Source organism: Mytilus trossulus, unplaced genomic scaffold (genome assembly GCF_036588685.1).
Source record: "Mytilus trossulus isolate FHL-02 unplaced genomic scaffold, PNRI_Mtr1.1.1.hap1 h1tg000373l__unscaffolded, whole genome shotgun sequence".
In the NCBI taxonomy this organism is placed as follows: domain Eukaryota; kingdom Metazoa; phylum Mollusca; class Bivalvia; order Mytilida; family Mytilidae; genus Mytilus; species Mytilus trossulus.
This window is the reverse complement of record NW_026963340.1, coordinates 245,755-383,755: the sequence shown is the minus strand read 5'-3', so window position 1 is coordinate 383,755 and position 138,001 is coordinate 245,755. Positions and strand designations below refer to the sequence as shown.

The 138,001-nt window shown below is 32.8% G+C and overlaps 6 protein-coding genes across 8 annotated transcripts; 4 read left to right on the top strand and 2 right to left on the bottom strand.

The window, feature by feature from the left end:
• Window positions 1-3,292: 3,292 nt before the first annotated feature.
• On the bottom strand, window positions 3,293-6,115 carry LOC134701992 (uncharacterized). Its single transcript, XM_063563103.1, has one exon. It carries the CDS (start codon window positions 6,113-6,115, stop codon window positions 3,293-3,295), a length of 2,823 nt encoding a protein of 940 aa, XP_063419173.1.
• Window positions 6,116-7,185: 1,070 nt separating this feature from the next.
• LOC134701902 (E3 ubiquitin-protein ligase RNF185-like) lies at window positions 7,186-15,097 on the top strand. The gene is made up of 5 exons (XM_063563009.1): window positions 7,186-7,503; window positions 8,420-8,551; window positions 8,934-8,991; window positions 10,785-10,902; window positions 13,366-15,097. Exons 1-5 carry the CDS (start codon window positions 7,340-7,342, stop codon window positions 13,461-13,463), a joined length of 570 nt encoding a protein of 189 aa, XP_063419079.1. The 5' UTR covers window positions 7,186-7,339; the 3' UTR covers window positions 13,464-15,097.
• Window positions 15,098-21,939: 6,842 nt separating this feature from the next.
• Window positions 21,940-45,855, bottom strand: LOC134701988 (solute carrier family 15 member 4-like). Of its 3 annotated transcripts, none has more exons than XM_063563099.1 (9): window positions 45,597-45,855; window positions 43,149-43,741; window positions 41,421-41,601; window positions 37,567-37,678; window positions 36,559-36,721; window positions 35,074-35,214; window positions 26,834-27,086; window positions 25,466-25,561; window positions 21,940-24,426 (listed from the first exon to the last, which is right to left on the bottom strand). In XM_063563099.1, exons 2-9 carry the CDS (start codon window positions 43,713-43,715, stop codon window positions 23,996-23,998), a joined length of 1,944 nt encoding a protein of 647 aa, XP_063419169.1. In that variant the 5' UTR covers window positions 43,716-43,741; window positions 45,597-45,855; the 3' UTR covers window positions 21,940-23,995. The 3 variants fall into 3 exon arrangements, with proteins under 3 accessions (XP_063419169.1, XP_063419168.1, XP_063419170.1); XM_063563098.1 differs by lacking the exon at window positions 45,597-45,855 and adding an exon at window positions 45,318-45,581; XM_063563100.1 differs by lacking the exon at window positions 45,597-45,855 and adding an exon at window positions 43,851-43,874.
• Window positions 45,856-45,961: 106 nt separating this feature from the next.
• On the top strand, window positions 45,962-50,283 carry LOC134701941 (uncharacterized). The gene is made up of 2 exons (XM_063563048.1): window positions 45,962-46,011; window positions 48,225-50,283. The coding sequence occupies exon 2, from the start codon at window positions 48,229-48,231 to the stop codon at window positions 49,891-49,893; it is 1,665 nt and encodes a 554-aa protein (XP_063419118.1). The 5' UTR covers window positions 45,962-46,011; window positions 48,225-48,228; the 3' UTR covers window positions 49,894-50,283.
• Window positions 50,284-66,819: 16,536 nt separating this feature from the next.
• Window positions 66,820-106,622, top strand: LOC134701990 (ankyrin-1-like). The gene is made up of 18 exons (XM_063563102.1): window positions 66,820-66,844; window positions 68,477-68,566; window positions 70,919-71,020; window positions 72,576-72,680; window positions 74,185-74,286; window positions 75,148-75,249; window positions 75,895-75,999; window positions 77,765-77,866; window positions 83,026-83,127; window positions 86,999-87,100; window positions 91,256-91,357; window positions 92,243-92,347; window positions 94,369-94,470; window positions 96,118-96,219; window positions 100,488-100,589; window positions 104,792-104,896; window positions 105,546-105,638; window positions 106,602-106,622. Exons 1-18 carry the CDS (start codon window positions 66,821-66,823, stop codon window positions 106,620-106,622), a joined length of 1,668 nt encoding a protein of 555 aa, XP_063419172.1. The 5' UTR covers window position 66,820.
• Window positions 106,623-108,564: 1,942 nt separating this feature from the next.
• Window positions 108,565-127,258, top strand: LOC134701910 (uncharacterized). Its single transcript, XM_063563016.1, has 7 exons — window positions 108,565-109,284; window positions 112,291-112,397; window positions 114,215-115,477; window positions 117,549-117,582; window positions 122,345-122,622; window positions 124,906-124,948; window positions 126,878-127,258. The coding sequence occupies exons 1-7, from the start codon at window positions 108,585-108,587 to the stop codon at window positions 127,159-127,161; spliced, it is 2,709 nt and encodes a 902-aa protein (XP_063419086.1). The 5' UTR covers window positions 108,565-108,584; the 3' UTR covers window positions 127,162-127,258.
• Window positions 127,259-138,001: the final 10,743 nt, after the last annotated feature.

Below are 138,001 nucleotides of genomic sequence, written 5' to 3'. Positions count from 1 at the left end.
CCTAGGTTCGTTCGCACTGAGTTTGTTCGCCCTGATAGTCCGTTCTCCCTGGGTTCGTTCGTCCTATATTCATTTATGATAGGTATATGTTACATCAATGAACGAAATATATATAAATATAATATTAAAATGCTTATACATCTATTAAAACTGAAAGTAAAATACAGAATATTTGCCAAATTTATATTAAGTAATTAAATAAAATTCTGGCTACATTATTACACTTTATTTTATAATTACTTTTAATTACTGTTGATTGACTGTCGTAGCAGCAAGACAACGTCATAATAACTTAGTCTTTAGTTGTTTTACATTTAGGAGATAACTGTATTGTATTTTAAGCTCCGACGGCATCAATTGGGGATTTGATGGTTGCAAATTAAGTTTACTGGCGACGCGTTAGCGGAGACAGTAAACGGGTATTTGCAACCATCAAATCCCAAATTGATGCCGTCGGAGCTTAAAATACAATATTGTTATCTCCATTCTAATGAAACTGACATAAATTGAGAAAACAATGTTAAAACATGTATTTAAAATCTGTTATATGCCGTCTGCGCTTGCGCTTACGTCCCATAGCATCAATTGTCAATTGATGCCATGTAAGAAAGTGACGTTATCCAATCAAAATGAACGTTACAAACGTTGTTGCATTAGAATTAAAACTACAATGTAGTGCTCAATCTCATTAAAATCCGATGTTGAGGGTAGCGTATCAGAACATTGGATTTTAATGAGATTGTGTAGTGCTGAAATTCACAGAAACTTATAACCTAGTAGCAAGCAGCTAGCTTTTGACAAGGTAACATGATACATCGTAAATATTCGGCGAAATTGTAGACTGACTTCAACACTCAACGCAACACTGTCAACACTATAAACTAACCAGATGCTCCGCCGGGCGTAGCTTTATACGACCGCAGAGGTTGAACCCTGAACGGTTGGGGCAAGTATGGACACAACATTCAAGCTGGATTCCACTCTAAATTTGGATTGTGATTAAATAGTTGACACAGCATAGGTTTCTGACACAGAATGAATGTATTCAAATGAACTTAAAATTTTTGTTTTCTCTTAGAGCAATTCACTATGCTGTTGAACATGTTGAATATTAATCCTCTCAAAAAAATGTTTGAAGAAATTTTCTTTTTATTTATGAAATTTCAAATGAGAAAAATTGAACCCAATTTTTTATTCACATCCCCCTTTCCCTTATTCCAAAACTAATTCTATTAAAATACACTGTATTCTAATGGAGTTTGCAACAATTACTACTCATTTAAATACATCATAAAATATTAAGATGTAAAAAAACTGCTTGTTATCACTGAATGGTAAAGATTATTTAAATTTATCAGTTGGTAGTAAAAAGTGAATATACATTGTATATTGTATATAACAAAGATTTAAGTTGATTCTGGACAAAGAAAGATAACTCCAATTAAAAAAATTCTTGCAGATATTTCTTGCTTACTATACTGGACAAAGAAAGATAACTCTTAATTAAAAAAAAATTTGCTATTTCACAATATTGTGAAATTAGATATTTCTTGCCATTGCACAATACTGTGCAATTGAAAAGACTTGCTATTGCACAATACTTAATATAATAATTTTAGATCCTGATTTGGACCAACTTGAAAACTGGGCCCATAATCAAAAATCTAAGTACATGTTTAGATTCAGCATATCAAAGAGGCCCAAGAATTTAATTTTTGTTAAAATCAAACTTAGTTTAATTTTGGACCCTTTGCACTTTAATTTAGACCAATTTTAAAACTGGGCCAAAAATTAAGAATCTACATACACAGTTAGATTTGGCATATCAAAGAACCCCAATTATTCAATTTTTGATGAAATCAAACAATGTTTAATTTTGGACCTCAATTTGGGCCAACTTGAAAACTGGGCCAATAATCAAAAATCTAAGTACAGTTTAAGATTCAGCATATCAAAGAACCCCAAGGTTTCAATTTTTGTTAAAATCAAACTAAGTTTAATTTTGGACCCTTTGGACCTTAATGTAGACCAATTTGAAAACGGGACCAAAAATTAAAAATCTACATACACAGTTAGATTTGGCATATTAAAGAACCCCAATTATTCAATTTTGATGAATTCAAACAAAGTTTAATTTTGGACCCTTTGGGCCCCTTTTTCCTTAACTGTTGGGACCAAAACTCCCAAAATCAATACCAACCTTCCTTTTATAGTCATAAACCTTATGTTTAAATTTCATAGATTTCTATTTACTTATACTAACGCTATGGTGCGAAAACCAAGAAAAATGCTTATTTGGGTCCCTTTTTGGCCCCTAATTCCTAAACTGTTGGGACCGAAACTCCCAAAATCAATACCAACCTTCCTTTTGTGGTCATAAACATTGTGTCAAAATTTCATAGATTTCTATTAACTTAAACTAAAGTTATAGTGCAAAAACCAAGAAAATGCTTATTTGGGCCCTTTTTGGCCCCTAATTCCTAAAATGTTGGGACCAAAACTCCCAAAATCAATACCAGCCTTCCTTTTATGGTCATAAACCTTGTGTTAAAATTTCATAGATTTCTATTCACTTTTACTAAAGTAAGAGTGCGAAAACTAAAAGTATTTGGACGACGACGAACCAGAATCAGGGCTGACGGACCCGTATTCCCTACCACCTATCCCCTAAAGCATATTCTTACCATCCCTTTGTGGAAACTTGTGCCAGTTCTTCTTCTTCTTCTTCCGAATACGGGAGTAGACTCCTAGGTAGGAGTGTAAAACTTCCCAGGACTTGAGTTGTGGTATAATTTCAGAGAAATCCGTATTGGAATGATAAGATCAGGTCGCCTTATTGATATTACAGAGGAAATTGGAAAAGATAACATGTATGGTCGATGAGCAAGGAAGTAAAAAGTTTCATGTCAAAGCAAAACGAAAGTGAAAGTAGATATTTGGGAGTGATTATTCGATGTCCATGATGTCCGTTCTAGGGAATCTCAGTATAAAATTGAAGACAATAAATATTCAACAATACATTCTACTTTTATGTCAATATTTTCAACTTTTCATAACTTACTTTGTGTGTGATTTGTCCGTCTTATAATGACCTTGTTGGTCTTTCACAACCAGACAGAAAACGCTGACAAACCATATCCTTCACAGCGCCATCTATGTTTTCTCAAGGAATAGATCCTGATCCTGATCCTAAGGTCAATAATTGACACTACTGTTCTCTGTGTGCTATCTTCCTCCTCTTATGGTACACCGTTGCTCGAGGTAATATCTCGCGGTACTTTGGTATACTTGTTTAGGCGCAGGATCGGGAATCAGGGATTGCAAGTTCTTGGAATCTCCCTGATTTTGTAATATATTCCCCTACAATTTGCGATGTTGCTTCGTAGGTTTCTCTTTTTGGTGGTGCTAGTATTGACTGTATATTTGTTGGATCGATGTTAAGTAGTTCCATTTGTCTTCGCATGTCCTCTCTTTCTTGTTGGTATCTTGGGCAGTATAGCAGGAAGTGTTCTGATGTTTCTTCTTCTCCGCATTCACAATATGGCGTGAGGGATTGACCGATTTGGTTTCTGTATTTGTTAAGTCTGCTGTAGCCCGTTCTTATTTCTGACAATATTCTTCCTATTTGGTTGTTAGGCTTGTCTAGTTGTGCGTCCTTACCAACGATAGGAATTAGGTTGAAAAGCTGTCTTCCAGTTTCACTAATTGTCCATCTGCTTTGCCATTTGAGTTTTGTAGACATCTTGACTGCACATCTTACATCTGACATGGTTATGACATTATACTGATCATTTAGTGATGAGGCCTCTTTTGCAGCGTCTTTTGCCAACTGGTCCGCTATCTCGTTCCCGGCTATATTAGCATGGCCTGGGATCCAAGATAGGGTTGTTAGTATGCCGTGTCTTAAGAGCGTTCCCATGCATTCTTTGATATCAGTAATTGTGTCGATGTAGTTAGAAGATTTCCAGTTCAGAGTCAAGATGCCTACAGCAGTCTGGCTATCTGACAGTATTTTAAGCTCAGAAAACTGGTCCTTTATAGTTGTTATACAGTGCTCCAGGACCATTAGTATGGCTACTAGTTCAGCAAGAAGTATCGATCCTCTATTAGCTACTGGCCTCTTTAGACTTATGCCTTGGCTATTTCCAGAATATACTACTGCTCCTGCCCCACATGGTCCCGGGTTACCTTGACATGAACCATCAGTGAATGCCACTACTGTTGAGTCTGTGCTGTCTCCTAATAGGTCCTTTACAACCTGTTTACTTTCAACAGTTTGTTCGGCTGTTCTGTTCTTTGAGCTACCTAGGCGACTCCAATAACTTGGTGATCTCCTTAGCATGACATCTACACCAGCTTTGTATGTGAATTCTGGTTCTATAAGTTTGATGTCAACTTTTGTGGCTTTGAACATGTCTATGGATTGGTTTATAGCTTTACCAAATGGAGAGTCCTGTTGTTCATAGGTTGCGTTGTTTGTTAAATACTGTTCTAGTTGTTGTTTAATTGGTTCTGCTATGTTCTTTGATTGTATTTTTGCCAGTTCACGTACTGATATTTCCTCTATTCTGAGGTCTATGGGTTGTATGTTGGCTTCAACTTCCATTGCCTCTCTACCTGATGTTCCTGGTAGTCCTAGGCATATTGACAAGCCTTTTCTTTGTACAGCTTCTAATTTCTTCATATTCTCTGCAGATGTTATTTGCCAGACTGGGCATGCATACTCCATGATAGATCTAACCATGCTGTTGTATATTTGAAGTAGTTTTGATCTTGATATTCCTCCCATGCCCTTAATATCTCTAATTACATATATTGCATTATTTGCCCTCTTCTGCATCAGATTGATGTGGGTGTCAAATTTAAGCTTCTCGTCTAGAGTTACTCCAAGTAGCTTTGGTGTTGGACTATATCTATAGGAGAAGGAGTTGACTTTTAATGTTTTCTGCTCTGCATCTGTGTTGCCTTTTGAGAATAGGCATACTTCACACTTTTCCAGGTTTACATTAATTCTCCATTTTTCTGTCCATTTTAAAATAGTTTTGACATCCTCTGAAGTTCTTTCTTTCATTTCCTTTATGTCTTTCCCCTTATGCCATAAAGTGCCATCATCTGCAAACTTGCAATTTTCTCCTTTTGTGTTATCCATTATATCAGCTATGAATATGTTAAACAAGGTGGGTGAAAGTACTGACCCTTGTGGCAAGCCGATTTTGGTATCAAATTGTTCTCCAAAGAAGTTATTCAGCATACATCTGGCTGTTCGATTTGTGAGAAAGCTGTTTATCCATAACCAGGTCTTTCCCTTTATCCCAAGTTTATGCAGCTTGATCATTAACCCCTCACGCCATATTGAGTCATATGCCTTTTCAAGGTCCACTAGCCATGCAAGAGTTGATTCATCCTCATTGAAACCATCAGCTATTGTTTGGACTAACCGAAGTAGAGCATTGGTGGTTGAGTGATTCTTTCTGAACCCTTCTTGAGTTAAATCAATCAATCTGTGACCCTCAATATATGCCACAATGCGTTCTAGGATGACTCTCTCCATTAGTTTGCATATAATGCAAGTTAGGCTGATTGGTCTGTAAGAAGAGGATGAGTAATAGCTGGTTTTTCCTGGTTTTCTTAGAAATTTTACATCTGCCATTTTCCATTCTGTTGGTAATTCCCCTTTTTGCCATATGATGTTCATCATTGTTACTAAGGCTTCTGTAAATTTGTCACCTGCATGCTTATAGAATTCAGCAAACTGCTGATCTGGTCCTGGGGCAGTCCCCGTGCGAAGGCGGTATATAGCTGCTTCTACCTCGTCTTTGTCTATTTCTCTATCAAAGCCTTCTCTATGTTGATCTGTTTCATTTGCTGCCTGATACATGTTATTTAGTTCTTTGTATTCTTTGTTGATACTATCATAAAATTCTTTATCAAATGACTCATCCTTTAGGTGGCTACCTCCAAAGAAAATTTTTTGTAGAAGTTCAACTTTACTTTTGTTGTCAAATATTGGATCTTTATTTTCAACAATTAATGGGAGTACTGAGTTATCTTCTGTTTTCCTGAATAGAAAAACGTGAAAATGTTGATTTACTGTTTTGTAGGGCAACAATTTCATACGATTAAACCAAATATTAGCTATTGAAGTTTTTTATTGGAAGTTTATATATACTTTTTATTATGTTGCAACTAGATCATTACCGATATCAAGTTAAACAACTTTTAAAAATAAATACAAACTAGCTGTGACTACAAATTTTAGCATATTTGAAACAAAAATACGAAAAATGTGTCGCTACAAATATTAAGCTTATCATAGGATTTTTTTTGTTGTGTATACATATATTACTAATTATATCTCTTATAAAAAAACTTCCATTGATTAAAAAAATAGATCATTCTACTACATGTATATGATATATGGGGACATGTAGTTAAAACCCCCTCCCCCTTTTTGTTCTGGGTTAGTAACCCTCCCTTTTGAAATGGCTGGATCCGAATTATGATGTCTGGCAAGGCTGTCTTAAATTTTTTCTGGGACGAAGGCCTTTTGTACGGTACTCGTCCGTTTCGTTTCCGTTTGGTATCCGTTACGTGTCCGTTAATATAACATAACTGTTGAGACAATGCAATAAACCACACCACACCACACCACACCACAACATACCATAAAACGACATAACATAAAATTACATATAACATGACATAACATTACATAACATAATAACATAACATAACATAACATAACATAACATAACATAACATAACATAACATAACATAACATAACATAACATAACATAACATAACATAACATAACATAACATAACATAACATAACATAATAGTCATACTTATTAAGATAAACACATTAACGTTTTGTTTTCGTAACAGATAGAGGGAATAAGATTTAAGATTTAAAAAAATAAAAAGATAAATTGGTTTTCAGTTTTGTCCGTATTGATTTGGCAACTTCTTCTTGTCTCCGTATGAGCCTCCTTTAAATAGGAGCACCACCATAGTTATGGCGTATAAAGGAGGACATTTGGAGCCTGTATCGGTACAGATTAATATGAGCATTTGCCTACCCAATTCCCCAGCCAGGCCGTGACGGGTCTTATTACCAGAAAGTTAACCTTCCCAAAACATAAATACAATGCAATCAAATACAACATTGAACTGACACTTTACCTTAAAAATCTGTTATACGCATGTGTAATGAAACGTCAACAAAATTGACTTCCTGTGTTCTAGAAACAGAATGTAAACACATTTTCTTCGTTTTAGGTGTTAATACTAGAATTGATATAGTTTTAATGAAATGAAAAGCATTAAGTAAAGTAAAATGAGTTCCACTACACAGACACCAGAAGGAGCGGAAGGTGGGTGTGATGTTCCGCCGAACAAATCTGAGACACCAGAAAACGAAGACTCCACATTTTATGAATGTAACATTTGTCTTGACACTGCCAAAGATGCTGTTGTCAGCATGTGTGGTCATTTGTTTTGGTAAGTATATCATTCCACTGTATATTGTTATTTTAAATAGGCCTAGTGCAAAATAAAAAAAAAGTCAAACATATCTAATGTCACTCGAGAATCGAGATGATAAAATTATATTTGTAATTAATTGGTTATCCAGATCAAGGACTGAATGGGGATATATTAGTCCAAATAATTAGGACGTCTTGAAAGACGTCATTATCATAATTATTCGTAGTAAGGCGTCAGAGAAAAAAATTATAATAGCCTTTCAAGACGTCATAATTATTTGGACTAGGGATATATCAGCTTTCTGATGATTCTTAATGGCAGTCACTCTTGATTTTAAGAAGGCATTCACAGTACCTGTTCATTCATAGTCACTATTTCATAATGTTTAAAACAGCTTCACCATTGGTGATCTTCAATATAAATGAAGCTGTAACTGTATACAGTTGTACATAGTCAGAGATTACTCTGAAGTCCAACGGCTTGTCTGGCAAATCAGCCCTTGGACATCAGAGTAATATTGGACTAAGTTGTACATTGTATATCATCATCAGAAGAAGACATAAGTCATGATATTTATTCATTTTTTCACAGTCAATGATTTTTATTTCTGTACTTTTTAATACTACAACAGTACAACACCTACTTGTTTCATCAAACACTTTTACAAGCGACCATGGTGACTTACCTAGGAGTGTTGGGAGAAGAAGAAACAGACTGACCATATTTATTTCATTTTTTTGGTAAAAATTTGTCTTGCATATGCATGCATGCATTAATATTATATTTTAAATGTTACTGGTACAGTGTCCACAGAAGAAGTCAACTTATTGTCACTCAGATATAAAAAAAAAATAAAAGAATCATGCAGTATTCAATAGCTAGATATGATATAATTCAACCATATCTCTATCTTAAATCAATACATTTTCAGCTGGCCATGTCTACATCAGTGGTTAGAAACAAGACCTAACAGAAAACTGTGTCCAGTTTGTAAAGCTGGAATAGATAAAGATAAAGTAATACCTATTTATGGCAGAGGGTCAACAGATAAAACTGACCCAAGGTAGGTTAAGCAGTGAATTATAGAACATGTAGAATAATCATAATAAAAATTTAATATACCTTGCAAAAAGTCACCTGTAAAATTTTAAAATCAAAGCATGTATTTATGTTGATGATTGTAAATGTGAAGTAATGTTATGTCCAGAATAAAATCCCAACACTAGAACAGTGAACAAAAGATCTGTGTATATATTAGTAAATGTTAGATCATTTCTCCTTAAAATAGTTCAGAAATTATTAAAAATATTGCATCAATTTATCTTCAACAATGTATCTTTAGTTGAATTAAGTATAAATTCTTGTACATTTATCATGTTTATCATGTTTATACAAGTCTGACATAAAGGCTTGTGGATATAATTTTCATGTTTATATTATTGTAGAGAAAAGTTGCCTCCAAGACCCCCAGGTCAAAGAGCAGAACCTGAAAATAATGGAGGGGTGAGTTTAACAAGTTATTCTTTAATTTAACAAGACCATAAATTTTATCGGTACAATTACTGATTTATCATCAGTGTTCCAGCTAGGATTTCAAAAGGGCAGGGTGCCAATTCTAAAAAGGGCATTTAACGCGCGTTATGATACTATGAAAAGGGCATATTTCAATAAAAGATGTTAATCAAATATTGTGTTTATTCGTTGAATCACAGGTTATACAAGAACAACATCATTAGCCCATAGAGACTCTATCTCTTACTTTTAAGGCTGAAAAACTTGTCAAGCAGCTTGTCACACAAGTTTTTTTATCATTGCTTGGCACAGTTGAACTTTATATGCAGTATGTTTTGAAAGGTGACCTGTTTAATACTGTTTCTATGGTCTGCCACATTTTACCAGTTTCACCTTTCTACCACTGCTGTGCTTAATGGCAATACAGCACAAAACAGCTGTGCTCAGTAAATTGCACAACTTTAGGATATATAGCAACAGTGAAAAATTGCATCAAAAATAAAGAATACAGAAAAAGATGACCAAGGCACCTTACCAACACTGCTACTAAGCCCCTCTTTAACTTTTCCCATAACTCAAAATAAATACCTAACCATATATATTCTTAAACAAGAAGTATGTAGACATATTGTAGAATATGTAAATGCTAGGAAAAAAATCAGATTGAGTTATCTTTCTTTATTCGGGTGTGCTCCTTCTTTGGAGGATTATAAACAGCACGTAAATATGATGTAAATATGCAACTTCCGAAGCAAGGTTGTCGGCTCTCCGAACATTCCCGAAGTCCTTGCTTGGAAGTTGGTAAATATGATCACAATATGGCGGCCGTTTTTATTATTTTCGTATCAAAAATGAAGGCAGTCAATGACAAATACGTCTGAATTTTTTGTTTTTTCATGGAAAACAAGTAAAACAATGTTTTCAACGAGTTTATTATGGTTTTCAACTTTCTGTCAATACGTTTCCTCCATGAAACTACGGCAAACATCGCAAATTGTGTCCAAGTTGTTGTACGCACATTTCTTCAAAGATAATTGCTGACTGACCGATTCTATTGAATGAATTAATGTTGATGATCACTAATGACCCATCCGATAAACAGATTACCTATAACAACAGATTATGTCACCAGTTGTAACCGTTGATTTGCTTGGGGTCGTAAAAAAAGTCAAACTTTTCCCCAGGTAAAATTTAGTAATAAGCGTATCATATCAATTATATATACGAACAAATTAATATGCAATCGATCTTCAAAAAAGGCAGGGCGCCCTCTGAAAACGGCCTAGCTGGAACACTGATCATGAGTATTGGAAAATTCATACTTTCTATGGCAAAATGTACAGTCAAATATTAAAAGTGCATTGAACATGTTGAAAGACATTAGATTATGATTACCAATAAGACAATTCTACACCTATTGTTTTAACACATTATTATTCAAACAGAAAGTTTACAAACAATGTGCACACAAGTCATACTAGTAGAGGAAGCTTTAGCAATAGATAATACTGAAATTTAAGAAATTATTTTGTGCATTCATTATTGGGACTTTGAAGCTAAAATGTGATTTTATTTTTTGTGAATTTGAGAAAAATCCGGTTTAATTCATAATTTTTTCTCTCACAAAATTTGAGTTAAAAATTATTGAGATTATAACCCTGTTGCATTTTTCGTAATACATTTGTAATAATAACATTAAAATATATTTGTAATACAAAACATGCAATAATTTCTGAATTTTACAGATAATGAACAAAATAATACATAAAATGATTTTTTTCTAGGCTTTCCCTGGATTTGGATTGGGTGATGGAGGATTCCAGATGTCGTTTGGTATTGGAGCTTTTCCTTTTGGAATATTTGCATCAGCGTTTAATTTTAATGATGGAAGACCTGCTCCAGGTATGTTTGAAACAAATTGATATTTTGTCTCTAGTTACTAACTCATCTTGATAAAAGAGGGACGTTTAAACTAAAATATCCAAAAATAAACTGATAGTATCATGGCTAAAAAAGAAAAACCTCAACAGACAAATAATAGTACACAAAACACAACATAGAAAATATTGACTAAGCTTGCAACACAAACCCCAACAAAAATTGGGAGTCATCTCAGGTGCTCTGGAAGGATAAGCAGATCCTGCTTGATAAATGCCTTGTTTCATGTAAATATTCCAGACCCTATGAGTATTCGGACCGTACACGTACGGTCTAAACTGTATGCATACTTTTTCAAAATACTCATACGGTCGGACCGTATGCGTACCGTCTGACTAATATTCAAAAGTTGGTCAAGTTTATTAGATACAAATGCATATAGCAGATCAACATAAATTATCACTATCACAATTTAAACTATCAAATTAATGTTAAAAAAGTCCAATTGTAATTGAAACAAAAACTTTATTTTTTAACTTTTTTTTAATTCACGCTAATTAAATATGTTAATCTCTTGTATTAAGCATTTCGATCAGTAATACATTAATTGTATTATGAACTAAGATAATGTGGAAGTTCAATTGTTTTAGAATATTTTACAACTTTACCAAAAAATGCAAATGTAAAAGAACATGCATGAACTGCATGCATGAAAATGCTAAAAATATTACGTTACTTGAAATGTGTCACCTTGAGCAGGAGTACCAAAATAGGATTCAGATATACAATTAAACAAATCCATTAGTTCAATTGTTCGTTTGTTCATTTTATCTATCTAATTGTAATAAATTATCAATAACAATTTGTAAAAATTAAAAATAAAGATTGTTTCAATTTAACCCATATGATCAAATAACGTGTATGGTCAGCTCGTACTGGACCGTACGCGTATACTCATACGGTTTGACCGTACCCGTATGGTTGGACTGTATGAGTATACGTATACGGTCCCGAACCGTACACATATGGTCCAAATACTCATATGGTCTGGAACATAAATACTTTACTTTTAAATAATTACATTATTATTAAAACTCATTCAAAAGACTAGTGGCAAAGTAAACCCTTCAAAATATTGACATAGAACTGTAAGATTGAATAGGGCCTTCATACATGTATCTCCAAATCTAAATAATCAATTAACTATAATATATCTCTTCAAGTAGGTATAGGGAGGAGTGTAGTGTTTGTGATCTTACTTATTTTGTCATCCAATTTCATAAGTTTAAGGTCTCAAGACTCAATTTTCAACTGTCAAGTAATACACTTGTGTATTTGTGACTATAAAGTCATATATTGATGCAATATATAAAAATATACCACATAAAATTGAGAAAGGAAATGGTGAATATGTCAAAGCAACAACCACCCAACCATAGAGCAAACAACAGCCGAAGGCAACCAATGGGTCTTCAATGTAGCGAGAATTCCCGCACCCGTAGGTGTCCTTCAGCTGGCCCCTAAAATATGCATAATAGTACAGTGATAATGGACGTCATACTAAACTCCGAATTATACACAAGAAACTAAAATTTAAAATCATACAAGACTAACAAAGGCCAGAGGCTCATGACTTGGGACAGGCGCAAAATTGCGGCGGGGTTAAACATGTTTATGAGATCTCAACCCTCCCCCTATACATCTAGCCAATGTAGAAAAATAAACGCATAACAATGTGTACATTTAAAATTCAATTCAAGAGAAGTCCGATGTCAAAAGATGTAACAAAAGAAAATAAATAAAATGACAATAATACACATGTTTGATCTGACTAAAATGTGAGAATTGATGACATATATCTTAAAGTTCAGAATCTTTGAAAAAATAGTGGATCTAGCTCTCTTCAATTCCAATGCTATACCCTGCAATAATCTATACATACACATTAAAAGTGTGTCACGACCTTTATATAAATCTGGTTGTTGAAATGAATTTGTACTGTTTGTTTAAGTCTTTATTAAAAAAAATACTGGTTTTGCTCTCAAAAAAGGGGAAGTAACTTTTATCAAATTTAATATTTTTCTTCACAGTCTTTATTTAATATTTGGTTGTTAAAGGTTATAACCAGCAAATTTTTGGAATTATTTCATACTGTATATTTTAGGACTTAAAGTTAACAATGTAATTATATGTCAACATTTACTTCACCAGCTCTAAAAGAAGGGACGTAACTTTTATCATGTTTATTTACAGCCTTTACACATATGTACTGTGGATTCATTTAATAATAATGAATCCAGTCATTGACAATATTTAGTTGTTCAAAGGAACAAACAACAAATTATTAGAATTAATCATTACTGTATATGAAAGATTTTAGAAAAGTACACAGTCATAACAGTGTTTTTATATGTGAAAAATTATTTCATTAGGACTAGAAGGGAGATAACTCTTATTCTAATTTAAAATGCTTTCTTTTATTTACAGCCGCACCGGGTTCACCACATCACACAGAGGAACAATTCCTGTCTAAAGTTTTCTTATGGGTGGCCGTGTTGTTTATGTTTTGGCTGCTTATCGCATGATTCTGTTATGAATGGATGATACTAAGATTGAAAGGGCATGTGGTGTGCAGATAGAATGAGTGGACTTGGATGAAAATTAATATATTGATTATATTTAGTTTAGAAATCAAATTATTCTGAAACGCTACATGTATCGAGAATGTTATAAGGAGACTGAATTTGAAAACCAGTCAAGAAAGTAAATTGAAATTGACTTTTGATTTATTTACTTATTTGCAAAACAATGATTTGTATATTTTGATGTATAAATTCATTTTCAAATTGGTTGATTTCTAAAAAATGAACATTCTTTGTTTATCATATATATTTCTATAATTTATTAACAGGGTAATTTAATATGATTATAATTTGTATCAGTATTTGTTCCTACTAATGCAATATCTTGTCAAATATTTGTGATTTTTTTGCCAAAAGAGATATATGATTTGTTACACATGCAATTTGCAAAAATCGCAGTAATAAACCTGATAAATGCACATTATAATTTTTATAATTTCAGATTTACAGTATGCCCTGCAAGTCAAATGATCTGAGCTGAAACCTTATGTTTCTTTAATATTATATTATGTTATGTTATCCCAACAACCTCCCAACAATCTTATTGTTTATTGTGCAATAGAGTGTTATTTATATATTCTAAAGATACAACTTACAAATACTAAGTTTACATGTAGGCACACTACTAAGGTCACCTCCAACCCCAAATACATACCAGATAGTTATTTCTAAAAAAAAATTCATATTATATTAAATTTGCTTCAAATGATTTTTTTATTATGCCTAAAAATTTATAAATATAGCTAGACAATTATGCACACATGAGAGTAAAATTATTTTTGATTGAAAACAGGAAATGAAGTTGTGTGCAACATGTGAAATTGCAAGCACTATTATTACAATGATAAGCGGAAACATCATTTTGACAAAACAATAAGCTGGATCTGGGATCAGAACCCCCCATTGAGACCACCTTATATAAATTGATCTATATTGGTATATCCTAGTCTGAATGCTTTGTGAGCTTGTTTCATTTATAAAGGCATTATCAATGTTTTTTTTTGTTTATGGTTGATAAGTTTTGTTGTTATATTTTTCGTATTAAGAAATGAATGGAAACTTCGATTTATATTTTTTCATCTTAAGACATACTTGATTAGAAACTTTGATTCATTAAAATTAACTGTTGTTTTAGAGGTCAATGGTACAATCATGTGATATATTGTATAGAATTTTATTCCTTGTTATTTGCTAATAAAACAGTATTACTGTAGGTTCATTATTATTCGTTGGATACAATTTTCGTAGATTTTGTTGATACAGGTGAACCACGAAATTAAATGTTCCAGGACTGACAAATTTCCAATAGACTTGTATGCAGACTTTGGCATAACCACAAAATTAAATATCCACAAACATGTAAGTTTCCTTCATCCACCAAAATTGACACCAATGTAATTACTATGAATCTATAGTATGTGTTTGTTATTTATTATTCTCAGATTAAAATGTTGTGTTTGTGTATGGTACTTTAATGAGAGATTGTTGTTGTCTTTATGCAGAGAATAGATATATATGTGTGTGTCTGTGATAGTGTACAAACAGAAATACTAATAAATATATTACAGAGTACACTAGCTTATTCTTTTGTTTATATTTTTTCTCCAGCAGGCAAAATGATTTGAGAGTTTGAAAAATTTAGTGTGATTTGGCATTCAACAAGTTGAACATAGTTTTACCTAAAATATCTGACCCCCTTTATCTGACTTGGATTTTTCCATTGGTGAAAGGATCTCTTTGATAAAAGAGGGACGAAAGATACCAAAGGGACAGTCAAACTCATAAATCTAAAACAAACTGACAAAACCATGGCTAAAAATTAAAAAGACAAACAGGCAAACAATAGTACACATGACACAACATAGAAAACTAAAGAATAAACAACACAAACCCCGCCAAAAACTAGGGGCGATCTCAGGTGATCCGGAAGGGTAAGCAGATCCTGCTCCACATGTGGCACCCGTTGTGTTGCTTATGTGATAAAAAATCTGGTTAAGTATAATTTGACACCACCTTCAGGATCAGGAGTTTTACTCCCAAATTTTACTCTTATAAGAGGGTGGTAAAGGGGAAATGAAAACACCCAAAATAAAAATTGCAAAAAACGTTGCACAGAAAATAAAAATAAGGAAAATGGAGCAGGAGAAAAACAATTGTAAACATCAATGGAATATGTACTAGAAGTTATTACTCAGCCGTTCTTGGAGATCATGCAGTCATGCTTTACTGACATGAAGACCCTGCAGTCAACTCCAATTGTTTGCTAGTTGCCAATTTGTGGAAAAAAATCATAGTAATCTTAATTAATATCATGGGAACACAATCTCGGGACTAACTTTAAATTAAGTCCTGGTTTACTTATTAATCAAAGGTGGGACAAACAAGATAATTTAAGACACACAACACTGAAAATAAATAAAGGAAAACACGAAGCCACACATCGAACTAAACACATAAGTGATATAAAACATTGATAAAATACAAAAAACATGAGAAATAAAAAGGCTGAAAATGTTGCATGAAAATATCCCTTTTTCCATAGAAAAATATTGCAAAAAGATGCTAAGTGTATATCAATGAAAAGGCAACCAAATGCCTTGAAAAAAGTAATACAGTGGTAAACACAAAATATTTTTTAAAGCATTAACATATAAAAGGAGACAAACACTGTCCAGGTTCCTGATTTATTACAAACTGTTGTCAACCTTTAACATAGCCTGAACCACAGGGACACCATTACAAACTGTTGTTAACCTTTAACATAGCCCGAACGACAGGGACAACATTACACACTGCTGTTAACCTTTAACATAGCCTGAACGACAGGGACACCATTACAAACTGTTGTTAACCTTTAACATAGCCTGAACGACAGGAACAACATTACAAACTGCTGTTAACCTTTAACATAGCCTGAACGACAGGGACACCATTACAAACTGTTGTTCACCTTAACCATAGCCTGAACCACAGGGACACCATTACAAACTGTTGTTAACCTTTAACATAGCCTGAACGACAGGGACACCATTACAAACTGTTGTTAACCTTTAACGTAGCCTGAATCACAGGGACAACATTACAAACTGTTGTTAACCTTTAACATAGCCTGAACCACAGGGACAACATTACAAACTGTTGTTAACCTTTAACATAGCCTGCACCACAGGGACAACATTAAAAACTGTTGTTCACCTTTAACATAGCCTGAACAGGGACAACATTACAAACTGTTGTTCACCTTTAACATAGCCTGAACCACAGGGACAACATTACAAACTGTTGTTAACCTTTAACATAGCCTGAACCACAGGGACAACATTACAAACTGCTGTTAACCTTTAACATAGCCTGAACGACAGGGACACCATTACAAACTGTTGTTAACCTTTAACATAGCCTGAACCACAGGGACAACATTACAAACTGTTCACCTTTAACATAGCCTGAACCACAGGGACAACATTACAAACTGTTCACCTTTAACATAGTCTGAACCACAGGGACAACATTACACACTGGTGTTAACCTTTAACATAGTCTGAACCACAGGGACAACATTACAAACTGTTGTTAACCTTTAACTACCTGAACCACAGGGACACCATTACAAACTGTTGTTAACCTTTAACATAGCCCGAACGACAGGGACAACATTACAAACTGCTGTTAACCTTTAACATAGTCTGAACCACAGGGACAACATTACAAACTGTTGTTAACCTTTAACATAGCCTGCACCACAGGGACAACATTAAAAACTGTTGTTCACCTTTAACATAGCCTGAACCACAGGGACAACATTACAAACTGTTGTTAACCTTTAACATAGTCTGAACCACAGGGACAACATTACAAACTGTTGTTAACCTTTAACTACCTGAACCACAGGGACACCATTACAAACTGTTGTTAACCTTTAACATAGCCCGAACGACAGGGACAACATTACAAACTGCTGTTAACCTTTAACATAGTCTGAACCACAGGGACAACATCACAAACTGTTGTTAACCTTTAACATAGTCTGAACCACAGGGACAACATTACAAACTATTGTTAACCTTTAACATAGTCTGAACCACAGGGACAATATTACAAACTGTTTTTAACCTTTAACATAGCCTGAACCACAGGGACAACATTACAAACTGTTGTTAACCTTTAACATAGTCTGAACCACAGGGACAACATTACAAACTATTGTTAACCTTTAACATAGCCTGAACCACAGGGACAACATTACAAACTGTTGTTCACTTTTAACATAGCCTGCACCACAGGGACAATTTTAAAAACTGTTGTTCACCTTTAACAGAGCCTGAACCACAGGGAAAACATTACAAACTGTTGTTCACCTTTAACATAGCCTCAACCACAGGGACAACTTTAAAAACTGTTGTTCACCTTTAACAGAGCCTGAACCACAGGGACAACATTAAACACTGTTGTTCACCTTTAACATAGCCTGAACCACATGAACAACATTAAAAACTGTTGTTAACCTTTAACATAGCCTGAACCACAGGGACAACATTACAAACTGTTGTTGACCTTGAACAAAGTCTGAACCACAGGGACAACATTACAAACTATTGTTCCCCTTGAACATAGCCTGCACCACATGAACAACATTACAAACTGTTGTTTACCTTTAACATAGCCTGAACCACAAGGACAACATTACAAACTGTTGTTAACCTTTAACAAAGCCTGCACCACATGAACAACATTACAAACTGTTGTTTACCTTTAACATAGCCTGAACCACAGGGACAACATAACAAACTATTGTTCCCCTTGAACATAGCCTGCACCACATGAACAACATTACAAACTGTTGTTTACCTTTAACATAGCCTGAACCACAGGGACAACTTTAAAAACTGTTGTTCACATTTAACATAGCCTGAACCACAGGGACAATATTAAAAACTGTTGTTCACCTTAGATATAGCCTGAACCACAGGGACAACATTACAAACTGTTGTTCACCTTTAACATAGCCTGAACCACAGGGACACCATTGCAAACTGTTGTTCACCTTTAACATAGCCTGAACCACAGCGACAACATTACACACTGTTGTTAGCCTTTAACATACCCTGAACCACAGGGACAACATTAAAAACTGTTGTTCACCTTGAACATAGCCTTAACCACAGGAACAACATTATAAACTATTGTTCCCCTTGAACATAGCCTGAACCACAGGGACAACATTAAAAACTGTTGTTCACCTTAGATATAGCCTGAACCACAGGGACAACATTACAAACTGTTGTTCACCTTTAACATAGCCTGAACCACAGGGACACCATTACAAACTGTTGTTCACCTTTAACATAGCCTGAACCACAGCGACAACATTACACACTGTTGTTAGCCTTTAACATACCCTGAACCACAGGGACAACATTAAAAACTGTTGTTCCCCTTGAACATAGCCTAAACCACAGGGACAACATTAAAAACTGTTGTTAACCTTTAACATAGCCTGAACCACAGGGACACCATTACAAACTGTTGTTAACCTTTAACATAGCCTGAACCACAGGGACAACATTACAAACTGTTGTTGACCTTTAACATAGCCTGCACCACAGGGACAACATAACAAACTGTTGTTAACCTTGAACATAACCTGAACCACAGGGACAGCATTACAAACTGCTGTTAACCTTTAACATAGCCTGAACCACAGGGACACCATTACAAACTGTTGTTAACCTTTAACATAGCCTGAACCACAGGGACAGCATTACAAACTGTTGTTAACCTTTAACACAGCCTGAACCACAGGGACAACATAACAAACTGTTGTTAACCTTTAACATAGCCTGAACCACAGGGACAACATTACAAACTATTGTTCACCTTTAACAAAGCCTGAACCACAGGGACAACATTACAAACTATTGTTAACCTTTAACATAGCCTGCACCACAGGGACAACATTACAAACTGTTGTTCATCTTTAACATAGCTTGAACCACAGGGACAACATTACAAACTATTGTTAACCTTTAACATAGCCTGAACCACAGGGACAACTTTAAAAACTGTTGTTCACCTTTAACATAGCCTGAACCACAGGGACAACATTAAAAACTGTTGTTTACCTTGAACATAGCCTGAACAACAGGGACAATATTACAAACTGTTGTTAACCTTTAACATAGCCTGAACCACAGGGACAACTTTAAAAACTGTTGTTCAACTTTAACATAGCCTGAACCACAGGGACAACATTAAAAACTGTTGTTTACCTTGAACATAGCCTTAACCACAGGGACACCATTACAAACTGTTGTTCACCTTGAACATAGCCTGAACCACAGGGACAACATTACAAACTGTTGTTAACCTTTAACATAGCCTGCACCACATGAACAACATTACAAACTGTTGTTAACCTTTAATAAATAAACGGTACCAATTTTCTTGCACCAGATGCGCATTTCGACAATACATGTCTCTTCAGTGATGCTCGTGGCCAAAATATTAAAAACCCAAGGTTAACATAGCCTGAACCACAGGGACAACTTTAAAAACTGTTGTTCACCTTTAACATAGCCTGAACCACAGGGACAACATTAAAAACTGTTGTTTACCTTGAACATAGCCTGAACAACAGGGACAATATTACAAGCTGTTGTTAACCTTTAACATAGCCTGCACCACATGAAAAACATTACAAACTGTTGTTAACCTTTAACATAGCCTGAACCACAGGGACAACTTTAAAAACTGTTGTTCACCTTTAACATAGCCTGAACACAGGGACAACTTTAAAAACTGTTGTTCACCTTTAACATAGCCTGAACCACAGGGACAACATTAAAAACTGTTGTTTACCTTGAACATAGCCTGAACCACATGAACAACATTACAAAATGCTGTTAATCTTTATTATAGTCTGAACCACAGGGACAACTTTAAAAACTGTTGTTTACCTTGAACATAGCCTGAACCACAGGGACAACATTACAAACTGTTGTTTACCTTGAACATAGCCTGAACCACAGGGACAACATTACAAACTGTTGTTTACCTTGAACATAGCCTGAACCACAGGGACAACATTACAAACTGTTGTTTACCTTGAACATAGCCTGAACCACAGGGACAACATTACAAACTGTTGTTCACCTTGAACATAGCCTGCACCACATGAACAACATTACAAAATGCTGTTAACCTTTATTATAGCCTGAACCACTGGGACACCACTACAAACTGCTGTTAACCTTTCTTATAGCCTGAACCACTGGGACACCACTACAAACTGCTGTTAACCTTTATTATAGCCTGAACCACTGGGACAACATTAAAAACTGTTTGTTCACCTGGAACATAGCCTGAACCACAGGGACAACACTACACACCGTTTTTGACTGATCAAACCACAAGAAAAACATTACAAACTGTTGTAAACCTTTAACATAGCCTCAATAAATATAACAAGCTGTTAACCTTTAACAGGTGCTAATTGATATAAATTCAGAAATATGTTACAAAGAAGATGAACTCATGTTTTAAATTTAGGTAGCCTTCAGCAAGTATTGTATAATTTGAACAGATTTTTCAGTTTGTTTATATGTTGTATTGTTACCACTGATCCAGTAAAGCGGATGGTTTAGTTCAAATATCTTTAACCCAAAACATTTTTCTTGTCCCTGTCTATAATGTATAACCCAGTAATTGCCATTGGTTGCTTTCTCTTGTATTTGCTTTTTGTTCATTGTTTTGGTATCAATCAGGACAATGGTTATCTTTTCTGCACTTGTTTTCACAATGTCAGGCTTTTATAGATAACAGTTTTGCATGTTTTGGCGCATTGCTGAAGGCTATGGTGTAGTCAGTTCTGTAAATTCAGAAATTATAATAAGGTATTTAATATTGCAGATAATGGGACTGAGTGATAAGTTCAATAACTGGACATCATTGAGATGGGAGCCATCTCTGTGGACCCCGCTGTGAATAGTGTGGTGAAAGATTTGTATTTTACCATAGGACATGGGGTTGTCAACTGAAGTTTTTAACCTTGACCTTTGACATAGGAAGTTGTACATACATTATGACACATCATCTGGTGTTGGTACATGTCAAGTATAAACTTTAAAATTATAATGGTTCTCAAGATATAGAACAGAGTTGGGACACAAATTGTTACAAAGGGACAGACTGATCACTTATATTACAGCAACCTGCTATTTGTCTGGGCCCTAATAAAAACTTGTACATATCTGGTACATGCATGTACATGTATATGGAGATTTTCCTATAAATCGAATAATGAACCTTACATTTTTTCCTTTCTAATATAAAAATTGCAATAATTTCTGAATTACAGTAATTGTCCTTTGTGTTTTTATGCCAAAGTATCACACTGGCAATATTGATAACTAATTCAAAATAAAATATTTTAAAATTTTATTAGGAAACATTTAGAAGTTTGATTATAACAAAACATTAAGTCTATCACGTTTTAACAATTACAAAAATAATCTTTACAAGATTAACATGGTATAAAACATACAATTATGCAAGAAATGCTCTCCACAGCTCAATATTAGATAGCACCATATCTTAACAATCTTTTAAAGGCCACACCAAATTTTTTTCGAATGCATTCTCCTAGCAAGTCTGATTAAAGCAAGTCTGATTAATGCTCTGTATATTTTTTTATTTTGGTAAAAAAATTAAAAAAAACAATAACTTTCACCTTTTTTTGGGGCAGATATCTATTCTAGGAACAACAATTTTGTTTGGTGTGACCTCACTATAAATGTACAATAACTAAATAGGTGCATACATTTAAAAAAGCAAATGGCAGATTGACAGGAGATATGAGGAAATTATGAATGAAACATCAACCTAACAACAACAATATTCTTAAGAGATTAACATATGAAATTATTCACACCAATTATTATATACTGTGGATTCATTATTATTCGTTGGATACCAATTCTCGTGGATTTCGTGGGTACCAGTGAACCACGAATTCAAATGTTCAACGAAAAACATATTTTCAATAGGCTTTGCATACAGAGACGGACAAAACCACGAAATCAAATGTCCACGAATATGCAGGTTTTCAGCAATCAACGAAAATTGATATCCACGAAAATAAATGAATCCATAGTACATCACGTTGCTTAGATTGATTAATTCATTGTTGGTGTTTAACACCACTTACAGCACTATAAGCTTTTTAATGGTGGCCAGTTTTATTAGTGGAAAAAGGGGGAGTGCATTGTGAGATCCAGCACTCTTCAGAATAAATAATGACAATCTAAGTCAATAAATACATGAGTCAAATGTATCTGCCATGAGTGGGGTTGGAACTCACAATCTCAGTCATGCAGTGTTGATACAGTAGTCATATAGTAGCTGGAAAGCTTGGACCACTAGTCCGCCAGCAATTGTCCAAGTTGTTTTCAATACAGTATTTAGCTGTCTATAGAACACAACATCTGTTCATCCCTCCAAAATCATCATCAATTTTTTATACACAGTAATAATAGAACATTCAGTAAAATAAATTAAATAACACAAATCATGATAGAGTAGATTGTTACCCTCTTATATATGTGTTATTTATACAATATCAATAAGCTCTAAGGAGATTCTACAAAGTTTTATTATAATCCATTCAGTTTTTAGAAGATATGTTGACTATCATGACCATGTAAACAAACTTTGAGATCACTAAAAAAATCCTCTCTTACATGTATTAAAAGAGACAATTGCTAGTGAAATATTTGCATGGGAAAGTATATAAACATAATGTAATACATAAATATATGCTATACTGCTGAAATTATAAAATATATGTCTTTGGAGTCTTACATCTTAGGGCTATTCCAAAATTAAAAGCATGGGTAAAGACAGAAGCTGTTTTAAGTCCTGACCATCCATAAAATAGTTCTAAGGAAAATGCAATCATACTTTTAAATTTAAAAATTTATACAAGTTAATACCATTCCTTCTACATAAATTTTGGAACAACCCTGAAGATGTATGCGGAAAAGAACACAACTTTTACCAACAACTCACATCCTATCATAGGTAGCAGTCTATTTTTTTATGATATTCTCATTCGTTAGTGTGAAACAGCCACCTTAGCAATAGAATACTCACATGTACAGTACCAATGACTAGAGAAAGTATTGTTCATTTAAGAATATATGTAAAATAACTTTAAAATATCAACAATCAGAATACAAGTGACAATGATAATTCTAGAACATTTATTTTTTCTTTACTGTTATCCTGGTAATAGAAAACAAAGGACTGGATATTGGGTACCCATCCATGACAAAAATCAAAACACTTGTACATTATTCTTCTCAAATAGAATGTTTCATTTCATTTCAGAATTTCACTACACAAAAGTAAATTTTATTTCTCTTGCTATGTATTCATCTTTAGATTTTTTTTAAAAATCAATGGAGTATTTGGTCTTTTCATGTGACACTGATGTCTGAACTTGACTGCCTTTGCAAAGAAACAGGTGATTTCAGTCTTTCAGTTACTGATCTTCTCGATATGATCTGTGATTGAGATTTCTGACGAACAACTGCAGAAATTTCATTTTGAATACGGCAAATTTTTACAACAAACAAAAACAGCAGTAGCCCTACTACTTCAATTCCTGCTAGGAAAAAGAAATAATTGTCTAAATGGCATTTGAGTTTAATGTCAAACTTCCCGCCATTTTCTGTACACGGCAGACGACAGTTTATATTTCCACTATCATATGGTCCAAACCAATATCCCTGAAAGATGGCCATAGATGCAAATCCGATGAAGCTTCCAACTCCGGTGAACAAATAAAACAATCCCATAATGATACCTTTAGCAGACTTGGGCGCCATCAGGTAGGCAAATTCTAAAGCTGTAATGACAAAACATTTTGTTTTTTTATTATAATAAGTTATATAAGTAACAATATATCATAGTAATGGCTAAGTTCCGCAATAGCCGTTCTGGGTTTTTTTCCGTTTACGTTCCGAACATTAGAATTTAAAGATTTTCACTTCAGTTATGAGGGTCCTTCATTTCTGTACATGTATTCTTTAATTTCTTTTTTTCAATTATTCAATTATTTTGGCCCATCATTCTCTCGTCTTTCTATTTCAGCACGCCATTATTCTATACTCTTATTGTGAGCCTATTTCTCTCTAAACATAACTATACAAGAGTAACATCTATGACACAAATCAGGCAAAGTTTAACTATCATATGGGTCAAACGTCAGAGTGATAGGACTTTTGCATTTGACTCCCCATACTTATGATGCAACTGCATAACAAGTTTGGTAAGCCTAAGTCTAATGGTAAAAAAGATATGTCACTGTCAGCCATTGATTGGATGAGGCATATTGGTTTATTTGAAAATCTTGTTTTGCTAATCATTTTTGCTATTTAAAGTTTTTATCACTATATCAGAGTTTTCAACATGTTCATGATAATATGAAAAAATGCAAAATATCTTGAAAAATCAGCAATAACTACAACAAGGTGTAGACTGGCAACTGAGATTATCCTGACATGTTTGTAGATTTTGCTATCTCATGTATCTGTTATATTTTTCAAGTTAATTAGCAAAAATGAATAACAAATTGGTAAAATTTGTTGTTTAAGGGTAATAACTCATAAGAATTCGTCTGACGGCTTCGATGATCTATGTTCTTCTTTGAGCAATGTCTCTCACTTTTATCCAGGCAGGGTCTTTTGACACATTTTTTAAGTTAATGGTAGTGGCCATGTTTGGAAAAGTTGATGAACGACAATAGATGATGATGACAGTCGACAGACACCATATATAGTCGACAGACACCATATATAGTTGACAGATAAGTGATAGCTGAAGAAGTGGACATTTCATTTATCATATTCAATACAAATTGATCTGAAAAAAGACTTGTTACTGACCTGCAATTGAGGCAAATACTTCACTGAGTCCAATCAGTGCATACTGTGGTATCTGCCACAAGACTGACATCTCTGCTGCATTATATACAGTACGTCCTACAAGTATATAGGGCATATTTTGACCATTTTATATAGTTAATGCTGCAATAAGCTTGAAATTGATTTTCAAAGGAACATAAACTTAAGTTCTCCTCTATATATAACAAGCAACTTGTGAAATGCATAAGATAGAAATCAACATTATTTAAGTACACATATTCATGAATAGGACTTTGATTATATGAGTTTTGGGACATTAAGTTGAAATTTTTTTATTTTGAAAGGTTCTTATACAAATCTGATTTTCAAACACTTACAGATTTTACATTGAGAAGTTATTAACAGATGTATTGGTATTCCTTTGGCCGACTTCTATCTGATGCAGCTCATGTATTGTCTTCATTTGATTGCAGAAAATTTGTATTTCATTGATATTTTGTTATATGGTTTTGTCGGCAACCCCGCGTCACGCTTAGACCCCAATGAGACCCACTTATAATGAGCTCACAGTATGCCTGCATGTCAACAACAGAAGGTCCAAGGACACAGTTATTTTCCTTTACAAAAAATGTATTCCTTAGTGTGGACAGTGTATGAGTTCCCAATTTTTTTCATAATTTCAGGGGCGGATTCAGCCATTTAAAAAAGGGGGATTCTTACCCAGGACAAAAGGGGGGGTTTCCAACTACATGTCCCCATTCAAATGCATTGATCGTCCAAAAAAGGGATTCCAACCCCCCGAATCCCCCTCTTGGATCTGCGCCTAAATTTTATGAAAAAAAAAGTGATTTAGTCTTGTGAACAAAATTAGTATGTCTGAAGCTGTCAAACTGAATTACAAACCCCCTTAACATGCCATTGTCAATATTTTAAATTAGAACAGGTAGAAGTTTCTATAACTTTGATATTATATTCCTAATAGTAGCACACTTCACTGTAAAAATCTTTTTGAGATAAAGCAGGTAAGACTTTTTTAATTTGAATTTATTGTCTAAAAGAAACTCACTACATAACATGAATGTGTCCATAGTAGATGGATGCCCAATCTGCATTATCATTTTCTATGTTTAGTGGACCGAGAAAATGGGGTAAAAACTCTAATTTGGCATTCAAATTAGAAAGATCATATCATAGGGAACAGGTATACTAAGTTTCAAGTTGATTGGACTTCAACTTCATCAAAAACTACCTCGACCAAAAACTTTAACGTAAAGGGAAATGAACAGACGAACGAACGGACAGACAGACTAACAGACCAGAAAACATTATGCCCATAAATGGGGCATAAAAATGTGTTCTCTGGCCAGAACAATATCAAATATATCTTACCTATTTTCTGTTGAGTTGTATATCTACAGCAAGGGAGACTATCATTTTGATAAACTGACTTCAGACGATAATGTTCAACCACTCCAGCCACACAAACTGCACTGGCAGCAATCATCATCCCGAGACTTACACGTAACACAAATCCCATTGGACGTCCAGCCTTGGCTAGCCGTGGATAAATAAAACGATCAAACACTGGTATGAGAATAATGACAAATATAACGTCAAATATTGATAGCCATGCTGCAACAAGCTGAAATAAACAACAAAAATTATTGTTGACACAGAGAAATGTCTTGTCTGTGTATGAGAATAAAGACAAATATAACGTCAAATATTGATAGCCATGCTACAACTAACTGAAATAAAACAATAAAACAATTGTTGACACAGAGAAATGTCTTGTCTGTGTATGAGAATAAAGACAAATATAATGCATACCTGTCAACCTGTGCTGATGAAAATGCAGGTCATGACCTGCATTGAAGAATCAAATCTCAGGTCATAACACGTACGAACTTTTTCGAGCAGAATTTCAGTATTAATGGTACATTTTCTTATAATGTATATGTCGTGTACAAGTTGCGATTTTGTACAGGTTATAACATGTACAAAAATATTGTACATGTTATAACTTGTATGATGCAAAAATACAAGTTATAACATGTACAAAAGTACCTCATACATGTTATAACCTGTACAAAATGTTGCTTAAAAATGGTTTTAACTTGTACAAAATCGAAAATTAAGGATATGTTTCAATTATCGCAACAGATGATATTGACCTCAATGACATTTTCATAACTCTTTTATTATTCCTTCATGTTAGTGTGTATTGTCCTTTTTTGATACAGTTAATGTCCAGGGGTCGGTATTACAAAGCATTCCTAAGACCTGTCCTAAGATATATATCTTGGGACATGTCATATGATACTCTTATGACTATCTATGGACATATCTTTATTTGATGAATTATAATTGTGAGTGTCCACTTTGAAGGCAATAGTAAAATACTTTCATTCTAGTTGACACCTAAAGACATAAGAGGATATCCAGGATAGATGTTTCTACAAATAAAATTGAGAATTGAAATCGGGTACGTGTCTAACGACAATAATCATTTGTGAATTTAAATGTATATTTTACTTCTTTAAGATTGATTTTAAATTTGTACAAGTTAAAACCATTTTTAAGCAATATTTTGTACAGGTTATAACATGTATGTTGTACTTTTGTACATGTTATAACTTGTATTTTTGCATCATACAAGTTATAACATGTACAATATTTTTGTACATGTTATAACCTGTACAAAATCGCAACTTGTACACGACATATATATCAAAGATACCAACAGAACAATGCATGTAATTGTTCATTTGGTTAAGTCATTTTAAATTCTTTTAATTATTATTTTATTGCACTTTTAAAGATTTTTATATTAATTTGAGTAACACAGTCTTATGTTGTTTGCATTTTGAGATTGTAACAACACTTCGTTTTATTATTGAAATGTAATTTTACTGGTTTGACACTACTGGCTATGTATCTTTTAAATGTTCCATCCCTCAGTCTACAAGGAAATTAGATTATGATAAAATATAGTAATACAGTTAAAGGAAGTATAAATAAAAAATATAATTTTCAACTTTTTAAAAAAAATAGTATAAAGGTATAAAAATAATGATAAGTTATTTTTCAATATGTATTTGAATTTTATATTTTAATTATTAAATCTTTTTCACCCATAAAACGTAAATACAAGGAATAATTTTGAATGGTGACAAATAAGGGGAAGTAAATCTTGGTTGAAATATTTTTGTTAATTAGTGCAATTTATTTACGACCTAAAGCTAAGGTAATTGGTGTTAATTAACAGTGTGTTTGACACCAAAGCTGTCAAGTGAAGACATGCACTTAATGGGTCACTTAATTTGACAGTTTACATTGCTAGATGAACTTTCTGTTCATGGAAGAATTACGAATTTGCCGGTATTTCAATTGAATATTACTTATGAAATCAATCTCAAGGCTAAGAAATACGGGTGAAATCGGGTCATTTTCGGAATTCCCGTGTTATTTCAATGATCCGGCGGGTGATCCGGGTGATCCCTCAGAATTGTGAAAATCTGAGGTCACACCCGCAGAATACGGGTCAGTTGACAGCTATGATAATGTCAAATATTGATAGCCATGCTGCAAAAAGCTGAAATAAAAAATAAAATTACTGTTGACACAGAGAAATGTCTTGCCTGTGTGTAATTTTGATAGTATATTACAAATTTTGGAATCAAAATGGCATTATACTTTGTGTTCTTATGTCATAATACAACCCTTTCCCCAAATGTGACCTATCAAAATAGACTAACTACTGGGTATGTTCTAACATAAGTAACACAATGGGTGCCACATATAAAGCAGTATTTGCATATCCTTCTGTATAACCTGAGATCACTCCTTTGGTGGGGTTCCTGTTGCTCAGTCTAGTTTTCTATCTTGTGTACTATTGTTTGATGTTTGTCTTTTTCATTTTTGCCATGGTGTTGTCATTTATTTTAGACTTATGAGTTTGAATGTTCCTCTGGTATCATTCGTCTCATTTCAACATGTAAACTATACAAAAGTTTAAAAGTCAAGCAAACATGACTGAGAGCACACGGCAAAAACAAACCAATGCTGGAAATGAAATAATCCAATGCTTATAAAACTTAACTGCAAACAAATATAATTGACTAATCAAAAGTATTCCCCTAAACTGACCTGATCACAAACTTTTAGATATTATTGACTTTAAAATATTTACACATGCTAAATAGTTTTAATCAAAGTATAAATTCTCACTATGGTGAAGAAAAAAATTGAAATTCATGCAGGTAATGAAATTCTTCTCCAAATTGCAAAAAAAATAAATTTTCTATCATTTATATTCAACCTTTCTTTTTTCAGGTGCGCAATAAATTTAAATCAATTAGGAGTACTTTTTAAAAGAAACACCAAATTTAAAAGTATCATTTGTATACCTCCAGATATAATACAGGCTGTTAGTTGGTGATGCCTGCTAATCTATGCTGAGAGCTGGTTATACAATGAGCTGATACCTTTGGAGGTTTGCTAGGATATAAAATCAGCTGATACCTTTGGGGGTTTGCTAGGATATAAAATCAGCTGATACCTTTGGGGGTTTGCTAGGATATAAAATGAGCTGATACCTTTGGGGGTTTGCTAGGATATAAAATGAGCTGATACCTTTGGGGGTTTGCTAGGATATAAAATGAGCTGATACCTTTGGAGGTTTGATAGGATATAAAATGAGCTGATACCTTTGGGGGTTTGATAGGATATAAAATGAGCTGATACCTTTGGAGGTTTGATAGGATATAAAATGAGCTGATACCTTTGGAGGTTTGATAGGATATAAAATGAGCTGATACCTTTGGAGGTTTGATAGGATATAAAATGAGCTGATACCTTTGGAGGTTTGATAGGATATAAAATGAGCTGATACCTTTGGAGGTTTGCTAGGATATAAAATGAGCTGATACCTTTGGGGGTTTGCTAGGATATAAAATGAGCTGATACCTTTGGAGGTTTGCTAGGATATAAAATGAGCTGATACCTTTGGGAGTTTGCTAGGATATAAAATGAGCTGATACCTTTGGGGGTTTGCTAGGATATAAAATGAGCTGATACCTTTGGAGGTTTGCTAGGATATAAAATGAGCTGATACCTTTGGGGGTTTGCTAGGATATAAAATGAGCTGATACCTTTGGGGGTTTGCTAGGATATAAAATGAGCTGATACCTTTGGAGGTTTGCTAGGATATAAAGTGAGCTGATACCTTTGGAGGTTTGCTAGGATATAAAATGAGCTGATACCTTTGGAGGTTTTTTAGGATATAAAATGAGCTGATACCTTTGAAAGTTTGTTAGGATATAAAATGAGCTGATACCTTTGGAAGTTTGCTAGGATATAAAATGAGCTGATACCTTTGGGGGTTTGCTAGGATATAAAATGAGCTGATACCTTTGGAGGTTTGCTAGGATATAAAATGAGCTGATACCTTTGGAGGTTTGCTAGGATATAAAATGAGCTGATACCTTTGGAGGTTTGCTAGGATATAAAATGAACTGATACCTTTGGAGGTTTGCTAGGATATAAAATGAGCTGATACCTTTGGAGGTTTGCTAGGATATGAAATGAACTGATACCTTTGGAGGTTTGCTAGGATATAAAATGAGCTGATACCTTTGGAGGTTTGCTAGGATATAAAATGAGCTGATACCTTTGGAGGTTTGCTAGGATATAAAATGAGCTGATACCTTTGGGGGTTTGCTAGGATATAAAATGAACTGATACCTTTGGAGGTTTGCTAGGATATAAAATGAGCTGATACCTTTGGAGGTTTGCTAGGATAAAAAATGAGCTGATACCTTTGGAGGTTTGCTAGGATATAAAATGAGCTGATACCTTTGGGGGTTTGCTAGGATATAAAATGAGATGATACCTTTGGGGGTTTGCTAGGATATAAAATGAAATGATACCTTTGGGGGTTTGCTAGGATATAAAATGAACTGATACCTTTGGAGGTTTGCTAGGATATAAAATGAGATGATACCTTTGGAGGTTTGCTAGGATATAAAATGAGCTGATACCTTTGGGGGTTTGCTAGGATATAAAATGAGATGATACCTTTGGAGGTTTGCTAGGATAAAAAATGAGCTGATACCTTTGGGGGTTTGCTAGGATATAAAATGAACTGATACCTTTGGAGGTTTGCTAGGATATAAAATGAGCTGATACCTTTGGAGGTTTGCTAGGATATAAAATGAGCTGATACCTTTGGGGGTTTGCTAGGATATAAAATGAGATGATACCTTTGGAGGTTTGCTAGGATATAAAGTGAGCTGATACCTTTGGGAGTTTGCTAGGATATAAAATGAGCTGATACCTTTGGAGGTTTGCTAGGATATAAAATGAGCTGATACCTTTTGGGGTTTGCTAGGATATAAAATGAGATGATACCTTTGGGGGTTTGCTAGGATATAAAATGAGCTGATACCTTTGGAGGTTTGCTAGGATAAAAAATGAGCTGATACCTTTGGGGGTTTGCTAGGATATAAAATGAGCTGATACCTTTGGAGGTTTGCTAGGATATAAAATGAGCTGATACCTTTGGAGGTTTGCTAGGATATAAAATGAGCTGATACCTTTGGAGGTTTGCTAGGATATAAAATGAGCTGATACCTTTGGAGGTTTGCTAGGATATAAAATGAGCTGATACCTTTGGAGGTTTGCTAGGATATAAAATGAGCTGATACCTTTGGAGGTTTGCTAGGATATAAAATGAGCTGATACCTTTGGGGGTTTGCTAGGATATAAAATGAGATGATACCTTTGGAGGTTTGCTAAGATATAAAATGAGATGATACCTTTGGAGGTTTGCTAGGATATAAAATGAGATGATACCTTTGGAGGTTTGCTAGGATATAAAGTGAGCTGATACCTTTGGGAGTTTGCTAGGATATAAAATGAGCTGATACCTTTGGGAGTTTGCTAGGATATAAAATGAGCTGATACCTTTGGAGGTTTGCTAGGATATAAAATGAGCTGATACCTTTGGGGGTTTGCTAGGATATAAAATGAACTGATACCTTTGGAGGTTTGCTAGGATATAAAATGAGCTGATACCTTTGGAGGTTTGCTAGGATATAAAATGAGCTGATACCTTTGGAGGTTTGCTAGGATATAAAATGAGCTGATACCTTTGGAGGTTTGCTAGGATATAAAATGAGCTGATACCTTTGGAGGTTTGCTAGGATATAAAATGAGCTGATACCTTTGGGAGTTTGCTAGGATATAAAATGAGCTGATACCTTTGGGGGTTTGCTAGGATATAAAATGAGCTGATACCTTTGGGGGTTTGCTAGGATATAAAATGAGCTGATACCTTTGGAGGTTTGCTAGGATATAAAATGAGCTGATACCTTTGGGGGTTTGCTAGGATATAATATGAGCTGATACCTTTGGAGGTTTGCTAGGATATAAAATGAACTGATACCTTTGGGGGTTTGCTAGGATATAAAATGAGCTGATACCTTTGGAGGTTTGCTGGGATATAAGATGAACTGATACCTTTGGAGGTTTTTTAGGATATAAGATGAGCTGATACCTTTGGGGGTTTGCTAGGATATAAGATGAGCTGATACCTTTGGGGGTTTGCTAGGATATAAAATGAGCTGATACCTTTGGGGGTTTGCTAGGATATAAAATGAGCTGATACCTTTGGAGGTTTGCTAGGATATAAAATGAGCTGATACCTTTGGGGGTTTGCTAGGATATAAAATGAGCTGATACCTTTGGGGGTTTGCTAGGATATAAAATGAGCTGATACCTTTGGAGGTTTGCTAGGATATAAAATGAGCTGATACCTTTGGGGTTTGCTAGGATATAAAATGAGCTGATACCTTTGGAGGTTTGATAGGATATAAAATGAGCTGATACCTTTGGAGGTTTGCTAGGATATAAAATGAGTTGATACCTTTGGAGGTTTGCTAGGATATAAAATGAGCTGATACCTTTGGGGTTTGCTAGGATATGAAATGAGCTGATACCTTTGGGGGTTTGCTAGGATATAAAATGAGCTGATACCTTTGGGGGTTTGCTAGGATATAAAATGAGATGATACCTTTGGGGGTTTGCTAGGATATAAAATGAACTGATACCTTTGGAGGTTTGCTAGGATATAAAATGAGCTGATACCTTTGGAGGTTTGCTAGGATATAAAATGAGCTGATACCTTTGGAGGTTTGCTAGGATATAAAATGAGCTGATACCTTTGGGAGTTTGCTAGGATATAAAATGAGCTGATACCTTTGGAGGTTTGCTAGGATATAAAATGAGCTGATACCTTTGGGAGTTTGCTAGGATATAAAATGAGCTGATACCTTTGGAGGTTTGCTAGGATATAAAATGAGCTGATACCTTTGGGGGTTTGATAGGATATAAAATGAGCTGATACCTTTGGAGGTTTGCTAGGATATAAAATGAGCTGATACCTTTGGGGGTTTGCTAGGATATAAAATGAGCTGATACCTTTGGGGGTTTGCTAGGATATAAAATGAGCTGATACCTTTGGAGGTTTGCTAGGATATAAAATGAACTGATACCTTTGGGGGTTTGCTAGGATATAAGAAGAGCTGATACCTTTGGAGGTTTGCTAGGATATAAGATGAACTGATACCTTTGGAGGTTTGCTAGGATATAAAATGAGCTGATACCTTTGGAGGTTTTTTAGGATATAAAATGAGCTGATACCTTTGAAAGTTTGTTAGGATATAAAATGAGCTGATACCTTTGGAAGTTTGCTAGGATATAAAATGAGCTGATACCTTTGGGGGTTTGCTAGGATATAAAATGAGCTGATACCTTTGGAGGTTTGCTAGGATATAAAATGAGCTGATACCTTTGGGGGTTTGCTAGGATATAAAATGAGCTGATACCTTTGGAGGTTTGCTAGGATATAAAATGAGCTGATACCTTTGGGGGTTTGCTAGGATATAAAATGAGCTGATACCTTTGGGGGTTTGCTAGGATATAAAATGAGCTGATACCTTTGGAGGTTTGCTAGGATATAAAATGAGCTGATACCTTTGGGGTTTGCTAAAATATATAAAATGAGCTGATACCTTTGGAGGTTTGATAGGATATAAAATGAGCTGATACCTTTGGAGGTTTGCTAGGATATAAAATGAGCTGATACCTTTGGGGGTTTGCTAGGATATGAAATGAGCTGATACCTTTGGGGGTTTGCTAGGATATAAAACGAGCTGATACCTTTGGGGGTTTGCTAGGATATAAAATGAGCTGATACCTTTGGAGGTTTGCTAGGATATAAAATGAGCTGATACCTTTGGAGGTTTGCTAGGATATAAAATGAGCTGATACCTTTGGGGGTTTGCTAGGATATAAAATGAGCTGATACCTTTGGAGGTTTGCTAGGATATAAAATGAACTGATACCTTTGGGGGTTTGCTAGGATATAAAATGAGCTGATACCTTTGGAGGTTTGCTAGGATATGAAATGAGCTGATACCTTTGGGGGTTTGCTAGGATATAAAATGAGCTGATACCTTTGGAGGTTTGTTAGGATATAAAATGAACTGATACCTTTGGAGGTTTGCTAGGATATAAAATGAGCTGATACCTTTGGAGGTTTGATAGGATATAAAATGAGCTGATACCTTTGGAGGTTTGCTAGTGATGTGATCTGGGTCATCATTTCCTGTGGAATTCTGGGGGTTACAGTCAACTGTTACATTGGCACTTTCTACTGGTAAGTTCAAATTCATATGAAGTCCTTGTAGCAGGAAAGTTGTCTCCATCTGCAAGGGAGAAAAATAGAATTGAGGTTCTAATTGAATTTTATAAAATTGTAATTGAGGGTCTAAATGTAATTTATTATACCAATATCTGAATTATACAGTCCTTAGTAACAAAGTCAGGTATTACTTAATGTAATGATTAAATCCTTAGACAACCTCGATAAATCAATGCATTCACATCTTTAAAAGTCATTAGTGTTATATTACCATAATTACGGAGAGAAAAAACCCAGAAATATATGATTATCATGTTACCAAAAAAAAAAGGTATCAAGACATTTTAACATTCTCACTACATTGAAGACCCATTGGTGGTCTTTGGCTGTTGTCTGCTCTATGGTCAGGTTGTTGTCGCTTTGACACATTCATCATTTCCTTTCTCAATTTTATTTTAACAGAATATCTTGTAAGTAAATTTTCCAATAACTCTTATTTTGCACCTAATTCTGATGATTTTATTTCATATGTAAATACTTTTGATTATGAAATGTTGTTTGTTTAGCAGGTATATAATTCATTTGGTAATTCAATAGGAGTGCAATGTTTGGTAAAAGTACAATGTTTTATAACAATTTACTATCTGATAGTTTAATCAAATCAAGCTTGTTTAAACAAGATTACAGTTATATCCTGTATGGTCATCAAGTGGATAAGAATAAAATATCTTGCCATGATGTATAATTAATGATCGATTGGTTATGTTAGATACCACTTTCTTCACATTATGCTGTATCATTTGTCTTAAAAAATATTCTGATCCCCACTATAATGAAAAAAATATACTGTTGTCAAGCAGATGACAAAATATCATAAAATATATTTGAATCCAGATTAACCCTACATTGTATATACCTAATAGTGTTATATATTTTGAAACTTGTAAAATTACTTTTTGCAGTATTGATAATTGAAATGTTGGAATTGGCAAATGATTTGGTGTGATACTGTTGTTGCTGAAATAGTATACGTTATGTTTAAGGGCCAGCTGAAGACCACTTCCAGATGCAGGATTTTCACGCTGTGTTGAAGATCTTTTTTATGGCCTCGGGTAGTTTTCTGCCCTTTGGTCTGGTTGTTGTTTCTTTGACACAATCTATGTTTCCATTCTGAATTTTTTTCACTTTGTTTTCATATTTTTCATTTCATGTGCATGAATCATTTGTGTGAAATGTTTTCGGGGTAGGTAGACTTTTGAATACAGTATATATATATAAATACTAGATGTCCTGGGAAAAGTGAAGAATTTCTATATTATCATACACCTGATATTCAACATTGACAAATGCAAGTAGAATTTCCATATGGATTCTAGATAAAATCTTATAAAATGTATGTCACTCCTACCTGAAAGTAAACCATCCAGTATGGAACCATGGTGAGGAACACACATATAATTTTGAGGACCTTTTTAACCTCATTTACAGTTCCCTCCTGAAAGTTTCCTCCATATCGATACATAGCAAAGTCCAAACATGATGAAGGCTGCTCAATGGCATCGTCACCTAAACTGTAAAACAATATTGTTCTCTCTAGAAATATCCATTTTTAAAATGTTGCTATTAACTATAATATACAGTGGCTGATCCAGAATTTTTGCCAATTGGGACAACTGACTCCCTAAGAGGGGGCCCACTCCAGTCAGGCTTCAGTGATTCCCTATATAATCAACCACTTTTTTTCCCAGAATAGAGGGGCCCCCTTCTAAATCTACCTCTGATGTATTTGATGTTCCTAATTAGGACAAAATCACAAATATTCAGGTATGGTTGCTGTATATTTCAATAATGTTTAAAATATTTTAAAAGTTTGACTTAATTCTGCAGTTTTGCAATTATATAAACAATCAATAGTATAATGTTATATAAGGGGTTAATATCTGATAAGTTACTCAAATAAAGTTTGTTTGATAAATGTCTAACCTCTATATATATATATACATAATACAGATATAGAGTATTCAAATGTTTATTACCTGGATAAAATTTCGTCAAACGGAGAAAATAACCTTAATTTAAGAGTTGATTGTTTGTTTGTTTGTTATGACAGGTCATCCACATCAACAAGAGAAAAGAGATATGGGGTGAATGTAGATGAGACATTGATCCTTAAAAGCATTTGTTTCAATTTTTCAAATCACCAAAGAGAGAGGGAAAGGGGGAGGGGTCCAAATTTAAAATGCTATTGAGTTACAGATTTTATTTTAAGAGCTAGTACATTTACTTTAATTACTATCTAACTGTGTTCTTTTTCTTTCATACATGAGAGGTTAAAAGCAACTTCACTAGCACTGTCGTTGTGAAATTTGGGTAATTATTAGCAGAATGTTCAATGTAGAGTAATGGATACACTTACCTTGAGTTAGGTTTCCGTCTCCAGCAACATTTGGTACATGCTTCACATAAGACTGTGAATATATTCTTAAACACACTGCCTGTTCTTGGTCTGTACACATAACTACAGGAACCTATTACAAACATAAAATAAATATGTTTTAAGACACATTGAAGCATCAATCTGAATTTAGTTTCCAAGGTTTGTGTATTTTAACTTTTTGTATATGTCGAAAGTCATTTTTTTTGTATAACATTTACTTTGTTATTTTTTGCAATAATGTTCAAATAGTGTATATGGTGTAGCAGTGTAGAATCCACTGCTATCTTATTTAATCAAGCATGATATACATGTAAAAACGAAATGGAGAGTGAAATGACATCATTTGATTGTAGATCAACATAGGTCTTAAGTAGAGTAGACAGACAGGACAGTCATTAATGACTAAGATCTTCATTTTGTTCATTTTTTATAGCTGTAACAGTTTCAGTTTCTTTCTTTCTTCTTTAATTTTGCCGAATTTGCCAACACATAAAAGAGGTAAAATGTCATTAAAGGACAATAATTCCTGTTAGGAGTCAACTTGACAATTTCAGAAAGTCAACCTTTTTAATATAGATATCGTTTTGCTCCTCCTTTATTCTGTAATGGAAATAACTCATATACAAGATATAAGAGTCAATTGAAAATTTCATCATGCTGATATACAATATATTTGCAGATCTAATTTCTGTAATCGTTTTTTCTGCTTACATGTTTTTTTTTAATTTTTAACATGAATTATTTACATAATTTATGTAATTTTAGCCAAAACTAGATTTCATTGAGATGGGAGCCATCTCTTTGGGCCCCGCTGTCAATAATGTGGGGTAAATAAGTTGTATGGATAATCTGATATGAAGCATTATTTGGAAGTTATTACATAGTCTCACATGTGATTTTAATCTAAGATTTTAAGTTAAAACTGATAAATATTCTCAACTTACTTTCATAGTATAATAGTGATATGACTGCATGATGTGAACTCATTGTTGACTACTCTAAGGTGACTTCTGGATATATGGATTGATGTTTGAACAATGTTTAAAGATGCTGCCCAATTGATATTTGTCACATATTTTTAGAATTATGCCTTCAATATATTATGACCCACCAAGTATAAAGTATGAAATATTAACGGTTCTCGAGAGGTAAAGCGGACACAATTTGTTAAGAACAACGAACGGATGGACAGACCAACGGACTGACCTTTGACCTAGGATGCATACATTATGACACATTTAATATATATGTTAAGTTGAAAATGTTTGTCAGGTATAAAGTATGAAATAATAACAGCTGTCCTCTCAAAATATAGTGTGGATCAAATTTGTTAGCGATGGACAGACCAACAGACAGACAGACCTTTGACCTAGGAAGTGGTACATACATCATGACACACCCTCTGGTGTTGGTTAAAATGGATGTCAAGTATAATATTTGAAATCATAATGGTTCTCAAGATATAGAGCGGACACAATCTTCACAACAGAACACAGGGTTGTCAACTGAAACCAAAGTTTTTTTGACGTTGACCTTTGACCTAGGAAGTTGTACATACATCATGACACGCCCTCTGGTGGTGGTTAAAATGGATGACAAGTATAAACTTTGAAATCATAACGGTTATCTAGATATGGAGCGGACACGATCTTCACCACAGGACACTGGGTTGTCAACTGAAACCAAAGGTTTTGACCTTGACCTTTGACCTAGGAAGTTGTACATACATCATGACACACCCTTGGGTGTTGGTTAATAATCATGTTAAGTATTAAGTATAAAATCATAACGGTTATCTAGATATGGAGCGGACACGATCTTCACCAAAGAACACAGGGTTGTCAACTGAAACCAAAGTTTTTGACCTTGACCTTTGACCTAGGAAGTTGTACATACATCATGACACACCCTCTGGTGGTGGTTAATATACATGTAAAGTATAAAGTATGAAATCATTATGGTTCTCTAGATATGGAGCGGACACGAAAGTGTTACGGACGGACGGACAGACGGACGGACAGACGGACGGACGGACGGACGGACAGACTGATCACTATAGGGCGACCCGCCTTTTCGGCGGGGCCCTAATTACACCAAAAATGTTAAAATCACCAATAAAGGCATTGGTCTGTCTACAACATTATTTATGTATGTGTCTGTCCCAAGTCAGGAGCCTGTAATTCAGTGGTTATTGTTTATTTGTGTGTTACATATTTGTTTTTTTACAAACGAAAGTGAACCAACGCCTGTTGAGTCTGTAGTACGGTGAAGTCCTTAAAGTGGATAACCGAGGGTATGCAGGGTCGTTATGATGAAAAAAAACATAAAATGTAGAGAGTCTTATAAACACAACACTTTAGGGACTGCTGCAGAAATTTATTGATTGACATGTTTCGGTGCCTAGGGCACCGTCATCAGGATAAAAACAATACATAAAATCATGTTGAAGTACAAAATCGGGTTGTTAAAATTTAAAATTTAAAAAGTAGGGCAAACGGACTCTCTGGGCGAACGAACTCAGGGCGAACGTACCCAGGGCGAACATTCCCGATACCGAGATATAACCACTTTTACAGATTATTACTGGCCATTCCCGATAGTTTGATGAACGAACACATAGTTAAAATTCAACATAGACCAGTGATATTTATACCTTGTCCTTTACTCTTGGCGACCGAAACATTTTACAGCATTCCTGACGCGATTGGAAGCAGTACCTCTGGCCAAGGGAAGCCAGTCGAAATGGTACGGGATTGCTGATAATATGTCGTCTATTTTGGGGAAGAAAGTTAACAGAACATTCAGACCACACAACCTATACAGTCTATACACAACCTGACAACTTATTGTATTATTCTTTCCACGATGCAAGAGGACAAACACATGTTGGCAGAATAATTATAACAAACATTTTCACAACAAAAACATTTTATTTTATTTTAATTTCTTTTTATATATAGTTTATTTACATACTAACAATGAACTTTCACTTTCACTTTCAGTACGTTGCTATTAATAACGTTACTTACCATTGTAACATTGTGACGTTTAAATTTTAACAGCCCGATTTTGTACTTCAACATGATTTTATGTATTGTTTTTATCCTGATGATGGTGCCCTAGGCACCGAAACATGTCGATCAATAAATTTCTGCAGCAGTCCCTAAAGTGTTGTTGTTATAAGACTTCTCTACACTTTATATTTGATTTTTGTTCATTTTTTTTATGTAAATAAGTCCGATAGTTTTCTTGTTTGATTTGTTTTACATTGTCTTATCAGGGCCTTTTATAAATGACTATGCGGTATGGGCTTTGCTCATTGTTGAAGACCGTACAGTGATCTATAGTTGCTAATGTCTGTGTCATTTTGGTCTTTTGTGGATAGTTGTCTCATTGGAAATCATACCACATCTTCTTTTTTATATTAACTCCTGTAAGGAGTTTTCTTAAAATGAAGACAAAGTTGACTTATTTGTAGATGCTGATGATGTCAATCAAAATGTCAATAAAATAAACAACAACAAAAACACTTTCATCTGTTTGAAAATTTTCAGCTAATTGAGTTTACAATATGAATATTGTGGTAACATTTTTTACCCCAGCCCTGGCATTTATTTTCATGGAAACCAACAATTTTTATTTTCAAGAATATTCAAGTCTGCATTTAAGCCTATAAAACAATTGTTTATTTTACAATTGACATTTAAATTTGTGGTTTACCTTTACCCACAAAATCTACAAAAATTAGTTTCTGAGGATTCATATTGAATGATTGAATCTACAGCAGGTAAACTTGGATGTATTGAGCTCTAACAGTATGGTGTTATAATTACCACAAAGGAATACAACAGCTGCCACACCCAGACAAATCAATGCTGACAAGTATCCATCATAAAAACTGTCGTGTTGCTGTACGTATGTAATAACTAACAATGCCACTAGTGTTCCAACATTAACACACCAATAATACCAATTGAAAAAGGTCAAATTAGCTTGCTGACTTTCACCTTTAACCTGAAACAATAAAATTATAAAAATAATTATAAAAAAAATATAAAAACCCGCTAAAGTATAACTGTGTAAGGTTAACAGAAAGTTGTTGTCTGTTGAATCTGAAAACGCATCTGTTTACATGGTATAGCTGAGTCATAATGATATAAACCCTGAAATCCAATTGCAGAAATCCTTGTAAATCATGTAAATGCGTTATGTACAAAATGATGTAGTTCATGACAAAGATCATGTGACCAAAAAAAATTAACCATAGAACAGATTGATGGACTAACGGATAAGTTGATGGATGGACAAATAGATGTAAAATAGTATGCCCCACTATTTTTAAGCGAGGGTATAAGCATGATAAGCGTAATAAGAATAGATGACTCATATACACAGAAGTCAAATTTCTGAAATCCTTTAATGTAGTTCCTGAGAAAAGTGTCAGAAACGAAAAATATTTATGGGCTGGAAGGACAGATGGATGGACTGTCATGACTGTAGGACTGACAGATGGATAAATGGACTGACAGAGGATAAACAGTAGAGCCTGATTTTTTTAAACCAGGGGTATAATTGTAATATTGAGTTGAATATTTATCATGTTTATCAGTGGAACCTTTTCAAGCTTTTAGGACTTTACAAAACTGTTCCCATAATTCTACATATACTGACCCAAAAACAACTTTAAAGAATGCTTTTAAAACTTCAAATTACTCAAGAGTTTTCTCTTATTAAACATACATGTATACATGTATAACATGTATGAAATAAGCATGATAAGTGCTAGTTAACTTGTGATTTCCACTTATGTTGTTTCCTTATTCATGTTATTTATTATTATTATACATGTTATATGATGAGAAATTTTTTAGTTTGCCGAGAAGGGTTATAAATTTAAAATGTAATATGACTGTCACAACTTACATGTGTACTATGTTGATCATCCCCCCCCCCAAAAAAAATAAAAAAAATAAACTAAGGCCATTATTGCTAAAATGATAAAAGTTTTGACTTCTTGGAAAGAAAAATATATATAAAAAACAAAAAAAAACAAAAAAAAAGTATATGTGTTTTTGAAATGTAGAGAATCCATTTTCAAATTTATAGGGTTTAAAAGTCTAATTTTATGTCACAATCTGATAAAAACATGTTTTCTACCAGCATGACCAGTATTGTCTGACATGCCTGAGAGGGTGGTAAAGGGTTATTTTCGTGCAACGTGTTTTGTCATTTTTTTTTCATGAGCAGCCATGAAAAAAAGATTCGCTATTCACCCTGTTTTGTTTCAATAAATTTGTAAAAATATCAACATGCAAGAAAATTTTACAAGTTTGTTCAACCAGAAATCGCAATTTTTATTTCACGTTCTTTCATGCTGATAGCACACACCCAACCCCTTTTTACCCTACTCATCTGATATTATACACAAAATACATGTAAACTATAATACTTGAAGTATAAATTTAACTTAACTTTAAAAGTATGACAGGATATAAATTTAATTCAAAAAGATTTTAAAACATTTAGGTAAAAATTTCTTAAATATTATGTAATGCTTATACCTGATCAGCTCCAAAAGGAGCAATATTTGATCTGAAAGGGCCACTTCCAATAGCAATTAGAGTCAATATTCCAAACATCAAGCCAGAACAACTTTCATCAAATGGTGACTTCTGGTGGTTTTGAATGTCCATTAATCCATGTGTTATATTATACATGTTATAATAAGGCTCCGGAGGATTACAAAGTAAATACCGATCTGGTTTAGAAAGTTTCATTTGTGATAACGACAGTAAAAGATAACCAACCACGTACAGGAGCAAGGACAATAGCAGACTTTTGAATCTGCCCAACAGAGTGTCTGCAATTAAACCTCCAAAAAATGACATCAAATACGAGATTCCAAAAAAATATAATAAAGCATACATAGCGTTGTAAGATGTCCAATCATATGGGTTTGTGTTTAAAAACAACACAAGATTTCCTGCTAAGCTATAGAAAGCTATTCTTTCCAATGTTATTGTCAAGAGAACGGCACCCTCGGCTACTTTCACTTTACATCCTGGTCCATTCGCAGATTGACTAGAATCTTTGTTTCTCCCCGATATAAGGCTTGCATTTTCATCCATAGTTGGTGACAGTCTGCTTCAAACACCTAATTCCATAAAAATATTAATAATCAACTGTTTACACTTAAATTGATAAGCAAATATTTGTTTAATACGATAGTTTTTGATAAACATTTGCACAAATTGATAACCAACTTTTGTCCACCATTTTGAACATCTATTAATAGTCATGTGATTTATGTCACGTGCTATTCTTTCTAAATATGGGTGAAAATCCTGACAGGAACAAGAAAAAAGTTCACGCATTTGTGAAAAGTTGTACATTAGTTTACATGTACGCAAAAACTTATATATTATTCCAAATGTAAAACCATCAAGATAACAAATAAAAACATGTTTCCAAGTGTCAAGTTATTATTAAAAGTCATTCAAACAGGGACAATTTATGACGGGGAGGACAGGGGTAAGGGAGACAGGGAGAAAGGGGGTAGGAGAAAGGAGAAAAGGTTGGAGAAACAAATAAAATATGAAAAAAAACAATATTTCTCTTTTTTTCCGGTAAATTAAAAAAAATAAAATAAGGAGAAGAGGGTAGGAGAAAGGAGAAGAGGGGTAGAAGAAAGGAGAAGAGGGTGGGAGAAGGGAGAAGGGTACCCCCTGTCCTCCCCCTCGTTTATAGAAAGTCCCTGTGCCTTTCTATAGTATAGAAAGTATAGATAGTCCCTGTACAATAGTTCTTTATGCATGTTTAATGTCAAACTAATTATAAATAGATATAGGAAGATGTGGTGTGAGTGCCAATGAGACAACTCTCCATCCAAACAACAATTCAAAAATTAAACCATTATAGGTTAAAGTACGGCCTTCATGTTGTTTTTATTTAGAGACACACATATATGCATATGTCTTCGATTTAATATATTATTTTTATATCCTGAAAGTTGTCTTAAGTATCAGAAGAACGAAGATATTTTTTTTCCAATTATGTTAGGCCCCAAAGGGCATATACATTACAACATCAATAATTTTCATAATACAACTTTTTTGGGGCTGATCAATGCATTTGAATGGGGACATTTAGTTGGACCCCCCCCCCCTCTTTTTGTTAAATGGCTGGATCCGCCCTCAGGATCCGCCCCTGAATACAACAAACAATGATGTATATGAAAAATAATTAATGAGAACTATTAAAGTTCTTAAAAGAATATGTTAGATAAAGAATCTATAATATGTGGGGTTTTAATGCATTTTAATGCAAGTGTGGTTGATGTTCGTTGATATAGATAGTTTATAAATAAGATCATTTATATTCGTTGTTTAATATGGTTGGACAAATCATAACATTGAAAAAAAGGTACTTGGGGGCAGGACTATTTTTTTTCTTTTTTTTTATATTTTACTGTAAAACACGAAAAAATCCGGGGGGGGGGGGGGGGGGGAGAGAGAGAGAGAAATCCTGAAAATAAAAAACATTCCCGTAAAAAAAATCGCTATTAGCTGTTAATGGTCAGCCAGAACTCTGTTACAACTGATTTATATAAAATCAGTCGGGTAGATCCTGGACCAATTCAGTATATCTTATTATCTTCCTTGTATAGTATATATCTATAGTTATCTAGAATTAGTTATCTCAATGTATAATAATGATTTTATTATACTTACTTTTTCAGCTTTTATTTTTGCACTTTTAAAGAAACTCACACGTGTTAGTAATTTATAGAATGTGTTTTCTAGAAAAGAATCCCAGAGCTATTCAAGTCTGTGTTCTTTTTAATACAAAAGGTGGTTCACTGAAGCGGTTATACCTGCAGGTTTCCCATGGTTCTAATTTGATTTAATTATTTGAGAATACGACATCTGTTTATAAGTATTCAGATGGTACCAGAGTAGGTATAAAACTAGTTCCTTCCTGAGTCCCTCTATCACAACCTATCTTCTTACCATGAGCCATATGATGGGTGCCAATGTAGGATCAGGATCTACTAGCCCTTCCTGGGAGATCACTTGATATTGCACACAGTTTTTTTGGTGGCCGGATCATGAAGCCCAGTCATAGAGTTTATCAGGAGTTTGCATTTTCGTCGTCTTTCTTTTTCAGGCATGGCCTTGTCTGTTTATCTTCGATTACTGATTTTTTAGTTTCCTCTAGCTAATTTCCATCACTATTTTAGTACCTGTAAATTGAATTTCTTTGTTTTCTCTGTCTCATCTCGGCGGATTGTTTTGTGTAAATAAATAAAGTATTATAAAATCTCAATCTTCATTTGTCATGATTCATGATTTTTTTTATTCATATAATATTTTCAGGTTTTGGAAACTTTGGAAGGTTTTTTACAAGAGTTATAATCTGGGAATGGTAAGTTATAAAAATGACAACCGTAAACAAATTCTGTTTAGTTTTGCGACCAACAATTTACAACATTGCAGCAATGAGCTCATTTGGTTTGCGTTTCATTGCATGCTCCCAGTTTAGTTCAACTTTCTATCCAGAAAGTACAGTGCTTCAAAATGAATTATTAAAGGCAAAAGTGAATTTCGAAATTGAAGTAAACGTTGGAATATATTGTTCCATACACGTGTCTTCACTGGTACATGTAGTAAACATTCACTTCCTAGTTATCTACCTTTAAGTTTATCGTTCGACTTAAATCTGAGCCACCCTGTGGAAGTGATTTAAAGGAAAGGTAAATGATGTATCCATTGATTAATTATTAACTAAATTATTTGTTAGTCTGGTAATCCCTAAGCGTAAACGATAGAACAGTAAGAAACATAAAACAACAATAATAGACTAGAGTCGTAAAAAGAACGAGATAGAAAATCTGGTAAATCCATTAATATTATATACTTCCTTGTACGGAAAACGTAAAATCAAAGTACTGTTGTACTGTTTGCTCAGATGACAAAAGATCTAGATCGGTTGCGTGACGAATAAAGAATTCATTTCGCTGTGAAACTGATATTTAATTTCATACGTTCAATTTCTTTCAATGCATATTTGGTTGATAAAAATTGAACATTTGCTCGATTTGTTATAAAGATCTTTCGTATTGACAGAGCCGACAGAAACCATTGCAAATAAGGACTTCACGAAAAGAGTGAAAAAAATGCACAACCTGTGTATATGAAAGACCACAAGCATTAATCCAATCGGTCTTCATCACGGAATTGTCATTGTGGTACACTCCGGGCATATAGTATGCCCCCTTCTATCGGATGTGACTGTTTTATCAATTTGAAAGCAGTCAGTCAATATATACCATCTCAGTTAAGAATATATGTTTCGTCTAGACTAAATATGTGCAGGTGACCGCGTATTTTATAATCAATTCATCATTTGTCATTGTATACAGTAGTGTAAGTTCTCCGTGCACTCAGAACCAACACATCACATAGTTGTTCTTTCACTTAAAACAATAACGTAGCCTGTCTTTTTCATACTTCCATTTTGTATACTAATATAGACTTGTTAATATATAAGAAGTTGAGATACGAGTGCCAATGAGATCACTCGCCATCCAAGTCACCATTTACATGTAAAAGTAAGCCCTTATAGGTTAAAGTACGACCTTCAACACGAGCTTTGGCTCACAAAAAAAATCAAGCTATAAAGGGCCACCGAGATGACTAGTGACAAACAGGAAAACCAACGGTGTTATCTGTATATAAAAAAAGAGAAATGAGAAACAATTATGCTCCGCTGAACAACAGGTTCATGACTTAGAACAAGTGCAAAGAAATGCAGCGCATTTTTACGTTTTAACAGGCGCCAACCTCCAGCTTACCTGAAATAATAGTGTAACACCACAACATAGAAAGACACACAATATGCTATTAATTTGTAACTTTCTATAAATAAAAAAGAAGATGTGTTAAAATTGCCAATGAGACAACTGTTCACAAAAGCCCGAATGACACAGAAATGAACAACTATAGGTCACCGTACGGCATTCCGTGAATAATGAGCAAAGCCCATACCGCATAGTCAGCTATAAAAGGCCCACACATGACAATTGTAAAACAATTTAAACAAGAAAACTAATTGCCTAATTGATGTACAAAATGAAAAATAACAAATATGTAAAAACGATAACAAATGAATTACAGGCTCATGACTTGGGACAGGCACATACATAAATAATGTGGCAGGGTGACATATGTTAGCGGGATCCCAATCCCCCTTTCCTGCATCAGTGGTGTAACATTACAACATAAGAACGAACTGTAAAAAAAAAAACAGTTGAAAAGGCTTTACTCATCAGATGGATACAAATAGAAATGTTACACAGAGTGGACGTGACCAACAACGAAAAGACACTTAGTACAGATCTGAGAGTACTCGCAGTTACTGACAGCTAGTTCAAACCCACAAACAGCTAAAAAAAAAAAAAAAAAGACATGCACCAAAATCATTCTGAATATTTGTCATCTAACACAAGACCCTATTTACTTTTAAATCGATACATTTCCCGAGAGCCTAAAAATGCTATGTGTCTTAGGTTTTCCACCTGTATCATTGGTGTCTGATATAATTTGGTAATTACTAGCAATTCTTTCTTATATCTTTAGGGAAATGGCGTCAAAATCGTTAGATACGTTTTGTGGAACTTGTGAAAGAAGAAGTAGAAACACAAAAGCAGTAAAGTACTGTACAGATTGTGAGGACGGATTCTGTTCAGAATGCTTAGATTTTCACGAAAACATGAAGGTTGCCACGTCCCATCATATAATAGATATAAAAGTAGTTGACGAAATAACATTCAATATAAGCAAATTCTGCAAAGTTCATTCCGACATGGCTTTAGAATATTTTTGCTCCGATCACGATACACTGTGTTGTCGGTCTTGTATGGCTAGTGATCATCGAGCATGTGACAAGCTACTTCCAATTGAAGTTGCTGCTAAAGGGGTCAAAAGTTCAACAATGTATGAAGAAATTGTCACTGATGTCGGTACGCTAAATGCCGCTATAATAGAGCTTGGGGACAAAAGGGAGAAAAATATATCATCTCTTGATAATAGCAAGGTGACTGTACAACAAGAGGTGCAGTATTTTCAAAAGAGTTTACAGACACGCATTCAAGAAGTTGGAGTGGCTTTAATGAGTGAAATAAACAAAGTTCATACTGACCTCTCAGATAAAGCAAAAGGTGACATGGACAAGATATGTGATCGCAAAAAACATATACAAAATATTTCTGAACAGTTTGAATCTGTGTCAAAACACGGATCTGATAGTCAAATATTCATGTTGATAAATAATATCAAAGAAGAACTGAACTGTCATATCAATGAATTTCAAGAATTTCTGTTGTCCCAGAATGCGGTATCTCTCTTGTATAAGAAGTCTGAGTTGCTGTCCGTGGTGAAATCATTTGGGTCAGTGGAAATTAAAGAGGTTTCCTTTGATATAAAATTCAAACCATTTAAGACGCAACAAGCACAATTACTGAAACAACAGAGAAAGCTTCCAACAAAATTCCAGCAAGATACAAAATTTATGGTGCCTAATTGCCAGATTGTTGGCATAGGTGTGACAAAAGATAATAGATTATTCCTGTGTGATAGATTCGGTTCTAAATTATTTGTTCTTTCAGACAAAGGACATAAATTGGCTGACATTCTAGTGGGTGGACGTCAATGGGATATAACCATGGAAGAAGACAAGAATACTGCATGGGTCACACTGCCTGATACACCGTGCATTCAAGCAGTAGATATTATTAAAATGGAAAAGGGGCGACAAATTAAAGTACCTGGGAAATGTAATGGCATTGCACTCATTGGCGACGACATTGCTGTTGGTGGTAACGGCAAGATATACATTATCAACAAAACTGGTGTGTTGAAGAAGACCATTAAAGTTGAAAGAAGTGATGTACACGCTATATCAGTTGGACAAAATCATCAACTTCACTATGCTCAGGCGGATATAGAAGAATCAAAATTGAAATGCCTTAAGTTAGAGGACGGAACAGTTACATCTATGTCTACTCAATGTACTTATCGCATGGTGGATATCAAGGCAGACATATTAGGAAATGTATATGTCCTAGAAAGGAGCTCAAATTTGAAGCTGTTTTGTATTGAAGATAAAACTCTCAAAACCCTGTTGGGAAAAGAAGATGGGCTGAACAATCCATATAGCTTTGCTTTCAGTACAGATTTGTCCAAGCTTTTCATTTCAAACTATGTTGAAAACAAAAATAGTGAGATATTGGTCTATGATTGTAATTGAAAAATATGCGTGCAATAACTGGACGTTCAAGCTGATATGAAATCATGCTGTTCGCCAGTCTAATATAGAAAATTTGTATACAGCAACTTAAAAAATGGTTCGATCATGTGCAATACTAAGAACAAGCTGTTTAGAAGTTTGATAAAAAAAACCAAGGGAAGCATTAAGTCTTTTTTCAAACAATAACCAAATAACAAAGTTATAATAATATATTTATCAAGTAGTCTGCTACTTGGCTTTTCCTAAAAGCTTCGCCCTATCTCAACAGCAATTGATCAAACAGTTTACCTCACAAGTGATTGACCAACTGTAAAATATTTAACAAATTGCTTCAGTTAAAGGTTGTTCAATGTTGTTAGTGTGTAGTGATTGCAGTGAAATAAAGGTAATACTTACCACTCGTCTTTAGTAAGTTACCAGTAATTTCCATGTCATAAAATTTCAACAAAATGATAGCTTAGTAAAATCTGAGTTACTGGTTTAAAGGTTTAACTTTAATATGAAAACTTCTATCCCAAATTTTATGAATAACTAGTTCAAAACATTTTGATTGTATTTCAATAATTTATGTCTTTGTTTTCTTACATATTAGTGCGTACTTGTATTTTGGATATTTTTTATGTAAAGCAATTACTGTCAAACATCACCTTCCTTCATTTTATAAGTAGTTTGTTAGTAACGTTATTTTCATGAGTATTTTAACTATTATCTTCTGTTTTGAAATGAACAATGAAATTATTTTTAAGATGATTAAGCTTTTAAAAAAAAGCAGTCTGTTAAAAACATGTGATGGGAAACGTAATGGGTATATCAATGCCCATGCTACGTCAATCTTTAAAGACCCAAAGACCCAAAGGTTGCAAAACACTTATCCTACCTCCATGACAAATATGTTGTTGTCCCCGCAGATAAAGCCCTAAACAGTATCGTTTATGTGTGTAAAACTCATTACATTACCTGTTTGATAAACGAATTAGGTATTGACACTTCATTTGGAAACTCAACATATACCCTCACGACAAATACCGACGAGGAAATCCTAAATAATCATAGGTCTGTTCTATGTTCCTTTGGAATTTCAACCAAGGACGAAGAACTGGATCGTCCACCACTGTATTGGATACCTAAACTACATAAGTGTCCTCACAAACAACGGTATATTGACTGGTCTTCAAAGTGCTCCACGAAACCTCTTTCTAAATTATTAACATCTATTTTATCAGCAATCAAAGACGGGTTTCAAAGTTATTGTAAAACTGCCTATTTTAGAGGTGGCGTGAATCAGATGTGGCTTCTTGAAAAATTCCAAAGATCTTTTAGAGTACATACAATATAACCACTTTCATCTTGCAACAGTATTACAACTTTTGACTTTTTTTCACTTTACACAAATATTCCACATTCCGAACTAAAAGACAAATTGAAAGCGTTGTATTTTGCACTGTTTCATAAAAAAAGAATGGCCAACGAAGATACACATATCTTGTCTTAGGGAGAGACTAGTCCATCCTACTTTGTAAAGGATCACTCTGATTCCAACAAACTGACATTATCAAGATGCTTGATTTTTTTTATTGACAACATATTTGTTACGTTCGGAGGAAGTGTTGTTCAACAGACTGTCAGCATTACAAAGTGAACCAATTGTGCCCCTCTTCCTGTCGACTTGTTTCTTTATTATTATAAGGCAGAATTCATACAGAAACTTCTTAGGAAGTAAGATAATAAGTTGACAATATCCTTTAACTCGACTTTCTGCTAAATAGTTGACGTTCTTTCACTAGATAATTCAAAATTTGGTGATTATGTTGAACGCATCTATCCCATTGCACTAGAGATAAAGGATATAACAGATACAGTTAAGTCGGCCTCATATCTTGACTTATATCTAGAAATTGACAATGGGTCCGTTGAAAACAAAACTTTTCGACAAAAGAGATGATTTCAGTTTTCCGATTGTGAACTTCCCATTTCTAAGTAGCAACATTCCAGCATGCACCTACATACGGGGTATATATCTCCCAATTGATACAATATTCCCGTGCTTACATTTCCTATCATGATTTTCTTGAAAGAGTGTTGCTGCTCACAAGGAAGCTATTAAACCAAGAGTTCCAAATGGTGAAGTTGAAATCATCCCTTCGTAAATTTAACGGACGCCATCACGAGTTGGTTGACCGTTATGGTATAACCGTTTCACAAATGATATCGGATATGTTCCTTACGTCGTTACTACAATCCCATTCCCTTTCATGAATGTGACCTACCGAATAAGACTATTAACCGGATTTGTAATCACATAAGCAACACGACAGCTGCCATATGTGAAGCAGGATCTGCTTACCCTTCCGGAGCACCTGAGATCACCCCTAGTTTTTGGTGGGGTTCGTTTTGTTTTTTCTTTGGTTTTCTGTGTTGTGTCGTGTGTGCTATTGTTTTTCTGTTTGTCTTTTTCATTTTTAGCCATGGCGTTGTCAGTTTTTTTTTAGATTTATGAGTTGAAATAGAACAAAAGAATCGAAGCTCTTAGTTGAATTCGGCAAAACGTTTAGGAATTCTGGTCCTCAATGCTCTTCAACTTCGTACTTTATTTGCCTTTTTTTTTATTTTTTTTTAAATTGTTTTGAATTCGAGCGTTACTGATGAGTCTTTTGTAAACGATACGCGCGTCTGGCGTATATACAAAAATTAGTCCTGATATCTATGATGAGTTTATTTGTTCATGTTGTTAGAAAAGGCGATAAATGCTTACTGTTATTTGTTCTATAGTTACAAAAATATTAAAAGTAAAAAAAAAACAACAGTGAAAATAACAAGTTACAGCTCAATAATGAAGTCTTTTATTTAAAAAGCACCACTTGCATAAGCTGTCAATTTATTTATTACATAGTTAAGCAGAAAAATTAGATATCAAGTCGACGACATTGGTATCTATCAAGTTGGATGTAGAAAATGGATAACCTCTGATTTTTTTTTATGAAAAATTACCACGGACGGAGAACATATCAATCTATTAGTTCAGTAATTTTCGAGTTTGTCCTACCATTATGTGACTCAAGAAAAATTTCTAAAAAATATGTAACAATTGTATAGAAAAGAGACATTCGAGTGCACTTATCTATGTTAGGTTTTGTCTTGAAAACGTATGAAGCAAGAGTATTTGAAACATCGTCCCGCTTCAGATTCTTTTTTTTATATCAAGACTACAGGTTGACATTATAACTTAATTTTATAACAGTACTAAAAGATGAAATATATGGGTCAAGTGAAATACCTTTGTAATAAATAACAGATGGAACTTGACGACAGTCTTTTAAGTTGGATGTTGAAAATACATATCTTCGAGAAAAACAAATCATTTTTTGTTTGTGATATTTAGGGTTTATAGTCTTCAACAACTGAAATTGTTTAGTCTGCTCTCCCACGAAATATTTTTAATAAGATTTTTTTTAAATGTTTATGAATTTTCGAAAATTCTACCTGACAACCGATCAGACATTAGTTTTAATTTGACTCAATGCAGACAAGAACATTAACTGATGCTCATTAGATAGTAGATACATTTGTCTTTTAACATACAACTGATATATAAGGATCGTAATGGTGCTATGATAATTGATTTATCGGTTTTCAAGAGCTAAATTGGTAGCGCCTCATTCCTACAATGGCTTAAATTTGTACGATCGTAAAAATGAACTGGTGCAATGGGGAGATAATTTTGACGAAGTAGAATCCTGACTGAGGATATATGGTAAATCTATAAATTCTGCAACCTGCATGATGTCAATGTAAATCAACCAGTGTCAGTCTTGTCCGTTTGTTGATATGGTCTAGAGCTGCTAATAAGAAACACATATTCAACTGAAGATAAGGAAAACTTTTTCTTTTCATATTACCTTTGTTTGAGTTCCTTCGGATATATAAATAGTGAATCAAATTATGATTTATTATTTAAAGCGACCCATATCATTAGGGTAGAATTAAGTGTTCTTTAATCTTCCCAAATTTAATTTAAATAGATGGTTACTCAAATTGACAATAAACTGGGAATCTTAAAAAGAAAAAAAGGGAGGTTCAGTACGATAGCCATGACAAACAAAATATTCAGCAAAGTCGAAATGAAGTTGACTAAACAATTATTAGTCACTGTACGGCTGTCAACAATACGCACAACCCATACTATATGGTCATCTATGAAAGCACGACACAACCAAAGTAATACTGACAATCTGCCAATAAATAAAGGAAACAGTAGTATACCCTGTCATGATTCGGTTGGGAGAAAAACAATCCTGGTTTAAACTAAAACTGAGCATGCTGAGGGAAGCACATCAAATTTAAGAGGAAAACCACGGAGAAAAAAACGCCAACATACATAGTAACGATATAGTGACGAACTTTTTACTTTCTGTAGGTTTATTTACATTCGATATATTTTCTGGTTTCCTGTCTTTCGAGACATGATATACACCTTTCGTTTCAAATTACTTATATCTGGTAACGACATTTTGTGAATTTCCTTTTACATGTACAGTCATATCAGTGATGTTTCAATTAGATTACAATTGACAAATATTCTGGTTTCCTGGTTTCCTGTTTTTCAAGATTTTATGATAAAAACCTCCGTTTTAACCTTGATATACCCAATTCTGGTTATGAAATTTTGCTTGTTTCCTTATACAGTCATGTTTTAACAATAAAATACACATTTAATCAGTTTCTATTGAGTTTTATTAGCAAATGATATTAAAGATCCGAATTTATTAAATTTAATCATTGTTTTCCTGGTAGACTTTTTGTATTATAAATATGATGCGATCCTAAACACAAAACATTAGAGAACGTTTTGTTGTAATTTTAATGGGTTTAAGCATTGTCTACATATATTGATTGACTTTGATAAATACTAAGCTTAAGTTTAAAAAGGATATATTGAATATATATACATAGACTGCTTTTCGAACAAGAAAAAAGCTCAACTATTTCAAACAAAACTGTTTATGTTAATGAGAAAAAAATAAGTTCAAATAGAAAAAAAAACATGACAAAAGGGTGAGGAGGGTAATTGCAATCTCATAAATTTAGTATTTAGAAATATAAGGAAGAGATATTTTTACTTGTTTGCCATTCTGTTAGTTTCTCTTGAACTAGTGAACTGTGAATAGTATACACATTTAATATCTTTCTTTAACTCTTGTTGTTCATTCTTTTAAAAGCATAAACATTTTATGTTTGTTAGAATAGAATAAACAAAATAAAGAGTTTCCTTAAATATAGTTATGTCTGTCATTTCTACATGTTCTAATACTTTGAATAAAGCGTGAAATGTGACAAGCCCGGAAGTCAGCACATCAGTCTGTGCAATCGGAACAACTCGGTCTTTCTGGTTGCACGAAGAAATAACCTCTTATGCATTAGGCGGAGGAATCATTGTCCGGAAAATTTTCCGATTCGATTCAAAATTATATTTTTTCGACTGGACTGGTACATTTTTTTTACCACTACTGATTTAAAAGAGGGACGAAAGATACCAAAGGGACAGTCAAACTCGTAAATCTAAAACAAACTGACAACGCCATTGCTAAAAATGAAATTAACTTGCTCCTGTCCGGAAAATTTTCCGATCCGATTGAATTTTATATTTTTTCGACTGGAATGGTACAATTTTTTTATCATTACTTATTTACTTTGCTCCTTCTTTCGCGCCAAAATATTTGGCAGAGTTAAAGTTCTTGATCACTGTGATATGTAACCAAATTATAGCGCCACCTGGAGGATAGAACTTCTTTGTGTCGCGGATCACTACAATTCCGGCCAACAATTTAAGAAGAATTTCTCCGTAGTGCATACGAGGCTATTGTACTGCGTAGCGAGAATGGCCGAGTAGTTACGATTGCAGTCTGTGGAGACGTAAAAAACGCTTGTCATAGTCGTTTTTAAAAATCACTGTTTATTAGATTTTGGATTATTCAAATACTAAATTTCTTTCTCCTAAACGGAAAAAATATAACCCTAATGGTATTTGGCAAAATGCTTTCCATTTGTGTTATTTTTAAACGCAGCACTGAATTTTGCATTCCACTATTTTAATTCAAATACATCTGACAAACCATTTGGTAATCCTCGGAGAATATAGAACCGGCCGAGTTGCGACGACTGCTGATAAACCGTATATAGACATATCTGACGTACATTATTATAAGTTTTGTGTCATCGAATGTAGCCATTGCTTGTAAATAGTAAAATCACAAAATTACTCCGAGGAAAATTTAAAACGGAAATTCCCTCATCAAAGAGGGACGAAAGATACCAAAGGGACAGTCAAACTCATAAATCTAAAACAAACTGACAACGCCATGGCTAAAAATGAAAAAGACAAACAGAAAAAGAATAGTACACATGACACAACATAGAAAACTAAAGAATAAACAACACGAACCCCACCAAAAACTAGGGGTGATCTCAGGTGCTCCGGAAGGGTAAGCAGATCCTGCTCCACATGCGGCACCCGTCGTGTTGCTTATGTGATTACAAATCCGGTAAATAGTCTAATTCGGTAGGTCAAATTCATGAAAGGGAAGGGGATTTTAGTTACGACGTAAGGAACATATCCGATATCATTTGTGAAATGGTTATCCCATAACGGTCAACCAACTCGTGATGGCGTCCGTAAAATTTACGAAGGGATGATTTCAACTTCACCATTTGGAACTCTTGATTTAATAGCTTCCTTGTGAGCAGCAACCCTCTATCAAGAAAATCATGATAGGAAATGCAAGCACGGGAATATCGTATCAATTGAGAGATATATACCCCGTATGCAGGTGCTGCTGGAATGTTGCTACTTAGAAATGGAAAGTTCACAATTGGAAAGCTGAAATCATCTCTTTTGTCGTAAAGTTTTGTCTTCAACCGACCCTCATTGTCAATTTCTAGATGTAATCAAATGTCACAATTAAATTATAAAACACACCAAACGAATGGACAACAACTGTCATATTCCGGACTAAATACAAACATTTTTTTATGTATCAAATATTTAGATTGAAGCTGGTTTTATAGCGCTAAACCTCTAACTTGTATAAGAATCGAATTAAATTCAATTATATTTACAACGATGCGTGTAAAAGCAGCCTAGTAGTTAACACATCTCTATTTAAAACAATCATTCAATGATTATTCTGCAGGCGTAGATGACATTAGCCGTAACTAGCATACTCATTGATGAGTCGTTTTCTAACAACATGCACGTTTTCCATACCGAATTATAAGCCTCGATTCGTTGATGTGTTATTTTTAATAGTTATTAGAAGACAACAGTAAATTTTAGTATAATTGAAGCAGCACGGATGAGTCTTTTGTAGACGAAATGTGCGTCTGGTGCAAATATAAAATTCAATTCTGGTATCTATGATGAGTTTATTAGTAATTAGGACATTTGGGTTCAAACTTCATTTGGCACAACTTTTTGGTATTTTGGCTCCTCAATGTTCTTCAACTTTGTACTTGTTTGGCTTTAGAACTATTTTGATCTGAGCGTCACTGATGAGTCTTATGGCGTATCATAATCCTGGTACCTTTAATAACTATATTCATAATGTTTGGTAAGTTTTCTAGAAAATGTATGAGGCTATTAATGTTTGAAACGTATTAAGCATTCCTCTTAATCTGGATGAACAAACATGCTTTTTTTTAAGTAATTTCAACCATTAAAGGCAAATTATTTGATTATAGAGTGTGAAGAATTCCAAATGTTCAATTTAAGAATTGAAATTAACATAAAATGAAACAATTATGTCAAAACATCTTAAAACAAACTCTTGGAACGTTCATGAACAGGTACATGTAACAAAACAACCAAATAGAAATGCAATTAGATTTTAGATCTTTCAATATAAAATATGTAATACCCTCAAATTCCTTAACTTACTGGTAAACATAATAATTGCAATACATGTAATGCTTTAGTTTCGTATCATGATTTCCAGGTTTGCTGCTTGAAAGGAAATTATGGAACATTGCTTCCTAAAGGAAAAACTTCATCTTTCACAAAGTTTTAATAACCATTAAAAATTATTTTTTTATTTTGTTTTCACAGAAACATATGTGAAATGCATAATACGGTATATTCTATATAACTGATAAAGCATAAAAATTAGAGAATTGAATTTGATTAATTCTTTATAGAATCCTGAATTATAATATAAAAATCTTAAAGTCATAAGAAACCACAAATTAAAAAAAAATATGCATACGTTTTTTATAACTAAAGGGATAGTTTTCATTATACAACTTATGTACATATACTTTTTTCTGAGGAAAATTCTTTAATTTGTCCACATTTAGAAGAAGTTTACTTATTTTTAATTGCTTGCTTCCAGGAAGCAATTCGCCGACATATTTTCCGTATGTATAGTGACCCGAGCGTAACCCTACTTGTAAAAATCCGGTGACCACAATACGCATGGATTTGTCATTGAAATAAACAAATATCTGATTATACATGTTAAGCACGTGCTCAATACCCATGCTTTTTGTGATTTGTTTACTATAAGGTGACAATCGGTAAAACTCGGCTTTAAAACTCGGCATTTAATGAACAGCCATATTTGTTAAATCATAACTAACAGAGAGAGAAAAAAAATGACGATTCTATGATATATTTGCGAAAATAATGATCAAATCGTGCACAGAGGACTAAGTTTATGATGTATACATGCATTCGTTCAAGAATTGGAGCAGGACAAACATTATTTTTCACCACTCGCTCGTTTCATATGAATTTAACATGACAGAAAACACACAAAGTAATTATAAATCCATACAATGTTTAATTAATCTACGCATTTCATTAAACAGGAATTGATTAAAACGAACCACTTAACTTAATTTTATGAGGGCCTCTACTGGGGTTACAAAAAAAGATAGTAAAACAAAATAGTAAAAATTAGATCAAACAAAAATAATGGGGTTGTTAAAAAAAGCTTTGATAGTAAAAGTAAAAAATAGAAAATAATACTTAAAAATGGTGTTCATCATAAGAAATAGAAAATGAAGACCACTTTCCTGACCCTCCATACGGTTGTTATCAGGAAGTTTTTTCCCAACTTCTGTACATTTATTATACTTATGTTCACAATAATAATGGAATTAAACAACATATACTAGAAAACTACACATCTGCGTTTTCAGGATGGGTTAGAAAAGCATCATTACAAAGTAAGGTTTAGTCTTGTTGATATCATATTATGAATATAGATATTTCGAAGAAAGTTATATCATATTATGAATTCAGATATTTCGAAGAAACTAATATCATTTTATAAATTTCGATATTTCGAAGAAACTGATATCATATTATGAATTCATATATTTCGAACAAACTTATATCATATTATGAATATAGATATTTTGAAAAAAAACTTATATCATATAATGAATTAAGATATTTCGAAGAAACTTATATCATATTATGAATATAGATATATCGAAGAAACTTAAATCATATTATGAATTTCGATATTTTGAAGAAACTTATATCATATAATGAATTCATATATTCATACATATTGTTATTAAAAATGTAATATCAGTGTTTAGTTCAAATATAATCTTAAATCAATCCTTATTCCATCTTATTCATTCTAACGTAACGTCATTTATAATTTTTTGATGATCTGTTTTACAAATTCAAATGTGACGTCATGTTTTGTCAATTTTACAATTTCAAATATGAAGTCACTTGGCGTTGAGGTTTAAACTTTTTCGAATGTTTTGCATTTCGTCAGGTTATGTTATGTATTTCGGTTGTTTCCTGTAATTATTTAATATTTCAGTTTTATCATATATCTTTTGTATAGTCATTTTATAAAATTTACTATTTGCAATAGTATAAATTATTCTAAATAATAGGGATGTTCTGGTACCTAACAGAAAACCCTGGCCGTTTTGAACTTTTGGTCCTCGATGCTGTTCAACTTTGTACTTGTTTCAGGCTTTCAAACTTTTGTATCTTGGCGACGCTAGTAAGTCTTGTGTGTACAATATGTAATTCTATTCTGGCGTATTAAAATCTTAAACTTGTTGCCTTTTGTTAGCCATTGTTCGTGTGTTTCTTTGTCAGTTATGTTCTCCTATTTATTTATATTGTAGTCTTGTAATGGTGTGTTGTCATTTTAATGTTATATTTCACATTGCCAGAAAAGAGGGAGGTTTGGCATGCCACAAAACCAGGTTCAACCCACCATTTTTTCCTTTCAAAATGTCCGGTACCAAGTCAGGAATATGGCCATTGTTATATTATAGTTCGTTTCTTTGTGTGTTACATTTTAACGTTGTGTTTCCGTTGTGTCGTTTGTTTTCTTTTATCTTTGAGTGTGAATTCACATTATTACAAGACGTGTCACGGTCCATATCTATCCCAAATTCATGTATTTGGTTTTGATGTTATATTTGTTATTCTCATAGGATTTTAATGCTTAGTCCGTTTCTATGTGTTTTACATTTAAAGTTATGTCGTTGTACTCCTTTTATATTTTCCCTCAGTTATAGTATGTTACCCCGATTTTGTTTTTTGTCCATGAATTTATAAGTTTTGAACAGCGGTATACTAATGTTGCCTTTATTTATCATATAATGAATTTAGATATTTCGAAGACACTAAGTCCTAATCGAACTGGCAATATTGAGCCTGGCTTATATATCAAGGAAATATCAAATACATTGTAGTTACTGCTATTGCGTGGACGAAATTAAAAAGCGAAACATATATATTCTGTTTCTGACGATGGAATCATAGACGGTGGTGGAAACGATCAGTTAAATTTTTTGATTAGTGCAGTTTAAAGGGACAACTTATGGTTATCCTATGATATATTATTTGCAGTTGTATAATATATACACCAATACCAAATTATTTATTATAGTGACATGTGTTTTATGACAATATTTAAATAAGCAGTTGTAATTACATGTATCAACACCCGGCCCTTTGGACCTATAAGTCACTTTAAACATTTATACATAAAAAATAATAATCATTTAACAGCGGACAAAGTTAGAATTTATGTTTGATTGTTCCTAAACAAAAATTGTTTTCTTTTATTAAATGCATTGTTCAAAAATTTAGCAGTTTTTCTAGGATATTTGCAGATAAGAAGTTTAAATTGTTCATCATTAGAAAGGTTTTCAAAAGAGTGTTCTATATGCAATAAAAGTTGATTTCTTAAATCTCGGTAAAAGACACAGTCCATCAGGAAGTGGCGTTCATTTTCAACATCACGTGAGTCACACATTTTGCAAATGCGATCAGCTTCTGCTTCTCCGACGAACCGTCCGGTTTCGATCCTCAAAGGAAGTATGCCGCATATAAATTGTGCCAGTATAGAACGTTCAGAACGAGAGAGGTTCAGTCCAACATATGTTTCACATTTATATTCTGATTTGAATGTTTTATATGTCCGCAATTTCGGAAAGTTTGTAATAGAGCTTTCCCAATCAGTGGAACACAACATGAAAAGTCTGTCTTTTACAAGAGAAATATCGCAAGTTTGTTTTTGGTGGAAAAAATCTTCCAAGTCAATGTGTGACAAAATAAGTTTAATATCTGATGACCAATTGTTCAAACACCGTTCAAGGTCCCAGTTGAAAACCTGTTTACATACGCGTGAATCGTCTATTCGAATAAGTTTGTTCCATAGTATATTTATATAGTACCAGTGTCTTTCTTTACATGGCAGCCATCCAACATCACCATTTGTAGCAACTTTTGGGGCGAATTTATTAACACCTAAGAAATAACGAATGGCTTTGTTTTGTACCAAGTTAACACAGGCATAGTCTTTAAAACCCCAGACAGATGAGTTATAGTCTAAACTCGGTACGACACATGATGAAAACAGCTTTTCAAATGTCTTTATTCCAAAATTCTTAAGATTATAAATTTTTTAAATAATTCCACCGAGTGCTCGACCTCCAGCTTCCGACAGTCTCTCTGCGTTCACTTCAAAGTCTTTAAATTCATGAAACATAACACCAAGATATTTGTACTTGTCGACAGTCTGTAATGAGTTTCCTCCAATTTTAAACTTGTATGCTGGTCGCTTTATAAGGGATTGGCAGAAATTATCTACTTTCGACTTCTCAGTGTTGATAAGTACTCGCCATCGCTTACACCAGTCATGTACTTTGTTCAACATCGCTTGCATGTCATTTTCATTTGGTGAAACTAACACTATATCGTCAGCATACAACAGTATCGATACATTTGAGTTTCCTATGCTAACACCAAGGTCAAGGTCTTTAACTTCCTGCACTAAATCATTAATGAAAATGGAGAAAAGTGTCGGCGAAAGATTATCGCCTTGTCGAACACCGGCATTACAACTAAACCAATCCGTCAAAGTATCATTCAAACGAATACAAGCAGTAGTATTAACGTATATGCTTTTGATAGAGTTATAAATTTTCCCATCGATTTTATTTAAAAGAAGCTTGTACAGTAGCATATCTCTATCAACAAAGTCAAATGCCTTTTTTAAATCTATAAATGTTGCAAACGTTTTCGGACAGTTCCTCACAATTACATTTAGTGTGAAAATATGGTCTTCACTTGAACGATGCGCACAGAACCCGTTCTGTTCGTCTGCTAACATGTCGTTTGTTTCTAAATAATCAGATAGTCGGCTGTTTATAAACGCACTATATAGTTTTGAGATACAAGAGAGCAAACTTATTCCACGATAGTAAAGCGGACTTCGTTCATCGGATGTTTTATCTTTCAGAATTGGACAAATTATTGCCTGTCGTTAGATTGATGGAATAATATTAGTTGAAACAGAGAATGAAGCACACTTATCACAGATTCATATTTCAAGACTTCATACTGTATACTATCGATTCCACAAGCCTTGCCATTTTTTGCCCCAAGTATTAAACGCCTGATTTTATCGATAGTTAATTTTGTATTCAGTTCCTGGTTTTCATCATATAACGGGTCAACCATACATTCTTCTAAAGAAGACTTTTGTGGTAATACCTGGCTATGAAAATTGTCATTAAACTCCGCCGTACTATTGTGCATGTTTTAAATATTATGATAATCTGTTTTCCATCTGTTAAGCACTGAATCATCATCTGTTAGTATTTCGCCGTTTGGACAGTAAACTTCCATGGGAATGTTTTGTACTTTTCGGGGTCCTAGTTTTTTTATATTGTCCCAGAAATCATTAGGATTCGATGTAACCATATTAGCGATTTCCAAACAAAAAGATTGTCGATAATGACGTTCACATTGTCTTCAATATACCCCCGCTTTAAAAAAGGGGGTATACTGCTTTACCTCTGTTTGTCCGTCCATCAGTCCGTCCGTCAGTCCGTCCATCAGTCCGTCCGTCAGTCAGTCCGTCCCATGAATATTTTTCGTCGCATTTTTCTCAGGAACTACAATACAAGGATTTCTGAAATTTGGTTTCAGGATTTATATAAGTCAGCTTTACCGTGTGATGCGTTTTTCAAATTCATCACTCGACAACTTCCTGTTTACCAAACACTTGCATATTTTTACACTATTTATATTATCCACTTGCGGCGGGGGTATCATCAGTGAGCAGTAGCTCGCAGTTTCACTTGTTTTCAATCAAATGACTTTTGCGCATGTTGAAATTCCTCCCGAAATCTCCTTCTGGTAGATGATCGTCCTTTAAAACTGAAAAACTGTTATTCCTTAAGACGCATTGCGTTCCATAGTTGTCCAAGTTCTTCATTCCAGAAAGGTTTAGAACTTTTATGTCGTTTTCTTGTCTTTCTACTTGTATCGTATATTGGAATTTTGCAGTTCATTTCATCGACTATCAAAGTACAAAGATCCGAATAGATATTATCCACGTGACTTTGAGTCTCCTTTGTGGTCTCAATACGTTGAATTAAAGTTTGAAGAGCTGCTTTCTGTAGATCAGATCCAAAAAAGTCATTAGGAATCGATTTAAACCTGAAGCGTTTGGACTTATCTATTTTCGAACTACTATATTCGGATATGTTAGTTAATGTTTTAAATTCAGCCAATAGAATAGCATGATCTGGGATTTGCTCCTTTCGCCTAAAAATTGGAAAAGATTGTTTTGCTCAATTACTGATCGGGTAGTAATAACTTGGAATGAGGAACACAGTTCGAGAACGTCATGAGGAACACACATATAATCAACCACGGATTTTCCTCTACCTGATATACAAGTGAAGTTGTCTTTATTCGAGTCGTATCTACTGTTTAAAACACACGTTTTTGATTCATTCAAGAACTCTTCAAGAATGATTTCCCATTTTGATTGCTGTTTTGTCGATAGTAGTCCTGCTTCGTATTGAATCAAAATCAGAAAAGTCATTTAGTGTACCAATTTGTGAGTTGAAGTCAACATAGATGACAATAACGTCACTTTCACTCTGATTATAAATATTAAGCAGGAAGTGCGAAACAAAGTTTTGTGAATTTTGGCCTCTCACAGAACCTTCCTTGGCAAATAACACAAAAAGACGGTGAAATTAAAGTCTGTTGATTTGGACGTAAATTTTACACAGAAAAGACCTCCAAAACTGGCATCGACCACTTCAAAATTGTAATCATTCAAAATCCATTGTTTTATAAATAATCCTACGCCACCTGACCCTTTCGGTGCATCACGATGAATATGTTTTCCATTAAAGCCTTTCCATATAAATCCGTTTATGCGCAAATTGTCACCCACAATGACCTAGTTTTATTGCTCCATTGGGCCGGGGTACACACTAACTGTGATTGATCGGGAAATCGGGTTCACTGTCTTCGTTATTTTGAGTTTTTCGCAATATTCTGCCGTTTCCCGTTAATCTAAACTGATTTCCCTGTGGGAGTTCACGAAGTATTGCCCGAGTATTATTCTCTATTAATCTTTCAATTCTTGATTTCGCGCCCTGAATAAAGACTGTTTTGTAGTTTTCAGCGCTTTTTCAGTTTGTGTTTATTGCGCAGAATAAGAATTTTCTGATCCGTGTTCTCAAGAATCATTTTCACTAATCCCGGTTTTCCATGAAATCTTGGGTTAAGACGCGTGACAGCAGCGATTTTAACTTCTTTTGCGACTGATTGTCCAAGTTTGTGAATGATATCATTCATTATCTCATCTAAATTCTCATTTTCGGCGAACTGCAAATTTTTCACTATATCGGTAACCGCATCATTGCTCAGCGGATTGACTTGTGTATTTGAGTTACGGTCATTGATTGTAGGACTAATAATATCGGCTTGGGTATTTAAATTGTTCATGGACTCTTCAATGTCGTTGAAGCGTACATAAAGTGAGTGAACAGAATTTGCCAAATCGTCAATACGTGATGACTCTCCCGCTAAATCTAGGTGAATTTCTGATTTTAAAACCTGCATTATTTGGTCAATTGTAGACAGGACATCATTTCTAAGTTTATCTATCTTTGACTCGAACATTTTTTTTATACTTTCTTGGCCTTGTTTTATCTCATTTACACTAGACACTAAAAGTTTTATTGAGATTGAAATATCGTCTGTATTGGCCATTTTGGATTGTTTACATTCAGGGCGGGGTGTCTCACCTTCTGAAGATCTAGATCGTTTTTGAAATGTTTTAGGAGTATTTGACATTATAAATCTATTCGAAAAGTTGATAGTCAATATCCACAGAAATTGTCAATAGCTCACAATGAATGTTTAATAGGAAATGATCAAACTTTTTTCACCTGATTTCACACCTGTTGACAATTGTCCGCCATCTTTTCTATCATAAGCATCAACGCATTTCATTTCCATTATTTGAAGATTATTTGACCCTGCCCGGGCCCCTATGTCATGATCTACTGACTTTATAAACTTTTCTTTAGTTAACATGTTACAGTTTGTGATATGTTCGTTGTAAGAGAAACCACATATGAGAAGTAAATATTGATTAGTATGCAGTATTACCTGCAATTTGTACATTCCCCGTTTATTTTACTCCCTAATATTTATAACTGTTTTGATACTAGCGTCACTGATGAGACTTATATAAACGAAATGCGCGTCTGACGTGCTAAATCATAATCCAGGTACTTTTGTTAACTTTTCACACCACTGGGTCGATGCCACTGCTGGTGGACGTTTCGTCCCCGAGGGTATCACCGCCCAGTAGTCAGCACTTCGGTGTTGACATGAATATCAATTATGTTGTCATTTTTATAAATTTCCTGTTTACAAAACTTTGAATTTTTCGAAAACTATCCGTAGCCGTATTTGGCACAACTGTTTGGAATTTTGGGTCCTCAATGCTCTTCTCCTTTGTACTTGTTTTGCTTTATAACTATTGACTAAAGAGTCACTGATGAGTCTTATATAGACAAAATGCGCGTCTGGCGTACTAAATCATAATCCTGGTAACTTTTTACACCACTGGGTCGATGCCACTGCTGGTACTTTTGATAACTATTATCAAGAAAAACAACATTAGATTAAATATAAATATTGTATCTTTGGCGAGTTTTTATCAGAACTGGGCCGGTGGGAATTATGTTCGGCAATAGTTCCCGGGTTTATCAGCAGCCCAATAATCAGTTATACTCCTATGCTGACATAAGATATCAGTTAATCATCTTAATCGTCATAAACTGTTTAGTATACATTTGAACTAAAAACCATTCTGTATATTTAAATGCTTCTGTCTAAAGCGCGGAGTTCTAATTTGTCACTACGTGTAATTGTTTCTTTTTGTTTTCAATGCTCTGCATCATTCCTAACTGACTTGACCTTTTTACTGTCGATATTTCAGAGCTACCAATAGTTCTAATGCAGACGAAACAGCGTCGTACGAACTCCACTCTGGTATCTTCGATAACGATTTCTAAAAAAATTTAAAGCTCAAAGTAATTTTGTTTTTTGTTTTACAGATAGAAGATGGACAGACCTAAGCTAAATCAGGTAATTGTTATAACGATGTCTCTCTCTTTCCATAAAAAAAACCATCACAAACTGCATGAATATGGTATTCCGAATTCAGATTTGACGTAACATTGGTTTTATTGCAATATTCCGATGGATATTCCTTTCAATGTATCTATTGATTTATTAGCATGTTAAACACTCGAGCGAAGAAACTATTTGCAAAAGTAAAAGTTTGAAATCGCCAATATCTGTACTCGTCTGTACTGATTTTTATCGGATCAGTCTGAATTGGTCTGAATTTTAATCGTCATTACTCGACTCTAGTCTTAACCATACTCGACTGTACTGATTTGTACTTGACCCTTAACTTTTAAATGAGGTAACAACAGCCAACAAAATCAATGAAATTGTTTAACCTTATATTGAAAATATATCTATTATTATAATTTGGGATATTTTATATTAAATATTTATCAAAACGGGAAACAAAATTAAAGAAATTTATAAAAATTGTTCTTCAGATTAGTAATACCTTCTGTAATAAATTCTAGATAACATTCACTAAAAATTGCAACATCCTGTTTGACTTAAATCGCAAGGCCTTTTGGATTCACCAAATAAGTAAAATACAAGTTTAAGAAAAATAGGGCCTTCGTTTTATACCTGTAAAACACACATGTACTGAGGTTATTTAATCTTATTATAATGCTTCTTGTACGCCATTTCTTTAATTTTGACTAAAACTATTTGAATTTAATTGAAATAAATTCTTACTGTAACTTTGGAACAAATTCCTATTTTAATGGGTTGTGAAGGATTGCTATGGAAGTTCTTTTATTATGATAATATTCAATTCTCGATTGAACAAAACAAAGGTGTCATTTTTCAAATTTATAAAGTTGCTTTATTTACTATTTTATATATGTTTTGATAAAACAAAATGTTCAGTGCATTATTAAGTAAACTCAGCTGATACCATAAATCTATACTAAGCTTAAGTTAATGGTGAAAAAATCAACAAGTATTATTTAAGATACATTAGTTTAAATTCATTATTCCTATTTGAAAATACTGGTTAATGGAATATTGCAAAGAATTCCGCTAAAACCATATGCTAGGGGACGTTACAAACTTGCAGTGAGATGAAAGTTTTCTTTTGCTCATTATAAAAGACCTCCGAGTGATTTTGAGATGCAGAACAGCAATACAAGTGCTATTTTTTACTTTTCTACATTGGCTAGAGGTATAGGAAGAGGGTTGAGATCTCATAAACATGTTTAACCCCGCCGCATTTTTGCGCCTGTCCCAAGTCAGGAGCCTCTAGCTGTTATTAGTCTTGTATTATTTTCAATTTTAGTTTCTTGTGTACAATTTGGAGTTTAGTATGGCGTTCATTATCACTAAACTTGTATATATATTTGTTTAGGGGCAAGCGGAAGGACGCCTCTGTGTGTGGGAATTTCTCGCTGCATTGAAGACTTGTTGGTGACTTTCTGATGTTGTCTGTTCTATGGTCGGGTATTTGTCTATTTGACACTTTCCCCATTTCGATTCTCAATTTTATTGTTTGTCGGGTTTTTTGTTGTTGCTTTAGTTGATATTTTATCATATATGAATACCACACGTCCTTTGTTTTTCTATTATATATGTGTTTTTTTTCTTTTATAGGATCTCTTTCACGCAGCTGAAGCCGGAAATTTAATAAAGGTCAGAAATTGTCTTGCCGAAGGTGCAGATATAAACAGCAGATACGGCTGGGTGAGGATAATTTGCTAGACAGCTTAATAAATGAAATAAATTGTATCCCACGATAATAATATAACATGCAATTGACAGATAACAATGCATTTAAAGAGAATTTCATTTTATTGTTCCCTAACATTCATCTGCAAATATGATTCTTTTACATTTCGTTGTGTATAAGCTATATATTATGGTTATTACTTTCAACAGTGTTTTGCTAATGTAAAAGGTTTATAAATTTTACTAAATGGAGAATAGATTGATATATGTTCTGAATGTTTCTCTACTTTCCATGAATCAATATAGACTTAGTTAATTTTTGACTTAGCAATATTTTACCTCTCAAAAATAGTTTTTAAATGAAGGTGTTGGGTTTTACTGTGTTCTTCTCATTTACCAAAAACAGTTTTTTTTAAATATTGTAGTTAGTTCCATTTTCAAGTACAGCAACTTTTCTGTTGGAGTCTTTGTTAGATATATTGTTAAGTGTGTTAGACTTTTAGTCAGTTGTAAATATCTGTGAAGTATGTCTTACACAGTCTACTGACTCCAAATTATTGTCACGTTAACCTAGTATGTACGTTTGAGTTGCTCACGCAATTTTGTAAATATAATGGCTAACAAGTGTACTATGATAAATATGTTTTGCTAGCCATAAAACTTGAGTAAAAGATGGACGAAAGATACCAGATGAACAGTCAAACTCATAAACCGAAAATAAACTGACATGCATGGATAAAAATGAAAAAGACAACAAGTCAAACAATAGTACACGTGACACAACATAGAAAACTAAAGAATAAGAAACACGAACCCCACCAAAAACTAGTGGTGATCTCATATAACTATCAAACTACCCTTTCGTTAAGAAAATGCCAGTACCAAGTCAGAATAACAACAGCTGTTTGTTCTATTCACTCGTTGTTGGATAAGTTTTAATTTTTATGGACTTTCTCGTTTTTGAACATACCTTTGGACGTATATTTTTCTATACTGCTTTTCTGTACATATTTTGTGTTGGATGAACACATATTTTCTCTAAACGATATTTTAATGTGTATTAATCAGATTTTAAACTATTTGTTGAAATATCCATAAAATATAAAAAAAAAAATGTGCTCCTTTATTCGGTGATATTGAGGTATAAAAATGTTTGTGTTTATTTAATTTTGAATAATTTAATGTAAAATATGTTATTTGAGAGTGATAAGCTAATTTCATATAGCATGTTAAATGGATAGATTTTAGTATGAGTACTTATTTTGAATTGTAACATAACATAATATGATAAAGACTATCAAGAAAAGTTGTTTACAAATCTGATCCTTGTTTTAAATTGTTGTTCTGTTTGACATTTATAAAGGGCGACTTACCATTCATAGCTATTTTGTAATCATTATAGTTTATTGTTTGGAGCATACTAGACTAAGTGATCAGCGATATGAAAAACATTTTCATTTATTTGACAGTTTGATCCCTATAACTCTATGAAAACTAACCCACCATTTCATAATGCATCAACACCAATGTTTAAGAAAAACTAAAAGTAAGAAATGGGAAGTTTACAATTAGAAAGCTAAAATCAACTCTTTTGTCGTAAAGTTTTGTTTTCAACCGACCCTGATTGCCAATTTCTAGATGTAAGTCAAAACTCATCAGTGACGCTCAGAACAAAATAGTTGTAGAGCCAAACAAGTACAAAGTCGAAGAGCATTTACAATCATATACACAATGTATAGCGTAGGAACTGTTGCTAGTAATTTCTGAAATAGGCATACATAATTCAAACTCAATACTAACTACTGAACAATGACAATGAGTTCAAGGAAAGACAAACTATGGTAGACGGACATGCACATTTTAACTCTCATTCGAGGGAACAATTTAAGTGATCCATTGCTTACTGTGAATAAGAAACAGAAAAAAGGTAGTGAGGTCACATATAAATAAATAAATACCTTCAACTCATTTAAATACACCAGTTATAATTGACTTATCAGATTCAGTACAAATCTTTCTTCAAATTGAATAGCATTACGTTAAGTTTTGCAGTCGCCAATACGAATGGTATGTCTTCAATTTCTTATTATTTTAGAACTAAAACTACACTAATAGTCAAATCTACTACACTAATAGTTAATTCTAGTACACTAACAGTTAATTCTACTACTCGAGTTGATTGGTTTTTGTTTCACGTCGCCTCAGTTCAGAAAAAAATATATTTTCAACAAAAATGCGATTGATAAAAACCTTTATGAAATTAATAGACTTCTCAATTTGTTGGCCTTACTTTTTTAAGTACTCTTTTCATTTGTATGGCATTGTTTTTAAACCTCTGTGGGATAATACGAACGTTGATTGTTTTAGTATAATGGTACTCCCTTACACGCAGCTACTAGAGGTGGATTCATCAACATAGTTGAATTGTTATTAGGAAGAGCAGATATAGATCCAAATAAAGAGGATAAGGTATGGGGAAACATTCTTTCAGAATTGTACAACTGTGTTTGATCATCAACCGAAATCAAAGAAGAAATGAACAGGAAATATTTTTATTCAAAATATAGAAATAAAACAAAAATCAAAACAACTAGGGTATGAATAGGATCTTCGATTAGTATAATTGCTAAATCGATTAAAACATCGAAAGAAAAGAAAGAAAAATGATGTTAAACTTACAAATTTCCTAATACATATTAAAAAAGTGAAAGTGATATAATTGCCAATTAGACATCTTTCAACTAGATCGCAAATGACGTAGACCATGTAGATGTTATCAGCTTCTCTGTTTCTGTTCTATAGTGTTGACAGCTTTACCTACATCATATAAGGTTTCAATTGACGTCGATGAGACCACTTCTTTAAAATATGCCTTGGATTGAGAGTTGTCTCATTGACACTCATACCACATCTTTTTAATGAGATTATTTGTTATATTGTCTAATATTAAAACGATATGGGCAAAAATATTTAAATTAACTTTCGCACGCGATATAATCTATTTATGCTGAGACGGTGAAAAACAAACACCAATAACTCAACCAATTAATCACGTCATACCGAGAAATTGTGTGTTTTATTGACCAAGGTTTATTCGAAGGTGGAATGAATGATCGAATTTACCAGTAGGTTTTCGAAATTCTCATTGAAATCAACTGTGCCCTTCTACTTGTGGAACGATGAAAAATTCATCTGCTACTTTTTGAGTAAAATGAGGTCGAAATTTTGTGCATTTGCTAAAAATTCGGATTTGTGGCCGTGTTTTCCCATTCGAAAGATAGACATAACTTTTTTGTTTTAAACGATAAACACAAATTATAAGTATCCTAAAAATTTATTCATGTATTATTCATAAATAACTCATATTTATCATAAATGTAGAAAAAAACAAATGTTTTGCTGTATATTTATCAAATTTAAAGAAAAAATGCACTATTTACGTATTCATGAAAATTTGCGCATATAATCTTCTCGCATAATCAAATCAAATGGCTATTTAAAAAGAGGGGTCCATGAACTCGTTTTCAAGTTATATAAGTTGGAATGATAAAAATCCGTCGAAAACTGAATTTCTTCCCGATAAGTCAAAGTTTGACGTTTCCAAAATAACAATTTACGTTAGCAACTTCATTACCTCCCCTGTAACTGTATCGTATGCCCTCAAGTGATATTGGTTATACCATGGGGTCCTGTTTTTGTTGGTTGAGAATGCTTGAAAAAACAACTGTCCTTCTGGAAAACTGACAATCTTTGTTTCTTTAAATACTCATCATCATGTACATGTTTTTTACATGATTTATATGTACAGATACAATACAAATGCATATATGTACAGACACAATACAACTTCTGCTGTTGTATTTTTTTATTTTGGTCGGGTTGTTGTCTCTTTGACACATTCCCCATTTCCATTCTCAATTTTATATATTATTGAAAAGGTTTTAATACATTTGCTGGTCAATGTTTTTTCACAATGTTTTTAACCTTTGTAGGATAATACGAAGTTGCAATCTTTTTATTTCAGTGTGATGGCGGACCTCCCCTGTTCGCAGCTGCTAGTAGTGGATACATCGGTATAGTTAAATTGTTATTGGCAAGAGCAGATATAGATCCAAATAAGGAAAATAAGGTATGAAATAACGCTCTTTAACAAAATCGTCAATTTTTGTTAAATTTTCAACCAGAAATCAAAAAAAAAAGAGTACTGGAAATTTTATCATAATATAATTTAATTTTGGATGTTACTCGTCTTCTGATTGCATGACGTCTTGTGATCGTGACGTAATCTATGTATTTTCATTATTCATTCCGGTTTAAGAATCAAATTATAAGAAATGACTTTTTCTGCCTATTCGAAATAACATAAGAAATGAGATACACACTTCAAATAACCCGCTACGCGGAATATTCAGTGTGCACCACATTTTGTTATGTTATTTCTTCATAAAAAGAAAAAAATATTAGTCATTCTTTACATACAAATACACAAAACAGAGAATACATGGATTAGTGGGATAGTATCATTGCTTAATCGTGTGAGACATCTAATACAAAAATGATGTTAAATTACACATATCCAGATATAAATGGAGAGGAAAGGAAATGTGGTATGTTTGCCAATAAGACAACTTTCAACTACGTTACAAATGTCGTAGATGTTAAAACAAGTAATCTATTTCTGCTTTATGATTTTGAAAGCTTTAACTACATTTTATTTTGGCTGCACCAACTGAGACCTCTTTTAATTTTAAATCTGTCTGTATTGATACCAAATGTCATAATGGGTGTGTAAAACCGATTACAACTCTAATGTTCGTATATTTGTTTGTTCAGAATAACGCTAATGCTATCACCTATCAGGTGTTTGTGGTGAATGAAGCTGGGGTGAACAAGCAAAATTATCAACCTAAGGCTGGACAACTTGTCAATTTAAAAGAATTTCAAATACACAAAACAATGGAAATGTTTTATATACACAAGTTATTGACTTCATACAGATATGCAGTTGTTGAAAAAAAACAATTCATGAAAACAATTTTAAAATAATAAATCTTTAATTGATGGCCAAGGATATTTGATGTACTCTATCATTGATATGACAATGTTGTTTTTATGATAAAAGCGACAATTTTAGTTTTGAAATTATCAATTTCCCTCACATTAGTAGCATTATACTAACTTCACCTGTATATTGAATAATCATTTCCCAACTTGATATATATTTCCCAACTTATTCGGTAATTACAAGCTTGCAGCTGCTTCTCATACTTTGTAACACGTCATCAGTGTATTAGCAGAAATTGATGAACGAGGGGTATGTCAAGGAATTTTGGAATTTTTACCTATTATGTCTGTTTATTTTGTTCTCAATATTATGTTATTTTACACCACTGTCGAACAGGTGAGAAAATTAGCTAGCTTTAAAACCAAGTTGTATCCACCAATTTTGACATACGAAAAAGTATGTACAAAGTCAGGAATATGACAATTGTTGTCCTTTTGTTTGATTTGTTTGAGGTTTTGATTTGCCATTTGATAAGGGACTTTCCGTTTTGAATTTTCCTCCGAGTTCGGTATTTTACTTTTGTATACCTTCTTATCATATTATATACATTGCAAGCTTTTTGTTTCAGTATAATGCTACTCCCTTACACGCCGCTGTTAAGGGTGGATTCATCAAAATAGTTAAACTATTATTAAAAAGAGCAGATATAGATCCAAATAAACAAAGTAAGGTAAGAAATGACGGGGTGTTTTTTTTTTGCAGAATTGTTCAACTTTGTTAAATCTCCTATAACAATCATATAAAAGGAATACATTATATAACATAGATTGTTTGGATGGTAAGGATACACAAACTTTTTTATAAATGGCAAAATTGCCAATGAGACACCTTTCAACGTTACAAATATCGTAGATGTTAACAGATTGTCTATTTCTGTTATATAATTTTGGCAGCTTTTGACATCATAAATTATTTCGATTGCATTGACTGAAACCTTTTTCTTGAAATCTACCGTAATGATACTAACTGTTAAACTATGACTGTGAAACAACTTAACCATGATATTGTTCGTTTATTTGTTTCTTGGAATATGAAGATTCGTTTGGTGAGAACGATTATATCAGGCCGACCAGTTTGTGTCGATGGAAGAATCTGGAGTTAACAGACAGATTAACCGACCTTCTTGAAAACTGGCAATCTAAATCAATTTAAATGAGATTTGAGTCAAATAAGCATCAACATGAACACATTTTGCGTACGATAAAATATATTTACAGTTTAAAAAAGATGCAATTCACAGAGATTAGTGGCATGTTCAGTGACAATGGTTCTACCATGGGGATATAACACCCGACCTTCTGAAAAACTATTAATATTTGTATTTTTTAAGTAGGATTCTAATACTCATCACAATATAAATAATTTGTTATTAACTAATTCATATGTACAGTTACCACAAAAATGCAATTGACAAATTTGAAATTGTTGATCGATGTTTTTTTTATTGTACCCCTAATATTTGTATGACATATTTCTTTTTATATAACTGTCTATAAAATACGAACATTGCATCCTTTTTTTTTTATTTTAGTATAATGGTACTCCCTTACACGCAGCTGCTAGAGGTGGATTTATCAACATAGTTGAATTGTTATTAGAAAAAGCAGATATAGATCCAAATAAAGAAAAAAAGGTATGAGATGACGTGTTTTACAAGATTGTACAACTTTGTAACATATTCCATCAAAACCATAAACGAATAGAACTGGACATATTTTTTATTGAAATATTATACAAACCCTAAAACAAATATAGAGTATGCATAGTTTGCCCGATAAGTACAATTGTTTAATCGTTTGAGACATCGAATAAAAAGGGGACAAAAATATGTTAAAAAATACAAATATCCTGATACATATTAAAAAAAAAATTTGATATGATAGCAAATGAGACAACTTTTAACTACGCCACACATGACGTAGATGTAAGCAGCTTTTGTTTTCGGCTATATTATGTCGACAACTGTACTTACATCCTATCATATTTCGAATGCCGAAACTGTGACCTCCTTTTTAAAATGATGATCATTTGTTATACCAAATGTGTGTTACCTTGATATTGTTCGTTATTGGTTTGTTGAGTTCGATGCTACATACAGTAATACTGGCTATTACAAGACGACATGGTTTTGTTGGTGGAGGAATTACACACACATAACAACTGAACTTTTAAATAACTGGCACTCCTTGTAAATTTAAACGGGATTCGACTACACATCGCCATGTATAAGTTTTATGTACATGATGTACATACATTATTAATGTAATCTACATTTCAGTATGATGGTGATACTACCCTTCACTTAGCTGTTAAATGTGAAAATCTGAATATGGTGCAACTGTTATTAAAAAAAGAAGATATAGATCCAAATAAAGAAAATCAGGTACGATATGACGTGTTGTTAAATATTTTATCAAAAGTATTGTCAGGATGATAATATTTATTAAATGTATACTCGTTGTCACAAAATACTTTATTCTTCAGAATGAAAAAAACTTGAGGTATTCAAAATATTCAAGACATACTTATACTCACTCAAATCCTTCAGATTTTATAAGAGGCAAACTTGTCCAAGATAAGTAATACATGGAGATTCGTTTTCTTAATTTAAGTTTATTATGTACAGAATTCCTTTTGCACATATAAATTAAAACAAGTATTTATCATTCATGAACGCATGACTATTTTTACTTAGTATAAAAATAAGAATTATTGATGACTGTAGATGCCGTATCACTACAAAACAAGATTTACACAGTTAATTAAATTCAAAAACAATTGACGAAGTGATGCCGATTATAATACATTCCATGATGTATAATGACTTAATCAGTTGAAATCTTTCACGTAAACTAATTGATTCGACTGAAGTAGACACTTAAGTGTTTACAACGCGTCCATAATCTTTTATCAGATGAACTTGAAGTTTGAGACCAAAGAAAAAGTAAAATCACAAAAATACTGAACTCAGAGGAAAATCAATTTGGAAAGTCCATAATCACATGGCAAAATCAAATAACAAAACGCATCAAAAACGAATGGACAAGAACTGTCATATTCCTGACTTGGTACAGGCATTTTCAAATGGTTCTATAGCGCTAACCCTCTCACTTTAATAACAGTCTCATCAAAAGTCCGCTACATTTACATGATGCGTTAAATAATCAGTCACAATTAATAAAATAGTCAAAATATGGGTACATCAGTCATCATCGTATAACAATTTTAAAAGGAACAATTAAACAGGACACAAAAACATCTACGACGTAAATAATATACAAGAATTTAACTATCAACAAAAAAGAAGAGTTCATTCTCACGAAATATTAAAGAACTAAAAAATAGCTATAAATTTTATATGCGTTAGAAAATTAAAATCAGCTATTGATATAAAATATTATGTAATTTGGCGTTGTCGGTTTTTTTTAGATTTATGAGTTTGACTGTCCCTTTGGAATCTTTCGTTCCTCTTTAATGTAAAATGCGAGTAAGTGGCCGTCTCTTGGAAATAGAGAGGGGTAGTTATACAGACATTCAAATAGAAAAAGAATTTGTAAATGTCGTAATATTTATGAGGTTGAAGATGAAACTAATGTTTTCTTTACTGTAATTTACTGTAAAGTTAACAAATCTCTACGGAAACACCTTGAAAATTATATAACAAATATTCATCCAGGATTTATGGAATCATTCAAAATAGATCAATTTGAATTGATTTATAGATTACCAATTTAAGTGCTAGATCCCAGAAAGATACAGTTTCGGATTGTATTAACAAATAAATACGTAACGGTTTCTTATATTTTCCGTCCGATCATGTACATTTTGATAACATAATAATAATGGCAAAATGTAGAAAAAAAACATATAACTGAGATTGTTGAGGTATCAAAAATACACACAACATATAATACTAGTGCAATACTCATTTCAAGATTACTTTTGTATATAATTGGTGGCGAAAACGTTTTGAAACTAAAATTAATTAACTTTTGATGTTAATACATGATAATCAAGAAGAGAGGGATGTATCAGCACCATTAGTAGATGCCGACAAAACAAATTGAGCAATTTCAAACTTAAATTGTAAGACATTTTTATAATTATTATTCTAAAATAACTTTAACATTACAAGATTTCTATTTTAGGATGGGAAAACTCCTTTTGACATAGCTGTAGATAAAGAAAATTTAAAAATAGTCAAATTGTTATTTGAAAGATCAATTATAGATCCAACAAAAGTATATAAGGTATGGAATGTATTATCCGAAAAAAAATTCAACCTTTGCCCGACCGGATCTGTACCATTTTTACACATAGCTTACACATTACAAAAGGACTTGCAGTTACAATCAAAATTGATATAGGCATCCATATTGTGTAATCTCTTAAAACCCAGTTGCTGGTAGACAGATGTGATTTTAACCCAAAATAAAGATTTAATCGAAAGGTTGAAACCATATCTTATACACCTAACTAATAAAATTAGATATGTGTAGGTGTAATAAATCCCTTTTAGTTTAAAAAGTGTTGTCTTGTCCAGTACTACAGACACATGTTCACATAACATTTCAATGCATATAAGACAATAGCCTTCACTGGAAGTTAACCAATCAAATTAACACCTCTTTTTGTCCTGTGTGCAAGTTTTAGAAACCATGAATCATCAAGTTTTCAAAATATTCTAAAGAAACAACAAACAATAATAAATGGTTATTTTAAACACCCATTATATATGTTTATGAACCGGGTTGTTTTCCTTGCAATAAAATGTAGATTTTTTTTCTCTAAAACTGTCAACTTCAAAATTGCATTTCTAATAATAACTCGGAAATGAGCCAATATATGATAGTTATTATTCTATTGAAATGTTAACTTCTGAACATAAATTCCAAAATAACCTTAATAAGAATAAGCATCTGTTATTATGTTCATGTACGTGGATAAGTTTATTAGTAAACTTCGTTCACCTTTGCAAATTACAACTTGATATAGGATGCCGGAAAATCAGTTTGGATGTTTGAAGGGTTAAAGTTGTCTACAACTATAATTATCAATTAGGATAGAACTTTAAAATAAGCATGATCGGATGCATCGACAGAGATAGCTCCTCCTGTTTCAAATCGAATGAATCCGCTACTCTTCTTCTAAACGGAATCGACTGAGTTGTAACGAATGCTTCAATTTCAAGCATCATCTGGCATTCGAATTCGATTTTTTATAAAAATGGCATAAGCTGCAGATCAGACGGCTATATGGTATAAAACTTCTATCGCTAGTAATAGGAAAAACTTAAACCTTGCATTGTTTAACAAAGGCGTAATTGTTAAACATATGCAGTTTCGGTTTTATCGTTTTTCATTTTAGTTGTGGAAGCCGACTACATTTTTATTATTATAAATTGTCCATCTCTGTTAAATCGAAAAAGATAGTGATTTACACTTATGCACACCCTTTTTTTTATTCTCCTAGACGAATGCATTTAAATTTTTATTAGAAAACATTTGTGTTCGTTATAGAGATTCCATATATCGTACAGCTATAGAAATTCCAATGATACTACCTGTACACCAGTTATTGCGGGCCTGTTTCTGTATTGATATCAGTAGCAACAATTCAAAGTTTGACTAAAATCAGCAAAGACTAATCTAAACAACATCTGACACAAAAAAGTAATACCACTTTTACATATCTGAATGATATATTAAATATTATATCAATTATAGCGATTTCAGTATGTACACTTTAGAAATTCATTATGTTGACATTCCTTGGATCTTGATATAAAAAGATTAACGCGATCCTTGTTACCGAAATTTACGATAAAAGAGGCGATATTTTATTTCCTATTTCAATTATCCATTTGAGATATTGACGTTCCCTTGTCACCCTAAAATGATGTTTACCTATCTCACTTTGTTCTATATACTCGTGTATGTTATACATTTTTTTATGTTAACTAAAGAAATATCTGTATTAGTAAACAAATATAACACTAGGGTTATAGATATAACAAACTAGTAAAAACATGAACTTCATTTTATAATAGGTACAACGACAACATTCGTTATTGATTAACTCATAGGATATTAGATTCGGGAATAAACACATTTATTTCAAACCAATTGTTGGCTGGACACGGGATATATTCTTTTCATTAACTTTATGATGATATGATGCATGATTTTCATAACATGAATACATAATCTTTTAAACAGTGTATATCAGGCCGGGAGCTGACATGTCAGTAACCGATAGTAGTACTTTGCTAATTTATTTATCTCTGTTATTTTGACACGGACTAGGAATTTTTCTAAACTGGTTTTGACTGTGTGTACTGCTCTGTGTTTGTTTATTCTACATCGGCTTGGGGTGTTGGGGAGGTTTGTGTTTTCACAAAAAAATGTTAAAGCCACGGCTTTTTGTGCGTCTGTTCAAGGTCAAGAGTCTCTGATTTTTGTTAATCTTGCATTTTTTTTACATTTTAGTACATGTGTATGCTTCAAAGTTTACAATTCAACTGAAATTGTACATTTTTGTTTAGAGATTACTGAATCTTGCCCCCGGGGCAGGGGTATTTTGGAATATTTCCATTGTCTTATGTGCAAAATATAGTATAAACGATCAACCAAACCGTATTGGCGTCCGTATATGTTTTTTAGTTACATTTAAACTTTTTATTTTTAGTTGGGATACATAATCAACACTCACTTGTAACGAGAAAAACCGAAATACGTTAGGATCTTAATGACAGCTTTATAGCTTATCATGTTAATAATAATACATTGAACTACTTGACTGTAAATTAACTATGTGTAAATATCAGTTTAATTGTATTGTAGTTTGTATGTGAACGCCCCAAGGAATATTAGGTTTTTGTAACTTACTGTGTTTACCCTTTTTAAATAAAGAATGTATTATAATAATTAATAGATGCAGACAGAAAAATAATGCATTTTTAAGCTTTGATTGTAAGACATTATCATAATAATATTATTACTATTATCAAATAACTTTAACAATGCAAAATTTCTATTTTAGGATGGGGACACTCCATTTGACTTAGCTGCAGATCAAGAAAATTTCAAAATAGTCAAATTGTTATTTGAAAGATCCATCATAGATCCAACAAGAGTATATAAGGTATGGAATGTATTATTCGAAAAAAATTTCAACCTTTGCCCGACCGGATTAGTACCATTTTTACACATAGACTTCAGAGCTTAGCGAAAAAAGGACTTGCAGTTACAATCAAAATTGATATAGGCATCCATATTGTGTAATCTCTTAAAACCCAATTGCTGGTAGACAGGTGTGATTTTAACCCAAAATAAAGATTTAATCGAAAGGTTGAAACCATATCTTATACACCTAACTAATAAAATTAGATATGTGTAGGTGTAATAAATCCCTTTTAGTTTAAAAAGTGTTGTCTTGTCCAGTACTTCAGACACATGTTCACATAACATTTCAATGCATATAAGACAATAACCTTGACTGGAAGTTAACCAATCAAATTTTCATCTCTTTTTGTCCTGTGTGCAAGTTTTAGAAACCATGGATCATCAAGTTTTCAAAATATTCTAACGAAACAACAAACAATAATAAATGGTTATTTTAAACACCCATTATATATGTTTATGAACCGGGTTGTTTTCCTTGCAATAAAATGTAGATTTTTTTTCTCTAAAACTGTCAACTTCAAAATTGCATTTCTAATAATACCTCGGAAATGAGCCAATATATGATAATTATTATTCTATTGAAATGTTAACTTCTGAACATAAATTCCAAAATAACCTTAATAAGAATAAGCATCTGTTGTTATGTTCATGTACGTGGATACGTTTATTAGTAAACTTTGTTCACCATTTCAAATTACAACTTGATGTAGGATGCCGGAAAATCAGTTTGGATGTTTGAAGGGTTAAAGTTGTCTACAACTATAATTATACATTAGGATAGCTCCTCCTGTTTCAAATCGAATGAATCCTCTACTCTTCTTCTAAACGGAATCGACCGAGTTGTGACGAATGCTTCAATTTCAAGCGTCATCTGGGATTCGAATTCGATTTTTTATAAAAGTGACATAAGCTGTAATATCTAAGATCAGACGGCTATATGGTATAAAACTTCTATCGCTAGTAATATGAAAAACTTAAACCTTACATAGTTTAACAAAGGCGTAATTGTTAAAAACATATGCAGTTTCGGTTTTATCGTTTTTCATTTTAGTTGTGGAAGCCGACTACATTTTTAAAGTACCTATTCATGGAATTACAAACTACTTCAAGTATTTCGCGGTGTATACAGTGGAACGATTTAGTGAACAATCTCTAAAACAGATCGACTGAATTCAATACACATATGGTATCATGTCTAACGTGATTTTAATGTTAATACATAGAGGTTAAAGGTGTAATACCACCATTGACTTTCCCCTATTAGTCTTTGTTAAATTTGCACTTTTCAAAAAATTGCGCAGAATTTTTTTTTTGTTTCAAATAAAGAAATACTTGGCATGAGTAAAGTTTTATCCTGTCCAGTTCTTTAGAACAATTTTCACATAAAATTTCATTGCATATAAGAAAATAACCAGCATTGGAAGTTAACAAATCCAATATCTCCCAATAGTCTATCTGTCCACAAGGTTTAGTCACCATGTAACCTCAAGATTACAAAATTGTCTATAGAAATCACAAATAAAAAATAATGGTGTTTTGAAATACCCAAGACATATGTTTATGACACAGAAATAGTTTTACTGCAATAAAATGTAGGATTAATTACCTACAACGGTCAAATTCAAGGCAATATTTTTTTTTACCTACTTTCGTATCCAACCGGATGTGACATACCATGATTTGGTGGTATTACACCTAAACCGATTAAGCGAAACAAATCAGGGTTACAAATTAAAACCAAGCAGTATTCATTTTCATATCATAACAACTTCCAACCAAAACAAAAAAGAAATGAGTTTGATATTAGTGGGTGTTGGAAACAAGACCCATCGACATATTGATGTCGTTGCCTCCAGTTCTCAAGTTTTTAGAAAAACAAAGTGTCACGTTTAGACAGCTAGCAGCCCTACATATATGCGTTTATATCAAACAAATTATAATAACTCAAATAATTATACTTTAGTTTCTATATTAAGGACTTAATAGTATTCATGTTGCAAAAAGTGTTCGAGACATTTGCACGTTTTACAATGTGTTTTATAACAGCAACTTTGTCCTATTGAAATTTACCTAAAAGCCAAAATAGCAATACCTTTTTTATGAATATTTTTTATTAACGTGAAACTGAAATAATTGTGGTCGATCTTTCAATATTTCTATTTAGCCGTAACTAATACTTGTGTACAATACAATACATTATACATCGTACTACTTTTCCATTTCAGTCAGGTAACACTATCTTACACTATGCTGCTGCAAATGGACTTTCCAGCATAGTTCAACTGTTACTAGAAAACGAGAATACAGATCCGAACAAAGGAAATAAGGTATGGAATGTAGTTCCTGTCAGAATTGTCCATCTCTGTTCAAAAAAAAATTATTCTCCAAGATAAATGCATTTTAATTTTTATTAGAAAACATTTGTGTTCGTTATAGAGATTCCGTATATCGTACAGCTATAGAAATTCCAATGAGACTAACTGTACACCACTTATTGCGGGCCTGTTTCTGTATTGGTATCAGTAGCAATAATTCAAAGTTTGACTAAAATCCACTAAGACTAATCTAAACAACATCTGATACAAAAATGTAATAACACTTTTGCATATCTGAATGATATGCATAGATTATTACATGGCATTTTTCATATCAAACCCTTTATTGGCCCACGGTTGTGATATCAGCCCAAGAGCCGGAGACTCGAGGGCTGATATCATGAACGAGAGCCGATAAAGGGTCTGATATGAAAAATGACATGTAATTATCTTTTTATCATATACTTCAGCAGAAGATATACAGACAAGAAATATTAAAATTTAATTTTTGTTTGTCTTTGCACTTTTAGAAAATATTTACAGACAACCAAAACAAATTCTTTACTTTAATTGTTTTATTGATAACAAACATTTTATTTGTTTTTTCATGTCCTTCGATAATATTGTCACCTCATTTATGTCTTTCAAATCAAGTTTAACTTAATTCATTGCTCCTCAACTATTTTGGGAAAAGTCTTATCACTTGCCGTTTTCCGCGTTCTGTTGTCGTTTTTCAATCAAATTTCCGAAAATGCACGAAGTTGCATGTGATAAACGTCACGAAAATTAACGGAAAGGCATGTGATAACATTCCGGAAGCAGTCAATAAAGGTACCTTTATTAGCCCGCTATGGAAATTCTTAAGAATCTGGTAAATAAACCTAGTAATCCTTTCATAGCCTTTTGATATTTTTAAATGTTATTGAACTGTAAAATTTTAGTAATATTTTATACAAGTATATGATAATATCAGATTATTACTTGGCATTTTTCATATCGCATGTATTATCAGCCCTAGGTTTAATATCAGCCCAAGAGCCGCATGGCTCGAGGGCTGATATTGACCGAGGGCTGATAATACATGCGATATGAAAAATGACATGTTATGATCTTTTTATCATATGCTACAACAGTAAAGAAAAATAACAGATTAATGTATTGATCCTTTTACGTGGTTCCCGAAGTTTAAAGAGTAAAAACGTTCACGGACGTCGGACCCAAAATTTGATACATTCAATATGAAAGTTTTCTATCATATGTCTCAACAGAGAGAGAAAAATAAAAACAGTTTCATATAAACGAATCGACAAAAAAAAAATATTCAACAATATACATAAACTATGAACATTGTTTGGAAAAGTAATTTTTTTTAAAGAAACTTTCTAAATTATTTTTCAGAAACAAATAAAAAATGCATTTATTTTAAAATTATTTGTTTGTTTTTATTATTTTACACGATATACTTTCCATTATAATTGTTTTGTGCACAACTTTGTAATGTTTTTCACTGAAAACGTAGCTTTGAAGTGTATTTTCCGGAATTGACCGAGTATCACCGGAATTGACCGAGTATCACCGGAATGCCATGTGATAACGCTACGGAAAGGCATGTGATAACAATCGAAGCATGTGATAAACTTTTCATATCAGCCCGCTAAGCAACAATTTGAAAAAATATGAAATTTACGTCATTTAATGGTATTATCATACGGTAAAATTTATATGTTATTTAGCCTAAGTATATGATAAATCAATATATTTTATCAATTTTAGCGATTTCAGTATGTACACTTTAGAAATTCATCATGTTGACCTTCCTTGGATCTTGATACAAAAACAAATTAAAGCGAACCTTAGTACCGAGATTTACGATAAAAGAGACGATATTTTATTTCCTATTTCAATTATCCATTTGAGATATTGACGTTCCCTTGTCATTCTATAATGGTGTTTATTTATCTCAACTTGTTCTGTATGCTCGTGTGTGTTATACCATTTTTGATTTTAACTAAAGAAATATCTGTATTAGTAAACAAATATAACACTAGGGTTTTAGATATTACAAACTAGTAAAAACATGAACTTCATTTCATAATAGGTACAACGACAACATTCGTAAATATAAATCAACATGCAGTCATCGTATACTTTCAAGTATTTAACATCCAATCTTTTATGATAATATTCAATACAAAGCACAACTATGTCGTCATTTACCTCAAATGCTAACCAAACCGTCAAACAGACTTGTTAAGAAGGGATATAGTTACGATACTTCTGTAAAGTCATTAAAGATGACATATTTTGGAATTAATATTGATTAACTCATAGGGTTTTAGATTCGGGAATAAACACATTTATTTCAAACAAATTATTGGCATGACACGTGATATATTCTTTTCATTTACTTTATGATGATATGATGCATGATTGTCATAACATGAATACATAATCTTTTAAACAGTGTATATCAGGCCGGGAGCTGACATGTCAGTAACCGATAGTAGTACTTTGTTAATTTATTTATCTCTGTTATTTTAACACGGACTAGGACTTTTTTCTAAACTGAGTTTGACTGTGTGTATTGCTCTGTGTTTGTTTATTCTACATCGGCTAGGGGTATTGGGGAGGTTTGTGTTTGCACAAAAAATGTTAAAGCAACGGCTTTTTGTGCGTCTGTTCAAGGTCAAGAGTCTCTGATTTTTGTTAATCTTGCATTTCTTTTTACATTTTGGTACATGTTTATGCTTCAAAATTTACTCTTTAACTGAAATTGTACATTTTTGTTTAGAGGTTACTGAATCCTGCCCCCGGGGCAGGGATATTTTGGTATATTTCCATTGTATTCTGTGCAAAATATATTCTAAACGATCAACCAAACCGTGATGGCGTTCGTATATGTTATTCAGTTACATTTAAACTTTTTATTTTTAATTGGTATACATAATCAACACTCACTTGTAACGAGAAAAACCGAAATACGTTAGGATCTTAATGACAGCTTTATAGCTTATCATGTTAATAATAATACACTGAAATACTTGACTGTAAATTAACTTTGTGTAAATATCAGTTTAATTGTATTGTAATTTGTATGTAAACGCCTCAAGGAATATTAAGTTTTTTGTAACTTACTGTGTTTACCCTTTTTAAATAAATAGATATAGGAAGATGTGGTGTGAGTGCCAATGAGACAACTCTCCATCCAAATAACAATTTAAAAAGTGAACCATTATAGGTTAAAGTACGGCCTTCAACACGGAGCCTTGGCTCACACCGAACAACAAGCTATAAAGGGCCCCAAAATTACTAATGTAAAACCATTCAAACGGGAAAACCAACGGTCTAATCTATATAAACAAAACGAGAAAAGAGAAACACGTATATATTACATAAACAAACGACAACTACTGTACATCAGATTCCTGACTTAGGACAGGTGCAAACATTTGCAGCGGGATTTAACGTTTTAATGGATCCAAACCTTCTCCCTTTTTCTGAAACAATAGCATAACATCACAACATCAACATAGAAAAACCTACGATAAAATATCAATTGGCAGACTTAACTCAATCAAAAAACGTATGATTACACAATGAACGAATAAATTTGATCTGCGATATCTGAATACAAATGCACAGTTAATTAAATATTAGAGACAAACATTCATGACCAAAAAGCTAACAAACAAATTCAAACACAGGACATCACTGAGAAATATTTAACCAATCAATGTTCACTATAGAAAAACGAATGTATTATTATTATTAATAGATGCAGACAGAAACATAATGCATTTTCAAACTTTGATTGTAAGACATTACTATAATAGTATTATTACTATTATCAAATAATTTTAACACTGCAAAATTTCTATTTTAGGATGGGGACACTCCATTTGACTTAGCTGCAGATCAAGAAAATTTCAAAATAGTCAAATTGTTATTTGAAAGATCCATCATAGATCCAACAAGAGTATATAAGGTATGGAATGTATTAATTGAAGGATTTTCAATCATTGCCAGATCGGATATGTACCAAACCATCACATATAATTCAGAGCATCGTTTATAGAAAGGACGTTGCAGGAAAATTGCAAAGGCATCCAAATTGAGGTATCCCTGTCAACTCAGTTGCTGGTAGACAGTTGTCTTTTTATAAATCCAAAATAAAGATTCAATTTAGATATTGCAAACATATCTTATACACCTCAAATATAACGTAAAACATTTAGAGGTGTAATACCACCATTGATTTCTCAGTTTAGTCTTGTTACATTTGCACTTTTTAAAATATTGTGCATACCTAATTTGTGTTTCAAATAAAGAATTGTTTACCATGAGTAAAATTTAATTCTTTCCAGTACTATAGACAAAATTTCACATGACATTAAATTCCATATGAGAAAATATTCATCGCTGGAAGTTAATTATTCCAAATTTTACTAGTTTGCGCCTGTCCAATGTCATGAGACATTATTATAGTCTTGACATTGTAATGTTGTGTTTCTGTTGTGTCGTTGTTCTCCTCTTATATTTGATGCGTTTCCCTTAGTTTTAGTTTGTAACCCTGATTTGTTTTTTTCTCTATCGATTTATGAGTTCGAACAAAGGTATACTACTGTTGCTTTTATCCATTATAACATTATGGCAACCACACAAAAGTAACCACACAATCTATAAAAAAAATGTGCTTAGGAACACCCGATATATGTTGATGATGTTAAAAAAAAATACGGCGATGAAATATAGGATAAACTGCCTACAGCTGCCAAATTCAAAGGAAAATTATTTTCGACCCTCTTTCCGGATGTGACGTAACATGATTTGGTGGTATTACACCTAAAGAAGACATTTTAAATACTTTTTTAAACTGAATGTGTGTTTCCCCTCTGTAAAACGTTTTTTTGTTCAAGCATTACTGTCAAGTTTTATCATAATCAGTTCAATAGTTTCAGAAAAAAAATCAATTATAGTTTAAGTGACTTTTGTGCGATTACAGCATGATTTCTTCGAAAAAGCCACATCAAGCCGCATCATGGTATAATATTATGAGTAATAGCGTTGACCAACACAAGATCAAATATATAATCTCTCATCTGCCTACACACAGATGAATATGACACACAAAGTATGACTTTAGGGGAATAAATATCCCTAATAGACGTCTTTGTTGTCATTGAAAGGTTTCGTTTTGTCCATTGTTACCTCTTTTTCCCTCAACTTTATAGGCCAATAAGTCATTTATTTGTGTAACTTGAAGTCCTTAGTACGTAACAGTTAAATTTAGGCTGCGTTTCAGAGAGGGACATTAAAAGCCTGTCTTTAAGTGAATAATTTATTTTTACTGCTCCAAAAAAAAAATTCATTTACCTTTCAATAAATGTTTATTCGAGTATTACGTCGGAAGAAGTTTTCTTTTATAGCTGATTATAATAAATAAGGAGAAAAAAGCAGAAAAAAGCATCCCACAATTGGCTTGCTCTCTCTACTAATATTCATGATATAGTCCTATTTCAGGGCAATTGTCTCATAAAACGTGTTTTTGAGACTGAATACTCTCAGAATATTTCATTGTGTGTACCATTTTACTTTAAAAGCATTTCTGTTTTAAATATGAGAGTACTCAAAAGGTTGAAGGTCGTTTAAAACTTCCAATACTAGGTATCATATATTCGTTTTTCTCAACTAGTCTTTTTTTTTTTTAAATTTGCACTTTTCAAAATATTGCGCAGACTTTATCTTTGTTTCAAATAAAGAAATACTTGGCATGAGTAAAGTTTGTTTTGTCCAATACTACAGACTAATAACATTTTATTGCATATAGAAAAAAATCATTAGAAGTACTAGTCAACCAATCATTATAGTAGACACACTAAATTAGAAATTAATAATGGTGCGTTTACTACAAAAGTCTAAAATTCTGAAAAGACCAAATTGAATTTGTATCTGAAATTGCTTGAATTTTTACTCGACATGTTTCTTAACAAAGTCTAAATTTGAAAGACAAGTACTTGATTGTTCTTCACATATGTCTTGACTGTATAAACATTGTCTTAATACTATCTTCATCATATGATCGGTTTCTTGGTTAATCTTGACCCGTTCTCAACTATCTAATATATGTCTTGATAAGTGTTGAAATATTGTTGACATTCATTATGATGTCAAAATATATCTCGACATATTTTTGACAGTCTTAAAGATGTCTAAATATATCTCGACACATTCTTGATTGTCTAAAACATGTCCCGACACTATGTCAACAGTATAAAATTTGCCTGAATTATGTGGTGTAGTGTATTAACACATTCCTGACAGCTTGAACTTCTAATGGTTAACTGCTTATAATGGTTATTTTTATGGGGTTTACTTTTCTATGTTTTTTCTTTTGTACTATTTGTGGCCATTTGGCTGTTGTATGCTGTTTTGTACTCTTTTCTGTTATCTCTAAACTAAACTTAGAAGTATAAGCATACATTAAAAGTTGCTCATAATAAAAAAGCATGATTTTGGTACATATTTACCATGTTGATATTGAACGTTATGCATGAACAATTAAATATGTCTACTGTATAATTTATATATTAAAACCACTCACCAAATATTTAGAAGGTTTTTTAATTTTTTTTTTTTTTTACAAACCAAAATGTACATTTGTTTATATCAACATACTCAAACTAATATTTGCTATTTTTTTCACACTAATATTGTTATTTATATAAATACAGTCAAACCTGCTTAAGAGACAACTTGTATTAAGCAGAAACCTGTATTTTAAGACCATTAATTAGGTCCGTCTGCAGTGCATTTTATTTAGTTTGAACCTGCATTAAATGACCCCCTGCTGTCTTAAGAGACCACGTTTTTGCTCTACCTTAAGTGGTCTCTTACAACAGGTTTCACTGTATATATATTTACTTTTTTTGTTTTTGTTGTACTAAGTGTAATTTGAAATAACAGTTTATTTCATAAAGAGATATAAAGCCACATACATATCATGTATGTATATTGTTCATAATTTTTCAACCTCATAATTATCAAGTTAATTTAAGACACAACTCAAAATGTTCAGAATATGTCAAGCCATACGGAGAAAAAAAATGTCGAGAACCTGTCGGGACACTTGTTAAATGTCGGGAATTCGTGAAGAATTTTAACGATCATATGCTCAGCTCAGTAGTCAGTGCTTCGGTAATGACATGATTTGACAAACTTCACTAAAATTGTCTGTTTAGAAATTTAGAAATTATTATAAAACTAAGGTTTCAACTCCCTCAGGCAAAGTTGACTTTAGATGAATTTGGCTATTTATTTTTTGATATATTTTTTTTACATATAGCTCTTCAACGATTTTCGGTACTAATCCATCTTCAGATTTATAAAGTTTGGCTTTGAGATTTCCTGCTGAAGTTAAATCCAGAAAAGCGCTTCAGATGCAATAAATTATTTAACGTGTTGTTTTCCATTTTTAACATCACCCGAGGGTATCATCAGCTCAGTAGTCAGTGCTCCGATACTGACATGATTTAACAAACTTTACCGAAATTGTCCGTTTATAAATCTTGAAACTATTATAAAACTAAGGTTTCAGTTCCCTCAGGCAAAGTTGAGGATGAATTTTGCTGTTTATTTTTGGTATTTTTGCATTTAGCTCTCCAGCGATTTTCGGAACTTATCCATCTTCGGATTTCTAATGTTTAGCTTTCAGCGTTCCTGATGAAGTTAATCCAGAAAAGCGCTTCGGACGCAATTAATGATTAAACGTGTTGTTTTACATTTTTTTAGAATGTCAATTATATGTCGAGTAAATATTCAGGTCAATAGAAACAAAAATTAGTCATATCCGACCTTTGGCTTTTTGTAGTGCCTGAAACACCCAAGATATATGTTTGTGACCTATATTTCTTTTACTGAAATGAAAAATAGGACAATTTTCCACAACTGTCAAATTGAAAGGAAAATGTGTTCAACCCTATTGTGTATCCATCTGGATGTGAAGTACTACGCCTTGTATAAAGCCAATTTAATTAAATATATATTTAACTATTTGTAGCTACATTTTGACCTTTAACAGAATGTATGCAATCATTATACATTAAAAGTGAGTACATTGAATATTTTATCCTTGGTATTTTAGAATGGTGACACTATTTTACACAAGGCTGTTAGAAGAGGAGTACTCGAAATTGTCGAAATGGTACTTAAAAAATCAAATATAGATCCCAATTCCACGAATCAGGTATGCAGTATTTAGTATTTTCATGGGTTGTGAACCTACACAGTCTTAGTTGGCCCGATTATACACACAAAATCATTTATAAAAATTAAAATCACAAAAACATACTGAACTCTGAGGAAATTCAAGTCCCTAATCAAATGGCAAAATCAAAGACTCAAACAGATCAAACTAATAAATAACAACCGCAATATTCCTGACTTTGTACAGGCATTTTCTAAAGTATACCTGGTTGTATAGCTAGCTGAACCATTCACTTGTTTTCCATTATCTATTGGTGTACCGGTTCTTTATTTAAGTGATTGGACTATCATTTACCTTTAAGAAACCATTATTAAACAGGTACAACTTATAGTACCTGAGAGAAACAAAAATATAGTTTTAAACTGAAAATAATAGTATAAACTTTTGCAAGGAAGGGTCAGATTGACATGTAACCTGACTGTCATATACAACATATAGCGTAGAAACTGTTGTAACAAAAGCAAAGAAAAGTGCAATAAAGATATTATTTTATAAAAAAAAAAGAAAAAAAAAGAAAAGAAACTGTTGCTACTTATTTTAAAAAAAAAATAGGCATAAACAATTAAAGCTCAATATTAATCACTGAACCATGAACATGAGGTGAGTTGAACCATGGTAGACGAACATTAACATTACAGACTTACCTTGAAAACATAATAAAGGATGAATGAACAATGATCATGAGGTCAATTTATTTCTTCCACCAGTAATAATTGACCTATTGCTTTTAGTTAATAGTTTTGACAAAAAAAGCTTGATGTAAAATTTACCCAGTCGCCAATATGAATGATGCTTCTTAAACATGTTAAAAACTTAAGTTATTTCAAACTTCATGATGTCAACAGTGTAACCCTTTTATTTCAGTATGATGATACTCTCTTACACACAGCTGTAACATTTGGACATCTAAAAATAGTTAAACTGTTACTAGAAATAGCAGATGTTATAGATCCAAATAAAGAAAATAAGGTAAAGTATGCCGGTTTTACAAGATTGTTCAATTTTATTCAATCTTCAATCAAATTCAAGACAGGGAGTTCTGGAAATAGTTCCATTGATATTAGAAAATAAAAATCCCCCACCTTAAATAAAAGGATAAATACGAGTATTAAAGCTAAATCGTTTGATACTAAAATAATGTTAAAATACAAAAGTCCTGATATATATGAAAATAGGTTTGACGTGCTATCTTATGTATGACCTTCATTAAGACATCTGTCTTTAAATCTGCACGTTATGATATGAACTGGTATAAAATGTGCGTGAGATAACTTATAATGATACTGTGAGTTGGAGAACAAGGCCAAGTTCAAGGATATATTTGCCTCATAAACTTCAATAAATCTCATATCTAATTAAATGACCATTTAAAAAGACAGAATGCGAATATATACTTGTATATCAAAGGTTGGAGCTGCTATGTCAGTAAATATACTCATCATTAAATGCATGCAGTAGTCGTTTGTTAACTTATGTATCATTGCCATTCGTTTCTACTTTTAACTGTTCTGACATCGGACTCGAATATCTTTTAAACTGAGTTTTACTTCGCGTATTGGTGTATGTATGTTTTTAACATTGACAAGAGGTAAAAGGAAGGGTAGTGATGTCACTTATCATGTTTAGCCTAGCAAAATTGTATTGCATATCTGTAGCTAGGAACCTCTTGTCTTTACTACTCATATTTGATTTTAGATTTTAGTTCATTTATACGACGTCCATTTCAACTGATCTAATACACAATGTTGTATAGGGTCCAACTGAATCCCGCCCAGGTTGCGGAATTATCTTGCTGTGTTGGAAACCAACATCTAGTCTTCTTCTTTTTTCTGGATGGGTTGTTGTCTCGTTGGGACATTCATCTTTTTCATTCTCAATATCATTTTTATAATGGTGATACAATGAACTTTTCAAATATAAAAAATTAGGTGTGATATCATTGCCAATGAGACAACTCACCAGAAGAGACAAAAGAACATATAATATTCCAACGTAAAGCATGTAAGCGGGACTCCAACCCTCCCCTAACTGAGGACAATGGTTTAACAGTACAACATAAGAACTAACTATAAAAATAAGCTGAAAAAGGTTACTTGTATATCCCCCGACATAAGTACAGATTTGGGAGTTCTTGCAGTTACTGACAGTAAGTTCAAAGCCACTAACAATTAATACAAGAATAATGCATCTAACACTAAATTAGCAATCAGTAAACTTCCAAAATCCAATGATATAGTGTGTAGACGCCATAAACAGTCAGCAAAAAACGACCTTGTACAATGCCAAGATATAGGTATGATGTAGATCCATGAATGTGTATAATTTATGTATATAACAATGATATTTAGTTTGCTGATAACAACATCAACATTAATACCAATAAAAACAGTATTCCATGACCTAATTACAGTGTTTAATTTGAAACCTTTTAGAATAACAAATGAATAAGTTTATGTAAAGGATCGATAAGTTTACCAGGATCGTTTCTTAATTTATTGGCACGGTAAACAACATCTCCGTAAAAACTAATGTATGCCATCTCGTTTGAAAAAAGTTTTCTACAACCAAACTTCAAAACCAAATCGTAATAGCTATGGAAGAATTTAGTAAACGAATCCCATCAAAAACTTTGGGTGATTACATGTGCTTCAGAAAGGTAAACTGCTACTGGTCCACATGTGACACCCGTAATAAAATTACTCGCGTCTTACTGAGTTTAGTCATAAACTGTGGTTCATCACAGTGCAAAAACAAGTCTGTTTTAAAAAGGGGGCAATTAGTGCCAATTGGAATATCTACAACCTGTTGATAAACTTTGATGACGAAACGTTAATAATTATTGCCAAGTAGAAAATAAGAATAGGAAAACTTTTGGTTTGATAAGATTGAATGGAAGTGTAGTGTAAAAAGAGTCAAAAAAATAAAAACTGTCAACAGAACTAAAAGGACAATTAAAAGAATGTAATTTGTTTGAAGCTTTTTTGTTTCAGTATTTTGCTACTCCATTACACTTAGCTGCTATCAACGGACACCCCGACATAGTTAGGTTGTTATTAGAAAGAGAAGATATAGATCCAAATATAGAAAATAAGGTAAGTTATGACGTTCTTTACAGGCTTGTCCAACTTTGTTAAATCTTCCATCAAAAGCAAGGAAGAGGAGAACTCAAAATAGTCAAAGTGTTATTATGATTTTCAAATTAACAAAACAGAGTATGAATAGATTAGTCGGATAATATAATTGCTAAATCATTTGAGACACACAGAACAGGAGAGAAATAAAATTTGTGAAATCCAATCATCAAACACTGATCAAATGTAGAAGGTTCATTATGATGTTAAATAGAGGGGCTTAATATAACAATAGGCGGATAGACAAATCAAGTATGACGTAGAGTAGCAATGCAAACATTGATATTGCAAAAGTAAATTAACAAAAATATAGAGTTCTAGGGAAAATACAAAACGGAAAGTCCCTAATCAAAATTCAAAATCAAAACCTCAAATACATCAAACGAATGAATAACAACTGTCATTGTCCTGACCTAGTACAGGCATTTGTTTCATATAGAAAATGGTCGATTAAACCTGGTTTTGTAGTTAGCAAAACCTACCATGACAACCGTCAACTACGTCACAAATGACGAAGATGATAGCAGCTTGTATTATTGTTCTGAATAATTTTGTAGTATAAGCTTCTTCTGCATCTTAATTCATTTCGAATGCCCTCACTGAGACCTTCTTCTTGAAATCTGCCTGTAATGATATCAACTGTTGTACAATGAATGTGTTACTTCTTACCATGATATTGGTTGTGTCTTTGTTTGTTGGAGTTACACCAGTAATATTGGCTAGATCATGTCGACCAGGTTATTTTATTGGCGTGTATGAAGCTTGGGTAAACATGATTTTCTACAAATTGTTTAATATTTCACAGTGGTATCTTACTTTAACTTTGTTTGAACCTGTTTATTTATTTTTGACCTTAATTATTTATCCCTTATAAATTTTATTAACTATGAATTTGCATTCAGGTATCGAAGATCAAATTTATTTGTTCATTGTGTGTAAATTTGCGTTTTTTGATTGAGTTAAGCCTTCCAATTGATATTTTATAGTGTTTGTTTCTTTGTTGTGATGTTATACTATTGTTTCAGAAAAGGGAGAAGGTTTTGTACCATTAAAACGTTTAATCCCGCTGCAAATGTTTGCATCTGTCCTAAGTCAGGAATCTGATGTACAGTAGTTGTCGTTTGTTTATGTAATTCATACGTGTTTCTAGTTTCTCGATTTTATATAAATTAGACCGTTGGTTTTCCCGTTTGAATGGTTTTACATTACTAATTTTTGGGGCTCTTTATATCTTGCTGTTCGGTGTGAGCCACGGCAAAGTGTTGACGGCCGTACCTTGACCTATAATGGTTGACTTTTATAAATTGTCATTTGAATTGAGAGTTGTCTCATTTTCACTCATACCACATCTTCCTATATCTATAATAATCGACCTACGGCTGGCAAACTGCCAGTGTTTTGTCGATTCGAAAACACATTACTATAAGGATATTTAATGTATACCAGTTATTCCCTTAATTCACATGACTGTACAGTTGCATCAAAAAAGCAATCTATAAAAAAGATTTCGAAAACTCATTTTTCTCGAATTATGGGCTGATGTTATGTTTTGTATGTCATTGTTTCTATATCTTCGTATGCTACTATGCAATTTGCAACATTTTTCAGTTTGGTGATACTCCGTTACACGCAGCTGCTAGTGGTGGATTCGTCGATATTGTTAAATTGTTTTTAGAAAGAGAAGATACAAACCCAAATAAAGAAAATAAGGTAAGGTATGATTTACAACACTTAATCAATTGTACCCGATTTGACGGGCATCTTCTAGTATATGTGAAAATAAGAAGAAAAAACTTCATCTTTTCCTATTTCGAATGCCTTCACTCTGAGGTCTCTTTTTTAAATCTTTCCTGATTAAGGTAGTATGGGAGTCTAAAGTAAAAATGATAGAATTTGTTTATACATTGCCAAAACGTAGTATTTATTGATATATTTTCAAACATATAATTAAAATGATAGGTCACCGCGCATTTTCTCAAGCTACAGATTGTGACAAAATGACACATTTTGTATTGATTATGCAGGAAAAAACACCATTTTGTTATTAGAAACTAAACAAAATGATAGATTTGTAAAATTAATTAGGAAAATATAGCTCTCAGACAATGCTTTGTGAATGTTAAAAGAAAAGATACGGTCACCGTACGTTTTTTTCGTCTAAAATATAAAATAGGAAAATTTCATGTAGATTCCTTCAGAAAATGCACTGTTTTAGAGTTACCTCCCCATAAAATGATAATTTAAAAACCTAAAAAAAAATAATCTACACAAAAATATTAATATCTTTAAGTTATATTCTTATAAATTAGTTCTTTTAAATGAAAATTCACATTAAATATCTGCATTTCTGCATCAAATTTTGCTAACTTGATAGAAAATCTGGACCTTAGGTTCTGTGTTTTTAACAATCCAAGACGGCGAAAGACACCCATTCCACCTTAATATCAAATGGTATACTATGAATGTAAGACAACTTACGTATTGTTTGTTTTTTTATGTGTTGAAGTGAAAAACCAGTGATATCCTTTATGATATCAGCTTTACAATTGCGACTAGATTTTGTTGGTGGCAGAATATTGATTGAATAGACCTTTGTGCCTGGATAGCAGGCAATCTTTGACAAAATAAATGTGAGTCAAATACACATCAGCATTAAGATGTTCATATACACAAGTTATTCACTTTAGCTTCACTTTTCCATTTATATGTAGCAACATTCTAGCAGCGCCTGCATACGGAGTATATGTCTCACATTTGATACCTTATTTCAGAGCTTGTATTTCCTTGCCAAAATATTGCTGCTCACAATGAAGCTATTACAATAGTAGTTTCAAGTGGTGAAGTTGAAATCATCCCTTCATCAGTTTAGCGGATGTTTTTGAAAACTATTTTTTTTCGAATTATGGGCTTATTTTATGTTTTGTATGACAGTTTTCTATACCTTCGTATGCTAAAATTGAGAATGGAAATGGGGAATGTGTCAAAGAGACAACAACAAGAACAAATAAAAAAACAACAGCAGAAGGTCACCAACAGGTCTTCAATGTAGCGAGAAATTCCCGCACCCGGAGGCGTCCTTCAGCTGGCCCCTAAACAAATGTATACTAGTTCAGTGATAATGAACGCCATACTAATTTCCAAATTGTACACAAGAAACTAAAATTAAAATAATACAAGACTAACAAAGGCCAGAGGCTCCTGACTTGGGACAGGTGCAAAAATGCGGCGGGGTTAAACATGTTTGTGAGATCTCAACCCTCCCCCTATACCTCTAACCAATGTAGAAAAGTAAACGCATAACAATACGCACATTAAAATTCAGTTCAAGAGAAGTCCGAGTCTGATGTCAGAAGATGTAACCAAAGAAAATAAACAAAATGACAATAATACATAAATAACAACAGACTACTAGCAGTTAACTGACATGCCAGCTCCAGACTTCTGTTAAACTGACTGAAAGATTATGATTTCATCATATGAACTTTCAGGCACAATCCTTCCCGTTAGGGGTTTAGTATCATACCATCATGATATATATGAGACGAACATAACCCGTGTCATGCCAACAACTGTTTTTAGAATAAATGTGTTTAGTTCCGACGCAAATACTTAATCAGTGACTCAATATTAACGCCAAAATATGCAATCTTTAATGACTTGACAACAGTATCGTAATTATATCCCTTCTTAATAAGTCTATTCAAAGGTTTTGTAAGTTTCTGAGGTGAATACTGACACCTTTGTGCTTTATAAAGAATATTTCCATAAAAAATTGGATGTGAAATACCTGAACGTCTAAGAAGTCTGCATGTTGAGCTATATTTACGAATGATGTCTTTATACCGATGATAAAATTTAGTAAATGTTTTGACTAGTTTGTGATATCAAAAACCCTGGTGTAACAATTTTTCAGTAATACATAAATTTCTCTCGTTAAAATCTAAAACATTGTTACATACACGAGCGAATCGTACAAGTTGAGATATATAAACACCGTTAGATGGTGACAAGGGAACGTCACCATCTAAAAACGGATAATTAACGATAGGAAATGAAAAATCATCCCTTTTATCATAAATTTTAGTATTCAGCTTTCCGTTAGTGATATAGATATCAAGATCGAGGAAAGGGCAGTGGTCATTGTTAGGATTAGCTTTATTTAAAGTTAGTTCAGCAGGATAAATTTCATTAATATACATACTGAAGTCGTCATTATTGAGAGCCAAAATATCATCCAAGTATCTAAAAGTATTATTAAATTTGTTTATCAGATGTTGTTTTGATGGGTCTTTGCTTATTTTTGTCATAAATTGTAACTCATAACAATACAAAAAGAGGTCCGCAATAAGTGGTGCACAGTTAGTCCCCATTGGAATTCCGATAATCTGACGATATACGGAATCCCCAAAGCGAACAAAAATGTTATCTAGTAAATATTCAAGGGCATATATAGTATCAAAGCATGTCCAATTAACATAGTTTTTTTTTGATTGCTACTAAAAAATGACCTAAAAGAGTTTGAACATACATATTCACATTCTGATTTTTTGAATGCCCATTTAATTAGGTGTGTGATTTTTTTCTTAATGAGAATGTGAGGCAATGTGGTATACAGGGTAGAAAAATCAAAACTTTGAACAGATTCAAAATCACCAATATAAGCATGCAATTTATCAAGTACTTCCAACGAGTTCTTGACACTCCAAAAGTAATTTATTCCACTATTTTCGAAGGCCTTATTTTAACAATTTATTATAAGTTTTTAATTGTACCAAGTGGTAAGAAGAATAGACAATTTAGTAGTTGAACAATGGCTTGAAGACGAAATAAATCTATATTTGTAAGGGGTTTTGTGTAGCTTCGGAAGCCAATGCATAGTTGGGACTTTCATTGTATTTGGCTCTGCTTGTAAAGCGGTGGCTAAAAGTTTATGTTTGTTACAGATTTCGTTTTCTGAAAATGGAGTCAGTTGGAATGTTGGTGAATTGGTGATTTCCTTTTTCAGAACCTCAATGTAAAATTTACGTCAAACAATAATAATATTATTAGCAGCTTTATCGGCCGGGACAAAAACAAATTCCTTGGCTAGTTCTTTTAGTTTATGTTTGATACGAAAAATAGGTTTATTGTGGTTATTGTTAATAGTAAAATGTTCTTTAAAATGTTGAATACGTATATCAACTATCATCATTACTGAATTAAAAAAAAAGAGTCCAAAGATTTTTTGTCAGCTTTTTCCCGTTTTATCCATTTCATACAGTAAGTATGGAGTGAGTCGTGGATGATATTACGACACTCATTCCAATTAATAATTGACGGGGGACGATATTTAGGTCCTTTACTGAGGAATGATTTTAACTCTCGGTCTTGAACGATGTTAAGATCTCCTGTTATAACATGGGAAATGGGTCCATAAATATATTCGGAATTACTGCAATTACATGAAGTAGGTGTATTTTCACTGATATTAACATCTTTACACAATTGACTATAATTAAAAACAAATTTCCGGGTAGATTTCTTGTAAATATAACAAATAAGAGGTAGCTCAGTATTGTCAAAATATCCAGGAATTCGTTCTTTAACAGAATGGTCGTTAAATATACCGGCAATATTTACAAAATTAAAGCCTTTATTGACATACTTAATTTTAATAAAATGTTTTTTATGATCTCCAGGGCGATCAATTTTGGGAAATAATTTAGAATAACAATATGCCATAATAATTTGAACAATTTCATACTTAGGACTGCTAAATGAAATTGGGTTGCAATCCTCCAAAATTTTATTTAACTTATTAACCGGTAACGAACAGAGTTTTTTTAACAGATAATGTCTGCCGTTGTTTTTTGAAATAGAAATTAGGTCCGAAATATTGGTATGATTGGCCCGAAATTTTCTTTGATTGCGATTTGTTCTACGACCGTGAGAACGGTTTTTTACGACGTACTATGCACATTGAACCATTTTAATTTCAGCTTGGTGATACTCCGTTACACGCAGCTGCTAGTGGTGGATTCGTCGATATTGTTAAATTGTTTTTAGAAAGAGAAGATACAAACCCAAATAAAGAAAACAAGGTAAGGTATTGCGTACTGACCGCGAAATTAAAAAACAATTTTTTTCAACACTTTACCAATTGTACACAATTAAGCGGGCATCTTCTTATATATGTGAAGAAAAAAACTACATCTCAGGAAGCTATTACAATAAGAATTTCAAGTGGTGAAGATGAAATATTCCCTTCATTAGTTTAGTGGATGTTGGTAGGCCGTAATGACATATCCGTTTCACAGATGATAGCGGATTTGTTCAAAATATTGTAAGTACAATTTCCTCCACTTTTTTTTCAAATGTGATCACCCGAATTAAACCTATTACTATTACTTACACGAAGAACATAACGTTTGATACATGTGGAACAGGATCATCTGCGTATCTTTCCAGAACACCTGAGGTTTTGGGTGTGTTCGTTTTGCTTCACCTATAGTTTTATATGTTGTCAGGGTATGTAAAATAGTTTGTCTATTAGTCCATTTGAAAGAAATGTTGTTTGTTTTAAACAAAAAGCGTATGAAATTATAGGAATAATAATTTTGTATGATGGGATATAAACATCATCGTTAAAGTTGATTCGTTCCCCATTTTGTTCAATTTTTGCCGAGATATAACTCTATGCATTACCTGGATAATTCATTGTAATTCACCTTGTTTGCCTTGGTTTTGCGATTCTATTTTGTCACAAAATGTTGAAACAAAAATTGTAGTGTCCTGATATATACGGTGTATTTACCCGTTCAGCTTCCACCAAAATCGATCAACCGACATTATATACACACAGTCAGTCAGTTTACTATTCTCAGATGAACACTTCTCATACTTTTCATTATATAGTAAACTATAACACGAGTTATGTCAATGTTAATGATGTCGTCAAATAGTGATACAAACCATCCTGAATTACTGATATAATCATGTTCAGTGACCTTTCAATATTATGAATATTATATTAAAGAAAAACGATGGCACTGTAAATTGACGCAGAGAGTACTTTGTGGTCATCATGCCAACTGTGTACCAATATTGCTGTCATTTATTTGTACTATAAGCAATCCTGAGTTGAAAAATTTATGATGTATGATGCGGCTAAACAATCTAAATGATCATGAATATTATGGTCATTCATTAAGGAATTCCATGATAATGTCACCTCATACATGTCATACTTGTATCATGTTAATTACAAACATAGTCAGTGTTAGTTGGTGCAGTCAAATAATGTTGTCATACGAGCCAGCCTGAGATATTAAAAGTATTGGGTTTTTGTGACAGGTCAAGATTTTGAATAAAAAGAAGACATTGATGTGGAAAATATTTTATAGTCATTGTAGTCCAGATTCGCTGTCATTTGTATTATGAAATCCATCCTGATTTAGAAAATTAACTATACAGTTTTGCGTAGAAACTTTGACTAACAATTATTTATATATCATGAATGTAATTTTGTTTTACATATATTTGTTTACATAAACTCATCATAAATACCAGGACTAAATTTTGTATATACGCCAGACGCGCGTTTCGTCTACAAAAGACTCATCAGTGACGCTCGAATCCAAAAAAATATATTTAATTGTTGTTATGGTGAGCAGGATTATAACACAAGTTTGACTGCTGTACCCCTATTAAGGACACCTTTACCTTTTATGTCTACTTATTTTGTTTATACATCATTGTCAATACATTGGAATTTTAAGCATTGTTAAATCAGCTATGTGATAACAATCATATCAATATCCACACAATGTTGCTTATACAATTTTTTAACGCCACCTGCACCAAAAACTGAAAGCTTGTCCTATGCGTGTTATCAAAACATTTTCGCAAACTAACTTTTGTTTATAAATAATCCTAATATATTTTTATCAAAAGTGTTCCTTATTTCTTATTATCATTAAAGCTGAAATCATCAGTTGGAGTACAAAAAAAATTGTGTTTGAAATTAAGTATTAGTAACTGTATTCCAATGTTATATATGTTAACGTAAGAACCCTTGATAAGAGAAATAAAATTGATAAGAAACGCATTAAATATAAGAGGAGTACAACGACACAACATTAAAATGTGACACACATTGAAACGTACTAAGCATTTGACAAAATCCTATGAGAATAACAAATATAACATCAAAACCAAATACATGACTTTGGGATAGATAAGTACAGTGACACGTCTTATAGCAATGTGAATTCACACTCAAAAATAAGAGAAAACAAACGACACAATGGAAACACAACGTTAAAATGTAACACATACAGAAACGAACTATCACATAACAATGGCCATATTCCTGACTTGGTACAGGACATTTTTAAAGGAAAAATGGTGGGTTGAACCTTGTTTTGTGGCATACCAAACCGCCCTCTTTTATGACCATGTGAAATATAACATTAAAATGACAACACAACATTACAGGACTACAATATAAATAAATAGAACATAATTGACAAAGAAACACACGAATAAAAGCTAACAAAACTATTAATGCAAAGAGACAGCAAACATCAGAGACATAGGAAAAATAGTAACAATATAAACACCAATACAAAAAAAACTAAATCGCCCATATTGTTTTTTAAGGTTACTCGGACGTTTTGCCCTAATCATACGAAACTAGGGTTTTACCTTGAATTCGTCACACGTTCAGATTTTGATTGAAAATAAATAATCGGCTGATTGCATTGTATAGCTATCGGCAAGAATTCCGTATCCATAAGAGTGTTTACTGTATTGGATAATGAAAATGTCTGGTTGAATGGTGCTACATGACTTTAAGGACTCTTTTATAACTTTGATAAATATTGTGTGAAGTGGGTTTTTCACAATCGTTGTCGCGACGCGCGTGTTTAAATAATCTCATCATGGATACCATATATTTTCCAGACGCCCGTTTCGTCTTCAAAACACTCATCAGTGACGCCCGAATCAAAACATGTTAAAAGGCCGAATTAAGTACGAAGTTGAAAAGCATTGAGAACCAAAATCTCCTAACGGTTTTTACCAATTACAGCTGAGGTAATCTGTTCATGAGGTTGAAAAGAAGTATTTCATATTTCAAAGTTTGTAACCAGTGAATTTATTATTATGAAAATATCAATGCTAAATCAAGTCAACGCAGAAAAGAGTAAATCGCACGGACTTCCTCGGTGTTCAGTTTTTTTGAGATTTTACTTTTTTGTATATTCTTTCAAAACTTTACTTATCATATATGTTATACAGGAATATATAGGACTTTAATGATTAGTAGTTGATTGGTTTTGATCATTTGAAAGTATTGAATTGAAAGTCAAGTAACGAAAAAAACCAAACTCCAAGGAAAATTCCAAACTCTCATTTAACTTTCGCCCCTCTCTCAAGGCGAATGGTAAAATCAAAATCTCAAACATATTAAACGATTTTATAACAATTGTCATATTCCTTACTTAGAACAGGCATTTTCTTATTCAGAAAATGATGGATTTAACCGGTTTTTTTTTTAATAGTTAGCTAAGCTTCTAAATTGTACGACAATCATATAACGAATCCATTATATTGACAACAATTTGCGAACAAAACAAACAGACATTATAGGAAAAAATGTCAAACTAGGGGTACATTCAGTCAAACTTGTGTTATAATCTTTTATAACTATAAAACGAAAACATGTGTTAACAAAGAAAATAAAAAAGCATATACACAAAGAAAAACAAAAAAGCATATAGACAAAGAAAATCAAAAAAAGCATATCGACAAAGAAAAACAAAAAAAGCATATAGACAAAGAAAAACAAAAAAGCATCAAGACAAAGAACATTATAAATAACGTGAGACAGGAATATAAACATATACTATAGCTCAAAAACACAATGATGGCATGCATTCGAAGAGAGCCACGTCAAATGGATATTACCGAAAACAGACTTAACATTAAAAGTAATAATTTACAAAGACAAATAAGATATTACTGTAACACGTTATTAAGATGACAAACAACGTTAGTACCTGGAATACTTTTAGACCATGGTGTGTGAATTAAAATGGAATATTTTCCAACTAAGTCTTTTTTGGGGAATCTGAGACCCTTATTCACTGTGGACGTACTGTTTGTCAATATAATGGACACGTCTTTCGTCAAACATGCAGATGAACCGGCAATGTACCGTTGTTTGAATGAATCTCATCCATTGAGAAAGGCGTTATTGATTTTTTTGGTCTTTAAGAACAAATTATTTTTTTGACTTCAGATCAACGGCGACACTCCATTACACACAGCTGTTAGACATCGAAACCTTAGCATGGTTATATTGTTATTAGAGAGAAGAGATATAGATGCAGATAAAGTAAATAAGGTATATCATTGTTTGTTATATTGACAATAATCAATCCAATGTCGACACACTGATCTAATTAAATGCTTTTCACTTTCCCCTCGTTCCTAATTCTTCAACGAAAATATTGAGCAACAAAGCAGACACTTTTTAATTATGAATTACCCGTACTATCTGCTCATTTACACTAAGACACGAAAGGGTACTTTTATCGAAACGAATTATTGATAAATAGTGGAATGTTCCTTTTTGATCTGATTTGATAGAGTCCATTAGATATTTACAAACACCAAAAATCGGACGAAAGTTTCAGTTTAAATATAAAAAAAAATATATAGCACACCTGTCATGTTTTATGTCGAAATATGTTGGAACTTTCTCGGATAGAAATCGACCGTATCAAATGCACGTGTGCATGAATTTGTACATTACTTTGACTATGAAATTTTTAAATACAAAATAAAATAATGTATTTTCATTCTGTTTTGTGTTGTGGGGTTCTTAAAGCAAATCAATTTTCAAACAGTTAAAGACTTTCTGTAGAAATTTTATCAAACCGTAATAAGTAAACATTTGTTTTGATATTTGACATATGGCTATTTGTTGCATTAGCGTAAAGGTGTAATCAATGAGATATTTTAAAAACTGTAGTGTATTGATTTTAATCCAGGAAAATAAGAAAACATTTGATGTTTTTGAGGCACGGGATTGGAATTTAACAGAAGATAACAAAACTGAAAGAACAATAACAGACTTAATTAAGGTAGAATTGACATATCAATACTATATAAACATAACATGTTATTTTGCTACGCTTTTTAATATGTATTCGTAGACTGCATTATCAATGAGTTATGTGCTAATCTAGAAGTTTTAATAACTACAGAATAAAAAAAATATAGGCACTGTGTTTCATTAATAACGTATGGTTCCAAAGGTTGAAATGGATAACAAGTTGCAGAATATGGAATGCAGAAAGAAAAAACCTTGAAATATTAAATAAATAATTTATTACGACTCATTCAAATTTTCTAACATAATTGCATAAAAATGTATTCAGTGTGTTTTGACGGAACCCATTAGAAATGGGTTTGAAGATGTTTCACTTGTTTTTGTAAATCTTTAAACGGATATCAATTGGCAAATACCTATTGCTTGAAACGACTGCTTATTGACCATCAGTTGTTTAATACAAAACATGTACCATAAGTTATTTGAACTGCTGTGAGTAGCGTTGTATCAATTATACTGATGATTAATGTGAGATAGCTACCCTCACCTAGGGTTTCAAATGTCTGCCTGCGAAAATAAACCTAAATTCCTACGAAAAGGCTGTAAAATTGATAGTGACTGCTTATTGTCAGGTATTCAGTTATGCCTGTTGTAAATGATATTGCATTACTATATGAGCGACAGAAATACATAAAAGTCTTATTCTTCTTTCTTTCAGTGTTATATATTAAGTAAGTATGCTCATTATAGTAATACACAATGCTGCAAAATAAGTGTTTTGCCTCTCTCTCTCTCTCTCTCTCTCTCTCTCTCTCTCTCTCTCTCTCTCTCTCTCTCTCTCTCTCTCTCTCTCTCTCTCTCTCTCTCTCTCTCTCTCAAAAGATGAAAGGTTTGTGGATGTCAAAACAACGAGTATTGACACACTATGATTTACAGAAACATATTTAGCGAGCTTGAGATTGGTTTTCTGTCTTGAGTATGTTTGTTATTCCAGAAAAACATAATGTATCAATGAGTTGTGATTGCCTTAATTCAGCAGTCATTTACAGCGAGTACATTTCGCACGATATTTTGTTACGTTTTGTTACATCTTTTGTAGCTAACTAAGGTAAGTCTCTATCCATCCCTGAACATTGTACAGTTACCTTTACCCACTTCAAGACACGTCATTGAGGCTCTAATGGTTGGCGTCTTATTAGCAATAACATTGCATTCATTCGTTTTAAACAATAGCATATATGCAACTAAAATCAATCAAACAGCTTTAACAATTTTTCTGCTACAAAATCTTAACAAGGACTATCAAATGTCTACCATCTTTAATAATTGTACTGAATAAAGCATCAACAACAGACAGGTACCAGATTTAGAAAAAGCACATACACATGCGATTTAGATTATGACATTCGAAACCATAACAGGGTTTGTAAAAACATGAGCAACATGGCGGATGCCACATGTGGAGTAGGATCTGCTTTTCGTTCTGGAGCACATGAGATCACCTCCAGTTTTGGGTTGGGTTCGTGTTGATTATTCTTTAGTTTTCTATGTTGTGTCATGCGAACTATCATTCGTCTGTTTATCTATTTCATTTTTAGCCATGGCGTTGTCGGTTTGTTTTCGATCTATGAGTTTGACCGCCCCTATGGTATCTTTCGCCCCTCTTTTAAAGAGAAATTCTACTTTGTTTTCAATATATTTTATTTTGTTTCTTCTTCTAATGCTTTCTTGAATTTATAATTAAGCATGCAAAACGGAAATTATGTAAATATTGAATTTTCCAATCCTAGAAGGCGAATTGAGAGTTCTTGGTATGGAAACAGCTGATGATCTCCAGAAGGCCATGGAAGTCGGAAGTGTTAAGTGCTACTGGAACAGGGTATATATTGTTGGACCTTATTTTTCTGGAAAAAGTTGTCTAGCAAAACTTCTAGTTGGGGATGTATTACCTAGTGAACGCGAATCAACGGATGGTATATTGATATATATGGGAAGAGCCGGTATGGATGTAAACGGTGAAGAGTGGATTATTATTCCGAAAGGTGAAATTATAAAGAATAAATTTTAAAAATACACTTTAAAATTGTGTTTAACTCTTATAGGATTTTCATTTGTTGTTTACACAAATGATTTATAGGTATGAAATTGATGAATAATACAATTACAAACAATGGTTGACGCCGAACATTATATGTGTATACCCTTATAATGAAATATCTGTTTTTTTATGTGAACTTGCAAAAAACCATTAGCCAGTAATAATGGAAAGACATTCCAAATAAAGAATAATATTCCTTCATATTAGCAGTGAGTGAAAAGAACTAATATTATATCTAACTATGTTTATTTGGAGCTGAACTAAGTTTTGAAATGATTAAAATTATCAAGGTATAGTCGAATCAATAGTGGAAATTAAAATTATAAAATTAAAACATACGGGATGCGTTCAATGTCGTAGCTGCTACGAAGCGCGTCCTAGATTTGGCTATTGAACGTATTGCTAGCCTAGCTGCTAAGTAGATCTAGATAGCCTAAACATTTCATGATATCTAGGGAATTAAAATGGCGTCTGGGAGGTTATTACTAATGACATCATTTTGATATGCTAGCTACATAGCATATTGTTCAACATAGATATATGATATGACATAGCTACTACGATCTTGGTCTTGAATGTTTTCTCATGTTGTATCCTCAACTGGTTTCTAACAACATATTGTACAATTAAATTTTCTTTCAAGGTAAGGCTGTTGAAGAGATACTGGTTAACATGATGATGATTTTGTCAACAACTGAGTGTATGGACACAGCATACCAAAGAGTAGAAAACTTTGCTCAAAGCGACATGCATACAGAACGCATTTTCACTACCAGGGAAAGCTTTGCTGATAATGAATACACTTTTGCAGCAGCAACAACAACAGCTGAAACAGAAAGCCATGCCTCAGGTTTTTATGTTGCAGAAACCAATACACCAATGTTATTGTCCAAAGAAAACAGAACATCCGATGCAAATGAATTAGAAAACTGTCCGTCTGAAATGCATCCCAAAAAAAGTCGTACGTCACATTTCGTTTCCGATAAATGCATTCCCTCCGAAATTCAACCTAAAGACATCAAATCGTCTGAGTTGATCTCTTTAGAAATGTATTCACCTGTTGTTGATAAAGCAAAGACTATTGCTTCAACTAACACAGCATCAGCAGGTTGCGGAACAGTTGAAACTGTTTTAGAAACTAATAAGTCGAAAGATTGTTATTCAGTTGCAGGAATAAGAATGCGTACTTTTTCATCTTTACAACGAAGATTTAAGACATCACAAACATCGACTAAGTCTGAATCCAGTACTGCCACATCTATACAAAAAGATAAAAGTCAAAGTAATAAATCTGAAAGAGAAAAAGAAAAGTTAATGCAAGAAGTAGCCGATCGATTGTCTCATGGCCAACTTCATGAAATGGTAATCAGCTCTATAAGAGCAGGGAAGTATAAGCAGAATATTATCCCTATTGATATCTGGGATTTTGGAGGGCAGAAAGATTACTACATGACTCATCAACTCTTCATCACGAGCAGAGGAATATTTGTGTTGATGTTTAATGGTAGCCTGAATCTGCATACACATATGTCTGATTTGTCATTTTTACCAGGACATTTCGGCAAACCAACCATCGCAGGTAAGCTTAGCTTGATTAATTTAAAACTTCTGTTAATAAAAATATTCAAAACGGCATATAGATAAACAAGATAGGAATACTGTTATTTTTAAAAAGTGTTAAAACAACACATTAACATCCAATTCCTAAACAACAACGTGACTAACGGAATGTATAACATATGCTAAGGTATCAACGATTTGACTGTCTTTCGTTAAACGAATACCATATTGATGATAAATTGTTTTACTCGCATATCCTTGTGTTACTATTGTTAATTTACAGCTTAGCACCTCGCACTTATAATAGTTATTTTAATTAAAAGTTAAAGGGTTGGGCTCTCGCAAACATGCAGAATGTGCCAGTCCAACGTGTAGATACTGTAATTCAGTGTTTACTGTTCATTGTCTTTAAATCGGCCTTTAGATTGTCAGCGTGTAATGTTGTTTATTTTTCATTTCGAAGACTGTAATGGAGATTTTTTGTAAGGAGCACACTCCTGCTAATGAAGTCTGTATAGTCTGAAAGTAGACGAGCGGTATCGTACGAGGTTTTTTTCCTTTAAGAAATGGGAAGTTCATATTTCGAAAATTGAAATAGTCCAGTTTGTCATTAATGAAAGGTAGTAGTCTTCATTTGAGTCAATATCGAGAAATATGGAAAGAAATTTGTTTGTAAAATTTATCATGTGGCAATGAACAAGAATGAATGAAAGTGCAGAAGTTTGTGTGTACAGTAATTATTACTATAATGTATGAATGATAATGTGGGTAAATCAGATACTCAGATCAGATATATTAGTGTGTAGGTGTGTGTGTGTGTCTTTGTCAATATATAGGTACTTCGACACGTGTACACTAAATATGTGTGTATTGTTTACAAACTTAGACAGGCAAACTAAAGGTCACGACACGATACATATCTAGGTCAAATCAATAACAAATTTAATAAAGATTGAATGTCATCTGTGAAAAATATATTTACACTCCAACTTACCTTTACGCAATAGTATTCCAAGCTTTTAAAACCACGTCGAAATTAATAATCCAAATTCACGAAACACTTCAAAAAATATTGTCCAAACACGAGGATAAGAAAAGTCGTGTGAGGTCACTTGACCGCAATTTATCTTTGATTAAATAATAAAAGAACCTAAAAAGTCATTCCGGATGAACGATCAAATTCCGTAAAACAATTATTGTGTGTAGATATTTTTTATATGAATATATCTGAAGATAATTTAAGTTATGTAAAAAAGACTATTGTAACAAATATAATAATAGTTTAATGTGTGAATTAAAACAATGTAATTTATTAGTTAATTTTACTGAATATTATCCCTGGGTATTCAGTTGTAATCTAACAGGGAAACTTGATGAAATGCTGTACACCAAGTTTAATTGTTAAACAGCAATATGTGCAATAAAGAATCAATTAGAGTGTTAAAAAAAAAAAAAAAAAAAAAAAAAAAAAGAGAAAAAAAATCAACATACAAAGCAGTCTTTCTAGTTTTGGTGGTAATTTTATGTTCATGGGGAGTGGATCTGTTAATCTCGGGTCTAGAATTCAGTGGTTTCACAATTCCTCTACTAACAAAACATGAGGAATAACTATATGGACAAGGAGCATAGGCTAGCTATCAAATTAGTTTTTCCACATAAGAAACTGCCTATACCAAGTCAGTTGTAATTCATTCGTTTGGTGTGTTTGAGTTGTTTATTTTTCCATTTGCTTTGGGATTTTCCATCGAAGTGTGTTTTTATTTGTTGTTTTAATTACAGAATATATGTATCACAAGCTAAGTGACCGAAGATATGTTCCAATAGCAACAATCAGAATCCCGTAATCTTTTTTTTGTATAATACCGGTAGTTGTTGGTTTCCTTTCGGTTTATGAAATTTAATAATTACTTTGGTATATTCCTTTTCATTATGGTTCTGTTAACCAAAATTTTCGCGACTTTCGGGGTTCAAAAATTACGTGGATCTTTCCTAACTTAATTACATAAGTTAAAGAAGAAAATCGTGAACTGAATAGCCGCGTTGTGGTCTTTAAAGGGTGAAATGCGAAATAAAGTATCCGCGAAAATAAATTGATTTACACTATATCCATGTCTGTAGTGACGTGTTGGTAGGCAATTGGTGTATGTTTACTAATATTGGTGTTCTTTTATGTTTTCTACGGATAAATGTAGGCATGGATTACCTAATGGATTTGATTGTTAGTCTACATGAGTCATATACCTTTTCAGGTATTCAGATATTCATACCCCTTGTTTGGTCGAGTTGGTGATTAAGTTGCATCATTGAATAAACAAAAAACACTAAAGACGCAACAGGTTCATGGACATACTAAATTAATCTTTTATTTCTTATTTGAATATTACGAAAACATTCAAAGTCTCATACATTTACAAGTACACATCCGCTTATATAAGGTAGATGTCACTCCGATGAAACTTAAGTGAATTATCAATTTGTTTGCAGGGGGGTCAATGTCGGTGATGTCAGCCTTTTTGTTTTCGATGTTATCATTCCCTCGAAACTCTGTGAAACTGAGACTCGAAATCCCTTTGGAAAAATCAATTAGGTGAATTTATATATTCGTGTAATGTCTCCTGTTTATCAAGTATTCAAGCGTTATTTCGTATTACCACTATTGAATTATTCCAACAATAAAGGTAAGCAGATCCTGCTACAAATTTGTCACTCGTCGTGTTGCTCATGTTGGTATAAAACTAGAAAATTCGGTAGATCACAGTAGTGAAACGGGAACGGTAAGTTAACGGGTGTTAAGACACCAGGAACATTACAAAATCAATGAAAAATGAACAGCTATAATGAATGAATGTTTATTCAATATGTGCAACTGATTTTACAGGAGATCTTCTGATAATGGTTGAATTTATTGAACTCTATTTCCAATGACACGTGTAAGTCGGTTGTATATTGTACCCTGAAGCTAACATTGAGCTATGTGTTATCGTATTTAAATTTATTATGTTTTTGTTGATAATTTTCTTTTCAGTTTACCTTCTGCACTGGGTGAACTCAATCCTGACATATTGCAAGCGCTCAGATGATGGATTTCCAAGAATAGTGTTCGTTGCAACACATAAAGACAAGATCCGTAAGGTACTGTATTTCTTTGAATGTTGAATTTGAACAATAATACAACAATAGCGTAAGTGTCTGCCGTAATATTGAGTGGAAAGAATTAATGACCTTCTGCTTTTTCAGCTTAACGTGTTTCGCGTCCAAATTCAAAATTTAATATTTTAAATGTTTTTGTGGAATTATTACGAATGGTTTGCACTTGATTTTGTCATCTTTGATTGACAAATATAATCTGATTCATTCGTTGTAAATAAAAAAATATATACGACATCTTTACCAGGTTCAATGATACTTTGAGGTATTTCATCATCAAAACAAAGAATTGAACAACTAAATAGTTATTAAAGGTACAGGATTATGATATAATACGTCAGACGCGCATTTCGTCTATATAGGACCCATCTGTTACGCTCAGATCAAAATAGATATAAAGTTAAACAAGTACAAAGTTGAAGAGCATTAAGGACACAAAATTCAAAAAAAAGATGTGCCAAATACAGCTAAGGTAATCTATTCCTGTAATAAGAAAATCCATAGTTTTTCTAAAAAAAACATAGTTTTGTAAACAGGAAATAGAAAAAAAATGACTGTATAATTGAAATTCGTGTCAACACCGAGGTGCTGACTCCTGGACTGGACCAGCAGTGGCTTCGACCCACTGGTGTAAAGCAAAGGTACCAGGATTATGATTTAATACGCCAGGCGGGCGTTTCGTCTTTATAAAACTCATTAGTAACGCACAGATCAAAATAGTTATAAAGTCAAACAAGTACAAAAAAGTAAAATCACAAAAATACGGAACTTAGAGGAAAATCTATTCGAAAAGTCCATAATCACATGGCAATCATATAACAAAACGCATCAAAAACGAATAGAGAAGAACTGTCATATTCCTAACTTGGTACAGGCATTTTCAAATGTAGAAAATGGTGGATTAAACCTGGTTCTATAGCGCTAACCCTCTCACTTTAATGACAGTCTCATCAAATTCCGTTATATTTACATTGATGCGTTAAATAAACAGACACGATAAATAAAATTGTCAAAATATGGGTACATCAGTCATCATCGTATAACAATTTTAAAAGGAACAAGTTAACAGAAAACAAAAACATCTACTATCTACGAACAAATTCATTTATTTGAGTGTCTGAGGTAAGAAAATTTTATTCGTCACATAAATTTGTCGTTCAATGTGCATACAAACAATTTTAAAATTTACATAGGCAATGTTAGCATGCAACAAGTACACACAATGTGAAAGGTCAATATTTTGGAAAACTGTTCACAGTGAAACAACAAACACAACTGATTTTTAATTTGAGTTCATTTATATATTTCGGAGTTTGATATGACGTCCATTATCACTGAACTAGTACACATCTTTGTTTAGGGTCCAGCTAAATTACTCCTCCGGGTTGGTATTTTCTCGCTATATTGAAGACCCATTAATGACCTTCGGAATTTTTCCGCTATATTGAAAACCCATTAATGAACTGCGGACTTTTTCCGCTCTTTGGTCGGGTTGACAGAATCCTCATTTCTGTTCTTTATTTTATATAACATACTTATTACGTGTTCTGGAATAGTTGATCTTTTCTACGGAATTCACGGAACAGTATTAATAAAGAGCAACTATATGAAGCACTAGAGTGTTATTTTTCCTCTTCCAAACTGTTTATGCATTAGAGCTTATCCTTATTCTTTTATTCTACTTGTTTTATATTCAGGTCCCTGTTTACTTGTTGAAAACTGCACACACTTGTGGAAACTTATAAGTTACTATTAGTAAAACAAAGCAACTGTGAAAACTTCAACCATACATTTTTTTCCAGAATGTTGATAAACACAGGCAGAAATTGGAGACAGTCATTCAAACCATATTTGAATCACACGCAGGGATCAAACATCTTGAATTCAAACCATTGATTTTCGTCAATGCTATGAACAAAGCGGACCCAGGGATCCAAGCTTTACGTCAACGTCTGATGGATAGAGCTAAAGAGCATCCTCAATGGGGTAAAGAACTGCCAACAGCATGGGTCCCATTAGAACTATGTCTAGCACAACAAGTAGAAACAGGTGTGAACATATTGACAATGGAACAACTACAGATGTTTAATGCTAAAAATGAGTCAATGGTATTGACAGATAAGCAGTTGCAAGCGTTCCTGAAAGAACAACATTCACTCGGTAAATTGCTCTACTTTGACGTAGCCAATCTTCGACATTTTGTAATCATAACACCAGCATATTTGGTGGAGGTTCTAAGATCAATTGTCACAGAGAAGCAATTTTGGCCAAAAGGGAAACAATTACAAAGTATTTTCCATACCATGGAGAAAACAGGAGCACTCAGTCGCGAAGATATTGATGTCCTTTGGCACCAACAGATGTTTACGCATATTCTGTCAAATAAAGATTTCATAATTGAAGTATTGGTTCATCTTGATGTACTAGTTGCTGAAAGTAGGACATCAAGCGATTTAAGAATTTCACTTGACGAAGTTTCAAAATTTATTGTCCCATCAATGATTACAAGGTCAAACAACACGAATTACATGAGAAACAAATGCAAGACTGAAACTTCAATTTTGCTGTCGTACAAGTTCACAGAAAAAGTTATACCTCCTGCCTTTCCATACAGATTTATTGCTTCTTTTGTAGACACGTGGGGAGTGAAAAATTATAAAAACAAGAAGCGAATGCTTTTCAGCGATTTAGCAGTTGTTGAAGTAGACGACAAGCATGATGTGGCAGTGCAGGTTATAGAAAATAGAGTGGTTGTGTCACTTATCCATGCAGAAATGAAAGAGAATATTGTCCCAACAATTGCAACTTCGGTCCAAGAATGTCTGACTGCAGCTATTCACAGAATTTCAGAGTTTTACTCAACTCTTTCAGCAGACTCAACTACCACAGATAAAAGATCGGAGTTACAAATGGTCATGCCATTTGAGATTGAGTTTGGAGTTCATTGCAAAAAAAGATTATGTTTTTTTCTTCATAACAAAATACCAACATCAGCAAAATGGCAATGTCCAGAACACAAAGTTCATCACGATATCAGCTGTTTAAAACTATGGTTTTCAGAAAAGGTAAAATAACACTTTACATTTTCCCTTTTGGTAATGCTAGTGTATGTGAGATGTTCAATGTATTTCGTAAAAATAACGCTGACTCCATTACAAAGATCTTGTTAACAGCCAATGTCATAATCTTCATATTAACAAATATTTCTTTTATTTTCATGAAGCTTTTCTATTAATATAAACTCTTCATGCACATTTCAAACTGATATTTCCCCGTTCTCGTTGTGTTTCGTACGTCCTGAGTACGTTTCCGTCATGATTCATTCAGCATAATTGTGTTCATAATTCATCGTTCCGTGTGTCATTTACTTTCGTGGTCACTGTTTAGTTTCCGGTTTACTTTCCCATGGTATTTTGACCCCCCTACCATAGTATATTGAACCCCCTGCTATAGATCTAGCTTTTCGAATTCCTTAACATAGTAATCATACTCCAATAAGTAGTTTGTATGTAACAAACTTGTTGGAACAGATATTTTGAAAATTTTACTTTGCCATGGTATTTTGACCCCCATACCATAGTAAATTGAACCCCTTACTCTAGACCTTTAATTTAAAAAATTCTGGCAATTCTAACTCTTTTCTGTAGTTAGGATACACTAACCAAAGGAATATGGCTGTTGTATTCTTATAGTTCGTGTCTATGCATTTTCGTTTGTTTTTGTTGCACTTCGGTGTTCTGTTGTTTCGTTGTTTTCCTCTTATAGTTGATGTGTTTCCCTCAATTTGAGTTTGTAACCTGGATTCGTTTCTTCTCAATCGATTTATGACTTTTGAGCAACGGTAATGTAATGTTGACTTTAATTTCATCGCATTTGACAATCTTTGATTGCAAAGTAATAAATTGTTATTTTTATTGACAATAAACATGATGGTAGGATACTTTTAAAATTCCTGAGACTGTAAGGGGAGGGATAGAGCTTGATTTTCATATGATGAAGACATAATCTTCAATAAATGTTTTAAAGTCTGAAGATGCCAGTAACTACTAGTATTCTTTATGTATTATTGTCATTTTGTTTAGTTTCTTTTGTTGCCTATTCAGACATCTGACTCGGTTTTCTTTGAACTGAATTTTTACTGTGCGTATTGCTGTGGGTTTGTTTTTCTACATTGGCTAGATGAATGGGATGACGGTTGAGAACTCACAAAACAAGTTTAACCCCGCCGCATTTTGCGCTTGTCTAAAGTCAGGAGCCTCTGGCCTTTGTTAGTATTGAAGGATTTTTAATTTTGGTTCATTACGATGTTTTGGAGTTTAAAATGCCCTTCATTATCACTGAACAAGTACACATTTTCATTTAGGGGAAAACTGGAGCATGCCTTTGGGTGTGGGATTTTCTTGCTGTGTTGAATACCCAATGGTGGCCCTCGGTTGTTTTGTTTTGCTATTTGGCCGCGTTGTCATCTCTTTGACACATTCCCCATTTTCATTCTCAATTTTGTGAAAAATTACAGAATAAGAATGAAATATCCGTGATAGCACAGTTAACTTTTTACGATGAAATAATTTTATTTTTGAATAGCCGAATGATAACTTAACATTTCTCTGTCAACGTTTGTTTATTAACGACTCCGCCACGAAATACTAGTTATTATCATTTTGACAAATATTTAATATAATACGCTGATCGTTGATAAACAAAAACAGCGTTAAAGTTTGTCTCTTTAAATCCGCCAACAAAATGTGTACACATGTACAAGTTTAACATTTCAGAATGAATTTTAGGTTGTTTAATTTCATTCTTTTTTAAATTCTAAAGGTAGTGCAGTTACTTGGAATCTGTTAGTCCGTGAAGCAAGTGAAAAGGCTAATTGTACAATATACATTAATGTATTGTTCTAATGTAATATTGCAGCAACAGTGGTTTATCAATGTTTTTATTTCATAAATCGACTAAGATAAGAATGCTTTTTTCGTTGTAACTGCATTTGACGTACCACAAGAAATAATTTGCAACATAACCTTGATTGGCAAAAACTCAGAACTAGCAGTGCAGATCCATTTTTTATCACTCAATTCGAGGTTACATTTATATGTATTAACAACATTGACTGTAAACATGCTTTTCTTGTAGCTGCCTCGTGAAAAATGTGATGCATCTTGCAAGGGTATGTATGTTCTAGAAACCAACTTAAGATACTGCTAAAAGGTCTTTCAACCGAGTCAACTTTCAAAAGCTCACAAGAAGGAAGCTTTTAAAGCAAGAGTTCCAAATGGTGAAGTTGAAATCATCCCTTCGTAAATTTAACGGACGCCATCACGAGTTGGTTGACCGTTATTGAATAATCGTTTCACAAATGATAACGGATATGTTCCTTACGTCGAAACTACAATCCTCTTCCCTTTCATGGATGTGACCTACCAAATTAGACTATTTACTGGATTTATTATCATATAAGCAACACGACGGGTGCCACATGTGGAGCAGGATCTGCTTTCTCTTCCGGAGCACCTGAGATCACCCCTAGTTTTTGGTAGGGTTCGTGTTGTTTATTCTTTACTTATCTATGTTTTGTCATGTGTACTATTGTTTGTCTTTTTCATTCTTAGCCATGGCGTTGTCAGTTTGTTGTAGATTTATGAGTGGGACTGTCCCTTTGGTATATTTCCCCCTCTTTTATGATTGTCAATGAAAGAAATCTCAGGCAGAAACCAAATGACCTAGACATTACAAACCATTGGTCAGCGGACGACCTTCAACAAAACCAAAACTGAATGGCAAGCTATAAAAACACCGAATTGTCAAATTATAATCATTCAAACGATACAAAACATGGCCTGATATTGATATATTCATGTTTTTGTAACTTGTTTAACCTGACCTGTCCATGTATCTGTTAATATAAAATCGTTATGGATGTATTAATATTTAAAAGAGGGGCGAAAGATACCAGAGGAACAATCAAACTCATAGCGAAAATAAACTGACAAAGCCATGACTTAAACATGAAAAGGCAAACACACAAATAATAGTACAAAAGACACACAACATAGAAAACTAAAGACTTATCAACACGAACCCCACCTAAAACTGGGGGAGACTTCAGGTGCTCCGGAAGGATATATATCATATAACATATCCCAATCTGTAAATTATCTATAGATACAAAACATGTCAAAAACTGGCATCAGGCTAATGTTCACCCAAAAGAACAATGTTGTTTCATAATGAAACACACAATAACCATTGACGATGTTCCTGACTTGGCTTGCACAAGGCATGTATCTCTTTCAATCTTTTCTTGCTTTTTCCCATCTCAACAGAGCTGTCATATCATGCGAAATCAAAAGTTTTAAAAAACCTTAATGTTTTTAATTTATTAAACATCAAATAAAGTAGTACAATGTGTAGCATGTATTTGGCCTATTGAGTTGCGAGGTGAAATAAGTGTTTTTGAGATTGTTATATTAATTGGTAGCTTTACAAAAAGTGATAAACAAAACATACAATACACATAGATGCAGACAAACTACTGCGGACAATTTTATTGTAATTTAAACAATATACATTATCATTACAGAGTATGTCAAAGGAACGAAAGCCAGACCAAATTACTTTACCTACTAGAATTTAATTAGACTATACCATACGAAAGTCAGACCAAATTACTTTACCTACTAGAATTTGATTAGACTATGACATACGAATGCCAGTTCATATTACTTTACCTACTAGAATTTGATTAGACTATACCATACGAAAGTCAGACCAAATTACTTTACCTACTAGAATTTGATTAGACTATAACATACGAAAGTCAGACCAAATTACTTTACCTACTAGAATTTGATTAGACTATAACATACGAAAGTCAGACCAAATTACTTTACCTACTAGAGTTTTATTAGACTATACCATACGAAAGTCAGACCAAATTACTTTACCTACTATAATTTGATTAGACTATACCATACGAAAATCAGACCAAATTACTTTACATTTGTACCTACTAGAATTTGATTAGACTATACCATACGAAAGTCAGACCAAATTACTTTACCTACTAGAATTTGATTAGACTATACCATACGAAAGTCAGAACAAATTACTTTACCTACTAGAATTTGATTAGACTATACCATACGAAAGCCAGACCAAATTACTCTACCTACTAGAATTTGATTAGACTATACCATACGAAAGTCAGACCAAATTACTTTACCTACTAGAATTTGATTAGACTATAACATACGAAAGTCAGACCAAATTACTTTACCTACTAGAATTTGATTAGACTATAACATACGAAAGTCAGACCAAATTACTTTACCTACTAGAATTTGATTAGACTATAACATACGAAAGTCAGACCAAATTACTTTACCTACTAGAGTTTTATTAGACTATACCATACGAAAGTCAGACCAAATTACTTTACCTACTATAATTTGATTAGACTATACCATACGAAAATCAGACCAAATTACTTTACATTTGTACCTACTAGAATTTGATTAGACTATACCATACGAAAGTCAGACCAAATTACTTTACCTACTAGAATTTGATTAGACTATACCATACGAAAGTCAGAACAAATTACTTTACCTACTAGAATTTGATTAGACTATACCATACGAAAGCCAGACCAAATTACTCTACCTACTAGAATTTAATTAGACTATACCATACGAATGCCAGCTCAAATTACTTTACCTACTAGAATTTGATTAGACTATAACATACGAAAGTCAGACCAAATTACTTTACCTACTAGAATTTGATTAGATTATAACATACGAAAGTCAGACCAAATAACTTTACCTACTAGAATTTAATTAGACTATACCAAACGAATGCCAGTTCAAATTACTTTACCTACTAGAATTTTATTAGACTATACCGTACGAAAGTCAGATAAAATTACTTTACCTACTAGAATTTGATTAGACTATACCATACGAAAGTCAGACCAAATTACTTTACCTACTAGAATTTGATTAGACTATAACATACGAAAGTCAGACCAAATTACTTTACCTACTAGAATTTGATTAGACTATAACATACGAAAGTCAGACCAAATTACTTTACCTACTAGAGTTTTATTAGACTATACCATACGAAAGTCAGACCAAATTACTTTACCTACTATAATTTGATTAGACTATACCATACGAAAATCAGACCAAATTACTTTACATTTGTACCTACTAGAATTTGATTAGACTATACCATACGAAAGTCAGACCAAATTACTTTACCTACTAGAATTTGATTAGACTATACCATACGAAAGTCAGAACAAATTACTTTACCTACTAGAATTTGATTAGACTATACCATACGAAAGCCAGACCAAATTACTCTACCTACTAGAATTTGATTAGACTATACCATACGAAAGTCAGACCAAATTACTTTACCTACTAGAATTTGATTAGACTATAACATACGAAAGTCAGACCAAATTACTTTACCTACTAGAATTTGATTAGACTATAACATACGAAAGTCAGACCAAATTACTTTACCTACTAGAATTTGATTAGACTATAACATACGAAAGTCAGACCAAATTACTTTACCTACTAGAGTTTTATTAGACTATACCATACGAAAGTCAGACCAAATTACTTTACCTACTATAATTTGATTAGACTATACCATACGAAAATCAGACCAAATTACTTTACATTTGTACCTACTAGAATTTGATTAGACTATACCATACGAAAGTCAGACCAAATTACTTTACCTACTAGAATTTGATTAGACTATACCATACGAAAGTCAGAACAAATTACTTTACCTACTAGAATTTGATTAGACTATACCATACGAAAGCCAGACCAAATTACTCTACCTACTAGAATTTAATTAGACTATACCATACGAATGCCAGCTCAAATTACTTTACCTACTAGAATTTGATTAGACTATAACATACGAAAGTCAGACCAAATTACTTTACCTACTAGAATTTGATTAGATTATAACATACGAAAGTCAGACCAAATAACTTTACCTACTAGAATTTAATTAGACTATACCAAACGAATGCCAGTTCAAATTACTTTACCTACTAGAATTTTATTAGACTATACCGTACGAAAGTCAGATAAAATTACTTTACCTACTAGAATTTAATTAGACTATACCATACGAATGCCAGTTCAAATTACTTTACCTACTAGAATTTGATTAGACTATACCATACGAATGCCAGTTCAAATTACTTTACCTACTAGAATTTAATTAGACTATACCATACGAATGCCAGTTCAAATTACTTTACCTACTAGAATTTATTTAGACTATACAATACGAAAGTCAGATCAAATTACTTTACCTACTAGAATTTTATTGGACTATAACATACGAAAGGCAGATCAAATTACTTTACCTACTAGAATTTAGTTAGACTATACCATACAAAAGACAGATCAAATTACTTTACCTACTAGAATTTAATTAGACTAAACCATACGAAAGCCAGATCAAATTACTTTACCTACTACCATACTAAATCTTTTTCACTCGTAATAGCTGACACACATGTTTGCTATGGACTATGTTTCTTTAACAGTAACAATAGTTGTCAATGATAACATGTATCGACACTTTTCGACGATCCCATCATTTTAAAGTAACTATACGCTTGTACTTTATTGTATCTGAGTATACTAATATCAAAACAACAAATAGTACACTGCTAATGTTAAATACTGTTGAACGTGTCTTACAAGAAACAAACACATTGTATTTTATCCATTCATTTCATTTCTTCTTCTTTTTTTTCTTTTTTTTTTTTTGGGGGGGGGGGTCAAGTAGCACTCTTTAAAGGAAAGACTGAATTTTTATTTTAATATATTATTGTAAATTCAACATTCAGTAAGTATACATTTTCTCATTTATTGTTATGATAGGGTTAGGAAGAGTTGAAAAGGAACAATCTCCATCGGAAAAAGCCCTAAGAAGACTTGCTTCTTGTCTTGAAGTAAATGAATGTCGAGAATTGTTAATCAGACTTAGATTAGACACAAAAGTTTTGAATGATTTACAAGACAAACTTGCTCACTCGGCTTTTCATGTAAATGATTTCAAATACACAGCCATGTCAATATGGAAGACAAGCGTGACTGATTCGTCCTTCAAGACCATTGAAGATAAGTTTGGTGAAATAGACAAACACTTACTTTGTGAGGTATGAATAAATATAAGCTGCATTTCGTCTCATCAATTTAATAGTTCGTTACAGACTAAGCATAACACAAACTTTAAGTCCAGTTCACACAGTGTCCACGTCGTTAACAGCCATATAGAGTTGTGGTTTGAGAGCAAATGAAAAAACTATCAAACAAAGTAAAAAACAAAATAGAATGTAAACAATTGCATTTTACATTATCTCCCTCAACAATGATCAAAACTCAAACACCATAGTAATCTACAAAATGCACAGACTTGATAAGATGTTAAACAATCAATAGCTAATAGCAAGAAACCCAACAGATTGATGATAACTGAATATTTACACGATATAAATGATGACAGAAAGTTACGTATGTCACAAGATCCATAGTTGGGAACAGATTATTGAGGTATCAGTCATAAATGAGAGTCAACATCTTCCTAGGTTTATATCTTTAATAATAAGGATGACTGATACCTGAAATGTATATAAACACAGTACATTAGTAATTTATTAGTTAGTTACCCACTACAACCACTTGATTTCAATCCAGCATTTGAATAGTAACACAAGAAAAATGTGGCGAGTAACACTATATTTGTAAGCCCTCAACATGTCCCTCAGCCTAAAACATTGGTTTAACAACATAATATACGAAAAAAGATTTTGTAAGTTCTTAATATTCCACATCAAACACTTGTGTACCAACATCATTTCAGAAACAACAGTTTGTGACCTCTAGACTTACCACACAAACTTAAATATAATGTAACAACCCAATGTAAGAACAATAAGTTTGTGAGTTTTAAGCATTTTGCTCAAACTCAAACAGTGGTGTAACAACACAAGGTCATAAACAACAGTTCGTGAGTTCTCACCATTCCGCTCAACCTTAAACGATTAACCGGACACTTTTAAAAGTATTTTTTTAAAGAAATTACTGGAATTAGTTATGATGTGTTTTATAAATTTGCTGGTTGCAAGGGTACTCATTATTCTAAATACTACGGATTTTCGTGTTCCAGATAAAGATCAAATTAGCCTTGTTTTGCACAACGTTTTGGTTTTTTGTACTTTTCAACTTTGTACTTTTTTTTTTATTTCTTTACTATTGTGATCTTGACGTCGCTGGTGGGTCTTATGTAGACGAAGCACGCGTATGGTGTATTAGATTATAGGCCTTTGCAATTAGCATGTCGAAATGTCCTATTGTAGTGTAGATTCTTGTATTTCTCTGTCCGTAATGTTCTTGCATTTATTTGTACAGTCATCCTGTCATGAAATGTTATCTTTTTAGTGTTTCATTTTACAATGCCATAAAACGGGAGGTTTGGCTTGCCGCAAAACCAGGTTCAACCCACCATTTTTATCAAAATGTCCTTTACTAAGTCCGGAAAATGGCAGTTCTTGACTTATAGTTAATTTTTTGTGTATTGCATTGTCGTTTTTGTTTTTTGTTGCGCTAAAGTGTTTCTGTTGTTTCGTTGTTTTCCTCTGATATTTGATGTGTATACCTAAGATTGAGTTTGTAACCCGGATTTGTTTTCTCTCAATCGCTTTATTACTTTGGAACAGCGGTATATACAAAATTTAGTCCTGGAATATATGATGAGTTTATTTGTATACTACTGTTGCTTTTATTTACGATATTGATTACCAATATATCTGGTATATGCATAAGAGTCGAAATAATGCATTTGAATACCATCAAAAGTTAAGTTAACGTTTTCCAGCTGTTCTCTTACAAATTGTTGCTTTTATAAGTATCATGCAACTCATCATTTCAGTAGCTTTGAATCTTGATCAGCGATGAATAAATCAATCCTTATTTGACCTGTACCGACATATTGCGCTAGACTTTAATGAGCTAGTTCACGGGATAAAAGTCCACATGAATACAGGTCACCTAGCCCAGACACATTAGTCCGGCTCCAAACAAACCAGGTCTCATGCTTAAAGGAGAAGCAGCATCTGTCAATTTTTAAGTTGTTGGCTTGGCATTGACGGAATAGACACTACACGCTACAACGAGCCTAATTTTGATGAGTGTTTTGTTTTTTAGATTACACCGGCAAGTAATTTTCTGAATGGAAAATGTGTTATGCACCCCATTGCTTATCAGATTAGGTCGTTTCCCCTTTTCCATCAAGGGAACGCCACAAATTGTATGAATAACATATATCTAACCTTGTATTCGTATTCCTTTGTCTGTTGTAGTTTTTTCTATAAAAAGTAGGCAGATAATGATATAGTGAAACAGTTGATGTATTGATATTATTGTTCATCCCTTAATTTCAGGTGAATAGAGATGTAAATGTGGATGATGTACTGAAGAAATTTAGTAAGTGTAACAAGATGCTTGATTTTAAGTATACCTATAATACATTTTGTCGAATTTGCAAATATTCACATTTTAACACATTTAGAATTGGGTAGCCATGTAAACAAAATAAGTAAAGGCGATATTCGATTAACATAACAATTTTAAAAGCAACGTTACCACTGCAAGGTAATTCATAGGCAAAACAAATTCTAACTTAATCAAAAGTAAAAACAGATGCTCGGATAAACCTAGTTATACATTTAACTGAAAACTGTCATTAGGTCAAGAGTCTCTTTTCTGACGGCAAGTTGTTGTTTCTCTTCATCGGATTTAGTTACATAACAATGTAACAATTTCAAGGGTCTACAACTGGTTGGTTTGAATAGTTCAAGGACAAATGTAAGGTGGTTTTAAAGTGGATGATCAGCAGTCTATAGCAGGTTGTAAATATACTTTCACAAAATGAAACTGCAGTCACATGTATCTTTTGTTTGTTTAATGCATAAATTTACATATTTCACAACTCTCCGACAGACATTGTCAATCGAATACAAGGCTGTACAAGGCTATTATCAAACATTACATATACTTCATCAGATGTAACCAAACACATTAAGGATCTTGTACAATAACACAGGAAAGTGTGTGTTATTCCATATATGGGAATGGAACAAATAAGTAGGTAACATATTGGAAATTTTGCATAAAATGTATCTTTCATTCTTACTCAGAGTACATAAAATTAAAATCACAAAAATACTGAACTCCGATGAAATTCAAAACCACAAGTTCCTAATCAAATGGTAAAATCAAATCAAAAGTTCAAAAGCTTAAAACGAACGGAAAACAACTGTCGTGTTCCTGACTTGGTACAGACATTTTCTTATGTAGAACATGGTGGATTTACGTTGGTTTTATAGCTAGCTAAACCTTTCACTTGTATGACAGTCGTAAAAAATACAAGTGTATTGACAACGATGTGTGAACAACACAAACAGGAATCTCCTGTTCAGTAGTTGTCGTTTGTTTATGTGGTTCAGAAGTGTTTCTTGTTTTTCGTTTTTATATAGATTATACCGTTGGTTTTCTCGTTTTAATGGTTTTACATCAGTAGTTTTTTGGGGCCCTTGATATCTTACTGTTCGGTGTGAGTCAAGGCTCCGTGTTGAAGATCGTACCTTTGTCAACGTATATTTGTTCCACCTAACAGAAGTTCCAGTGGAAACTTTATTATAAACAATGTTATAACACCTGTACCTGTCGAAACAAATATTCTATACTATTTATTCCGTTAGGAACAACTGCTGTAATATTTATTCCTGTGGAAATAATATTCCAGAATAGTTTTTCCATTTGGAACTTATCTTATGAAGGAACTTCTATTCCGTGACACCTTGACCTATAATGGTTTACTTTTATAAATTGTGACTTGGATGGAGAGTTGTCACATTGGCACTCGCATCACATCTTCCTATATCTATAGAAACTATAGGTAAAAAAGTTTTAAAAAAAAAGGTGTATAGCAGTCAACTTTTTCCATGACACATACACATTGAAGGGATGTATAAGTACAGAGATAAGTCACACACAAGAACGAAACACGAAAAGCGAAAAGGCACACAGACAAAGCACACATGCAAAAACTAAAGAAACAAGACAAACGGTTCATCACTGACGCTCAGATTAACCTATTTGGCAGCATTCCTGGAATTATAAGATAAAGTACTAGAACATTTACACCATTTATTAATGACATGCAAGCGAGAGGGTTACCTAGCTATAAAACCAGGTATACTCCGAGATTTCTAAATAAGGAATGCATCTACCATTTCATGCATATGAAAATTGTTTTCAATTCGTTTGATGTGTTTGAGCTTTTGATTTTGCTATTTGATAAGTGACTTTTTGTTATGAGTTTTTGGTAATGAAGTGAAACCTTACTTCCAGATATTCTAGAAGATCGAGCGAACACAACACCTACGAACGCTACATTACAAGAATTGTCAAATCATATCGGAAATAGCAGCATGCAGCTAGGAGTAGAACTAGGATTGCGGAGCGCTGAGATTCAAGAAATTCAAAACGATCACAGTTGTAAACTGTTACATCAGAATAAAGAAATATTACGAATTTGGAGCCAATCAAAATTTCCTAAGCCAACGATTAAAGAACTGATTAAAGCTTTACAACGAATTGGAAAAATCGATTGCCTTCGGGAAATCTTGTTTTAAACAGTTCAAGGTGATAATAAAAACAATAGAAACAACTTTTGTAAATGTAGATTTTATTAGGATACATGTTTTTTCTTCTAAATTAAACTTTGTAAAAACAAAAAACATGTGCGTATAGTTGCTTTATACTAACAAGAGTGCACACGCTTGGGTTTTCTGTGACAAAAGTCGCAGGCTCGAGAAAACACAAAACCTAACACTATATATGGACTTGATCACAACATCTTAACCTTGTTCGCTGATCCATGAAATGAGATCTCAAGATTTGATGAAAACTGTCTGAGGAGAATGAGGACCTCGCAAAATACGAACATACTAAATATAGTCATCTTTTTACTCCTAAAAGAAAAAAATAACATTATAAAAGTTTTAACTTTTTTCAAGTAGTCACTGAACCATGATAATGAGGTCAAGACCAATGGACAACTTCTTAACATAAGGCATCTATATTCACAGTATGAAGCATTTATGTCTTCTTCCTTCTTAAATATAAAGCTTTGAAGTTAGCAAACGCCACAATCACCCGCCGGATTACTATCCCTATGTCGAGCTTTCTACGATAAAAGTCATTTAAATGAACTAGGTGATAAACATGATTAATATCTCTACTTTAACATACACATAGACAATGAAAAAAGAATTTATCACAAACGAAAAGAGATAAAGCAGCATCCATCCAGAACTACAAATGAAAAATCATAACTTAATACACGAATGTTGGATGTACAAATACCGAAACACGTCTAAAAGCATTGCGAAAGTATACTCAGCTTAGAAAGGAAATTAGGTCATATTCGGGACTTAAAAGACCAAACGACAGTAAAATATGTCGTTAGTTAGTGTGATGGTGTAAATAAAATTAACGGAGTGCAATTTTTTATCTTTCTTCCTCTTAACTCTGCTGGAGCAGTTTCGACATAAGGAGCACACTAAGTGGGTATAGTGTGAACATGCACGAGCATAACCTATCAATTGAGATACTTTAACACCATAGGATGGAACAGAAGGTATGTGACTGATCAGAAATGGGAAATTGATAATTGAAAAGATGAAATAGAAAAAGTCAATTGCACGAGGTCGTTATCTATTTATATCAATGTTTATATCAGGTTTTGTGACCGTTGACAGTTTTCCGAGGTCATCTCGATCGTTAATTAGATGTCATGTAAACTTAAATTCACACGAAATACTTATATATATTTATTAACGAGTACATGCATTGTTAATTGTTTATTTTAGACTTAGTGCATTTTGGATATACGCTTAGTATGTTATAAATCAAATATGAGAATTTGAGTCAAATCGGTGAACATGAATTTGACAGGTAATGCCCTTTGAAAAAAAGAGTTTCGGAATACTACCAATACATGTTTATTATCTAAATAGGTAGACACACTATAACGGAATCTAAGGTAAATCCCTCACAATTTTTGCATTAATATTTATACATCATACATGATATATGTAGATAGAGTTTTTTAGTATATCGGACTGCAAAAAAAACTAGGAAACATATTTATTAAACGGATTGGTTTGACTTTCCAGTTTTGGCAAGTCACAAACAAACTCAGTGGTTGTCGTTTGTTTATGTGTTATATATTTGTTTTTTGTTCATTTCTTGTACATAAATAAGACCGCTAGTTTTCAAGTTTGAATTGTTTTACATTGTCACTTTATGGCCTACTATAGCTGACTATGCGTTACTGGCATTTCTCATTGTTGGAGGACGTACGTTGACTTATAGTTGTTAATTTCTGTGTGTCAGTAGATCTTTTGTGGAGAGTTGTCTCATTGGCAAGCATACCACATTTGCTTTGGATGTAGCAGAGGAGTAGCAACTTCAAAAACCCATAGACAAACTGTGTATCAATATACAGAGTAGCTGGGGATATCAACCTACATCGAGTGAAAAGACAATGTCTATGAATAACTTGGCAAATAAACGTTCTAACAGTGTGTTCAATTCGGTTTTCATTCAATTCAAAGTCTTATGCTTTAAGCAATAAGCGTATCCGCCAATCAACAGAAGTAATATGGAAAATCAATTTAAAAAAAAATTAAAAAATCAAGAAACAGTATATCAAGAGACTGAGTTTGTTGAACTGCTATTTCACCTCTTTATAGACATGGGTATCATCATGACAAATCAATATTCAACTGGTCACAAACTCTTTATTAACTTTGTTTTCTATATCAATAAAAGAGGGACGAAAGATACCTAAGGGACAGTCAAACTCGTAAATCTAAAACAAACTGACAACGCCATGGCTAAAAATGAAAAAGACAAACAGAAAAACAATAGTACACATGACACAACATAGAAAACTAAAGAATAAACAACACGAACCCCACCAAAAACTAGGGGTGATCTCAGGTGCTCCGGAAGGGTAAGCAGATCCTGCTCCACATGCGGCACCCGTCGTGTTGCTTATGTGATTACAAATCCGGTAAATAGTCTAATTCGGTAGGTCAAATTCATGAAAGGGAAGGGGATTGTAGTTATGACGTAAGGAACATATCCGATATCATTTGTGAAACGGTTATTCCATAACGGTCAACCAACTCGTGATGGCGTCCGTAAAATTTACGAAGGGATGATTTCAACTTCACCATTTGGAACTCTTGGTTTAATAGCTTCCTTGTGAGCAGTAACCCTCCATCAAGAAAATCATGATAGGAAATGCTAGCACGGGAATATCGTATCAATTGGGAGATATATACCCCGTATGCAGGTGCTGCTGGAATGTTGCTACCTAGAAATGGAATAAATGGATTAGTGAGGGCAGTCATAGTCTGGTATAAACATCCAAGGTGTTGATCATGTTGATTGGTGGATACTTCTACCTATTTGGAAGATGACGTAAATCAAAATTATGGGTCTATGATAGCAACAAGAATAAAAGAACAGAGTTCCAATGTCCCCCGCGTTGCACTTATTTATTTGATCAATTCTAAGGGGCTATCTAAAGTTGATCGTCCACCATTTTAGAACTTGTTCCAGATATTGTGGATATAAACCTAAAGTATAATTTTAATGAAAATCTGCCAAGAATTGTACCCGTGAGAGCTTAAACGAGGCCTTTTTTAATGAATTTTATATAACCAAGTGAAATAACTGTTTAAAAATATTGTCCCCTATTTTAGAACTTGTTCGAGATATTGTTTTCTTTGTTGACACATTTGTTTCTTTTTATAGTGATTAAAATTATAACACAATGTTGACTGATGTACCTCTAATTTTTTTAACAAATTTACCTATTGTTGTTTTGTTCACACATTGTTGTCAATATAATGGAATTTTATGCGACTATTATGCAAGTGAGAGGTTTAGCTAGCTATAAAACAAGGCTTAATCCACCATATTCTACCAAAGAAAAAGCCTGTACCAAGTCAGGAATATGACAGTTGTTCTCCATTCTTTTGAGCTTTTGATTTTACCATTTGATGATGGGGTGGGGGATGGGTAGAAACTTTCATTGAAATTTCAAATGGATCACATTTAAAATGAAGGCAATTCTTATGATAAAAAAAGTGGTAGCAGATGGAAGAATTAAGGGATAGACTGATGTAAAGACTGATGTAGAGGTATAGGTGGAGTGTTTAGATCTCACAAACATGTTTAACCCCGCCGCATTTTTGCGCCTGTCCCAAGTCAGGAGCCTCTGGCCTGTTAGTCTTGTATTATTTCTATTTTAATTTTCTTGTGGACAATTTGGAAATTAGTATGGCGTTCATTATCACTGAACTAGTATATATTTGTTTAGGGGCCAGCTGAAGGTTGCCTCAGGGTGCAGGAATTTCTCGCTACATTGAAGACCTGTTGGGGACCTTCTGCTGTTGATTTTTTTCTATGGTCGGGTTGTTGTCTCTTTGACACATACTCCATTTCCATTCTCAATTTTATCATATCCTCTATAACTTCATTGCTTGAGGTTAAATAAGAACAAAATCAAACGATATATTGCTTCCTCATTAATATTTTGCAGGAGGACATTCCGATCAACAAAAGCATATGTAAAGTTATAATCCTACAAAAAAAAGCAAAAGACAAACAGCAATTTAATATTTTTATTCTTAATTGTCAGAAGCTCTTAAATGACAAATACAACTTCTGTTTTGTCAAGTACAATAATACAATTCAAAAAAAATGTGAACAAAAATATACACCAAAAACATTCTGACCATTCAACGAGCTTCAAGTTAATCATCACAGTGTATAGAGATGTCTACTAAAGACACAACAGCTAAAGATTGAAATGTTCTAACACAAAATAACTACATAACCAATAGTAGGTACTGTGAATTCATTAGTATTGCTCGGATACCAATTTTTGTGGATTTTGTGAGTACAGGGGAACCACGAATTTAAATGTTCAACAAATTATAAATTTTCTATAAATGTTCAACAAATTATAAATTTTCTATAAATGATCAACAAATTATAAAATTTCTCAAGGAAAGTATGCAGACTTTGTCAAAACCACAAAATTAAATATCCATGAATATGCAAGTGTTCTTGAAAACCACGGAAATTGGTACCCATGCAAATAAATGAATCCACAGTAGTACATCCTTGGTAAAGTGCCCCATTTCTAAAACCCAAAGTTATTCATCTGAAATGGGAAACAGATAAAAACTAAAATGATAGAAAATAACTGGACAAATGTCTATTGATATATATGTTGCTGGAATAGGAGAAGGTTTAATAATTTGTTGTAAAAGGAATTCTTTTAATCTTCTACTAACAGTAAACAATGGTAGACAATGGTATGTCAAGCCTGTGTGTAATTTTGATAGAATAATGTAAATATTGAAGTTAAAATGGCATGTAAACTTTGAAAACATTAAAGTAAAAATTTTAACTACACTAAGGGTTCCCCTTAAACTGATCTAATCACTAATACATTGCTGATGCCACTGTCAAATCCACCATGATCAGAATGCCGCAAAAGTCTACCCATGGAGATTTGGTGGAGGCATTACAAATAACCGGGTTTCAGTACTTCACATCAACTCAACCTAATTTTGATTCTAATATGAACTTATAACTTGGCAAAACACACTCTTTCAGTCTGTAAATGTAATCTTTTTTATAATGTGAAGAAAATAAATTTAAAAAAATCAGTGAAAAAACAACTTAAAAATCAAATATTGACCAACTGCAAGAAGTTACCACACATAATTTTTCTTTCCTCTCACTGTGTTTACTAAGTAAGGAAAAAGATATTCATTTTACAAAATTAACAAAAAAATTTACTCACAAAAAACTGCTTATCAACTGTCCTAATCATTAATATCATGTATACAATGATATCAAAAACATTACACATACATAGAATACAGTATAAATAAGATACAAGTCTTGGTGTCTACAACAGGAATGTTCACATATGAACTGAACTGGGATGAAATATTTCTTACATGTAAAAGAAGTGATAAGATGGTTCCATTGGCCATTCCACACTTTATCCAGATTTATTTTCCTTTCTTTCGTCCTGATTCACTTCCCTTTCTTTCAACAACTTTTTTTATATTTATAAATTTCTAGGTGCGACGAGCATTTGTGGTATTTGCATACACCAACATGGCAATTTAAAATGTCAGTATCCATGAAATTCAAGATGAAATAAGCCATTATTTTTCATTTAATCTGGATGACAAATAATGCCTCATTCACACGGACATTTAATTGGAATTGAATTCGAAAAATAAACTCTATTTCTTATTAAACAATGAATATATAAATAGTGACATAATAATCATGACCTTTTCAATACAATTCAATTAACATTTGTAAATTGTAAGAACAGGGAAATCTAAAAACTAGTAAAATTGTAACTGGTGCCTAAATTTACAACAGGGAACAGGATATCTTTATACTTAGTCAATACTACTCTAAAAGTTCAGCAGGTTAATATTCTTATATTGAGGCATCAATACAACTAATTTTAACACTATTCTTCTATCATGAGGGCTGTTTCATTGAAATGTTAATGATACCAAGGGTAGGCACTTTGAAAATTTGATAACCATCTTTATTTGCAAATGTATAGCATTTCACTGTACAGACACCTACAAGTTGGTACAACTTTGAAGTTTTTTCTCCATTAATGTTTTTATGAAACAGGCTTGTATTTTCTGTGCCAAGATCATTTATTCCTTTATTCTGGCCCTTTTTTTTATTTTCTTCACATGGGACACATAAGTGTTTTGTGTGAATAACTTAAAAATAAGCCTATATCTGTTGATAGAAGTGGATTTGCAGTACTTGTACAGTTTAGGCAAACTGGAAGGCTAAATTTTGATGACACATTCTAAAACTTTTCATATTCGCATTGAATTCATCTGCTTTAAAAGTTCTAATGTCATAAAAACACAATAAAACAGAGATTGAAAGCTTCTGAACTAGCTCCTCATAGACCAGGGATAAAATGTAGAACAGAAATGGGAAATGCGTCAAAAAGACAACAACTCGACCATAGAGAAGAAGGAACACAATATGGAAGTGAAAATTTATTGAATATATTTTTTTCTCCTACTTCACAAGAACTGAACCAGGCAAACCAATCATCCATCCATATTTTCACAATCCAAGCACACAAATGACAATATCATGAACCTGAGACAAATATCACAACTAAGAGCTTCTTTCTTAATCAAACTTCTTGTAAGAAAGTGTTGTTCCTTTCAAAACAAAATACTAAGCCTCAGAAGACAAAGACGCTATCAAGACTATTTTTTCATGAACATTTTTCTAAAGGACACCCAAAAGTTGTAGTTAAAAATGCAATAGCTGTATTTTTTAAATTTCCCACAAATTAACATTCAATGCTGTTAAACTGTAGGCAATCAATTTTCTTCTAGAAACTTTAATTTTATTGTTTCCCTGGATAGAAATTGTTCTAGAAATTCAAATTTTGTTGTTTTTGTGGACAGAAATGTCAATACAAAATAGTAGTATAACAGCCTAAAGATCTAAATCAGTAAAAATAGTCCTTTCGAAAAATTAAAGGTTTATCAATTTTGTTTCAGTTTTATTTATAGCTTATGAGAGCTTATAAACTTAGCAGCAGTGATTTATTTTTTTCTTCAAAAACTATCTCTTAAGGACACACAGTATCTACAAACAGATTTACCATAAAAAGATTTTTGTTTGTTAGGAAATTTATATATAGAACTCTGGAAGAAAGAAACTTAGGATACACAACCTTTCTTTAATAGATTAAACTATGTATAATACATCCCTTTGTATCAGAGAAACTTTAAATAGATAAAAAAAAACATAGTACCCATTCATGAAATAATACTGTAATTCACTACTTGCATAAAACATACAGAATAATTATTTTTTTCTAGTCACCAATTTAACACAAACATTTTTACATTAAATATTAATCATATCATTCAGTTATAGAAATCCACCCTTCCATCGTTATAACTCTTACCAGAACAATAATCAAAATGTGTAAACAACTTCCTTGCAGTATTTAGTTTTAAGGATTTTAATGTCTCTATCTTTGTTGGCAGTGAAGTTAAAATAAAACTTTCCATTGCAGTTGAAATATATCTGATGTCATGGAGTACTCTACATCATTGAAATTTACAAGTAATTTAAACACCAGCCTTTAGTTTTATAGTGTGCATTTAGTACATAAAGTTACAGAACGAAATAACCACTTTTTCCCCCAGTAAATGGCTAGGTATTGCCCTAATACAAAAAGATTTTTTTGTGTCGCCCTCAATCTATTTCCAAAGAAAACTTTATTTTCTAACACTCGCCAGTCAATATTAACCTCTACTAGACAATAACAATCAAAACCAAGGAGTAAACTAAAAGAGAAAGATCTTTTTGGTCTTAAATTGGAAAACAGTTATGATTTTCAGAATAATATCATTCATTGATTGTTGGCTGCTTAATGTCCAGTGGCTCATACAATATCAAATACCAAAGCAAATTTTTAGCACACTCTACTTATAGCACTGTGACCATCCTTCTTCAACAGTGGATTTAAAAACAACAAATTTACTCAAAATCATAAAATACTGCAAACACAGTTACCCTAATTGAACATTTTATTGATTTTCCTTTTTTTATACATTTTAAACTTTAATAAAAGATAAAAGACAAAATTACATTTGCAAGCACTTTTTTTCATAAATACACAAATTTACTTTGAATATAACATGTAATACTAGATATGTCAACATTATCTGATAAAAACAGAAAAAAACACACCATACACACATATACATGGACGCATTCATCTGCAACTTCCTTCCAAAATCTCACAATCGTGTACCCTTTCCTACCAAAATAAACAACACACAATAGTTCACAAAAAATGAGTAAAGGGGTGTCTCAAAGTGTCATGTTTTACTCCTAAACTTGTTTTCAACCAATTTTTACTAGTGTTCCATTCTATTTAATTTTGGTGAAGTATTTAACAAACAAAAACATACCATGTTGTCTCTCCCACAGAACTCCACTGAATCTAAGTTTTAGACAATATGTTCCACTGAAACAATACCATGCTTGGTTTTTATAGTCCAACAATTGGTAGGAATTGAACAGAAAACAATATTATTTTTTTTTTAAAGTTGGCCATTACATTCCATTAAAATATGCCCAGTCATCCAGTCAAAACAACAGATTTTGTCTTCTGTAAAACTTTCAATCCATGCTAATGAGACGGCTATCGCAATAATAAAAGTTGTTTAAATGTTTTGATTGAGTAATCTCCCTTTGAACATTCAGTACTTCCCTTTAATCTGAAAGGTAAATACTTAGAGAGAAAAAATATCTTTAAAAAGACAGATGTTTCAAAATAGTCTGAGAAAATCACAACAAAACATAAATAGGTTTGTCCACTAAGAAAAAAATTCTACATGACATTTTGAGACACTCAGTAAATATTGAAAATGAAAATAAATTCTTACATCATCAAGTTTATAACATTTTTTTTTAATATTTACACACTATTTACAAGAATTTACTATACCATTACAAAAGAAATATGTGCAAAACTGAAAATGACATTAGCATGGGATACTGAACTGTTATAATGTGAAGTATATCAATTGCACAAAACGACCACAGATATTATATGCCATTTATTTTTTAGTATTTATTTATGGGCAGTTGACGTTGATTTGAAAAGGGAAGACAAAAATATTTAACAATTTGAATAACAGTAAGGTATGACATTTCTATTTATAAACACCCATTTCTATTTATAAACATCCACTTCTATTTATAAACATTCATTTCTAATTATTACACCAAACATTTTTATTTACACAAAACAGAGCAATATATAGACAACACATACATGTACAAAATAAACAAATAACAATTAATGACTATTAATATGATAACCCAAGAAATACTTTATTTATCTCTCTGAATTGTAAACGGTTTTAACTTTTTTAAAGTATGTTTGAAAAAAACAATCCAAGTAAACACTTTTTTAAATGAAAAAAACATCATTTACAGTGAAATCATGGGAAAATCTATAATGAGAGTTTAGAACAAGAATTAATTGTAAAATTAAGACATAGTTCTTAATTAAACATAATTTTACTAGTCTATGTTACTCTCATTCCAGAAGAAAAATGAATTTATCAAACATTAACTCAAATCAGTTAATACAGAAAATGCCCCTAGTGTATGGTAACATAAATTGTATATAATAGTGTAATTCCTATGTAGACAAAGTAATCATACAATGATAAATGAACGTATTGGAAAATAATATTTACAACATTATATAAAGGATAAATATTCTATAAAATCTAAATTTTGATAGAAGTCATAACTGTTGTTGTTTGTCTTTTAGCATCTCTTGCTTCTGAGGCAAATTTCCTCAAAACGTTGTCAATTTCATAACTTATAAATAAAATTGAGATTTTATAGAAAAAGCAATGTTTTGTAAAACTGAGATCATAAGAATAATTCAAACAATTTTCATTAATTTTCTCTCAGATTTCTGACATTCACAAAAATTAGAGTTATCAGAGGCCAAACAAATTTATAAAAATCAAGTTTTCTCATTAAATCCTTTTTTCTTATAAAAAAAACCTCATTGATTTTGAATTACTCATGGAAGTCTTTGTTCACAGAAATAACAAGTGGCCCTATAAGAAGCCAATCTTTGAGTTGCATAAATTATTTATTTCAGATAGATGATAATAAATAATAATAGCAACAAACTGCTTAAAAGTTATATAAACCATACCCGTGCCAGGGGGGGGGGGGTTCAAACCCCCCCCCCCCTTGAAAACAAATAAGCACTGTTAAAGTCAATGTTCTGTTCAAATTTTGACTGTAAAAGTCGAGTTTGTGAGACCAACAATCCCCTCTTTCGAAATTTCTGGCTACGGGCTTGAAGAAACCTTCTGATTTGCTTGGCCTTTGACAAAATCAAAATCCACATCAGCACAAGAAAAATATATCAAAATAAAACAACTGTTAAAACACAGCACTAAAATATTTAGAAAAATTATTCACAAAGTATTGAACAGACCGCTATAAGAGAATGTTCTTAAATCTTAAGCACTGTAAAACAATAATTCACTTATTCTCATCATATGAACACATATTTATACATGTAAATCACATATTCTAATGATAATGTAATAGTGATATACTATTATGAAGAAATTTTTGAATCATTTCACATTTTCACGGTTTTGTTTACTAGATGACTAATCTTAATTTAAATGTCAAATCAATGGCTTTCTATTGTGTAATTCCATTTAAAACTTTTGTTTTTACCTCCCCATACTAGACTATTTTCTATTGAATGTCCTCAAATTACTTAAGACAATAAAAAAAAATTAT

Coding starts and splice junctions, on each gene's coding strand:
- LOC134701988 (XM_063563099.1), bottom strand. CDS start 43,715: ATGGATGAAAATGCAAGCCTTATATCGGGGAGAAACAAAGATTCTAGT. Junction 35,215..36,558: donor ACTGGATGGTTTACTTTCAG/GTAGGAGTGACA, acceptor TCTCCCTTGCAG/ATGGAGACAACTTTCCTGCT. Junction 25,562..26,833: donor TACAACTCAACAGAAAATAG/GTAAGATATATT, acceptor ATATACTTGTAG/GACGTACTGTATATAATGCA.
- LOC134701990 (XM_063563102.1), top strand. CDS start 66,821: ATGGACAGACCTAAGCTAAATCAG. Junction 74,287..75,147: donor ATCCAAATAAACAAAGTAAG/GTAAGAAATGAC, acceptor TTTTTATTTTAG/TATAATGGTACTCCCTTACA. Junction 75,250..75,894: donor ATCCAAATAAAGAAAAAAAG/GTATGAGATGAC, acceptor TCTACATTTCAG/TATGATGGTGATACTACCCT.
- LOC134701902 (XM_063563009.1), top strand. CDS start 7,340: ATGAGTTCCACTACACAGACACCAGAAGGAGCGGAAGGTGGGTGTGAT. Junction 7,504..8,419: donor ATGTGTGGTCATTTGTTTTG/GTAAGTATATCA, acceptor ATACATTTTCAG/CTGGCCATGTCTACATCAGT. Junction 10,903..13,365: donor TGATGGAAGACCTGCTCCAG/GTATGTTTGAAA, acceptor TTTTATTTACAG/CCGCACCGGGTTCACCACAT.
- LOC134701910 (XM_063563016.1), top strand. CDS start 108,585: ATGTTATTGTCCAAAGAAAACAGAACATCCGATGCAAATGAATTAGAA. Junction 109,285..112,290: donor CGGCAAACCAACCATCGCAG/GTAAGCTTAGCT, acceptor TTTTCTTTTCAG/TTTACCTTCTGCACTGGGTG. Junction 122,623..124,905: donor ACAAACACTTACTTTGTGAG/GTATGAATAAAT, acceptor CCTTAATTTCAG/GTGAATAGAGATGTAAATGT.
- LOC134701992 (XM_063563103.1), bottom strand. CDS start 6,115: ATGAAATTGTTGCCCTACAAAACAGTAAATCAACATTTTCACGTTTTT.
- LOC134701941 (XM_063563048.1), top strand. CDS start 48,229: ATGGCGTCAAAATCGTTAGATACGTTTTGTGGAACTTGTGAAAGAAGA.